At 37.7% G+C, this 142321-nt stretch overlaps 3 protein-coding genes across 3 annotated transcripts; 2 read left to right on the forward strand and 1 right to left on the reverse strand.

Annotated features, from left to right (window-relative positions):
- Positions 1-10863: 10863 nt before the first annotated feature.
- On the reverse strand, positions 10864-47406 carry HACD1 (3-hydroxyacyl-CoA dehydratase 1). The gene is made up of 7 exons (XM_036761859.1): positions 47040-47406; positions 30551-30668; positions 30331-30349; positions 29967-30055; positions 24857-24978; positions 19090-19268; positions 10864-12831 (listed from the first exon to the last, which is right to left on the reverse strand). The coding sequence occupies exons 1-7, from the start codon at positions 47174-47176 to the stop codon at positions 12749-12751; spliced, it is 747 nt and encodes a 248-aa protein (XP_036617754.1). The 5' UTR covers positions 47177-47406; the 3' UTR covers positions 10864-12748.
- A 9028-nt stretch (positions 47407-56434) lies between these two features.
- STAM (signal transducing adaptor molecule) lies at positions 56435-117192 on the forward strand. The gene is made up of 14 exons (XM_036758775.1): positions 56435-56649; positions 71337-71421; positions 90437-90512; positions 90596-90691; positions 91497-91643; positions 98914-99004; positions 103183-103375; positions 104420-104514; positions 107060-107148; positions 109627-109714; positions 110138-110192; positions 111031-111184; positions 112791-112966; positions 115915-117192. The coding sequence occupies exons 1-14, from the start codon at positions 56610-56612 to the stop codon at positions 116141-116143; spliced, it is 1614 nt and encodes a 537-aa protein (XP_036614670.1). The 5' UTR covers positions 56435-56609; the 3' UTR covers positions 116144-117192.
- On the forward strand, positions 94511-95157 carry LOC118849799 (ferritin heavy chain-like). The gene has a single exon (XM_036758776.1). The coding sequence runs from the start codon at positions 94591-94593 to the stop codon at positions 95140-95142; it is 552 nt and encodes a 183-aa protein (XP_036614671.1). The 5' UTR covers positions 94511-94590; the 3' UTR covers positions 95143-95157.
- Positions 117193-142321: the final 25129 nt, after the last annotated feature.

The following is a 142321-nucleotide window of genomic DNA, read 5'->3' on the forward strand; positions in this document are numbered from 1 at the left end:
TTCCATCATTTTTCAGTCCTGTTTGACTCTTTGTGATCCCATTTGGGGTTTTCTTGACAGAAATACTGGAGGGGTTTATCATTTCCTTCTCCAGCTCATTTTACAGATGCAGAAACTGAGGCAAACAGGGTTAAATGACTTGCTCAGGGTGACACAGTAAGTCTGAGGCCATATTCATCAGGAAGATGAGAATTCCTGACTCCAAACTTGGCATTCTATCCACTGCGGCACCTTGCTGCCCGATGAAATTATAGGTCTGATCCAAAAGTGTTCAGAATGATACTGAGTTATCAAGAAAAGATTTTGTTTTATTTAGCATGCTGTTTAAGGCAAAGAATCTGAGAAATGACAGTGGGAAACTAATAACCTTAAGGTAACCTACTCTAACCCCCTACCCAATGCAAGAATATCCTCTATTGATATTTCCCCAAGTGTTCGGTTAACCTCTACTAGTATCCTTCTGGTGACTAGAAATTCACGACCTCAAGCAACAGCCCAATCTGTTTTCTGACAGCTCTAATTGTTAGAATGTTCTTCCTTATGTTAAGTCAAGAATCTGTCTTCCTATAATTCCACTTATTGATCCTAGTACTATCCTCATTGGAAGACAAAATCCTCAGTTCCTTGAATCAAGTTATATGACATGTTTTCAATGGCTCTCACCATCCTGGTTATGCTTCTGGAGAGTTGTTCTAGTGTGTCATTATCTTTCATAATTAACATCCAAATGTACGTGATGAAAAGACTACCAACTTTTTCATCCACACATCTATTAACTTCTTAAATTTCACTTTTAGTTTCCAAAAAAAAATCCCTTATCTCCTATATGTTATGGATGTTATAGGTTCAATTTCTATATCCAAGATCATCTATGAATTTACTTGGAATTGAGTTGAGTTGATTAGTTAAATCAAATATATAAATAAGTTAAAAATAAAATTTAAGCTTAGAAAAAGCTCTATTTGCCACTCGACTAATATTCAATAGTGTTCCATAATTATGACATTCCCCAGTAGAAATTCTTTGAAAAAGTAATCTTTTCCAGTCCAGTACACTTAATGTAGGTGTTCTTGGTTAATTGCGCCATTTCTTCAATGCTTAAGATTAATTCATATTTTAATGTAAGTTCAGTTAGCTCTATTCAAGACGACAAGGTTTTGCACATACTACTTTATCTATAACCCTATTTTCACAAATTTATGGTGAAATTAAAAGTCATTCAGATTAAATTACTCTTACTCTCTATTATGTGCATCCTTGTGACAGGAATGGACACAACTTGCCCATAGTCTTAACCATCTTTATGTTAAAAAGTTAAGGTCAACTCTTGTTATTAAAAAAATCATTATTATGACAAACATTATGACAAGAATTGTTAGGTCAATCATCTAGTCTCAATTGCCCTCCCTATCATAAGGAAATCTTTTTACTTCTCCAAAATTGACAACTGCATTCTCCAAAGGGGTCATACTTCTATTACATTCAAGTCAAGTCAAGTCTGGTCTAGTCTCTGAGATCATCTACAGCAGAGGTGACAAACCCACCTACTGCCTGAACTAGATCAAAATATAACTGGAAAATGTTTAACAAAATAAATCAAAATACAATACAACATAGATAATGTTAATTTGTAGTTTTCTAAGTCAATGTCACCCTGATGAGGTAGAAAGGAGTGCTCAAGGCAGATGGAGCAAGCAGGATGTAGGATGTGAGATATGAGATAAGATGCAGGATGCAACCAGCCAGAAAAGTGATCAAAGAAGAGTATGCATTGAAGCCCCCCACTGTTGACTTAACTGTGTGCTTTCACAAAGTGCCCCGAACTATGTGACATCCCAGAGCAGCCCTTCCCCCTTTCCTATTCTCCTTGCTTATCTGTATGACAGACACCTCCTGACTACCTGATATCCCAGGCATTCCAGAGCGGAGATTACTCCTCCTCCCCTTCTCCTGCTCCCCTTCCCACTATCCCATCAAGCCGTATTTAGACCAGACAGATAACCTGCCTAATTTCTCTGTCTCTCCCATGTGGAGCAAGGCCCACTGTCCAAGTGAATTCTTTCAGGACACTAGGACCCACTCATTTATTTTTCACCAACCCTTACCATTTCTGTCTGAGTTTAACACCACTACTCTATAGTACCACCTTCACATTCCCTTTTATCAGAGGACTTTGCCAATGACTTTGCTGGGAAAATAGAGGCAATCTGTCCTAAATTCTATTCCTCAAATCCTTTACTATTATTTCTCATCTTCTCCTGCTTTGCTCCAGTCCCTAAATAAGAAGTGTTCTTCATACTATGAAGGAAACTTTCTCTACTTGTGCCCTTGATCCCATCCCTTCCGAGAGTTTGCCTCTTCAATCTCCAAATCACCCCCCTGCCAGCTTTTCTCGTATTCAAGCTCTCCATATCCATTGGCTCCTTCCCAATGCTTACAAACATTTCCAGATTTACTCAACCCTAAAAAAAATCTCCATGTAATTAACCTTACCTTTCCATGTTCTTCTTCTCTCACAGTATCTGAAACCTCAATAAATGCTGGTTAACAATGCAACTCCCTTTCACTCCTCAGCCTCTTGGAATGTGGCTTCAGAACCTATTACCTCTGGAAGCTGCTTTCTCCAGGGTTACCAATGATTTCTTTCTTGCTTAATCCTATACCTTTCTCACTGCTCGTCCTTCTTGACATCTCTATAGCATTTGGTGCTTTTGACCATCCCTCCTTCAAGTTACTCCCTCCTTTCTATGTTTCCATGACACTGCTCTGCTGTAGGTCTCCTTCAATCTGCATTGGACTGATGCTTTTTAGTCTTCTTTGCGGGATCAGCATTCATGATATGACCATTAGGCATGAATTTTTCTTCCTTCAGTCATCTCAGCAGTTCTCATGGATTTCCTGTCCTTCACGAACTTTTATTTTACTTAAGTAATGCCATATATAAACCGATAAATATATTCATAACTACTTGAAGAGAGGGTGAATACTAGCAAGCAGAGCTGGAAAGGCTTTCCATAGGAGCGCTGAAGGAAGCTGGGCATTCTAAAAGGCAAAGATAAAAAGGAGAGGATTTCAGGCATGGATTAAGCCAGCCAAAGGCATTAGGGTGTAAGGGAATGCTGGCTTCAGGGAACAGCAGGTATGCCTGATTGTCTGGAACACAGATTGTAGGAAATAAGGCTGGAAAGTAAGGCTAGAGCCAGGGTTCTGGACCTCTTTGACAGTTGAATGAAGCCTGTGTACCCCTTCTCAAAATAATATTTTTAAATGCATAAAACACATAGGGTATATAGGAAACTAATAATACTGAAATGTAGTTTTCTCTCTCATCCATCCATCCATCCATCCATCTATCTATCTATCTATCTATCTATCTGTCTGTCTGTCTGTCTGTCTATCTATCTATCTATCTATCATAAAAAGTACAAGTCCCCAGGTTAAGAACCTTTGGACTAGAATCAGATTGTATGGGTCTTTAACTGCCAAACTGAGGAGGTTTTATCATAACTGAGAGCCAATTAAGGGTCATGAGGAAGAGAGAAATAGAATCAGTTTGTGTTTTAGGAAGATTATTTTGGCAGCTGGATGGAATATAGGATGTGGAGACAGGAAGACTTTAGTTCAAATCTAGCCTCAGACACTTATTAACTGTGTGACCCTGGGCAAATCACCTAACCTTTGTCTGTCTCGCTTTCTTCATCTGTAAAATGCTGATAATAATAGCACCTACCTCCCAGGGCTGTGAGGAGAAACTGGGATATTTGGAAGGTATTTTGCAAACCTTAAAGTGCTATATAAATGAGAGAGGGAGAGAGAGAGAGAAAGGGGGGTAGAGGGATTTGGGAGGAGGGTGAGAAGGGTCTATTGTAATAGTCCAGACAAAAAGTGACAAGGGTGCTGGCCATGTAAGTAGAAAGAAGGGAAGGGTGGAGGATATGCTGTGAGGTTGCATTTACAAGACTTGGCAACTGATTCAATATGGCAGAGGGAAATGAGGGAGAAGAAAGAATCATATATGAAACTGTGGTTGTGAACTTGGATGACTGGAAAGTTGGTGAAGCCCTCAAAAAGAAAAAGAGCTCAAAAGCCTTTCAAAAGAAATAGGGCAGTTTAGAAGAAGGGTTGGTTAGGAGGGATGTTTTGACATGCTGAGCTTGAGTATCTATGGGATATCCAATGGGCTAACCAGTTGGAGGCTATAGAATCAAAGATTTAGATCTGGAAAAGGTACCTTCGATGGTTAGCTAGTCCAGAGATGTTAAATTCAAACGGAAACAGGGGCCACCATTCCCTACATCAAGATTCCTGTGGGCAGCATATTGACTTCATTTTCAAATGTAATATTATCAATGTTTTATTTTGATTTATTTTGTTTAATATTTCCCAATCACGTTTTCTTCTGGTTAGAGAAACACTCAAAGGGGATGCTAACACTCACTTTGACCTAGTCCTGCCTCTTCTTTTTAAAGATGAGGAAATCAAGGCTCAGAGACCCTTGGGGAGCTTTAGTAATTTGCCCCACCTCATGCAGGTAGTAAATGACGAAAGTAGGCTTTCAGCCCAGGTGTTCTGACTCCAGCTTAAGCACTCTATCTGTGGCACCAGCGCCCTCTTGTGGGTAGATCGTGATGTGATCATAGAGCTCAGGAAAGGGATTAGAGATACAGATGTTTTCGAGTATATAAATGATTTAAAATTCCAGTTTATATTACTTTTATTCAGGATTTGGGCTATTAATCATTTCTGTCACAACGTATCCAAAGCCACTGGCAAATAAGTACTCAACAACCATACTGAGTCAGATTTTATTTATTTTGTTTAAGCCATGGCGGGGGGAGGTAAGTACAGATTAGGGAAGATTTCCTGTAGATTCAGGGATCATGAATCTGGGGTCCATGAAATACTTTTTTAAAAAAATGTTGATAACTGCTTTTTAATATAACTGGTTTCCTTTGCAACCCTATGTATTTTACTTTATGCCCTTAAAAGCAATATTCTGAGAAGGGGTCTCTATTGGCTTCATCACATTGCCAAAGAGGTACATGGCATGCACACACACACACACACACACACACACACACACACACACACACGATGATGAAGAACTTCTGAATTGTAGAAGATAACACTTATGCAGAGTTCAGAAGGAAACCAGAGAGTCTAAAAGATAGGATTGAGAAGGAAGTGCATGCCATGCATAGAAGACAGTCAATGCAAAGGTGTGGAGGCAGGACATGCAGAGTCATGTGTGAGGAACAGCAAGAAGGTCAGTTTGGTTGGATCATCAAGTTCAGGGAGGAGAATAATGCATAAATTAGGTAAGAAAGATAGGTTGGGGCCAGGTTAGAAAGCAATTTAAAAAACAAAGAGAGGAGATATAACACGAAAGGCAATTTCTCCACACTAGAATGGAGTTACACAATCATAGTGGAAGGATAGAGGGTAGATGGAAGGGGGTCCATCAGTATGGAGGGAACATGGAATGACAGTCAGGGAAATGATCCTCAGTCTAACCTGAGTCTTAGAATCAAAAGTAATGTTGATGTAATGATCTGTCCTGAGCATGGATGGTGCATGGGGGAGGGAGGAGGGTACACATAATGGGGAGGGGGGAGGTCAAAAGCAGAAGTTGGCATTCATTTGAAAAACCTAACTATGACTTTTGGAGCATAGAGTCCTTTAAGGTAAGTTTGATGTAGCCTCAGTTGAAATCTAAATCATGAGAGTTTCTGAAGAGCTGGCAACCTATTCTCAAAAGACTACCATGATTTGCTCTGACATTTGTGTGTTTAAATGGGGGAAAAAACTATAAATGCTAGAGTTTGGAATATTTCTTAGTTAGGCTGCTAGAATTTTGTAGTGCAGACTTGGCCAGCAAAAGATGCTGAACATGAAAATAGAACTGGAAAAGAATGGAGAATGTAAAATTAGTCACAAAATGTGACCCTAAGTGACTTAACCTCTTGGTGCCTTAGTTTCTTCATCTGTAAAATTAAGGGGTTAGATTGATGACCTCCAGATTCCCTTCCAGCTCTAAATCCATAATGCTATGGTACTTTGAGTAGAAGGTGAGAGACTAGCTGAAGCAGGAGGATGTCCACTCACCTTAGAAAAGAGATTTGGCAAGACAGGGCCATACAAACATTTGGTGGTCTGCCTATTCTGCATTTGAGGGTCCAGTAGCTAAGATGTCTGGGAAGAGTGTTGAAAGTGCATTGTTAGCCTTGAATCACTGTCGCAAAGCCTTCTTTTACTTGTCTACTGCTGCCAGACAGTGGAATACTTGCTAATATTGATGCAAAAATGGAAATAGTTAACCAACTATATGATATTGTTTCAGAGTTTGTTTCTGGTTCTGTTTTCATTTTGGATTGAACACTTCTATTCTAGTGAACTTTTAGAATTATAATACCAAGCTGTTGAAAATGTGGTGGGCACGTTAATGAATCAGCAACTCACAGGGAGAGGTGGTTAATGGACTACTGTGAATGAATAGCTTCTATGTAGCACAAGAATTGGGCACTGTGGTTATGTAAGAACACTGAGCTAGATTAGAAAAGTGGCCTCCTAGAGTTGATAGCTGGACTTTTCTGAAGCTTTCTCCATGTTTTCCTTCCTTAGAAGGGGGAGTTCCTACTTAGTTGACCAGAAGTCTGTTTTCTATGCCACTTAGTGTAGAGACATACTTTGTGGGTTGATTTTCTTAAATTTTACCCCAGTTCAACACAGGATTTAGGGAAAGAAGACTACCCTCACTTACGTAAATCTAAGGAAATCTTTAACTGTCTGGGTGACAATTAGACAGTAAGAAGCACCCTCTATGAGGTCATTTTATTTTTCAGATAAAAGGCCCTTTTGTAGTTAAGTTTCTCTGTTAAAATGGATCAATTACAGAGGAATAAAGAGATGAATTAGAGTACCCCAAAACCACTTTCCCTAAAGATATTTTTCCCCTTTCCTTCTCTCTATGCTGACTCAGACTGTCTCAGCTAGTCTTTGAACTCATTGCCCCAAGAACACAATATTTGTGTGGTAAGAGTCATTCTGATGGTAGTATTTATCTGTATAATTAAATTGAACTCTTCCCTACTGCCATGGGAAGAGAGTATTAATCCAATTGTGTATTAGCTGATTTGAGGCACAGCCAGCCTGTCGAGGGGTTAGCCTGAAAATCTTCTCTGGTTTTTCTCCTTTTTGCCTTTTTTTGAACACTTGCCTCTGGCTGTCTCTGCTCTGGATCTGGCCCTCTCATCATGCCTAATACTTGTACCCTTCTCTGTCTGAAAACTTCTATTAGAAACTTCCCTACTTAGGGCCTTCCCTTAATATCTGCCTACTTCTGACATCAGAAATGAAAAATTCTTCAGATGAATTTGATCCTGAATAGGGTGCTGTGATAGGAACAATAATTCTACCCTCTCCTTCCTTCTCCCTTTCAAATTAGTCTAGTTTTTTTCTTTAATAGACTTTGGTTGAAACTTGGTTGACTCCAGGAACTGAAGTTTTAAACTGTTGACATCATTCTCTTATCACCGAGGCTTGGTTGGTGGATTGTGATAGGTAATTCTGGCAACAGAACTTCATTAAAGTGAATCAACTCAAATGTCCTCCATGCCTATCTTTGCTGAATGTCCTTTCCTACTATAGCTAAGTCCATCTCGTTTTGTTAACTACTCCACAACCCAGGAGTGTCTTCTATTGTTTCAATATTGAATCTAAACAATTAGGAGAATGGTCTGGGTAAGCCCAGCCCCAAACATACCCCCTTCCCATAAAATTCATGTTTTTTAACCTGAATCAGAAAACTGCCCTGATGTGGAGAAGACCAAGGACCTATGTACATCTTACATCAGGAGGAGATGAGAGTTTGTCACAATGCAGATGTGTCATGTCCAATGGTAGCCTCTCACAAGACCATTGCTGACCTCCTCTTGCTCTCCCTTCCATAGCCAGAAAACCATAATAATTGAAGTTTTCTGATTTGCCTATTGGTATCCTTACTTGTGCTCTTCCTGACTCCCACTACCCCAAACATTTCATTTTAATCTTTGGGCATTCCTCTGTGTGAGTTAAAAACACCATCATAAAGGTGTGTTGCTTCACATATTATATAGGCCTTTAAATCCCAAAGCTGCTGTAATGGACAAAGGCAGATGTCATATCTGGAAAACATATGTGTGGGATGGTGATCAAAATCTTTTTTAATATTTATTTTTGCAGGTTTCTTTAAAAAATTCACATAGTCAGAGATATCACTATGTGAATATCAACTTGGACCACATGAAAAGAAAAAACAGAATTTTTTGCATATCATTTGAGATAGTAACATTAGGCTATTTATATAATAGCTCACATTTGCCTAGCTTGGGGGTGGGGAACCTGCAGCCTTGAGGCCCTATGTGGCCCTCTAGATCCTCAAGTGCGGCCCTTTGACTGAATCCAAACTTCATAGAACAAATTCCTTTAATAAGGATTTTGACTGAATCCAAACTTCACAAAACAAATCCTCTTAATAAGGGGGATCTGCTCCCTTCATGGCTGTTGGAATAAATCATTCACATCTGTCCATTCCACTGAGGGAAGTCTCCACATGCTTGGGGTAAACATCCCCTTAACTAAACAACAGGTTTGATGCCTCAACCTGGATTAGCCCATCTGCTGAGATAGTTTACTGGGTCACTGCATATGGTGTAGTTTCTTGGAGCCACAGGTGAGAGTTGAGTACCAAGTTGACACCAGAAGTGGATGAGCAACCTTGAAACGGGCTCAGGAAACCCTCATACCAGAAGTGCTAGTAGTCCTCGTTGAATACCCCATGTACCCCTGATACCTTTATCTATAAGAACACCCCCAATGACTTAATCAAGCAATCAAGGGATTTAGAATACATGCAAGAAGTTTCTGATCATTTTGGAAAGAATGAAAGTCATTGGAATGAAATGGCATGCATATGAGTATCTAGATTAACAAAATTGTATTCTATGGGTCTTGTAAAAAATGGCAAACCTGTTGAAAAGTGTCATTCTCTTGTCTGGCCAGCCAAGAGGATAAGGAAGTCCATCTAAGACCATGAGAAGGAATCACCTGGAGAAAAGGACTTTTATCTATTCTTTCCCACTTCTTGACCAGAGAGGGTGACCTTGTGACCTTCAAAATGTCAGATTTTGGACTTCTCATTGCATCTAAGCACACTGGCACTGATGGTAGTGTATGCAGTAGACACTGAAGATAAATTAAGTTCCCTGGGGCAAGGTGGCTTCAGGACTCTACCAAGCACCTAGGAGAATGCTGTGCCATATCTAAGGGGAACTTCATGAAGCCCCTACAAAGGGGAGAAGATGACTTCCAGGGGCTATAAGTTATCCCCCTTTGCCACATCATAGACTTTAACTTTGAGCACACTTTCCGCTGGACTTGCAGCATACATATGGGAGATTATGTCCCCAGTTGGGAGGGATGCTTTAAGACCAATTGTTCTTTTTTTCCCTCTTTTTTTGAGGGGGGAAGGCAGGGCAATTGGGGTTAAGTGACTTGCCCAAGGTCACACAGCTGGTAAGTGTGTGTCAAGGGTCTGAGGTCAAATTTGAACTCAGGTCCTCCAGATTCCAGGGCTGGTACTTTACTCACTGCGACACCTAGCTGCCCCTATACAAATTGTTCTTGCCAGATATCTTTAGTAAATACTTGTTTCTAAAACCTAACTAACACTGGGTAAATATGTGTTACCAATTGATATCAATGAGAAAAACCAGTGGGAGCTCATGAGTTTTAATACTAAAAACTACACCCCCTTCCCCAGGGTCCTCTAGAACTCTGAGAGAAGTACCAATCTCCCAGGGCCAGTGATGATGAGAAGAGGAGGACTCAAGCCTATAATATGGAAGAATAGAGCTATAAATTTAAAATATCAGAAATAGGGCAAACAGAACAATTCTCTAAAACTTAAGTATATGGTCATTATGATAATGGAATATGACAAAATATCTTTTGGTTTAAAAATTTTTTGATATAAATCACAGTTTTTTTCAATGACAGCTGCCTAAATATTTCAGAAAACAGATTACAAGTCGAACTATTAAAAATTGTTAAGGTTGTGATTTAAAATGCTTTTCTTATTTTAAGATATCAAATAGAACATATTTTCAAGTTTGTTATCCTATAATAACATATTATATAATATAATAATCCTATAATAATTGTGGGAAAACTTTCTGCTGAAAATTTCTGCCGTGGTTTGGCCTCCATGGAACACCAAGGCCCACCTAGGATGAAATCTCATCATCATGCTGTTTGACTCAGTTTTCTGATATTTAACTCCCTCTGGCTTCTCCCCTCTAATTGGAGGGCTGGACGGCAGAGCGCTCAACTCTCCCAAAAGACGGTGGGGGTCTAAACTTTCCAGGTAATTCTCCACTTTCCATCAGTAGCTCTCCTAGGTTTTGACTCTAGAGAACATCATGCCCCACCCCCACCCCCTTTCTTTCCAGTTTCCTTCTGTGTATAGTCTCCCCTCATTGGATTATAAATTCCTTTAGGGCAGGGACTGCCTTTCTTTTTCTTATTTGTATCTTTAGTGCTAAACACAGTGCCTGGCACATAGTAGATGCTTAATAAATGTTTATCCGACTGAACTACGAGTTTCTTTTTTTTTTTTAAATCTGACCTTAAACATGAAGTAAAATTAGCATTTCCATGTAAATAGTAGGACATAAGAGGGTTGTATATGAAACTGCAAATATCTATTATGTACAATGTAGATTTTCTCAGGATTAAAAAAATTGACCAGAAGTCTTTATGCATATAATATGCATATATATCTTGTAAATAAGTAACCCAATAACATCACACATTAGGACATTCAGCTGTATAAAACATTAAAATAGTTTAATAAGTGAAATGATAGCACCTTTGATCACCAACTTGTTTTAAAAGAGAATAATTGGCAAAAAAAAAGCTTCTGAAATACCAACATCCCTACTACATTAAAGAATTTCGAAAGACGATCTATAAAATGAAACAAATAATTTTGAAAAATAAGATTATATCTATTGACTGTAAATGTAAACAATACAGTATGTTGAAAGCCAAACTTTAATCCATGACTCTAAGGGTTCCCCCCCATCATATGATAATCTCTCTAAAGTAGGTCAAACAGTTGCCCAAATCACTTTATTATGAGAAGAAATTAATAACAACCAAAAACTTAGGAAGGTCATCTTAAAAATTAAAATAAATTTTAAAAAATTTATCTAATAGACATGTAAATTACAACTATTTATACAGAGAAGAATTTGGGATAAGACGGGAAAGGTCTTTCTTAAAGAGGGTTTAGTTATGTATGCAAAGAACCTTGTTATTAAGCACTTTTTTTTTCCTTAAAAGGGGTACTATGGTATAGAGACTGATAATAGAATTATAACAAGGTTGTATTGTGGAAGTATGTACTTATTTTTATTTTTTCTAACTCCTTTGACTCCTGAGAAACAGGAGAAAAAAATATCAGACAAGTAAAAAGTACTAAGCTAACTTTGGGGGTAAGGGTAGGTATCCAAATAAACTTAAATATTCTTCTTAGAAACTGATATCAACAGGTTGAACACATTGTTAAAGATCACATACACCTAAAGCCAGAATTAGAGATAGAATAGACTAGGTGCAGGGTAGGCAGCAGCTTGGCAATGAAAGGTGAGTGGGGACAAAGGGGAGGCACTTATCAATATCAATATCATATTTAAAAGACACATATTTTTTAATTGCAGAGAGTTCCATGTTGCCTGGCAGGTAGGCATTTCTTTTGTGATCCTTCAAGTCACATGAGTTAAAGCCAAGACTTAAAATCTCCAGTGGACAGAAACATCCAGTGGGCACAATTTTCAAATTCAGGGGGACCCAAAGTGTCAAACCTCGCCTAAAGCACACAAATGCCTGGCCCTGCACTTATATTAAACCCCTCAGTATAAGCAATTCAGTGACCACTTGTCATTTTTGCTAACTTTATAATTTTAGAGGACAGAGTCCTCCTCACAGCCAGGAAGCCCTGGATTCGTCAATTAACTTCTCAGTACCCTGACAACTTTCTAAGACTAAAAGTGTCAAAATACTAGCAAATCTTCATTGATAATTGGTAATCTTCATCCAGGACTTCCTGAGACCCACAAAAAAGTTCTGCTATAAAAACAGCACATGTCCCTCCTGCACCACCACAGATCATATACTTTATTTCATAGCTGGACAAATCAAATTAGACAAATATCAATACATTATTAAAGAAATTTATCATCTTGCATTTACTTGAGCTAACAAATGTCACCTGAATGGTACTCATTCCCACTCCTATAATATTAAGTCACTAAACTAATTTGTTAACATTGATTTTAAAAGACTATGCATTTTTTCAAGGAAAACACATTACTAATATTATTGAGGAATTTTTTTAAGTAACATTCCTATTTTATGCTTATCACATTAACTCTTAATGACTCCTGATACCTATTAGATATTTAATAATAAAAATCCATTTAACATTTTATGGTTGATATTTCCATAGAACTTACTGCCTTTAAAAGAACATGGCATAACCTGAGGTAAAAAAAATGGTAAATATGAAGTCTTCAGTTAACATTTAGGAAATAATACAATCCAGGGTATTTCAAGGTTTATTCTTGTTATTAAACATGGATGATGATGAGGATCAAAGAGTTTCTGTAAAAATCCTTATTCTGAAAAAGCACCTTCCTCATAGGGACATTCAATCATCTTTTTCCACAATCACCTCTCCATGAAGCACCTTTCTCCTTTGCCGCAGCATGTGAAAATAGAGCTGTGGGAACACTTGGTTGAAAAGACAAAACAAGGAAAAATCTGATAATGCTGAAAGTTAATGATATTAGAATTATGTAAACAGCTACCTACTGAAAAGAACAAAGATTGAGAGCAAATGAATCTCTATGTATACACACATATGTATATATCTCATGCGTACACAGAATATTGTATAAAATGTATATTCATATTTATATATAATAACAACCGGCATTAACATAATATTTTAAGGTTTTCAAAACACTGTGCCAATATCATTTTATCTTAACCTCACAACAACCCTGGGAGCTAGTTGGTGTTATTATTCCCCTTTTATGGATGATAAAGCTGAGGCAGACAGAGGTTAATTTATTAAACACTTACTATGTGTTAGATACTGTGCTTGGCACTAGGGATACAAATACAAAGAATATATATACATATATACACATATACACATATATATACATACATGTATGTGTATATATATGTGTGTGTGTATATGTATACATACAAAAACACATGGATATGTGTGTTTAAATATCTGTACATATCAGAGAGAAACAATAAAGGTAACACACTTGAGGCCAACCTCTTTATTTTACGGATAAGGAGATTTAGTCAATTTGTCCAAAGTGGTAGAGTCAGAGCTGACATTTGAACCCAGGTCTTCTGTTTCCATGTTCATAACTCATTTCATCACCTTGAAAATGCTTAGCTCAAGGGGAACTAAAAGTTTCAAGTTCTTTGGGTACAGGCAAGGTTGGTATGTTCTTATGTTTTATATGTAGGGATCTTAATATATATAATCCACACACATTTGATAGTAAAAGAGTATCTCGGGTGCTACTTCATACTAAAGTGTAGTAACACTTAACACCAGTTAAGTTGATTCTCATGTAACCAGAGCACTTAAATCACAGGTACCATCGTCAACAAAAAGCTTAGACTTTCCACATCTCAAAAGTTGCCAGTCTGAAACTTTTAGATAAATAGAACATTTTCAGAAACTACATGAAATGATTGGAAAAGTCCCCATTTCTCTCTATCCATTGACAAGTAATCCTCCCAAGGACTTCCTTTTCTTGCCTCATTGAAGGTGCCAGGAAAGAATCTGGCACCTTTTTGGGTTGGGATGTTTGCCTGGTAGCCTGCCTACTAAGGGATAGCAACAAGTACTGCTACTTTATTGATGGAGAAAAAAGATTAATCTCATCTTTGTTTCAGTTCTTTCTGGTTCTGATAGAACTCAATGCTGCCAGGGTATAGTTATAGAAAATATGGAGGGCAAAACTCTTTAAACACACAACCCAGATTTTGAATCAGCTTTGTTATCTGAAAAGTTTAATATTATGAAATTCCAAGCAGGTCTGTGCTATACTTCTATTTTCTAATGAAACATGGTAAAGGTAGGTGGCACATTGGGTTGAGTACTGTTCTTAGAGTAAGGAAAGACCTGAGATGAAATCTTTCTCCAGACACTTCTAGCTGTGTGAGCCAGGTTAAGTTAGATATTGTCTTGATTTTTTTTTTAAAGGAAAGATAACGGAGACTGCAAATTACTAGTCAAAAAGCTTGAGTTTGATTTGTGGCTAAATTCTAAAATTAATTATTAAGGGGATGGTTAATGAACAACTTAAAAGGTAACAGTTATCAAAAAAATATAGAATGGTTTCATCAAGAATAGGTCACATGGGGTGGAGCCAAGATGGTGGCTGAAAAGTAGGGACCAGCATGAGCTCTCCGCCAAGTCCCTCCAAAAACCTATAAAAATGGCTCTGAACCGATTCTAGAACTGCAGAACCCACAAAACAGCAGAGGGAAGCAGGGATCCAGCCCAGGAAAGCCTGGATGGTCTCTGGGTGAGGTCTACCCCACACGGAACTGGGAGCAGAGCGGAGCAGAGCCCAGTGTGGGCGGTGCGGACCAACCATACTAGGAGCTGGGTGGAGCGTGCCCTAGTGCCCTGAATCAGTGAGCTGCAGCAGTTACCAGACTTCTCAACCCACAAACACCAAAGACAACAGAGAAGGTTAGTGGGAAAAGCTGCGGGAGTGGAAAGAGTTCGAGGTTTGGCTACCACCCTGGGGGCAGCGGAGGTGGGGCAGCTACAGAACTACAACTGCAGTTGCTTCTGTCCCCAGGCCCACCAGGTGGGAGGAATTAAGTGGCAGATCAGAGCAGGAGTGTACAGCCTGCTGAAGATCTAAGTCCAGTCTGGGTTGGGGGTTCTTGGGGAAGGAGGAGTGCTGTTGTGGCAGAACTGGCGCATCCCCCCAAGCTTGGAATATAGAACTCTTTAGTCTACAAGTAGTCATACCCCACTGAAAAACTCAAGGGTCAAGTTAGTTGGTTGGCAATATGGCCAGGCAGCGAAAATGCACCCACATTCAGTCTCAGACTCTGGAATCTTTCTTTGGTGACAAAGAAGACCAAAACATACAGCCAGAAGAAGTCAACAAAGTCAAAGGGCCTACAACAAAAGCCACCAAGAAAAACATGAACTGGTCTCAGGCCATGGAAGAGCTCAAAAAGGATTTGGAAAAGCAAGTTAGAGAAGTAGAGGAAAAATTGGGAAGAGAAATGAGAAGGATGCGAGAAAACCATGAAAAACAAGTCAATAACTTACTAAAGGAGACCCAAAAAAAATGCTGAAAAATACACTGAAGAAAACAACACCTTAAAAAATAGACTAACTCAAATGGCAAAAGAACTCCAAAAAGCCAATGAGGAGAAGAATGCCTTGAAAGGCAGAATTAGGCAAATGGAAAAGGGGGTCCAAAAGACCACTGAAGAAAATACTACTTTAAAAATGAGATTAGAGCAAGTGGAAGCTAGTGACTTGATGAGAAATCAAGATATTATAAAACAGAACCAAAGGAATGAAAAAATGGAAGACAATGTAAAATATCTCATTAGAAAAACCACTGACCTGGAAAATAGATCCAGGAGAGATAATTTAAAAATTATTGGACTACTTGAAAGCCATGATCAAAAAAAGAGCCTAGATATCATCTTTCAAGAAATCATCAAGGAGAACTGCCCTGATATTCTAGAGCCACAGAGCAAAACAGAAATTGAAAGAATCCATCGATCGCCTCCTCAAATAGATCCCAAAAAGAAATCTCCTAGGAATATTGTCGCCAAATTCCAGAGCTCCCAGATCAAGGAGAAAATACTGCAAGCAGCCAGAAAGAAACAATTTGAGTATTGTGGAAACACAATCAAAATAAACCAAGACCCAACAGCTTCTACATTAAGAGATCAAAGGGCTTGGAATACGATATTCTGGAGGTCAATGGAGCTAGGATTAAAACCAAGAATCACCTACCCAGCAAAACTGAGTATCATGTTCCAAGGCAAAATATGGACTTTCAATAAAATAGAGGACTTTCAAGCTTTCTCAGTGAAAAGACCAGAGCTGAATAGAAAATTCGACTTTGAAACACAAGAATCAAGAGAAGCATGAAGAGGTAATCAAGAAAAAGAAATGCAAGGGACTTACTAAAGTTGAACTGTTTTGTTTACATTCCTACATGGAAAGATGATGTGTAAGATTCATGAGACCTCAGTATTAGGGTAGCTGAAGGGAATATTCTCATATATATATATACATATATATATGTTTATGTACATATATGTATATGTGAGTGTGTATATATATATATATATGTATGTGTATATATACAGAGAGAGAGAGAGAGCGGGCACAGGGTGAGTTGAAGATGAAGGGAAGATATCTAAAAGAAATAAAATCAAATTAAGGGACGAGAGAGGAATATATCTAAAAGAAATAAAATCAAATTAAGGGATGAGAGATGAATATATTGAGAGAGGGAGATAGGAAGAGATAGAATGGGGTAAATTATCTCGCATAAAAGTGGCAAGAAAAAGCAGTTCTGTAGGAAGGGAAGAGAAGGCAGGTGAGGGGGAATGAGTGAATCTTACTCTCATCAGATTTGACCTGAGGAGGGAATACCATACATACTCAATTGGATAACTTACCCCACAGGAAAAAAGGAGGAAGAAGAAGATTAAAAAAAGGGGGGGGAATGATAGAAGGGAGGGCAGATGGGGGTGGAGGTAATCAAAAACAAACACTTTAGAAAGGGGACAGGGTCAAGGGAGAAAATTCAATAAAGGGGGATAGATTAGGAAGGAGCAAAATATAGTGAGTCTTTCACAACATGAGTATTGTGGAAGGGTTATATATAATGATACACATGTGGCCTATGTTGAATTGCTTGACTTCTTAGGGAGGGTGGGTGGGAAGGGAAGAGGGGAGAGAATTTGGAACTCAAAGTTTCAAAAACAGATGTTCAAAAACAAAAACAAAAAAAGTTTTTGCATGCATCTAGAAAATAAGATACACAGGCAATGGGGCGTAGAAATTTATCTTGACCTACAAGAAAGAAAGGGAAAAGGGGATGGGAGGGGAGTGGGGTGACAGAAGGGAGGGCTGACTGGGGAACAGGGCAACCAGAATACATGCCATCTTGGAGTGGGGGGAGGGGAGAAATGGGGAGAAAATTTGTAATTCAAACTCTTGTGAAAATCAATGCTGAAAACTAAATATATTAAATAAAGAATAGGTCATGCAAGACTAGCTTCATTTTCTCAGTGGGGCCAATCTCATTTTCTCAATTCTCAATACAGCCAGTTCTCAATATCACCAACTTGATACATCAGGAGAGTATTATTAGACATCGTTTACCTAGCAAATTGTTTTTTAAGTTAATTTAAAGCAAATTTGACAAAGCTTCTCAAGTTCTTCTTGAGGAAAATAATGGGGTGAGGTAAGTCATTTGATAGTACATTGATGTGGAATGGAAATGGTTAAACATAAATTCTAGTTATTAGAGGTTCGATGTCAATTTAGAAGGGAGTCTCTAGTGTAATGTCCCAGGGATCTATGCTTGGCCCTGTGCTGTTGAATATTTTTATCAATAATACGCTAATAATAAAAGCTTCCACGGCATGTTTATCAAGATTTTTTTAGAGAAGGATGAAACGAAGAAGGCTTATCTGATAGTAAAGTCAACAAGAATAATCCATATCTAATGAAATACAGTGAATATACGGGGCTTTCCTGGGTCATGTAAGCAACAAGATGGTGGACTAGAAATTTTCTCCAATTCTCACAACCTTTCAAACTCTCCAGAACAGAAATTATGTGCCAAAGATAAAACAACTTCAACTATCTCCACGGTCTGGGACACCCAGAATCCAAGAGAAGGTAAAAAGCCAAATGAACAAAAAGAATCCACTACCCAAAATTAAATATAATGAATAAAATATTTGGTCTAAATATTGCCTCCATTTTCCCCCACACCTGGCTCACATAAAGCTTGTGTTTAGACTTTAAATAACATTCTTTTTCAGTATAGAATTATATAGATAGTTCACCCTTTGAAAGAAATCTTATTTTAGGCATGTATCCTATTTTGATATACACACATATATGCAACATGTATGTGCTTACATAATGTAAACATCAATTTCATATTATAACAAATAGAGGAAGATAGGCATTTATGTCTCCCCCCTCTGAAAAAAAAAGAGAGAGACTTCTAGGAGAGAGAGGGTGGGGGAGAGAGACTTTTAGAATAAGGAAAAGGGAAAATGTTTAGTGTCAGAGGAACTTTGTTCAATCCTGGCTCTACCGCTTGCTACTTCTGTGCTTTTGGACAAGTTATTAAACCTCTCTGGGTCTCAATTTCTTCATCTTTAAAATGAGGGGGTTGGGCTAAATCATCTTTTACATCCCTTCCAGACCTGGAGTCAGGAAGACTCATCTTCCTAAGTTCAAATGTGGCCTCAGACACTTCCTAGCTGTGTGACCCTGGGCAAGTCACTTAACATATTTGCCTCAGTTTCCTCATCTGTAAAGTGAGCTGCAGAAGGAAATGGCAAGCCAATCCAGTATCTCTTCCAAGAAAACCCCAAATGGGGTCACAAAGAGTTGGCTATGACTGAAAAACAACATGTGCCTAGCACTGTGCTAAACACTGGGGATACAAATAAAGACAACAAAACAAATCAAAACCCAGTTTCTGCCCTCAGGAAGCTCCCAATTTAATGCGGGAGATAACATATAAACAACAATATACAAACATGCCATATATACAATTAAAAAAGAGAAAAGGGAGGTTTTACTACATTTATCTGTAAATATCTACTTCATAACTTCACCTATTGAACTACATTATTGTAACAACGCCAAAAATTAAACTATTGTAGAAAAGAATCCCAAATCCCAAATCAAAGTAGTAATGAACACATACTTACATGGTATGTAGGAGGCCATAGTTATAAGAAGGAAGTAATAATAGTCAAAGGAAACATTGTACTTGTTAGGAAGTCTTAGTGAAAACATTCCTGTCTTCTTTACATAGGGTAAGGCTGCATAAATAGTGAGAAGTTCACCGACAACTCCAACAGGATACAAGATGATAAAAAAATTATATCTGCAAAAAAAAAAACAAAAAACCAGAGAATTATTTTCTAACAAATAACTCAAATCTAATTTCTGTGATTTCTTGTAGTTGCAGAACTACTTAAAACATCTCTCCCTCTGCCAACACTTGACAAATTAAAATGAGTCTTAGAACAGTTTTCTAGTTAGTAAGTCAAGTTCTCTTAACAGGATCTTAATAGGATAATAACAATTCAAATTTGCATAGTGCTTTTAGGTTTGCAATGCTTCTAACAACAACTCCATAAGCTTGGTAATTCCAGCGTTTCTATCATTATTTTTTAAGGGGGAAACTTCAAGCTTAGAAAATTAGGTAACTTACATGTCCACACATATATATGGTAAGTATGTGGCGGGGGGGGGGGGGGGGGGGGGGGGGGGGAAGGGGAGGAGAAGGATCTGATCTCCTGAATCTAAGTCTATCTAGTACTTTTTCCTCTGGCTCTTGCATAATTAGTACTACGAGTGTATAATTGGTTCTTCTTCATTTACATTATTCAAATGATTTAAAAAATAAAAACTACCACCACCGCTACCATGTTGATACAGTACATGTCAGAATTTCTACATATAATGGAAAGATGGTCTTTGAATTTGGTGCTATATAGAACAGTCTTGCTCATGATCCTACTAGTTTATTTTTGTATTTGTATATTTATATTAATAAATACTTTTAAATCTTATATACTGACAGTGATAGTGAGGTACATAGGTTATTGTTAAGTCATTTTTCAGTCACATTTGAATCTTTGTAACCCCATTTTGGGTATCAAAGTATCAAAGATCTTGGAGTGGCTTGCCATTTCCTTCTCCAGCTTATTTTACAGATGAGGAAACTGTGGCAAACAGGGTTAAGTGACTTGCCCAGGGTCACACAGCGAGTAAGTATCTGAGGCTGGATTTGAATTCAGGAAAATAAGTCTTTCTGACTCCACACCTGGCACTTTATCCACTGTGCCACCCAGCTGCCCATTTACAAACCTTGAAATTTCCAAAGTTATAAAAAGTTTTTATTTAAATAGAGAATTTTAAAAAAATAAATCTTTGTTACTTAAACATTCATTTGCTGACTTGTTTTTGCAAAAACTGATTTTTATTACTTTGTGGGAGTTATTAAATTGAAGTCAGAAAAGGAATCTATGTGGCACTTTCAGCTATTTAGCTGTGCTACAGTAATAGCACAGCTGAAACTAGGGTAAGGAAAAAGTGTTATGCGTGACAATTTCATTTCCTTCCTGGTGCCTGTTAGATGTCTTTCCCTTTTCTACCAAAACTTGGAGAAAAAAAAATTTTTAATGATGTAACTCTTTAGCAGGAATATCTTTAAATGCCACAAGATGGAGTGAAAACCATTTTTCTATGATCTATTTGATACTGATTGTAACATAATTAAGTTTAACAGCCTTGTGGAAAAGAGAACAAATAAATTCATCTCTTTTTTTATTCAGTTTTAGAAAGGGAAACAACAACCAAAATCAGGGAAAAGTTGAAAAGGTAAAAGTTTAAAGGATTTCCTGTCTTCTTGTAAGTTCCTGACTTTTTAAAAAAAACACTTTATCTGAAACTCAAGTAAATGTGTGCCTAGAAAAAAAAAAAACCTAAAATCATGTGCTAGAGATGAAAACACCCTTCCTCCCCACAATTAGCATAGCTGGCTGACTGGCAAAGTAAAAAAAAATTGTAAAGAAAAAAAGAATTATTCAAAAAATAGAAAGCCTAAATGGGGTGGATTTGGAAGCTCAGAAAGGAACTGAAGATCAGATAGAAACTAGAAATTAGGTGGACACTTTGAAAGCATTTGAAACCATTCTTTAAATCTATGAATGAAGGAATATAGATAATAAGGAGGATTACTTGACCAAAGATTCACTCAGGTCAATGACACACAAAAAAATGTATTTTAGGAACTTGAAAAGTATAGAATTAGCATTCAGCAGGGGAGGGGCAACTGGTAAAACTGCACAGAAGAGCACATTGAAGAGAACTGATCAGGTCAGCATTATGGGGAACAAGGCTAAGATTGGATGGAAGATGTTGGCCTGGATGTCTATCTCCCCCTTCTCTCCTCTGAACTTAAGCTCATAAGTCTGGAAAAGATATTTTCCTAGATGACTTTTCCTTTTTTGTCTTAAAAGTCTCTTTCTTCTTTAAAATGCTGTAATATAAAATGGAAATATACATATATTGGTATGTCCCTAAAGTGAGATCTCTTTGAAAGTAATCGATATGTATGATAATATATGTATATGTGTGTGTGTATATATATATGTATATATATATATAATTATTTTTATCTGTACTTTAGTCCAAAAATGATTTATTTATCATTGATCTTCAGTAGAATAAAGTTCCCTACCCTTTGTGGTAGTTCAGTTGTTTCAGACCAGTTCAACCCTTCACGACCCCATTTGGTGGTTTCTTAGCAAAGATACTAGAGCAGTTTGCCATTTTCTTCAGCAGTGGATCTAGTGGATCCATTTTAGCAGGTAATCACAGATTAAGTGACTTATCCAGGGTCACACAGCTAGGAAGGGCCTGTGACTGGATTTGAACTCGGGTCTTCTTGCTTTCTGGCCCAGTGCTCTACCCACTGAGCCATCAGGTACCTCCCTATCCTTAGAAATATATTAAATCATTGTCCCTTGGAGTCAGTAAGCATTCCAAATGAAATGAGAATAAACTGTGTGATTTATTTTTTAAATATGCATTTTTAAAAGAATGTATAGAATGACTATTCATTCAATAAACTTCTAACAGGGCCTCAATAGGAAAATTAATTGATCACCACCTAGACTTGCACTGAAAAAGGCATAATGTTTCCTGATATGATGTCAGAATTCTTAAGTGTGATTGCTATCATGTGTTAAGATCAAAAAAAATTTTTTTTAGAGGAAACACATATTTGAAAATAAAATGAAAGCCAGAGGGAAAATGTGATTCATTATACAAACATTTACTTTACTTACTACTTATTCAGAACAGTAACTAATAGGCAAATTTAAGTTATGCAAACATAATACCACACCAAAACATAATACCATATGTTTAGGCATACGAAATAATTTTCCACAAATTTAAGAGATTCTAAAACAAATTATTGTTAAGAGGAATGTCCAATATTTTGAATAGATATAGACTTATAAATATAACTTCAATTTATTTATAGGATTGACAGATGTATTTAGAAAGGAATGCAAATCTTAATGCCCACCAAAAACCAAGGCATGCAACATCTTCATGCTCCACTCATAGGCTTGATTAAATGCAAATAGACCCAAGTAACATGAAATAGATGAAATGAACACATGCACTTTGAAACAGTATAAACCTAGAGTATATCATTTAATAGTAAGGCAAGCAATGCAAAATGTTTTTAAAATATCACATCCAACATGCAATTTTTAAAATGGAAATCAAGTAACAGTAGTGTTTTTTAAAACATTTTCAGAAATTTAGTCAAGGCATAGAGAAGCAATTAATTACTCACTAAAAGGCAGCGTGGCAAAGCAATGAAAGCTAGAGCAAGGGCCTGGAAGAAATGTACAATGAACATTCCTTAACCTGGCCAGATGTTTGGTTTTCAAGGCAGCATTGAAATAGGAAACTTTTTTATGAACAGACAGGTAAATGAAGGTGTAGAGGTTGAGATCAAGCTTGAAAAAGAATTGGAAACATAAATGATATTCATAAATGACAATAATATCCAAAAAAGAATTGATCACATAACTTACTAATGAAACCTAATTGCATTTTTTAAAAAAACAGCTCTCTGTAAAGAAACAGGTTGATTGTTTAAAAGGCCCAATAGCTGCAAGTGAATGTAAAATGTGCATGGGAAATGAAAATGCCACCTCCAACACACATATAAGATGGTAGTGAAGTCTTCAAATGAAAGGTATTAGAACTTCAGAAGCATATTTGCATACGAGCTGTGAATATCTAATATTTTCTCCGACAATTCAACTAGCTGTATTTTTCCCTTGCACACATAGGCATTTAATAAACATTTGTTCAATTGAATTTATTCCTGTCTCAGATAAGCTAATTCATTATTGAAATGTCAGTACTTTTAAGATATTTAATTATTTAGAAGAATAAGCTCTCAAAGTACATTTGGCTCTGAAACCTGCCCAATTCAATCAAAGAATAATCCCAAGACCAAAGTTTAGGAATATCCTGAGAGTTTCAAGTTTGAAACATCATAAGAGGAGATCATAAACATTTTATTTTATTTTGGAAATAAAGCAAGAACCAGAGAGAAATGTATAAAGTAAAAACCCCTCTGCACTATTTGATTCTATTATTCCTTGAAAGTGGAATGAATAAATCTCTGGATATGATTTACTCTCAGAAGTGCAATAAGACATGTAGCTTATTTACCCTTTGTTTTACATAGTAAATTTATGATGTATTGAGATAGCAAAAGAATTTAGCTAGAACAATTCGATCTCATATCTTACAAAACTATATACAGTTATCCCTTCCATAATGTGGGAGTTAAGGGCATGGAGCCCCTGGGATATGGAAAATCTGCATAACATTTTTTGGCCTTCCCTTTGTACCAGAGTAGAATTAAGAATTTTTCTTTTATGGGGTGTTTATGGTACATTATTGTAAAATTTGGGTTGATATTATATGATACTATACATATATTTTATGCATTTCTGAGTTTCTAAACTTTTTCTGTGTCATCTGCTGGCCTTCACCTGTCATCTGCAGCTGCTGCAAAACTTCCAAAAAATTTCCATTTAATTTGTTATGCCGAACTGCAATAAACTGAAATTGTGATGCAAAAGGTCATGATGTGGAAGGGAAAAACTGTATAGTATGACTATACCTAACTGGAAGGTATATGACTATACCTAACTAAAGAACCACTAAGTGGTGATTTACTGTGATGGATTTCTTAAGTAATTATGGTTTATCTACATACAGAACAAACAACACAAATAGAATTTGACTTTATAAAGGGCTCTAGTATCTTACCAATAGTGAATAACACTATTTTTGTAAATAAAGGACAAAAGATATTGAAACAGATTTACGTGAATGTCAATTCTTCAAGTAAAAGACATTCTATATCTTACTAGAATTTAAACTGAATTTTATGCCATTTAACACAAAATTCTTTGTATTTCTAAAATAGTAATTTTAATGGACTTGAAAATTTTATATTGGGCTTTAACATTAAAAAAGAAAGACTGAAGTTTTATTTTGGGTCAGTAAAATATAGATTCAAAACATGTTGGAAATATAAAGTACCTTAGAGATAATTTAGTCTGACTTCCTCAGTTTATAGGTGAAGAATTTTTTAAGTCCAGAAGAGGAGAAATATCTTGTCCAAGGTTATATAATATTTTTAATGTTCCTAGCCTGAAGAAATGTTTACATAGTTTGAAACGTTAAAATAATTCACACTATTAAATTAAGTTACACAGTTTTTAGAATGCAAATTATAACATTTCTAAAATAAAGAATGACAGTATCCTATTGACATGTGGCCAAAACTCAAATTCTGTTCTTTGATGTTAGCTCAGCATTCATGAAATAAACATGCACAAAACTGCAAGACATCTCCACCTGGCCCATTTAATGAAGTATGGCAAGTGGTTCAGAAGATTGAATGTGTAGAAGGAATATCGAGTAATCTCTGTCACAGTCCACGCCACCAGAAAAAGTACCACACTGTCCTCATTCTGGATCTGCAGAATTATAAAGAATCAATAGCATCTTTGGTGGAAAACTACATTTTTAGCTTTAAATTATTCATTCATAGAAATTTTAAGGGGACACAAAGTTAATGCCTTATTGGAAAAGGTATACTTTATAAAAATAGACATTGAGTTATAACTATCTTACCTACACACTAGCCACTTGCGCAGTCTCCTATTCCATTTGACCCCACCCCATACACCAACTTATTCCAGACAACAACCAAGCTGTCATGGAACAATGGCACCACCTTTTGGTCAGCATAGAAAGGTCTGAACCTCTGACATGTCTCCCACATAACACTTCCTTTCTTCACCCTTAAGGGAACCATACTTAAGAAAATCAAGTGACAAAGACTATTAAAAGATTGTCATCTAGGGCAAAACATGTGCAGGAGTGTTTTTGTTTAATTATTGACCATTATTTGCTCTCAATTTTCTCCTTTCACCACTCATATTAATTTTGCCTCAGTAAAAGTCTTTTTTTATGTATTTCTTTTAACCATCTTATTCTCTCTTCCACCTCTTACCTGGTTCTCTCAGGAAATTTTCTCAAGACTTTTTCTCAATTTTCTCAAGCTTAATTTATTCTGGGAGTTAAATAATGACCTGAATCATGACTAAGTGTAAGAAGAATGTTACAATACACCTGAATTAAGGGAAAAGAAACCAGAAGTTTTGAATTGAAATGAAGATGTAATATCAGTACAGAAAAAAAAAATTGACAGTGCTAAGAAATTCCTCTTAGAATTTCTACAGAAATCTTTAACTCTTCTCCTTTTTCTCTAATTAAAGCACTGGTTTTGGAGATTTTTTTTTGCAAAGACAGAGGACCTGTTTCTTATGTGTGGTAGGGGGGGAGATTTAAGGGGAAAGGAGCTAGTTCCTAATAGTAATAGAATATACATTTTTAAGAGCAGGGTTTTTTTTTGTCTTTCTATTTCCAGTGTCTAGCACAATGCCTAGAACAGTAGATATTTAGTAAATGCTTATTAACTCATTGATACAACAGAATTTTTTTTTTTACTTTTTCAATGCTAACATATAGTATTTCTACTATATTGTGGGCTAGATAGACTTTGTGGCCTAATCTAGAAAGCAAACAAGTAGCTATATAATGTTTTTCCTTCTTTGTAAGAAAAGAAAGAAAAGTGTTCTGAAATCCAAGCAAACAGTCTTCATATTAATTTTCGGAAAATAATCCATTCATAAGTTACTGAGATCTATTTTGAGGAAAACATTAGTTGATAAAATACGAAGTACGCCAAAGCCTCATTCCACTGAGAATTTGCGATTACTAAATAGATACAAATTTACTTTTATTTAGAAAACACTTTCTTTATAAATAATGCAGGCAAGCAAGAAATGTATAACTTTAAGAGGACAAATTTTTAAAAACTTTAGCACATTATTTGTAGGAAAATAACAAATAAGTATCATCTCTTCATTAAAAACTATCCTTCACCTTATTCCTGGTCTTAGAACTGCTGATGTTCCAAGGATTATTTTTAGTTATTCTAACCACTGGTCAATTTTCAGTGATTCTCATGGCAGATGGCCAGGGTGGCACTAGGCTGAGTCACTTCAAACGGGTAATAGATGGCTTCTTCCTCTCCCTCCAAACTCTCTAAATCTGTTCCTTTAAGTAGACTTTTAAAATACGTTTTAACTATGGCATTAAAAAATGAGGAAATAGATATTCCAAATGAGTAGGGCTATTTTTTGTATTAAAAGTCATCAAGCATTTATTAAGCACACAGTAAGTGCCAGGCACTATGCAAAGCACTGGGGAATACAAAGAAGGGTAAATTATGGTCCCTAACCTCAAGGATAGAAACATGAGAAAAGCAATATGCAAACAACTATGGCCATATAAGATTATAATATAAATATATACATACGTACATATATGCATATATGTACATGTATGTGTGTGTGTGTGTGTGTGTGTGTGTGTGTGTAAATTGGAGGTAATTTCAGAGGGAAAGGTTACCCTTGATGAGGAGGAGGAAAGGACTCCTGTAGAAGGTGAGATTTGAGTGGAGATTTGAAGGAAGCCATTGAAACCATAAAGCAAAGACAGTAAGGGGGAGCATTCCAGAACCTGGGGGACAGTTAATGACAATGCAAGGAATCAGAAGAGAAGAGAATAAGGAAGTTGGACCTGTTTGGACTTGTTGGATGAAGAAAAGCCTAGAAAGAAGTAAAGTACTTGGGCCTATTGATTAGCTTGAAGCCTAGTGGGAAGAGTTAGGAGATGATGAGATACTGGGGCATTGAGCCAAGTTTGCCCTCCTCTGGCTGTTTCTGTGAGTGAAGAGGAGTGAGTTCACAACCTTTGGGAACAAAGTTATAGAGGAATATATGAACTCATTAGTTGGGAAGGATTCATAATGTTATAGTAATATTTCTCAAGAGGACAAAAGGAGATGAGAGGTAGAAATCAGTGCTTTTGCCTCTTTGTCACTAACCACTCTGTTCTTTCTACTCCCTTTAAATGTTTGCTCTAGCCACTTGGTTTCTCAGGCCTTAGCCACTGTTGAAAACATATGCTCTCTCTTCAGTAACTCTTCCTGTGATTCTGTTAATGTTTTGTACCAGTGTTAATGTTTCATACTAGTAATCTCTACCTCCTGACCAGCAACCTTGCCTTGAGATGTCTTTGATGGGGTTATGGGACCCGTACCCCTAAAAGGAAAAGACTATGTCTCTGGAAATAAGCCAGACCCTGAATTTTCCCATACATTTCAAGGCATCTGATCCACCCCAGCCCACCTTGATTACTTAATTAGTTTACTTGATACTCCTTAATCCCGTCAAGATCTTTTTAGGGCTTGCACCAGGGCCCCTGAGGCTATTTATGACTCCTTAATCCCATCCAAATGTTCCCATAGTCTTTTTTGTATAAAAATCTCAGCCCTATCCTCATCAAACATACAGATTCTTAGAATCTCCCACTCCAGCTTTACAATACTGCAGATTTACTAGGAATCTGCCTGCCATGCTGGTGTTATAATAAAACCTCCATATTTTGACTGAAAGAAGACTTGATTGGTCAAATTCTTTCAAAGCAGACTCACCCTGTACCCATATATTTCAGGTTTCTCAGCACCTCAAACCACAACATCTCTACCTTCCACCCTAGAGTCTGCAATTCTGTTTGATGAGTCCATGGTCCAGACCTCCATTTAATGAGGGGGCCCAGCCATGATTTCTTTACTCCTGGCTCAATGTACTCTCTGAACTGGCCATCAGCTTTGCCCAATTATGGATACTTCTTCTTCCCCCTTGAGTTCCCCTTTATGAGCTGTCTTTTTAATGAAAGCTCCTTGAGGGTAGGGACTGTTTTGTTTGCTTGTATTGGCATCCCCAGTGCTTAGCGCAAGGCCTGGCCCATAGTTAGCAGACAATAAATGCTTTATTTATATATCTTTTATTAGAAAAACTGAGTTAATGAAAGGTTTACCCCCATACCCAGTGTGTACCAAATATTACCCATGTGGTAGTGACTGGTCAAAGAACTAAATCAGTCAAGGTGACCAAAGGATACAGGTAGATCAATTGAAGGTACTAAATCATAAAAAGGTCTACAAGGAATAGATACAAGGGACCTCTTCCCAAGTAGACTGGAAGCCAGGAGAAGTAAAAAAAAAACAAAAACGAGAGTTCATCTTCTGACAGAGAGCTTGTAAAATATAGAAAGAATGAACAAAAAGCCATGGAGATATATCCCTGTGTGGATGGGAGATCAAGGATCTATGTGGAGTGCAAAGAAAACCAGAGATCTGTTTCCAAGTATTTCAGAGCCCTCGAAGTCTGCCCAGAAGGTCAGGAGTGAGCTGTGGGGAGGGTGGGGGGGGGTGGTAAAGAGGACAAAGAAAGTTCCTATTCTTGGCTAAAGTAAGCTCTTAGCACAATAAATCAAGAATTGGCCACAGCAGGGTGCTTAGGCCACCAATTTCAGTTCTGTGTCCTCAAGATCATGAAAATTTTGTTCCAACTGAGGATATGCTCCTAGTTTTTTGTTTTTGTTTTTCAAATCAAGTCAAGTTAACAAGCATTTATTGAGCACCTACTATGTGCCAAGCACTATGCTAAGCTCTGGGGATACAAAGAAAGTAAAAAAGCAGCACCCTACCCCCTTCCCAAAGTGCTCACAGTCTAATAGAATCACCTCATTTTTACTCCTTCCCTTTTTTTCTTAACTGTTTCCTGATCCCAAATCTTTCTCATTTTTAGTTAAATTTCTTCTAACAGCTCAGTCCTTTGATTGACCAATCATATTTTCTTTTCATGTCTAGAAATACTCTATACTAAATTATTAAAAGTGAAACAGTTTAATCTAAGTAACAAATTCAAAGAAGATATAATTTCTTAACAATTCATATTAGTCCTGGGTATCACATTGTAGAAAGGAATTTGTTAAGCTAGAGAAGAGCAGCCAAAATGGGAGAAAGAGTCTAGAACCCATACAATTTTGGGATCAATGGAAATGTTTAACTTAGAAGAAGGAAGAGTCCTAAAAGACTTGATGGTTGTCTTCAAACACTTGAGAATGTGGCAAAGGGATTAGAATAGGTTCATTGTTTTTGGCCCAGGAACAAAGAGCTAAAAGCAATGGGTAGAGGGAGCTAAGAGGCAAATTTTATAACAATTAATGCCATACAAAGATGGAATTTGCTTTGGGAGGTGGGGTGTGACCCCCTACTAGAAATTTTCAAGCAAACGATGGATGACCACTTCTGGTATTTATCGTCATGTGAATTATTTTATAGCTATGATTTGAACTAAGTAGCTACTGAGGTCTCTTCCAACTCTGTAAGTTGGTGAATGTTGTTACTTAATATTAAACTAATCAACAGCAGCTAAAACCCTGATTCAGCCTGTGTCAAGTAATATTTTGACTTTTTGAAATATACTAAGCATCCCATATTATAAATCCTCCTGTAAATTACTATAGAACTAATTCACACACTTACTGGTTTTATACTGTGGGTGATAAGCCACACCATAAAGATTCTTGAACTCACTTGGACCCCAGTCACAAGTACAGACGTAGGTACAATTCCTTCAAGAGAAAAAAGAAGTCAACAGTGTCCCTTAATGAAATATTTAAATGTCTCTTAAGTGAAATATTTAATTAACCAGTGCTGGTTCTAGCAGGGGAGGACCTAAATTCAAATCCCAGCTTTATCACTTACTGCCAGTGATTATGGGCAAGGCATTTAACCTCTCTAGGCTTTTCTCATGGATGAAATAAGGGGATAGGATAGGATGACCTTTAAGATTCCTTCTGGCTCTGGCTCTGAGTCTAAGAAAGCACAAATAAAAGCAGGAACTTACCGATTATACAGTGGACTATCTGTAAGTAAATGGAGAAAAAAATGCAATTACATAACTTGAAATTTATTTTGAATCTGCAACATAAAAAGTGAGAAAGCTACGCTAAAAAATGAGAGGCTGGGTTTTAACAGCATAATAAGATCTGGTTTTCTAATCAAATGAATTTTCATATAAATTAAACAAAGAGAAATCAAGCAAGATGTAGGGATTAAAAATTTACCTCCAGCAATGCAAACGTCTGGAAAAATTTAAGTGTTTTCTGAATACTTTTGTATAAACCCTTGTGTGTTCCTTTCTCCATATAAAATCGCACCATGGCAACAGCTAGTACCAGCCACCTAGATAAAATAAAATGTATTATGAGAAACAGCAAAATTAGCACAACTGAATTTCCTCCAGCAATGCAAACACATAAACATCCAAATGCTTAATGCTTGCGTGGCTACAGACATGAGACAGCCTGATTTGGGGAATCAAAGGAGGAGGAGGAATTGGGCAAAATCTGAATCCCATTTTTGTCACTTAACTTTTATTGGCCTCAGTTTCTTTGTCTGTAAAATAGGGATGATAACAAGGAAAGTATTTTGGGAAAACCTTTAAAGTTCTATAACAGCTCATTTTTCTTTTATTATTTAGACTTGGAGCATTTTGTTCAAATGAAATGACATGCAAAGTACTTACCTCACATTTAAAAAAAAATTTAGAATTGGAGCATTTTGTTCAAATGAGATAAGACATGAAAAGTACTTTGTAAAACCTTAAAGAGATATATGAATGTGAGTTACCATTATTGGTTATTTTTGCTGTTCTTGGTCCTCTTTAAAAACTTCTGCTGGGAATATGGGCCATTGATACATATTTCAGACCCTCAATGAGTTTAATAGAATACATAAAAGAACAATCAACAAGCATTTATTATGTACCTACTAAATACATACTGGGCACTGTGCTGGGAATACAAAGATGGGGTAATGACATGTAAGTAATTTATTAAGTAAATTATTTACATAAGAGAGTAAAAACTATGTACAAAGTAAAAACAATGTAATTGGGGGCAGGGGGACTTTGGCAGCTGCAGGGAATCAGGAGAGATCTGATGGAGAAGCAGCAGTTGAATTAAGCTTCCAGGGGACCTAGCGATTCTAGCAGGTAGTGATTAAGAGAAAGTGCTTTCTATAAATGGTGTGGTGAGGGAGAGGAGAGGAGAGGGAAATTATGGACATAGAAGGCAGACATGAGAAATATAAGAGGAAGATACAAGGAAGACTAAGACATAAGAGGAAGAACAAGCATGCCAACTAGGTTGAAGGAAGAAAATGTATAATAAGCTCAGAATAAGGTAGTTTGGAGCCCGATTGTGAAGGACTTTAAATGCCAAATAAACAGAAGAGTTTGCATTTCATCCTAGAGGCAATATGAAGACACTGGAGCTTTTTGAGCCAGGGACTAACAAGGGCTAGGGCTGGATGTATAGATCTTGGAGTCACGTGCATCATGAAATGATAATTGCACTCGTGGTAAATGATGAGATTTCCAAAAGAAAGTACAGTTATCCCTTCCACATTTCGATTTTCCCCATCAAGGTTTTGATATATTGCAGGTCAGCATAAGAAATTCAATGGGAATTTTGGGGGGAGTTTTGGGGAAGCTGCAGATGACAAGAAAAAGTTTAGAAACTGAGAAGTGCAAAAAAAAAGTATAGTATTGTATAACATACCCTGTGACCAAATACTTAACCCATATTTTACAATAAAGTACTGTAGACACCCCCATAAAGGAAAAAGAAAAAAAAATTCTCTGGTAAGAAGGAAGGGCCAAAAAAATTTTATGTGGATTTTCCAGCTTTCAAGGGCACTGTGCCCCCAACCCCCTGGGATGACTATAGCACAGAAGGCCCTGGATAAGGCCTTGGGGTACACATACATATAGGGGGCTAAGATATGCATGATGATCCACAAAGGAGATCTGAGAAGGAATGGTGGGAGAGGTAGGAGGAGAACCAAGAAAGAACAGTATCATGAAAACCCATGAAGGACCAAGTATTTTGGAGAAGATGGTGGTTAACCTGGTTAAATAATACACAGAGTTATGTAAAGAATGAGGACAGAGAAAAGGTCGATGGATCTGGCAATTAAGGGTCCACAGGTGACTTCAGAGAAAGCAGCTTCAATTGAGTAATGAATCTGAAGTCAGAGATTAGGAAATAAAGAAGCGAATGAGGAGGGGGACAGTCACCTTTTTCTTTGTTTGCCTCTTTTGCTTTATTACTTGTAAAACCCTGGGTAAGCAATCAATCAACAAACACTTATTAAGTGCCTACTATGTGCCAGGTACTGGGCTATGCTAGAGACACAAAGACAAAAATTCTTTGAATTTAAGAAGTTCACAGGCAATAAATAGGCAGGTATTTCTCTGGCTATGAAAAGCAAAGGGGAATTTAGGATTATAGCTTGTGGGTAGGGGAGAGCTAAATGAAGCAGTTTTCAGAACTGAGGACACTAGAAGATGTTTTTTAGCAGCAGGGAAAGAGAAAGTAGACCAACTACACTAAAATCCAAAATTAGGCCTATTATTTGATAAACTCAGGAAATAAATTGAAACAAAAGGCCTTTAACACATGAATATGATTGTTATGTACAAAATCTGTAATGGTGAAGAAAAAAGATTTAAGACTATACTAGAAAAGTCAGAGTACAGTATAAGATATAAAGTACTGAATGAAAATAATTAATTTATATTTTAGTGCTCACTGAAAAATCAAATGCTATGCCATGTATCAGGAAACCTCATCAGATCTTTGCTTTCAAGGACTTTTATTTTAGGAAAAGATAAATTCTTAGAGCAATTTGGGGGGGGGGGCATTTATATTTTTACCATTGAATGTTTGTCAATCAGAAAGTTAATTGTTTTTGGAATAAAATATCATAGGCTTATGGCATATTGGGTAGAGCACCTTGATCCTTGATCCTTAAGCCAAAAAGATCTGGCTCCCCTGACACAATCTGGATATGTGACCCTGAGTAAGTTACTTAAAATCTCTGTGCTAAAGTAACTCTAATTACAAAGGAGGTGCTGGTTTGCTTTGTTAGGGGAGTTCCCCAGTTAATGAAATCATAGTTCCAGTTCCTATAGGCCTAGAAAACCAACTTCTTTCCCTGTCTCCCCTTGTGTTAGCCAAATCAATGCATGCTTGGAGTAATTAAGCTCTTAAATATTTGTGAAGAAGGAACTGGTTCATTCAGGGATAATACTAAACTAAAATTGAAATTGTCTTTAATACAAGTTCCCTAGTAGCTATACAGTCCTTTCACACTTTCCCAATTGCATTTGCATCTTCTATCTCTTTTCAGCCTTACAACATCCAAATGAAGAAAAGATGAAAACATGAGATTGTCACTTTTCCATGGCCTCGCAGAAAGCAAAGGGGGGATAGAATTCAGCTATCACTTCCACTTCCCCTAAGTCTTCTGGGAAAACCCATATTCCTTTCCAAAAGTAAGAATTACATTCCAGTAGAATGTAAACTCCTTGAGGGCAAGAACTGGTTCATTTTTGCCTTAGTATCCCAGGGACCTAGCACAGCATGTGACACACAGTAGGTGCTTAAATAAAAGCTTGTTGAATTGACTTAGTAGTTGACCACATCTACCACCAATTTCCCAAGGTGATTTTAAACCACCTTTCAGTTTGACTCTATCCTATCCTATGAAACATATTCTTAAAACCATCTTTCTTCACAGAAAATATATTTTTAAAAAACTAGGCCAAGGACTTCACAAGTTTTAGCTTAAGAACGGGAATGCTTTTTACTTAGAACAATTACACATGTAACACCTTTAGGGAGGGTGTTAACCTGAACAGGAAACCTGAAATTATATTTGCTGTTGCTTTCGGAAAACCAAAAGCAGTGACCAATATTGCATTAGGCACAACCCCAGAATCCAACCTATATTTAACAAAAGTGTGTTTTTCTGGTGTGATGTTCCAGTCACCTTGCAGAGGAATGTTATTTACAACCCTAATGAAAGCTTTTGAGCTAGAGGGGCTGAGAACTAGATAACCCAATTGTGCTCAATGTCTTAAAATGCAATTCTCTATCTTCATGTGCGTGCTAACCATCGATGTGGCATTCTCTCATACGGCACAGGGCATAATTTCTGCATTTGCTTTCTTTTTAAGATCTTCTTTGGGCATGTTGCTTCCCTCTCTAAGTCTCTTATTTCTTCAACTGTAAAGTGAAGGCACTGGGGGGCAGTTAAGCAAATTGTAGCAGAGGAATGTGATGGCCTAAAAGGACTGGTGAATGTGAATTCGAGGAAATGGGAAAACCCTTCTAAGCATGGAACAAAGAAACCAGGGAGGAAAAACCAAATATACTGTGGCTATAAAAATGTAAATAAAGACATTAAAAGGCAGCAAATCTTGGGTCAGATACATGGGAAGATTATCATAATTAAACTTATCAGAGTTGAAGCACACTTCATTCCTGCTATTAACAATATGAACCACAAAAGTAGTTAGGTGTCATATACTGTCATAATTGCGATATTAAGTGGTTTTATCTGTTGAGTATACTTTATGGTAGTAATTGTTTGGGTGTTTGCTGGACATTTTTGTCAAAACAAAAAATGTATCGACATAAAGAAAGAAAATGAAAGGATCGGGCCAGTTTTCTAAAGTCCTTTATAGCTCTAACATTTTGTGATCTAACCATCTGCTATCTCCTCTGGTTAAATCCATGCCCCTCCACACACACACACACACACACACACACACACACACACACCCCGCACCCCCCCTCCCAATCTTTTCTTTCTTCTTATTGGTGGCAGCAGGATCTTCTGCACCCTCATTGACCTGTTTTCTAGACTAAATAAATGACTTTACTCCAGTTCCTATCAATCAAATCCATTCCCAGACTCCTAGCGTGCTTCTTACTCCTCTCTCAATTCAGTCTTTGATCCAGAATCATCCAGCAGCCCTAGGTTGCATAATTAACTCTGGAGCCTCAGGCCAGCTAATTGCTTCACTTTCCCCTTTCCCTTTGTGCCCTAGGGTTGAGGATTTATCTTTCAAAAGTCTTATTCTTTTCCCTCTCCCCTTCCGCTGCCCCCCCCCCAACTTTATAATTCTGCTGGACTACTTGGAATCCAGATGCTTAAGTGAGCAGTAAATTGTCATCAATATCTAAAGCCTAAGGCCCTGCAACTATGAGAAATAACACTATCTTCTTTCTGTCTTCTTTGCTAGGAGATCTGATGCCTAGCAGATAAAGAATGAAACATCAGTCGCGTCTGTCTTCTCTCTTTTTTTCCTCCTCACTGCTTGCTAGCAATGTGCTTCACAATTAATTTTTCATATCTGGCAGCCTATAATATTTGTGCAGAAATTCACCCACATCTCAGGCGTTCAGTCAAAGCAGTTATTTATGAAGTCACATCTGAGGCTCCTGAGTCTAAACAAATGACCCTATCTTAAATGCTAAGATCTCCACCAGAGATAACTTGAAAGCTCTCATCCTAGCCTGTTTTGCTTTTTACTGTCGGGAGGATAGTCCATATCTGCACTCAAATCAGTACAAAATTTTATCTTTTAAATGGAACCTCTTAATTTTCATGACAGAGAGGTGTTGAACTAAAGGTACAGAAGCAGATAGACATTTCCAGACAGGCCTTTGAGGTTATTTGTTTTGCTTGACTATGCATATCTGCTAGGTAATTTCCAGACCCAGGTGAGGTGTATAGTTTTCCAGAGGGACAGCTCAGTTAGCTGAGCTATGCATGTGGAAAGTCTCCTGGTTGCCCCAGAGAATGCTATCCAGGTGTTTCCAATTACCCCAGTAAATGAAATTGCTGGAGGACCCACAGGAATAGGATTTGGATTAGGGGCAGTTGGAGAAACAAGCCTAAACTTTTGAATGGCCTGTGTGCCCCACTGCTTCACTCAGCTTCCAGCACTGGCAACCAAAAAGACGGATAAGAATGAACTCCTAGTGGTGCCATCATTCTCCTTCTTCTTGATTAAACTGAGGTATTTTATCTCTCCAGGCTGAAAAGTTACTTTACTGTTATATCTTCTCTGACCTATTATAATTTGTGCAACTTCCCTGACTTCTATTTATGATTTAGTTTGGATAAATGGGTGCAGAGGGGTTAAGCAAATGAGGACTAACCTGGAGCCAATAATGGGGAACCTGAGGCCTTGAGGCCACACATGGCTCTCTAGGTCCTCAAGTTCCCCCCTCTGACTTTGACTTTGAATCCAAACTTCACAGAACACATCCTTTTATTAAGGGGATTTTTTTGTCTGTGTAATTTAGATTCAGTCAAAGGACAGAAGTTGAAAGCCTAGAGAGCTACACATGGCCTCAAGGCCACAGATTCCCCACCCCTGGCCTAGACCCTTAAGAGTCATCAGGAACAGAGCTTTTCAGGCTGAATGCATTGTACTCCAAGAGTAGAGATATTTGATGAGTGAGAGATGAATATATTTCTATCTCAATATTCCCCTTAGGAGACTAAAGGAGAGAATGCTCAGCCTCAGTGGTCCTGGAAGGAGCATCCACTGAGTCCTTCAGCTCACTTAAATGGTTGGCCAGATTTCAGATAACATCTATGCATACAGCCTACAAGCTGTGTCCATATACTTAGACAGATGGAGAATACATGTTATCTTACAGTTAAGGGCTTCATTTTTTCTTTCTTTTTTTTTTTTCCAATTGCAAAGCGGGTGGGAGGAAGAAAGGGACTAGGGATACATTAGATTAGGAAAAAAGAAAAAGAAAAAAAGAGGATCACAGAAGCAGTTTTTCTTTTTGTAAATAGCACAGAAGAGAACAGAAATAAGGCCAAAGAAAGAACAACAGAGCAGGGCAGATTTAAAAGTTACATGTTGAATTTATTATATATTTAAAAAGAAAAGCATGCTGTACATACTAGATCCTCAGTTTCATGTATAATCCTAATTTCCCATTCCATAATTTTACATGGAAATGCACATTTTATTGAGTTCAGAATTTTTTAAAAATGAAAAATGATGAGATTTTTAATAACTAGAATCATATACTACACTTGGCATATCCCACAGCGTTGAAGCTAGGTGGTGCAGTGGATGGAGCGCCAGGGCTTGGAGTCAGGAAGACTCATCTTTCTAAGTTCAAATCCAGTCTTAAATACTCACTATCTGTGTGACCCCAGGCGAGTCACTTAACCCAGTTTGCTCATCTGTCAATTTCCTCATCCATGAACAAGCTGAAGAAGGAAATGACAAACCACTCCAGTATCTTTGCCAAGACAACCCCAAATGGGATCACAAAGAGTCTGACACAACTGAACAACAACAAGGGATACAAAGACCAAAAAAAGGGGAAGGGGGGAGGACAGTCCCTGCCCTCAGGCAACTTACAGTCTATCCAGGAAAACCACAAGTACAAATAAATAAATACAAAATATATAAAAGGCAAATACAAAGTAACTGGGAGGGGGAACCACCCATAGCCGGACTATCAGGAAAGACAATGCATAGGAAGATTGGATTTTAGTTTTGCTTTTCAGGTTCAGGTTGAACCATTCAAGGTGTCCAAAGGAACCCATTTACTCTTTTACTCTACATACAATTCTAAATACCTATTTTCCAGAATGATAGCAGATTATAAGTAGCAAGTTAGCAAGCTTAGAGAACAGGAGGCAGGCATATAATAGCAGCAGAAAGTAACAGTTGACCATTAATCATAAGAAAGAAGGTAGAGAAAAAGAACATAAAGTGGGTTGCTCTAGAACAAGGGTGGAGAACCTTAAGCTTTGAGGCCACATGTGGCCTTCTAGGTTCTCAGGTATGGCATTTTGACTGAGTCCAAATTTTACAGAACAAATCCTTCTATTAAGAGGATTTGTTCTGTTAAGTTTAGATTCAGTCCAAGGGCCACACTTAAGGATATAGAGGGCCACATGTGGCCTTGAGGCTGCAGGTTCCCCAACCCTGCTCTAGAAGATGCTGATGGCCCCAGCTAGTTCTAAGATCCAACGTTTGTATGAGAAGAAACAAGGTGGGATGGGGAGAGAAGATAGAGAAATAGGGAAAAAGAGAAGCATATATGTAAATAAAGAAAGAGATGAAATGTGGAGACAAAGAAACAGATTAAAAATGTGATCACTCGGGGGAAAAAAAGGTTGCATAAAGATGGAAAATGAATTTAAGAGAAAAACAAATCCCGTTTTCATTAACATCAGTCTGCACAAAATGTAGAAAAAATTTCTAGTGTGACTGGAGCCTAGTGCCTACAGAAACCTCATCAGCTTTCTTGGCTAGTGAAACTTCCCCACATGGAGGAAAATTAAGATGATGTGTAAGGAAAGTGAATTGGAGAGACTGGAGCATAGATTAACATTCTGCACCTCGGTCTGATCTTTTCACCACATGATTGAGAGGAGGTTGGTTTGACTGGCTGTGGAGTTGGAAGGGAAGGGGGCAGTTTAATTCTACTTCAACTCCTCACCCCCCTTCTCTCTTTGGTGACTCCTTCACTCACTTCATCTAGCAGGAGACCAAGCTACAGCAAGTGTTCTTTTCTGTTCTAGGTAAAGGAAGAGTCTTTATCCTTATGAATCTAGAAAGTTCTATAGGGAGCCTCAGCATCTCAGCACTAGAGAAGATCTTTTGAAAGAATAAGGTCAGAAACTCCAATCTCCTTCCCCTAAAAGGGAAAAGAGCAAAAGCAGAGGGTACAGATCAAGGCCACATAACCTCAGAGAGGAGAAGGCTGTGAGGACCCTCCCCTTCCAGCATGGTCTTTCACCAGACTGGTATTTGAGCAAATGAAGCAGAGAGAGGTAGTCTGTAGCTGAATCAGGCCTTTCTGAAGATTCTCCTCCCTCTCAGTTTCAGCTACACAACCATATACAAACAATCCAAAAAGGCTCCTCACAAGCAGATGGTTAAAAGACCAGAACCAGGTACAGAATGTCTTATGTATGCCCCATAATCTCTCCAAGGCATTTCCCTCACATATCATAAACTCTCCCAGAAGATTTCCCAGCTTCTGAGTAGAGGAAAGTTGTATCAGCCTGAAGCAGACCCTAGTTAAACTAGTTTACAAATAGGAAACAGGTTTATTAGTGGCTGTCTTTTTCATAGGTATATTTTATTTCTTTTCAAATTGAATCTCTTTCAATTAACAAAAATCAAATGTCTATTCTTCCCACTTCCCCCTCCCCATGGGGGTGTGGATGGTCAGGAGGGGAACAAGAAAAACAAAGCGTTTGTAACAAATAAGCTTAATAGAAAAAAACAAATTCCTGTATTGCCCATGTCTAGAAAAGTGTCATTCTGCATTGAGTCCATCACCTCTCCTTCAGGAGGAGTAGAACACTTCCTCACATGTACACTGATAATGTGACCATTGTACTGATCAATCAGAGTTCTTAAGTTCATTCCTAAGTGTGTCTTGCTTATCAATCTTCTAACGTTTAATTTCAAGCATCATCTTTTTTGTTATCACTTGAGTACAAAAAAAGCTAAGAGGCAGCCTGGCATAGTGGATAATGTTGGGTTTGGTAACTTCTTAGCTGAGAAAAGTTGTTTAACCCTAGGCAACTTCTTCTAGGAATTGTCTACTAAGTTATAAATAGATTGTAATCTTCATTGGGGAAAGAGTTTCCCCCTGGGAATTCTCTTGGTTGAAAAGAAAAATTCAAATCCTTTAAGTATTCATGCATATATGTAGAAGAATAATAATTAATAACTAAAGAATAAGAATCATCCACCCAAGTTCTTTCTACTGTATTACTGTGATATGGAGGTGAGCTGAGTGACTGAAGGCTATATTAGCTTAGCACAAACTGTAGCAATACCTATCAGTCTGAAAGCGTACGAAATTTTGGACAAGTGACAGGGACCAACTTACCTAAGATAAGTTCAGAGAGGCTGTCACTAGAGGGTTGTCTAATAGGTGATGAATTGTTTGACCATATCATCTCATGAAATCAACTGTTACAATATAGGAGGATTTCATTCTGTACTAGTAGGGATAAAATCACAGATATTTTTTGTGGTACCAGGACTTCAGGCAAAACTTAGGGTTTGTGATATTATTCAGTTCTTACATCATAAGTAGTGGTATTGGCATGGTGCTTATAACATTTAAATATTCAATTTGGTCAATGCGGAAATTCCACTGAGGCATTTGGCAGTTGTTTACCTAAACCTTTGCACCCAAAGTTATTCTCCCCACCCCACAGGCCAGAGTCTATCACCAGGAATTTAGTGATTGACTTATTGTGCCTTAATAATATGTCTTCAAACTTGCTAGAAACTTTGCAACCAAATATATCAGTTGCAAAGTATGAAAGGACTAGCTTGGCCAGTGCTACAAAGCTTGGGAGAACTGTTAAGAATTCAGCTGTACATCAGCCTGATGATCACTGGCCTGGTATTGAATAATGACTACTCTAAAGCTGGCCGTGTGGAATCTGGGATGGTTATTTAGGAATTATCAACTGAGGATCATCGAAAAGAGAGGACATCAGACCAGATGCAAGGGCACTCTCCCTATAATACTACATGAATTGTAGCCTTTCAGTTTTATGTGAGTAGTAGCCTTATTGTAGCCCATCCTCACAGTACATAGAAAGATTCAACAATAATTAAAAGATATACAAATACGTTTTGAGTCATTAATAAATACTTCTAGGATTTTTAACTGAGTTTACTCACTACTTTTGATTTACGAGACCTAAATAAGGAATAATAGAGTGAGATAATGTTATTTTTTTCCTGTTTCACAGATGGCTAACAAGAAGTTAAATGATGCCTCTGGTCACATAGTTAATAAATATCAGAGTCAAAGTTTGAACTGTACATAGCCTTCTGATCCCTTCTAGGTCAGAACATATTCTTTCCACAATGATACCTTTCAATATCAATATGCATAAATTTTTCTTTATAATTTGACCACAGATAAGAAAGAAAAAAGACCATCATTGGGTAAACACTTTGTTTTTAAAAGGAAAAATGGTACATGCAAAATATTGGTTTATTATACTCTGGCCTAGTGACAAAGTAACCAATGTTAAATCTTGGAGCAAGAAGCTTAAATATCATTGGATTTTGGTCCTAGACTGTTGGTGGAAAGAAATTTGTTAATACTTTAAATTAGCTGAAAAAAAAAACACATAAATTACATGTATCTCTTTTTGACTTATCTTTAAGTGTTTTTTCCTTTCAAAATTTTGTAAAAGTATTCAGCTCAGTCCATCTTTAAAGAAAAAAAACCAAACACTTCACCTGATCCTACAAGATCTTCTGTCCAAACTCTCTACTAAGAAGCACAGAGCTGAAAAGACACCAAGAAGCCACATAGACCAACCTGAAACGATACAGGGAATCTCTTCTATAACATCTTTGCATTATGGTGATAGATTTATGTTGGGTAATTTTCCTCAGGAAATGCTTTTTGTCAATGTCTGTTTCTTTATCCATTTTCCATTTTACCAAGCTAACTTGTTTAATAGGTTAGATTGGAGTTGTCATGGATGTACTGATGCATTATTTTCTCATTTTTATTCTTTTCATTTATTCATTTTTTATTTTTGTTCTAATGATTCAGTAGTCTAATTGTACAAATTTGACTGATTTTGATATTATTCTCACATCATTAATCATTAATTTCCTATTAAAATAAAGTTCATTTGGGTAGTGAGCATATTTTTCGTTGTCATGTCTGGCACCTCTCAACTCTATTCTTAAACAAAGTAATCATCATATGCAGGCATGAAGCTTCTTTATAGTCTATAATATTAGGTCTCTTTTACTTATTAAACCTGAGGTTTATTTTCCAACATATTTTTCACCATTCTCCCCTAATATATTTTATTATATTGAAACAATGGAAGATTTGAGAATATTTTGGTTTAAAATGGAGGTCATTATTGTGTTTTTTTAATGGAATTTATGTACTTTCTCACCTGTATGCAACAGACATTAGTGATAAAGTGAAATTATCTTCGTGGCTGCCTTTTTTGTAAACACTCACAATGAGCGCTGAAAGATGAGATGACTATTAATCCCCTGAGATGATGTTTCTTATTGCATGATAATATCAACTTTGTCAACCCTTTATTATTTACTTCTTCAAGGAAACCCTACGAATCATCCTTCATTTAAGTATTTTGTCTTCTTGTCTCATTTATAAGTGGTAGTCAATATTGCATGATTCACTTCCTTTACTAGTATATTGACTCATTAGTCATTGGATAAGATATTACATTTAGAGTACCAGAACTAAGTTAATGTTTATAGTAGGTCTAAACACTATGTCATTCTTAGCATCCCTGACCCTGTCATTGTACAAGCAGTAGAGAGCTCCTCAGCCCAAGGGCTATTTTGTAGTGTTCTTTCAAAATATTTATCCCTAAGTGGCAGGTCTACAGGTAATGAGCTTCTCTGTATTTAGCCTTTCTGATCCTTAAGAAGCAGGCTGAGGCTGCTGCTGGGCTTGTCTGTCCTCAAAGCTTTTCAAGCATGATAGAAATTGCCAGGGCTTGGGCTTTAGTGTCATAGCCTTTGAAAACGTAGGGAGCCTTGACATCACAATGAGACACCAGTACATGGTGGTATTTTTCTTTTTTAGGCTTTATCTTTTTAGATTCAACCCATCATCCCAGATGTCAAATTTTGTTCAAGATCTTCCTTTTGTTGCCACATCTCTTGAACATGAAATCTAATGCAATGATTAAATAAATGAATGGATGGGTTAAAACACATTTATGGAGCTCTTACTATGTGCCAGGCACTGTACCAAGTGCTGAGGATGCAAAAACAAACAAGCAAGGTGATCCCTGCTTTTAAGGAGCTAACATTCTGCTGGGGGAAGACAACATGTAACAAAGAGGTAGACTTGGAAAGGAAGAGGTTAAGGTATACGTGTAGTGGCATGATTTAAAAATGGCCAGGAAGTGGTATGGTGGTCCGGTTCTAGGAAAGATAAGGTTAAAGCTCTTTTATCAAAGCCCAGGTCTGTAGAGGAAGTTTTCCAAGTTGGTGATGGGAGAAGGAAGAAGGCCAGAGATTTGGCAGAATAATTGGGAAATGAATTCCGTGTTAAAGTTGAAATCATGCCCTGCATTCCAGTCCTACTGTGTGTCCTTGTGCTACTCACATTAACTTCTCAGGGGCTTAATTTTTCTCATCTATAAAATGAAGTAGTTGGACAAGATGACTTTTGTTTGCCTTAGTTTCCTCAAGTGTAAAATGGGGATGATAATATTACCTACCTGGAAGGGTTGTTGTGAGGATTGAATGAGATAATATTTGTAAAGAACTTAACACAGTGCCTGGCATATATATTACTCCTTTCTCTCCATACATTCCCTTCCATCCTCTGACAACAGGACTTCTTCTACCACTCTCCTGCAAATTTTCTCAAAAGTTAAATTAACTCTTTGTCTTGTCAAGTCCAATGTTTTCTTCTTTTTTCTCCCCCACCTCTCTTTTGTATTACTGGTAATCTGTGTCTTCAAACTCTCTCTCCTTCCTTCCTTTCTTTTTTTTTTTTTAAATGACATTGTACTTTCTGGTTCTCCTCTTGCCTTTTTCAACTACTCCTTTTGTTTTCTCTGCTTTCCATCTATTTTTCTCTCTACCCACATTCCCTTACCTACTTTTATGGTTCTAACTATCACCGGTGTTGGACAGCTTTCAAACATTTGAAGCCGCTATTTGGTAGAAAGAACAGTAGACATGAGGTCAGAAGATTGGGATTCAAATCCCAACTATGTAACTTACTAGCTGTGACACTGGGTTGATCATATAACCTCCTATGGCCTCAGTTTCCTTATTTGGAAAATGAGGTTGGACCGCTTCATTTCTGAGGTCATAGGAATGGAGCTTTAGATCTGAAAGAGAGCTATCAAACTTTCCCATTTTACAGATGAAGAAACTGAGACCTAGGGAGGCTGTAATTTGTCCAAAGTCACAAAGGTTATAAATGACAGAGCCAGGATTCCAATCCAGGTCTCTCGCCAGCACATTTCCCATTGTTATCCCCCAGAGTCACACAGCTAAGTGTCAGGATTGGATTTGAACTCAGGTCTCTGGCTCCAAGTCTCCTGTAGAATTAGAAGATTGAATTAGATGACCTCTAAGGTTGCCTGAAGCTATAGATCTATGATTTTTATACATACACACACACACACACACACACACTCTCTCTCACATATGACCTGTTTAAGCTAAATCAATACTCTGAAAAGATTTCTAGAATACTGTTTTGGATTTGCTACCCAAAATTTTGACCTTAGCTTTTTTCTGGTTTTAACATTCTGTGATACTATCAATCAATGTAGTTATAAACATTAGGTGCCTGTATGACATTTTCACTATGGCATCCTTCTATCACCTTGAATTCAAGGCCTGTATAGCAGAAAGAACACTAGACCAGGAGTCAGAAGCCCTGAGTTCTAGTCCTAGTCAGTCTGTGACTATTGTCATAACTTTGCACATGTTACTTTGAGCCTCACTCTCCTCGCCTGTGAAATGAGAGAGCTGAATTACAAAGGATATCCCAAAAGTCTTTTGATTTTACCTTAAGACTTAAAACCACATAAGACTTTTGGGACCCCCTATATAATTTAGATGTTTTTCAATTCAAATTTTTAAGGTTATTTAATTGCATGTTGTCTAGTCTACTAGGGAAAGAATCCTACATTTAAAAATATTTCCTTTTCTTCTTTCTAAATAGTCAACCTGTCAACAAGTCTCATTCTGTTTCTCATTTTGAAAATGCTTCTCTGATGTCATTCTTCTCACTTCCCACAGCTAACACCCCAGCCCTGGCTCTAATCACTTGACACTTGGATTACACCAGCCTCTCGGCTGTTTTCCTGATTTTTGTCCTCCTGCTCTCTTAATTAATACCACTAATCTACCTAAAATATAGCTTTACTCCTGTTCGAGAACAGAGGCTCCTATGGCCTACCACATCAAGTCCAAATTCCTTTGCCTGACCTTCAAGCCAATTCTAGAACAAGGTCCCCTAACCTCAACTCATCCAAACTTACTTCCCACTATTCTTGGACGTGCTCTGTCCAGTCTAGTCAAGCTGGTTTTTTCACTGCCCCTTTTTTACATGCTATTCTTTCCACATAGAATGTCCTCCTTCCTTCGTTTTTGTTATCTACATGCTACCTTCAAGCTACAGCTTAAGTCCTATTTCCACCCCCTACCCATTATTTTAGCCCATGTTAATCTCCATCTTCTTTGAACTCTTACAGTTCAAAGAGGTACCACACAATTTAGCACTTAATTGCTGCAGAACTGTTTTTTTTATTTATTTCATTATATTGTAAACTACCCCAGGGTAGGAGATGTCTTTTGTATTCCCAATGTGCGCTCTGCCCGCCCCCCTCCCCAGTCTAGAGTTCCATATATGCTTTTCCTTGGGTTAAAATTTTGCAAATGGTGTTTTCTGTAGAGGGCTTAATGAGCTGAATAGTAATAAAATATATATCACATCTATATTACTAATCGTTCACCAATACCACGAGCTATACAGAAAGAAATACTGGGGGCTGACTAAAGTAAGGCAATACGGTTTGGAAATGGGATAGTATTTCCCCAACAACTTCAGAAAAGTTCTTAAGCAGGGGAGACTTGAAATTCTGTGAAGAAGAGGGAGCTCTAGTATAAGCTTAAGTAGTAAGACATACCTAACGCTAGAAATAAAAGTCGACATATTAATTACAAAGGGAGTGGCCACAATGCTAGACTAGTTTAAATGCTCAGAAAACACTGGTTCTAAGTAACCATACTTGAATAAAAACTTTGGGATTGGAAGGATAATTATTTCTAACACTTGAGAGATAAAATCAGGTCTTCATTGATTCTTCCCATTTCCAGGATTTCAGCACTGGATAGTGAGTCAGGGAGGGCTTCTTTTTTCCTTCTGGTTGGTAGAACAAGAATGGATCAGACCGTCTTGGGAGCCAAACGTGGGAAGGAGGATATGGAGGTGACAGGGCAGCAGCAAGAGGCTGAGAGTATTTCTTCAACAGCGGCGGCAGTAAATTGAGCCTTGAGAAGGAGCCGTCCGTCGGTGTGTGTGTGTGTGTGTGTGTGTGTGAGTGGGAGAGGGTGCGTCTCTCTCCCCCAGTCCCCCTAGGTCATCCCCCGCATTCCTAACTCGGTCTATACTTAACCTCCCTCGCCGTCCGCCCGGCAGAACTCACTGACGCGCGCGCGGCTCCAACGCCCGGCACCGTATTAGGCAATGCCCCGCGAGTCCGGGGACCTTACCTCCCCCCTCCTCGCTTTCATTCAACCGGTCGGCGGCTCCCTGCAGCTCACGGCTCCCCTCCCCCCGGGTGCTCCCCCCTGCCTATGTGCTCCCCTCCCCCGAGGAGCTCCCTCCCCCAGGTCCCAGCTGCCTCCAGCAGCCTGTTCCCCAGCGGCAGAGGGCCCTCACCCCAGTTGCTCCCTCTCGCCCGCGAGGGCAGCTGCCAGAAAGAGGGGCCACCATTCCGTCCCCACCCCTCTGTCACCGCCCCATTCACCCCCTTCCCCCCACCCCCCTCACCCTGGGCGGCCCAGCGCCGCAGGCCCACGGAACTCGATCTCTCCACCACCTTCCGCCAGGCTCTTGCGAGGGCTAAGGGGAGCTGTCCCGGGAGGGCACCGAGAGCGCGAGGAGGATGTCTGTCTGCCCCGCCACCACTTACCCCGCGGTCATGGCGATATTGTAGAACGTGAGCCAGGCGGTGGCCAGGAAGCCTAGTCTCCTCTTCTTGACCGTCTCTTTCTCCTCGCCCGCCTCGGAAGAACCCCCGTTGCCGCCTTCGTCCTCGCTGGAAGCCATGGTGGCCGCACACCCTTGCTGCGAAGAGGAGAAGAGGAAGAAGAGGAGAAACGCGGCGGGCAGGGGCGAGGAGAATGGAAGCTGCACTGACAGCTGGGAAGGCGGCTCGGACTCTAGCCCCACGTGTCTGGACAAGGGGGCTCAGCGGCCCGCGGCCAGCGCCTCTCACATGGCGGGGGGAGGAGCGGAGCTGACGCCCCCAGCTCTGTCTCCTCCCCGCTCGGGAATCCGGCTGCTGCTGGGGCTACAGCTCAGCGCACCTCGGGGCACACCCCCACCCTAACGCGGGATGCCGCGCGTTTCGTTTTCTATGGATTGTGGAGTCCATAGGTTACAGATCTGAGGAAAAACTTGGCTAGCCAGGGATCAGCTCCTTGGTAATTTACATGAGCACCTTGTGTCCCACTAAAAGATGCTGAGGCTCACCTGTGTGGTGCCCTTCATAGGGCAACCTACATTCTCTTGGGGAAGTGGAGACTAAGGGTTTGGAGTCTTCTTGCCAGATGTCCAATGGACCCCATGGGTGGATATCTAATTTCGGTAGACTCGAAGCCCCTTGAGGACAGGGGCTTTGTCTGGAAGTCTGTATCCTTATTACCTAGCACAGTGCCTAATACATAGTAGGTATTTAATAAATGTTTGACGTTTATCATTACTTAGACTAAAGGTACCAAATCTACCTGAGACCTAGCCAAAGTTGTGTGAAATGAAACTGGTGAGAATAAATATTCTTCCCCAGCTTTTGCTCATTTTCCTCGCCGCCGTCCCCCCCCCCCCGAGTTTTTAACCAAACTGGTTAGAGTATGGAGCGTAGGAGGGAAAGTGGAAAAGAGACTGAGAACCCTGTTTTCACAGATAGAAGTTGACAAAGAGATCGCCTAGTAGAGGGACAGAATAATTAGAGTATGGATTGACAACTTACAGAACTGATGTAAATACTGAGAACAACAGAGAAAGGCTGAACGTACGTTGGAGATTTTGAAGAAGCAATTACTGTTAAGAGGATTTCAACTAGATCTCTGAGACACTGCCAATGCTTAGATTTTGTGTAACATTTGAGTGGCAAAGGGGTGAAGGAAAGACTAAATAGCTGTCTGTGTGAGGATTTAGGAGTGCCCACTCCCTGACATTTCTCCTCAGTAAGGCACACTTTGCAGGCTTCTGCTTTGCAAAACTGCTTTGTGAAATCACCTGAAGGAAGAGAGAGGCCACTTCAAATTAATCTCGAATTTAGGGAATTACTGAGCATTCCTGCAAGACCCCTCCTCCCCCATTGGCTGACTCAGCTGTCTATCAATATCACTCACAACTCAGCCAGATAGTGACATAGCAGGCCAAACGGGGAAAGAGGGTAAGGTTTCCTCCTACATTTATTTGTTCTTCAAAATTATGAGCCTAAATTGTTGCAACAGGCCTCATACAAGTCGGTTGACGATGGCGTTCCACTATTCTTCACCACATACACCTTTAAACTTTTTTCTTTTAATTCCTATTCCATTTCTGTGCTGGTGTATATCACTTTCATTTCCCTACCCTTGCCTCTCTCTCCTCACCCTTCCCCCAGTGTCTTCCTGTGCTAGTGGCAGTTTGGTGCACTGTTTGCACTCTTATCTGGCACTCAGAGCTAAAATACCTCCTGTCTGGGTTAGTAAAAGGCCAGTCAAGCCTTCTTTGTGACAGCGTTTACAATATAAGGTCCTTAAATAGAGCAACAAGTGCAGAAATGATCTTCAGAGCAAACTTTCCAAGATGCATAGCATTTCCTAAATTATTATTTGACTACTTAGAAAGCTATCTTCTTCATCTCTTGCCCTGACTACTGTAATAGCCTTCTAAGTGGTCTCCTTGCCTAAAGTTTTTCCTCACTATAATCCATCCTTCATTCAGTTGCCAATTTGATTTTTCTTATGCATGGGTCTGTGCATGTCAGCTCATTGAGCTCAAGGCTCCCTCTCCAGAGGGAGCCCTCTTGCCTTTGTCTCTTAGTCAACCCCGCTTCCTTCAAGACAAGCTCAAATCCCACCTTCTGCAGGAGGTGGCCTTTCTGTTCTCCCCTAGCTACTAGTGACTTCCCCTCTCAGACTATATTCCATTTTTTCCTGTATATATCCTATATATACCTAATTTCTTGTTGTTCAGTCGTGTCTGACTCTTTGTGACCCTATTTGGGGTTTTCTTGGCAAAGACACTGGAGTGGTTTGCCATTTCCTTCTCCAGCTCATTTTACAGATGAGGAACAGGGTTAAGGGACTTGTCTAGGGTCACACAGCTACTAAGTATCCGAGGCCAGATTTGAACTCAGGAAGTTGGTTCTTCCTGGTGCCAGGCCTAGCACTCTATCCACTTGCCATCTAGGTGCCCCATATACCTAATTATTTACATATAATTTCCCCCCTTGAGAGCAAGGCCTGTTTTTCCCCCTTTCCTTGTATCTCCAGGGCTTAGCACGATGCTAAGCCTGCCTGCTGCCTGCTACCGTTCCTCTTGCTTCGTCAGTTATCTTCCACTCCTTTGCATTTGCCTATTATCCATACTTTCTACCATATTTCCCCTTCTGCTTTGCCTATGTCTCCTTTTCCCAAACACTCTCCTATCCTACTGATTAATTCTCATCAAGCAAGCAAGGTAACTTCTTAGACCAATTCTTCAAAAACTCATTATTTCAGTGACAAACTCTCTATTAATGCAGACGTTGTCTATTTTAGGCACGTATTCAAAGCTTTGTAGGACTTGTTAGAGCTTATGTTGTATCTGAACTCATTATCTTCCTCAAACCCATTCCTCGTCCTAACTTTTCTGTTTCGGTTTAGAGTACCAGTCCAGTTCCTCAGTTCGGTCACTCAGGGTTGAAGCCTCTTCTTGACTCCTCACTCTCTTAACCTATATCCAGTTGGCTGCCAAATCTCATCCCTGTAGCTCCTATCTCTTTCTTTCCACTCGTCGGCCCACCACACCATTTTTGGCCTTCAGTTATGTTTGCCTGGTGCTACACTGGAATCAGTAGAATAGAATTCAAGCTTCTTGAGAGCAGGGATGGTCTTACTTTTGTATTTGAATCCCCACTGATAGGTCCTTAATACCTATTGACCGATATTCAAAGTTCTTCATGATCTCATTCCAATTCACCTTTTCTGGATGATAACATATTTTCCCCTTCAAATACTCCTCATCCCAGCCAAACTGATCTGTTTTTCTTCATAAACATTACTTCTGATAAACTTTTTTAGCAGCATAGATGTTCATGCCTGGAATACAATTCCTTTGCCTCTTATCCCTTTAAAACTCAGTTCAAGGGCCACCTCCTACACGAAGCCTTTCCTAATCTCCTTAGCTACTGATGTCCCCCATCCGCAATAAAAAATACACACACACACACACATATGTATACATGTGTATATATATATATATATATATATCACACTTTATATTCACATTTAATACACAGGTACCAACATACTTTGTATCTATGTGTATGTACCGCTTCCTTTGATCCAATATTCATCCTTTGAAGTTTGGAAGTTTTATTTTTGCCTCTGCATGCCTAGAGTTTAGTACAATGGATGACATGCAGTACACACAAAGTACGTACTTGCTTATTTGTTGTCAGTCTTTGAAAACCCAGGTCCACCTATACAATGTGATAAAACAGTGGAGTATAACTTCGGTAGAGGAAGAGAGGCTATATGCTAGTGATATAATGGAATTTAAAAAATGCTATTATTATAAAATCAACACATACAACTTCCCTAGTTTACTCTGAAATGTTAACATTTATTTTTATGATTAGTTTTGTTCATATTGGAAAGAACACTACTTCCTGTAAGGTACCCTTTAAAAACACATAAAGGTGTAAACATTTCAAATACAATATATGAAAATCCATGTTTCATTTATTCAGTAATTTACTGAGTATGTACTGTGTATACAACACTGCAGTAGGCACAAAGGGAGACACAAAGAAGTATAAGTCAAGTATTTGTTCTCCATGTACTTGTAGTCTAGTGAAAAGTTAAATGCTGAAACAAAATAAATATAAAATTCAGTGCCAAAATGAATGGCATAGAGTTAGACAATCAGCACCATCATACAGAAAACAGACACATCTATTGTAGTTAGGAAAATACGTTCGAAGGAAGTATAACTTGTGTGAGGCATTGATAATTGATAAGATTTACATAGGCAGAGAAGACAGGGAAAGGTATTCCAGGTCAGAAGGAAAGGAATGAACAAAAGCTTGGAATTAAGATTGAGCGTGTGGTGGTCAGGGTCTGTGAGGAATTCCTTACTGGTTGAAACTGAGGGTTAGTGATAAGGAAAAGTGAGATAAAATTGGCTGGGTAAATTAGGCCAGAGCGTAGAGAGTATTTCCTATCAGACTCAGGAAACTGAGCTGTATTTTGTCCTTGTTTTTGGGCAGGAAAATGATGTAACAAAATCCGTATTTTAGAAAAAAATTAATCTAGCAGGATAAAGGATAGATCTGATCCCATTAAAATTATATAGAGGATACTGCATAGTATTTTAAATAGTAAATTCTCTCAATGTATTTAAAAGTTTTACTCATTTAAAAATGAATTTTTACAAACTTTTTTTAAGAGTACCTCATGTAAAATGAGGAATGCTTGTATTTTGTAACATAAGGGAAACTTATCACTGTAGTATTTTGTATTTTATATTAAATCCATTTTACATTCATTATGCATTTTACATTTATAAATTTTTATGTTTATAATTCACATTTATATAGCACCTTAATATTTACAAAGCAATTTCCTTCCAACAACCCTATGAAATAGGAAGAACAAGCATTCTGTTGTTGTTTCTTAGTCATTTGTTGTGTCCAACTCTTTGTGACCCCATCTGGGGTTTTCTTGGTAAAGATACTGGAGTGGTTTGTCATTTTCTTCTTCAGCTCATTTTACAGATGAGAAACTGAGGGAAACAGGGTTAAGCGACTTGCCCAGGGTCACACAGCTAGTAAGAGTCTGAGGTCATATTTGAACTCAGGAAGATGAGTCTTCCTGACTTCAGGCCCTGGTACTCTATCCTTAGTCACCTAGGATCATTAGCATAATAAACACCTTTTTTTCTATTTCTCCTCAGGGATGTATGGAGTGTTCAGGGAGGACTAGCACCTCAGGTTTGAGGGTTTGCCAGCCCTTTTCAGGACTGTTTCAGCACTGCACCTTTGATGCCCACTTGTTCCTCAGCTTGGCAGACAGGCTAACCCCGGTTGAAGGTAACCGGTGGGCCTCAAACCTCTGGGTGAATTAGCAGGGTGTCTATCCCAAGCTTGAGAACAGTTCCTTCAGGAGAATGGGCAGATGAGAACAATTTGTTCCAATGCCTATCTAATATGACCCTTTATTTTATAGATGAGGAAACAGAGGCCCAAAGTGGGGATCTGCCCAAAGTTATACCAATAGTTAAGTGACAGTTGAAATTTCCAAAATTAGAAAGTGGTTCAAGCAGTACAATGAATGTTTATGACAGGTATTGCACATTTTCTGTTTTTGACGTCATTCATATTTTAACCAAGAATACCTAGGTCATTTTCTGTTTGTTTCCTTTGGTAGAGATTATTTTAGTTTGTGCTATTTCTGAACAAAATCTCTCAGTATTACAAGAATGTGGATTTTCACTGTGGTTCCTACAATCAAATATATGCCTACTCACATAAATCTGAAGCTGGTACAATACTCACATTCATAGGTTCACATACTCACATATATTCCATGTAATACTAAAAGGCAATATAGTTTGACTATTGAGAAGGTAGTTAACATGTGAACTCAGTAATAAACACCACAGAGATTTTATTAAGTTATCTTTTGGAAACTTTGGATGACAAGAATGTTAGAATTATTCTTAATTCTCTAGAATTTCATTTAAATAATTCTGAGCTTTCATATGTGTAGTTGAAATTCTTAATAAAATAAATGGTATATTAATTTTTACAAAAAAATTTACCTTCTAGGGAATAGATAATGATTAACAAGATGAATATTCTTTACTGCTTGATTTACAAAGCTACCATGTCATACTTAACATATACCCATGATGATCAAGGCTTAAACAATCTGGTCACCAGATCCCTGCTGGCAACTGAAGAGTTCTCTCTCATTGTTTTGGTATGAAATTAGACTAGACGCTTTCTCCTAAGTGCTTGGCTCTTTCATAAGGCCATTTTGATAGCATGTCTCAGGCACTGCCCAGGAGCTGGAGCCAGATACAAAGCAATTACCTGAGCAATTCAGTTTCTTTGGAAAGAACTCCCTACTCAGCTTCCAGTCCCATCAACTGTAACACTTTGGGAGAATTTTGTGGCTTAGACAACATGCATGAAACTATGGGAGGTAGGGCTGTCACAGTAAGAGGAGCCAAACGTTTGTGCTGAATACCCTACATTTTTTCAAGCAGTGATAATAGCTGGCTATGTTTCTTTTGCTAAGCTTTACGATGTCTGTGAGCAAAATTTTAAAAAAAAATCTTCATTAAATATTTATGAACCCGGATAAACAGAATCTGAAATACTTCGGGGAGAGAGGAGACAGAAAGCTAAGATAGCTACAGAATGTAAATTTCCTGAGCAGGGACTGTTTCATGTTTGTGTGGACACCCCCCCACCCCACCCCATACCTAGCACAATACCTGGAACCTAGTAAGTACTTAACAAATGTTTGTTGCTTAATGGGTCCTTCTACTCAGAGAATTTACAGTAAAGTGATATATTCTTTTACATATCCTTTATATTCCTCCAAGAGAATGTAAGGTTCACCAGGGCAATTTCATTTTTGATTTTCCATTCCTATTGCTTAATATGGTGCCTTGACTAAGGGTTCAGTGTTTATTGAAATAAATCAAATGAAACAGCCGGATGAGTGTAAAGCACTTTATTTATTTATTGAGTCAAGGGTCCTGGGTTAAAAATTTCAGTCTCAACTGAAAGTCATTTAAGCTCTTCAGATTGGTTTCTTATATTTTAAATGAACAAAATTCAAAATAAATTATGGTATATGAACATATAATATTGTATTATACTATTGTGCTATATATATATACTAGCTATAGTATTGTGCTATAAGTACTAGGTATACTATTGTGTCATAAGAAATAAAGAGATGGTTTTAGAGAGACCTAGGATGACTGGTACAATCTGACACTGAGTGAAGTAAGCAGAGCCAGAAAAATTTATACTGTAATATCAACATTGAAAAAAAAAATGAACTCTAAGACTTCAGAATTCTGATCAATGAAATGACCAACCATGATTCCAGCATAACGATGATGGATGAATGCTGCTCATCTCTGGCGAAGAGATGAATTAATAGCAAAAAGAGAAACATTTTAAGACCTGGTCAACTAGTCATTTGTTCTGCTTACTTGTGCTTATATAACAATGGTTCTGGTTTTGTTTTTTTTTTTCCTTCCAGTGGGTGAGGGAAGGTGGGAGCAAAAATATAACTCATTCATAACTTTAAAAAAAAATTGATAAGGTTGGAGTACATGATTTCTGAATTATCTTCCAATTCCAAATCTATAGGGGCAGCTAGGTGGCGCAGTGAGTAGAGTACCGGCCCTGGAGTCAGGAGGACCTGAGTTCAAATCCAACCTCAGACACTTGACACATGTACTAGCTGTGTGACCTTGAGCAAGTCACTTAACCCCAACTGCCCTGCCAAAAAAACAAACAAAACAACAACAAAAAAACCAATTCCAAATCTATGACTTTGTGTATTTTAGAGTTATAAAATAGAGATATGTGAGCTAATGGAGGTCAGGTGGAAGAGAATGTTTTCCATATTGGTTGATTCCTAGTGCTCTTTAAAACAACAACAAAACCCCTTGAAGTTGCCTGAGTAGAACCATGGAAAGGGTGGTTTTTTCTATAAGTATGTGAAACTCCATTTTATACTGCTTTTTTTTCTTGGCTCAATACTAGTTCTACTGTGCAGTGGCACATTCTTCTGAGGATAACTTCGGTAGCTGCCATGGTGTGAAAACCTTATTTTGTATTGTTCCCTTCATCCTAAGAACATTTCGGTGATTTAATTACCAACCCTCCAGTTTTAACATTAACTTCTGATAACAGAAATGGAGACCATCATCTAGAACTAAGTGACACAGTATTATGCTTTTTTCTCTCCCTTGAAAGCCGTACCTCTCCCTCCCACCCCAAGTGTCTTTTCTGAGATGTGGGGGTGAGGTTTTTCAAAAGCACGGCAGCAAAGAGGGAAGATCCCCAACTCACGTGGTTCTAACATATTTTTTCCCCCAAAGCTCCCTCTGAGAACCTTATTGATTCAACTATTAACTGTGACGACGGAGTCCCCTTCTAGAGCTAGGGTTCTTAACCGTGTGTGTGTGCGCGCGCGCGCCTTTTTCAGGGTGTTTTCAAACAAAGCCGGTGACTCAGCTGATAAGTCACGAATCTTTAAAGTCAGGAGGACCTACAATCGACCCAATTTTGCCTCTCGGACACTTCTAAGCTCCCCTGGGCGGATCACTCAATCTCTCGGCCTCAGTTTCCTCTTCTCTAAAATGGGAACAAAAGCACCTAACTCACGGGGTTTGGAGAGACTCATTAGAAAGTGATACGCAAAAGGTTTCTGTAAGCATTAAAGGGCCACATACACGTTGCTCTAATAATAATAGCATTCACATAGAGCACGAATCCTCACAGCCATCGTGGGAGGCAGGCGCTATTATGAGACCCATTTCACAGATAAGGAAACTCAGGCAGACTTCGGTAACGTGACTTGCCTAGGGTCACACTGCTAGGAAGTGTCTGGAGCTGGATTTGAATTCTGGTAACTCATTTTCAACCGGTTACAAGAACTTCTTAAAAAACTGAGTCGGCGCACGAGGCCAGCTCTGCCTCCCGCCGGGCCACGAGGACTTGGGCACGCTTCCCGGGCTCGGCAGTGAGGGTTCCTGGACGTGTGTAGGAAAAGGACGGACGCCCAGGAGTCCGGGGCGTCCCAGCCACGGAGCCACTGCTTCTCCGAGCCTCCTCAGCGGTGCTGGGATCCTTACCGCCCAGGCCGGCTGGCCGCAGCGCGCCTGAAGGACCTCGCCCTCCTGGGAGCCGGGGCGCGCTAAATGCGAGCCGGGGCCAAAGAAGAAAATACGGCTTGCGTCCACGGTCAAGGGCGATTGTTTAGAAACGGGCTGAGTGCGTCGGTCGGTTGGAATTTTTTTTCCGGCCGGGGCTGGGAGCAGGAGGAGCGGAGGCAGCCCCACTTCCCGGCATGCCCCGTGGCCGAGGACCCCTGCTCTCTCCTCCCCTCCTCGCTCCTCCCCGCCCCGCACCTCCCCTCAGGGCCGTCGCTGCCGCCGCCGCGGTCGCTGTCGCCGGGGGAGAGCCGAGGAGGGAGCGGAGGCACTCGCCGTGTCCGGGCGTCTCTGAGGAGACGCCGCCGCCGCCGCGGAGATGCCTCTCTTTGCCACCAACCCCTTCGATCAGGATGTGGGTAAGAGTCTCTGAGGCCGCTCCCGGACCCCCAGCTCCGGGCCCTGGGCTCCGGCCTCCCGCCCCGACAGCTGTCAGCGGGCCCTGGGCGGGCCGGGGGGCGGTGGCCCATCCCCAGCGCCCCCGGCCTTGTGCGCTCCCCGGAGCTGCTCCAGGTTGTGGGAAGAAGCGCTTCGAGGGCGTGAGTGTAGACGGCCCCAGGGATACACCTGGAGGCTTGGAAGTTGGGAAGGTGTTCCCGGAAGGTCTCTCCTTTATCGATTGTCTCCAGTGGAACTTATCTTTATCTTTTTTATCCGCCTTGCCCCGGGAGCGCCTGGAGGGCTGGAACTATAACGTTGTCTTTGTGTTCCCCACGCACAGTACAATGACTGGCATAACATAAGGAGCCTAATAAATGCTCATTGACTAAACGGGTTGGGCTCCTAGTGTCTCAGGCTTGGGGAATCGCGGTGGGAAGAGGGTTTGAGGAGCCTGGCACTGTCTAGTTAGTATAATCAGTCATTTATTAAGCGCTTACTGTGTGCCAGGCATTGTGCAAAGCTCTGGGAATACAAAGGAGGCAAAAGAGAGTCCCGGACTCCGAGGAGCTTATAGTTGATTGGGGCAGATATCATGCAAACAAAGATATACAGAGCAAACCAAGTACAGGCTAAATCAATCAACGAACATTTTATTAAACACCTGCAATGTGTCAGGCTCTTTGCTAATCGATGGGGAGGAGAGGAGGTGTTTCAAAAACAGGCGAAAGACAGCCCCTGCCCTTAAGGAACTTGACATCTAATGGGGTAGACAATATGCAAATGAATATATACAAAGTAAGCTATATACAGGGCAAATAGGTAATAATTAAAAGAGGGAAGGCACTAGAATTAAGAGGAGTTCGGGAAGACTTCCTGTAGAAGGTGAGATTTTAGCTGGGATTTAAAGGAAGCCAGGGAAGTAGTCCTAGCAGAGGAAGGACAGCAATCCAGGCCTGGGGGACAGCCAGAGAAAATATAAACAATGTTTAGGTGAAAAACCAGATTAGAGGAAAGAAGATTGGATTTGGGAGTCTGGAATTAGATCGAAAGTTTCTTGGGGTAGGGACTATTTTTTGCCTCTTTTTGTTATCTCCAGTGCTTTAGCACAGTGCCTGGAACATAGTGGTTGCTTAATAAATATTGAGTGATTGATTGTAACCTGTCTCAGTCACTATATGTTTGACCATGGTTAATTACTTAACTTAGTCTGTTTCCTTATCTACCAAACGGGGACTTTTACTGTGGGAAAGAATTAACATTAAAGAAAGCCTTCTTGCAGAAGGTGGGATTTTAACTGGAGCTTCAGGGAAAACAAGACAGAGAAGAGGAAGAGAGCATTCTTGGCATGGGGCACCAGCCTGTGAAAATACAAGGATTTTGGAGATAATAATGCCTAGCATTTACATGATGTGCAGAGGTTTACAAAACACCTTACAAAAATTATTTCATTTTATCTTCATGATATTCATCCTGTTACTACCTCCATTTTACAGATGACAAAACTGAGGCACTGAGCGGTTAAATTGCTTGCCTGTGATCACATAGCTAAGGAGGGACCAAAGAAAGATGCAAACTTAGCATTGTTTTAGGAACAGCCAGGAAGTCTGAGTCACTGGATTACAGAATATGTAGATTGGAGTAAGGTGGAAGAAAACTGGATAGTAAGGGTTTATGTTATGAAGAGCTTTAAAAGCCCAAGGGAGGATTTCATATCTCACCCTGAAGGCAACTGGGAGGCCTCTGGAGTTTTATTGAACTGAGGAGTGAGGAGTGACATCTTAGACCCAGCAAGCACTTTGCAAACTTCAAGTGCCATATAAATGTCACTTAATTTGTTGTTGTTGTTGTTTTTTTACTACACAAGAGCCCAAATCTGTTAGAAGGCCTTTGAAACAGATGATAGCAGGAGTAAGGTAACTAGTAGTTTCGGGTTTGAAGCCCAAACCTTGAAAGGAAGGTGGAAAGATTGCATCTTCTGTAGGGGACCAGATGCTTTTGTATTCTTGCCTTTTTAAGGATAGAGACTGACAAGATCAACAGAGAAGGTCTTTGTGTTGGGAAGTGTGAAAGGTGCTCATTCGTTTTTGTTACTGTGTTGATTGAGCTTTCCTTGATTATAGTATCTGAGAGTTCTGCCTAGTGCAGTAAGTTGTTTTTCTGGCCTGGGGGAGGTAATTAAGGGACATAGGGGTTCTTAGGTAGAGAGTTTGGGGTTTGATTTGGGAATGCCTTTGGTAACTGCACTTTGCACGTAGTTTCTCTTGTGAGGGAATAGAAACAATACTAATATAATGATAGCAACTGTAGAAGACGGAGTTGGTATTGTAGTACAAAAAGTTAGATGTAAGTGGGAAGTTTGTGGTTTATTGATGAAGCTATAAAGTACAGTTATTTTATAAAGGCCTTTTACCTCTGTAGCTTCTAGGTGCTGAATTTTGTTATTTGAAGTTCCTTAGAACTTCCATAGAAGAAGGATCCTATTTTAGATTTTGAAGTCATTTTCCACTCATCTTGATTTTAATATTTTCTAGGGATCTCTGCTTGAGTGCTATAGGTGTGAACAAGTTGCATGACTAAAGACTTAAGTTAATAGCTGCAGGCTTAATTCTTGAGAGTTGTCAGTACTAGCCTTTGGTGAAAAGTGCCTTGTAAGCAAGCCTTAGAAGAAGTTACCAGTCAGTCAGAAAACATTTATTCTGTGGTCTGGCATTGTGTTACACTCTGGAGATGGGAAGAAAGGAAAAAGACAGTCCCTGCCCTCTAGGAGCTTACAATCTAATGAGTGAAGACCACACCTAAAAAGAAGCTGAAAAGCAAAAAGCGTGGAGGGGAAGTGGAAGGGAGCTGGCAGGCTGGCAGTGGGCTTGGAGGGCAGCCAGGTGAGAAATGTCTGCCCCCTCTTTGTAGAAGATATGGGTGAAACTCTCCATTGTCCACTCTCCAGTTAGAAGGAAAGAAAAGGGTGTGTACTGAAGAGGTGTAAATTTCTGAGTTGATTTGATCTTGTAGGAGGATGAGTTAATAGGCAGTTGGAGATGCCTGGAGTTTATTGAGTAGTGAAAGTGTCATGGTCAGGCCTTTGCTTTAGGAAGATCACTATTATGGTTGAGTGGAGGATTGACTGAGGTGGAGACATGTGGCAGGGCAACCAACCAACAGACTATTGCAGTAGTTCATTTGGGAAGTGATGAAGGCCTGCTCCAGGGTGGTAGCAGTATTGGAGGAGAGAAGGGGACCTATTGAAAAGATCTTAGGAAGGTAAAATTAACAGGCCTTGGCAGCAGATTGGATTGGGGGGGAGGGGAAGGAGGTGAGGTCTGAGAGAGGAGTCAGGTCAGGAATGGTACCAAGATTGCTCCATGCCAGCCTAGGAGAATGGAAGGATGGTGTTCTTCTCAGCTGTAATAGGGAAGTTAGGAATGGGGTGGAGTGGGGTTAGAGGAAAGGATAATAGGTTCAGTTTTGGACACATTGAGTTTAAGATGTCCACTGGACAATCCAGTTCTAAATGTCTAATAGGCAGTTGGAGATATGAGACTGGAGGTCAGGGAGATTAGGGCTAGATAAATAGATTTCATCTGCATAGAGATAATAATTATATCCATGGGAGCTGATAAAATCAAATAGTCAGATGGTGTAGAGGGAGAAGAGAAGAGGGCTTGTGGAAAATCCAGGCTTAGTAGGCATGACCTGAATGAAGATCCAGCAGAGACACAGAAGGAGCTATCAGATAGGTAGGAGAAGGAGAACTGGGGGTAAGAGTGCTATGAAAACCTAGAGAGAAGAGAGTATCAAGAAGAGGTTGATCAATAGAAGCTAAGTAACCCGGTGAAGGTCCTATAGGGAGAAAGCCTAAATATCAGAAGACCCAGGGTCTGTGACTCCAGAACAAATGAGTACTTTCAGCTGCACTACAAACCATGGTCAATCAACTGGTGTTTATTTAATACTTCTCCTTTGTATAGCACTATTCCAGGTACTATAGGGCATAACTGAAGTATGAAATACAGTTCCATCTTGTAAAGATTTTATAATATGATGCAAGTTTTTCAGGTAAGTGCTAGGTCATTACTATAACATAGCCTGATAGATAATAAGTCCCCTTCTTCATTAATTGTCAAAAGTCCAGATTCTCTTTTTTTCTTATTCTCAAAGTGACAGTGAGTCTCCATGAGAACTTTTTATAAATTGTGCTGGCCCAAAACCCAGTGTCTTTTCCCTAAGATAAAAAGACAACACAACTACTCTTATCCATTTTTAATTTTATAGAAATGTTACTTTACTTTAATGTGGTGACTCTAGTTTCATTTCATTAGATACAATTTATTAAAGATATAAAGTTCTTTATAAAATCTTTAAATTTATTGAAGTTGTAAAATTATTTTCCAAGCACTAACCTTTGGCTTATAGTATTCTTTTCTGGGCCTTTTTTTTCATCTGTTTGGGGATTTAGTGAAACTCCCTCCCATGGTGCACATCTTCATGGAGAATTGAGACATTTAGTGACTTGCTCTTGGTCACATACATAGCTAGTAAGTGTGTCAAGTGTCTGAGGCTGGATTTGAACTCAGGTCCTCCTGACTCCAGGGCCGGTGCTCTACTTACTATGCCATCTAGCTGCCCCAAGAATGGTGTTTGCATATTCAAATGCACTAAAGCTTTTTTAAACATGTAAAAGTCATTCTTTGGTTGTTTGCTGACCCCTGTATCCAATCTACTTATTCTGCAGATAGGTACCTGAGTTCTAGGGACGGTAAAAGCCTTTCCAAAGTCATACAAGTAGAAAGTAGCAAAGCAGGTTTCTGAGCCCTGGTGTTTTCTCTCCAGATCCAACACTTTTTACTGTGCTGTGGATACTTTTATGACATTTTTAACAGATTTAAGGATTTTAAAAATTTCGTTGGAATGTAGTTGTACCGTGACATTTACTTTCAAGAAGAAATCAAATGTTTTAGCTTTTTAAGAAAAGTAACATTTTCTAAGACTTCTGTTAAGTTTTTGCTATTTTAATCAAAATATCAAAGTATGTTTAGACATACATTAGAATACATGACCTAATAGAACTTATTATTTCATAGAAGGGGCTTATTAAATACATGTTAATTAAGCACTAGATTCAGAGCTACGCAGAATACACTTATTACAATTCCTGCTACATGAAAGTTTATATTCTAGCTACATTGGCATTTTATTCTACTTTCCTTAGTATTTATTCACAAAATATAAGAAAAGGAAAATATGGAAAGATGACAAAATAGGAAAGATGATAAGATCCATCCCTTCACAGTTGAAGATGGACTCAAGTGTTATCATGTTACAAAATACTGTGGTTTGTAGTGTAGAGTACTCTAGTGGATTTACCAAGAAGTAGAACTTTGTTCCCTACCTTGGCAAGTATATTAACCACCTAAAGAAATTAAACTAGCAATAGTATATCTTTCAAGGAGGCAGCTTGGAGTAGCAGATAGAGGACCAACCTACAAGACAGAGAATTGGGTTTGGCTGCTGTCTCTTGGCACGTACTAGCTGAGTGTCCATCAGCAAGTCACTTGATCTCTGTGTCAGGCAACTGTCTCATACTTTGAGTTGTGAAACAGTTGCCTTTGTTCTAAGTTGTTAGTGGGGATTGCCTGAGAGTTTCCTGCAGTGATGAAGTCACAGGCCAAGAAAGAATTTTGGTTTTGGTTACAGGATTCCCTTCTTTCCCCTTTCTCCCCCAAGAAAGAAAATTGTATCCAATTTAACAAACATTTGTCAAATGTCTACTATGTCGTAGGCACTGGGGATTTAACAACAACAACCAAAAAACAACATTCCTTGCCCTCAGGGAGCTTACATGCTATTGGGGAGAAACAATAGGCATTTGGAAAATTAAATACATATATGTGTACAAGGTTTTTTGGGGAGGGCAATAGCAGTTGTAGAAATGGGATGGTAGCACTTGAGCTGAGTTTTGAAGAAAGCTACAAATTCCCTGGAATTTGAGGAGAGAGCAGAGGTGGAATGTCATGTCCAGGGGACAGCAAGCAGGCTACTGTGGCTGTATTGTAGAGTGTATATAGAACAGGAATGTGGAGCAAGTTTGGGAAGGGCCTTCAGAGCAAGGTTGAAGTGCTTATATTTTAATCTGGGAGCAGGTGGGGATTGATGCAGCTTCTTCAGCATGAGGTTGACCTATGAATGAATGCCATTTTGGTAGTTGTATGACTAGAAACTGGGAGATAAAATAACCACTCAACAGCAATAACTACTAGCATTTGTAATAGTATTTTAAGGTTTGTATCTACTGTGGCCTGGTCCTTTGAATATAAGTACAAAAGATGAAATCACGGTTTGAAAGGGATTATAGTCTAATGGGGGAGACAGGAAGCACATTTATAAATGCAAGTAACAAATATAAAGTAAACATATATAAAGTAGTTAAATACAGTACAAGATAGTTTGGGAATTGGGGGGATCAGAAAAGGCTTCCTGTTGAAGATGGTGCTTGACCTATGTCTCAAAGGAGGAGGGGGACTCCAAAAGACTGAGGTGAGGAGGGAACACATAGGTTTGTGGATAGCCAGATCAAAGACTTGGAGATGGAAGGTGGAGTATTGAGTGTGAGAAGGCCAGTTTGGCTGGATTGCAGTTTGAGAGAAGTAGAGAGGCTGGGAAGATAGTTGGGGGAAATTGTTTAGGGCTCTAAAAGCAAAACAAGAGAGAGGAGTTTATTTTTTTATTCTGTAGAGAATAGAAAGCTACTGATGGTGATCAAGTAGGGTAATCCACATGGTCAGATCTGCATTTAAATAATATTACTTTGGCAGCAGTATGTAGGATGGTCTAGAGTGAAGAGATTTGAGGCAGGTAGACTAGTTCGGAGATTATTACTATAGGACAGGGGAGAAGTGATGAAAACCTAAACTAAGGTAGTAGCTTTAAGACTAGAGAGAAGGGGTTGTATTGGAGAGATGTTGTTAAAATAGAAAAGGGAAGAGTTGGCAATTGATTGAATATGTTGGGTGAGGGAGAGTTACAAGTTGAAGACAATGCTGAGGTTGCGAACATGGGATATGATGATACCTTTGAGGGAAATCTGCAAGTTTGCAAGTCAGCATGGTTTTTGGCAAAGATGAGTTGAGCTTTTGATATAATGAGTTTAAGATGTTCTTCAGAAAATCAGTTTGAGGTGTCCAGTTGATATGGGACTGAAGCTGAGGGGAGAGGGTAGGGTTAAAAAAAAGGTATATTATTATATATATTGATAGGTGTATCTATCTATTTTTCTATTTATATAGAAAGAAAAAGGGGAAAGGAGGGGGGGAGAGAGAGAGAAAGGGAAAGAGGGAGAGAGAGCTTGAGGTTTGGAATAGCTTCTTTGGGGAGTGAGATAGGAAATAACTTAGGGAAGAATAAAATTTCTTGCTGCAGTGAGGGCTGAGTGAGGGTTGGATAACATGAATTTGTAATATAACCAGTGAGCATGGATGTGAGTTGGAGCTGAGGAAGGCAGAGGATGGGAATAAACCAGGGCTCTGAGTTTTGGCAAAAGATGGTGGGGGGAGGCATTAGGATAAGTAGGCAAGGAATTTGAGAACACAGGATAGCATAGAGTTAAATGGCTAACTAATGGGTTAAGATTGAAGAGGGACCATTCAGAGCAGGGTTAATGGTCTGGAAAAATGATGGGGGGGTCGGGTAGAGGGCTAGAGTGAAGGGATTTTACTTGGTGTTTTATATACATACGTCTATAAAACACCAAATAAAACATATCTGTGTGTGTGTGTGTGTGTGTGTGTGTGTATGCACACACACATATGTGAAAGTACTTACTGGGTGCCTACTATACCCTTTGTAATGTGCAGGTCAAGGAGGTTCAAGTGAAAGATGCTTGCTATAATCTAGTTGGGGAGATAAGACTAACAAGAAACATATAATTAAATTTATAAGTTGTCTAGTAAAGACTTCAAGTACTCTAGGAATTTTGAGAGGGGAGAAATCACAGGCTGGAGTAATCTTGAGAATGCATTTGGGGAAGGCAGGTCTTGACTTACCGTTAAATGATAAGAAGGTTGTATTCAGGGGGAATGGAGTATGAAGGAGGGCCTATCTAGCTTTAGGATGTGCAATGAACAGATGGATTTGAAGAAAGTAGAGAGGCCATTCTATATAGTAGCAAGACATGTCCTCTAATTTTTTTCTGCCAATTGCACATGTCATTCCAGTTTGATTTCCACTGTAGTGGTTCTCTATTCTTGGTCATGTAGTTTCACAGTCTTAGATTCAAGTGTCATACCCATAGTAGCTCTTCCTGAATGCTTATTCCTGTTCTTATTAGCCCAGCTTCTCGCTAGGTCCTTTCTGACCCACCTTGTCTGTTTCCTAGCTTATCTTACTATGCTTTTTGGAATTCCTTACTATTCTTAAACTTCTGTATTACTTCCAATTTTTATACCAATGCATCACTTTAACTAAAACCTGGATTTCCCCTTAGGATGTCATATTTCTTAAAGACTTGCTCTTCTTTTCCTTTTCTGGAGCAGTTGGCATACATGCTTTATTCCCATTGCTGTTTCCAGACCATTCATACACTTCCTTCAGTAATCTTTCTTTTGAAGCTTCATCTCCACTTGTTGAAATCCTACCCCATCCTTTGTTGTTGTTGTTCACTCATGTCCTACTCTTCATGACCTCATTTGGAATTTTCTTGGCAAAGATACTGGAGTTGTTTGCCATTTCCTTCTCCAGCTCATTTTCCAGATAAGGAAACTGAGGCCAACAGGGTTAAGTGACTTGCCCAGGGTCACACAACTAATAAGTGTTTTAGACCAGGTTTGAACTCAGGAAGATAAATCTTCCCTGATTCCAGGCCCTGCATTCTATCCATTATGCCATCTAACTGCCCCTTTCTAGGACCAGCTCAAATGTCACCTAGTACAGGAAACTTCTGCAGCCTACAGGAGAATGTAAGTTTCTCTTGGGTAGAAACTTTCTTGTTTTTGTATCTCCAGTGCCTCACATAAGCAGTATAAATAAATCATTATTGAGTTAAATATCCTGGAAATGTTCTGTGTTCTATTTCTTCACTGTCTGAGCTGTCAAAGCACTTTATACCACTCTGACATATCCTAGTTATTTTTATGTTATTTGTGTATGTCTTTCCTGCTATACCATAGACTTGTTAAATTAAATTTTAAAAGAGAAAGAAGAGAAAAACAGCAAAATGGATCAGTACTTTGAAAAAAATCTGAAAATATACACATAATATTCCACACTTATGGACCTCCAACTTGTGTAAAGTAACTGGGAAACTGAGGGAGATGTCTTGTATCCTTTTCGTAGAGCAGTGCTTCTTGTTTGTAATTTTGCAGCATTCATTTTCATTTGCTTTGTGGTGGTTCTTTCCATTTATATGTAGCTGTAGTCATTGTTTGGGTTGTTTTATTGACTCTGCTTGCTTCACTTTACATTAGTTCACATGAGACCTCCCATGCTTTTCTGTATTGATCATGTTTGTTGTTTCTTGTAACACAGCAGTATTCTATATTTGTTGCTTCTTATGGCAGTGTGATATTCCGTTACATTCATGTACCACAATTTGTTGAGTCATTCCACTGTGGATGAGCATGTACTTTGTTTCCAGTTCTTTGCTACCACAAAAAGTACTACTATAAATAATTTTGGTATATATGAGGACTTAAAAAATTAATGGCCTCCTTGGAGAATATTACTGGTAGTGGAAATTCTGGGTCAAAAGGTATGGACATTTTAGTCACACTTTGCATAAGTCCAATTTGATTTCTAGAATGGTTGTAATAATAAGTTCCACCAACAATTCACTAGTGAACTTGTCTTTCTCCAACCCCTCAGACATTGACAGTTTCTGTCATTTGTCATCTTTGCTAGGTTGGTAGATATGAAATGAAACTTCAGAATTGTTTTGATTTGATTATATTAGATTGATTTGATTTGATTACATTAGATTTGTAAGCTCCTTGAGGGCAGGGGATTGTCTTTTGCCTCTTTGTATCCCAGTAGTTAGCAGAACGTCTGGTACATAGTAGGTGCTTAATGAATGTTTGTTGAATTTTCATTTCTTATTAGTGATTCATAGTATTCTTTCATATGGTTGTTATAGTTTGTAATTCTTTTGAAAACTGTTTGCCCATATCTTTTTAAAGAAAAATGCCTCTTCTCATGTTCATTTTTTGTCTTCTACCCCTGTGTTCAATAAATGACCCCTCTGCATTGAATGAGGTGGTGTAATACAGTGAAAAGGGGTAGGATTTGATTTTTAAAAAGAATCTAGCTCAAACTCAGGCTCTGCTGCTTGCTACTTATTACTTGTTTGTGACCTTCAACCTTTCTTGGCATTCAGTTTATTTGACTGTAGTTGAGAAGGTATCTTAATTTATTTTGAGAAAAAAAAAATCAGAATTCCTTGGGTACAGTACAGAGCTTGGAGTATCTCCAGACATAATAGCACAAGACAGAAGGTAGTAGAGAGAAAGTAAAGTGAAGCAATGCAAGCAAGCTTTACTGAGAGGAAATACACCCAATACAAGGGAGAGGCGGGGCAGTCAGGGATGATGGAAACAGGTAAGGTCTGCTGAGAGTCAGTGGAAGGGGATCACCAAAGCCAATAAATCCTGATGAGTTTTTATAGGGTTCTTACCTGGATCAAGTAGAACCAGACATTCAGTGGCAAGGAGCCGGGACCATGGACGGGGCATGCAGGTCAGAGATCTGAGACTGGTGCTGATTCATGCTGATTCGCATGGGGAGAGGAGGAAGGAGGGCAGAGGAAAACCTGGGGAATTGGCTGTTGACTTTTAGATTCCTTGAAATGGAGCTTTCAGCCTTACTATGGGTCTTACTCTGTTAAGATGACTTCAGGTGTTTGGGATTTCTTGGGTTTAACATTACTGAGGTCCTTCCAGGAGGGTTTAGGCTAAATAACCTCTAAAGGACGGGCTATCTCAGAATCTATGATCTTAGGATTCTCTGAACTAGGTTTTCCAAATTATTATATGTATATATCCATGAGTATGAGAAGCTTGTCAAAAAGGCTAAAGGGAATATTTGGCCTGTTGTGTGCCAGGTATGTTGCTAAGTGCCCACTACTCAAACGTAGTAGTGTAAGTGAAAACTAATAACTTTTCTGTGAATCAGGATTTGCTGATACTATACAAAGAATTAAATTTATTGAATTGACAAGAAACAGAATCAAGAATCTCATTCATTAATTTATTTGACTTTATTTTGATAAACATTCAACAACTACATGGTACTAAAATATTATGTGTTGAAGTTTTTTAATTAAAAATTATTTTTATTTTGTTTCTGATGGCGAATGTGCATGGTTAACTTTAGAACTTATTTCCTTTCATTTTGAATAGAGAATACAGGGAAGGTCTACTGCAAGCCAAGTCAGAAAAAAAGTTGGATGAGTAGTTAATGAGAAGTCAGTCAGTGGAATATTTAAGTGCCTACCATGTGCAAGATGCTGTTGTATTTTTGACATATTCAAGTCAACACATTTATTAAGTTCCTGTTATATGTATCTGTCTTTATTGAGTATACAGATCTTTTACATTGACAAAGAATGCTTCTTGAAATTAAGGAATAAATTCAGTTATGCATGGGATACAGTTGTTTTTTCCCCCTGATAGGAATGTATCTCTGAAACAGCACCATAACCTAATGGGAAAATAAAATTTTACATATAAATTTTCATTTACACAAAGAACATGTAATATATAAAATTAGGTATGTTATTTATACTTTTATGTATGTAAAGTAGTCAGGGAATTGGGAAAAAATGAATTTCTAGGATGTTTAGAATAATTGAAACCATTTCCACTTATCTAGGAACTTTTAATTGAGGATGTTGATTTTAAACAATTTGGAGGTAGATTTTTGTGGAAAGAAAAGGCTCAACATTAGAATGATTGGAGGCATCTCAGAAAATGGTAATCCTTTGTCATCTTTGTATCCTTAGCCTAGCATAATTTTTCCGTATAGGTGCATAATAAACTTTTATTGAATTGAATGAATGACAGGTTAACTTGGTTGAAATGGAGTGTACCAACCAGAGATAGCTAAATATCAAGAGTATTTAGATAAGAAAATATATTAAAAGCTATAAAAATTTAAAAGTGGAATAAATTGGGAGTTGCTGAAAAGGTCTGAAAAATCAAAGTGGTATGATCAAAATAATTCATGAAGAAAGAGAGGAGAAAATTGAGGCAGGGAGTAGTCAGAAGGCTATCATAGTTATGTGGGTACCAGTTAGGGCTTATATTTGAAAGTGAGCCTTGTAATATTAGAAGGAATCAGAGTTTGGTTGCAGAATGGATTTATGAAGTGAAGGGAAGAGCAGACTCACATTCCTCTGAGGCTGCAAGATGGAGAATTAGGAATATTGTTACAGTTGAAAAATGAGCAAATCAAAGAGGGGAGGGATGTGGTGAAAAAAGAAGGAATGTTACTCTGAGTTCCTCACTGAATGTGAAGAGAGGAATAGAGTTATTAGTTATTAAACTGATAAAGTTATAATGAAAATAGTCTTAAGTTTTGTTGATAAAATAGGGCACACCCAGATATAATATTTTGAAACTAAATTATATCTCACATTATGAGGTGACCTTTCTCCTTGCCGAGGCAAACCCCTCTCCATGAACAAGTGATCCCATTCCATTCCATCTTCTACCACAGACTGTGCCTTCCAACATCTCCATTCTATCACTTATCTTCAATCTCTCCCTCTCTATTGGCTGCTTTCTCCTATTCTCAAAAAACCCTCGCTTGACCCATTCATCTATACTAGCTAAATCTAGCTAGACCCATCCAGCCTCTGTGTCCTTTCCCTTTACTCTCTTACGATTTGGTTTCGTCATTCTATCAAAACTATTCTCTTCAAAGTTACTAGCTATCTGTTAATTGCCAAATCTCAATCCTCATCCTTTTCTCAATCCTCATCCTTCTTGATGTCTCTACAGCTTTTGGTATTGACAATCATTTCTTTTCCTTAATATTCTCTTCTCTCTAGGTTTTCATTAAACTGCCCTCACTTGGTTCTCCTGCCTCTCTGATCTTTCCTTCTCAATCCCTCATTTTCTAGATCTTTATCCAGTCATGCCTGGTAAGCCTGGGTTTTTCACAGGGCTCTGTCCTGGGCCCTTTTCTCCATCTATACTATTTCACTTGGTGATCTCATCAGCTCCCATGGATTTATTTATTATTTCTATGTCGATGATTCACAGATCTACTTATCCAGCCCCAATCTCTCTGCTGACCTTTAGTCTACTTGGCCCATTAGACATTTCAAACTGGATTGTCCTGTAGACATCTTAAAATCAATTTATCCAAATGTATCCAATTTATCCATGACTGAACCTATTACTTTTCCTCCAAACCCTCCCTTCTTCCAGAATTCCCTGTTACTGCTGAGAGGACCACCATTCTTCCAAGGGGCAACCAGTAGGTCTTCTCCTACCTGGACTGTTGAAATAGTCTGCTGGTTGGTTTCCCTGCCACAGGTCTCTCCATATTGCAGTCCATCCGCCACTCAGCTTTCCAAGTGATTTTCCCAAAATGCAGGCCTGACCATGTTGTTATTGTATCTGATTGTTCCATGACCCAGTGGACCCTAGCCCTTCTTGACAAAGATATTGGAGTGGCTTGCCATTTCCTTCTTCTGACCATGATATCTGCCCTCAATATACCCCAGTGGCTACCACTAGTTGGATCAAATATAAGGCCCTCAGTTTGACATTCAGAGCCCCTTATAACTCGTTCCACGCCAACCTTCTCATTCTTTATACCTCCCCATGTAATTCTGTGGCGCATGATCTGGCCTCCCTGCTGTTCCTCCAACAAAACACTTCATCTTCTGACTCCAGGCTTTTTTACTGTCTGTACTTTTTGTTTGGAATACCCTCATCTCCAACTCCTGGCTACCTTCAAGTCTCAGCTAAAATCTCACCTTCTACAAAAAGCCTTTCTTGATCCCCCTTTATATTAGTGCCTTCCTTCTGTTGATTATTTCCAGTTTATTGTGTATATAGCTTACTTATATTGTTCTTTTTATATTACCTCCCTCATTAGACTGTGAGCTCCTTGAAAGTATCCAGGGTTGGAGAACCTGCAGCCTCAAGGCCACATGTGACCCGCAAGTATGGCCCTTTGACTGAATCCAAACTTCACGGAACAAATCCCCTTAATAAAAGGATTTGTTCTGTAAAGCTTGGATTCAGTCAAAAGGCCTCACCTGAGGACCTAGAGGGCCACATGTGGCCTCCAGGCCTCAGGTTCCCCACTCCTGATGTAGACTATCTTTAGCCTTTCTTTGAATCCTCAGTCACTTAGTACATAGTAGGCACTTAATGTTTATTGACTGACTCATTTTAACTTTTATTTATTGGTGCTATTAAACATATTTGAAACATGAAAGGAGTCAAAGAATTATAATTGACAGTAAATTATGGGCTTTACTGTTTAAATAGATGAGGATTTCTGGTCCTTAATTTAATGAAGATAAATAAATTAGTGTTAACTATCACATTTTGGTAGTAATATTTTTATGATGTGCTTTATGTATTTAACATACTGTATTCTAGCAACTTGATTACAAAACATTAACCACTAATACATTTATTCTATACTGTTTTTAAATCAACAGAGAAAGCCACCAGTGAGATGAATACTGCTGAAGACTGGGGTCTTATCTTGGATATTTGTGATAAAGTAGGCCAGTCTCGTACTGGGTAAGTGTAAACTTTCTGAGGATTTCCATTCATTTTCCTTCCTACTTAAATATGATTAGATAGTGTAATATAAATAGATTAGACACTGTAATTCAATTTTTAAAACACCTACTGGGAATTTTTAAAATGTCTATTAGAAGACTGAAGGACTTAGATTCTAGCCTTCATAAGAATAGGGATTATTTACCTTTCACCTTGCTTTGAATGGCACGATGGTTGTTTAAGTGAATAATATTTATTGATGATAGGAACACTGGACCGAATGTACAAAGAAGTAATTTTTTTTTTTTTTTTGGCAAGCATTGCTTTGTGGATTTGCAAGTTAATGTAATCATTTCATTCATTGCCCCTCCCCCCACCAATAATACTGTCACTGTTTACTAACTGGATTTATCACATTTGTTTCAGAATAAAAGGAGCTACTCCTTTGTTTTGTCTTGACTTTGTAGACCTATGAGGACAAGGGAGAATAATTGTTAATATATAGGATTTATAGACTTTATCCTTTTTTGATTATTCTTTATTGCTGATAGAGTTTACCATTCCAATTTGTATATTTTTTTCTCTTTCAAATCCCATACCTACTCATCATCATAATCAACATAGTTTTTATATGTCTTTTTATGTATTGTTTATCTTTTTGCTCTGCTGGACTTTGAAGACTGTACAGAGATAAAATTTAATAGTGTTTCCTGCCTTGAATAAGCTGTCAGTCTGACTGGCATGACATGTTGTAGGTCTCATAGAATTTAATGGAGTTGTGATTTCATTTTGGATGGATTCGTGATTTCATCTTTCAGCAACATAGTACAGTTTAGTTCAATTTGAAAAGTACTTATTCTCTATCAGGTGCCAGGTACTGTGCACTGGGGATACTTGAAAGACAAAAATGAAACAGTCCCTATGGTCCAGGAGCTCATTACAATCTACTGGGGATGGGGGAAACCACAGTGTATGGAAAGAAATAAACAGAAGCTCATTTAAGAGATGTGAGCACTAGTAACTGGGGGAATTGGGATGGGTTTTTTGGTGGTGGTGCTTGATTTTAGCCTTCAGGGGAACCAGAGATACCAAGAAGCAGAAGTGAGCCAGGAGGCATTCTTAGCTAGGGAAAAGCCTGTGCAAGAGAGGGATCACAAAGTAGACCATTTTGACTGAGAGTATGCATGAAGGAAGGTAAAAAAGAAATCAGCCTTAAAAGATGGATTAGAGCCAGATGGTAGGGATTTTAGTTGTTAAACAGGAAAACTTATATTTTTTTCAAAGTCACTTAGGAGTCACTGAATATTGGTTAGCCAGGAAGGTGACAGGATCAGACCTTTGCTTTAAAAATATTTATTTTGATAGTTGTGTGGAGGATGGATTGGAGAAGGGAGAGAATTGAGGCAGGTAGACCAGTAGGAGGCCGTTAAATTCATTTAAATGAGAGGTGTTGAGGACCTAAACTAGAGTGGTGGATATGTGAATGGAGAGAGGAGGATGGATGAAAGAGAAGTTGTGGAGATAGAATTGATAAGACTTGCCATGTGAGGTTTGAAACCTATACCTACTTTCTTATCCTGGATGATACTCGGTCCATGTTCTTTCATAAATCCTCTGCAGACAGTGCAGCTAGTATTCCGAGAGACTTTTTCTAGATCAGAAGTTGTTACCTTTTCTTTTTTTTCCCCCTGTCTTAGACTCCTTTAATAGTCTGGTAAAGCCTATGAAATCCTTCCCAGAATAATGTTTTTAAGCAATTGAATGCCAAATTTCAATTAGAGGTTAATGACAATAAAGAGATAATTTTTTTTCCCATCAAAGTTCTTGTATATTCTGAAATCTTTCTGTAGCATCTTAAGGATCCATTCCATGTTACTAACTCCTGATCTGTATGTCTTTATATGTTGCAAGAATAGCAACGGAGCAAACAGGTTTACCCATTAATTATCTTCCCTCATACCTATGTGACCAGTCCACTTCTGTTTCCAGTCATACAGCTTTCTGATGCATCTCTCTCGCATCTCTCCTCTGCCTTTTTGGTGACCCTTCAATTTTTAATTCTTGGGAGACTGTTACTAGCAGAATATTACCAAGAGAATATTAATATTTAAAAAAAAAACATGGGCATCTTCTCTTTGAGAGTAGAGCTTGGGATCCTTAAAAGCACCATACCGTTCTTCAAGTGCAAATATGTTCCCCCGCCTCATGCTGACTTTCCCACTCTATTCATTTTCCATCTAAAATGCCTATCCAGTACATTTGTCCTGATGTCAGATTTATAGGAGTACTGTCTCCCGTTTATGGTACTCCCATGTATAGATGTTTAATCTTTATTGAGAGTTTTATAATATGAATGTCTCTTCAGATGTTTCCAGCTGCCTTTGGACACAAAATAAAACCAGATCTTCATTTGCCTCTCCAAAGGAAAAGCTGTGAACTATCCTACTATTTGGTCCATACTTCCTTTTGTCTTCTGGTTTGTCTCATTTGTAGCGAGAATGTTTCAATTGATACAATTCATTTCCTTGTGTATTAGCCACTCAGTGGTTACAACCAGGATCTCCCACAGCTAAGAGTATCTGCAGTTAATTTAATATTACTAGGTGGTCTAAACTGTGATTCTTAGCAGTTTCTACCCCCTTTGCTATCATCTCTAAATATGAAAGCCTTTTTTTGAGAGCTATATTTTATTTTTCTGTTTCATGGGTTGCCATGACCAAAGGATTTATCACCAAGTGGACAGGTGATGGCTTTTTCTGAACTTTGCTGGGCTAGTTTGAAGCTTCAGAAATAAGAAAGGGGGAAGGAGGGAAGGGAATAAACTTTTTTTCTAGTGCCTATGTGCTAAGCTCTTTTATAAATATTACCTCATTTGAAATCAAAATCTGTAGCTAGGATCATAGTCAAAGTTTTTCCAGTCGAGTAGAACCTGCCAAACATTCAAGAAGACTTAAAAATTCTTTCCCATTTGTAAGATGTACTTTGGTCAGAACCATCTGAATGTTTAACACTCTTCTGGGATAATAATTGTTAGAGTTTTGTTAAGCTTAGTAAATATATATTCTTTTTGATTCATGTAGATTACAAAGGATACTCATTTTTCTGTTTTGTCTTAAGTTAACTTTTTAAAGTTTTTTAAGTTAATTTTTTTTAAGCTTTTAATATCTGAAACATCCGGGCTTTTGGTTGTTGTCGGGTTGGGGTTTATTTTGGGCATCAAAGTACTCATGTGATTTTTCATATGTAATTACAGCATATGATAAAAATTCTCAAAAATGTGCAGCCAGTTAAGTCACATGATGGCCTAAAAAATTCATTTGCTAAATTGTATTGTAGAACTCAAGAAAACTTTTAAAGTGACGGTAACTAATTTAATGTGTATTTATGTACTTTAATGACTGAATGGATCTGTGATCTCATTGAAATAGATGTCATCCTACAGGCAAGCAAGCCAGCTTAGTTGAAATATCAAGGTACTGGAGAGAGCCAGTCACATCTAAGTAGAGATAGACCATTAACTCAAGAGCCTTGGGAATAACAAGGCTCTCTGAATCACCAAAACTGCTTTTGGAGTGGTCTCTACCATTATTGGGGGGAACAAACACTTTGGAGAAGGGTGTCTACCGTCTTCCTTGTCACTACAAATTCTAGTTGCTGACCAACTGGCACAGATGGGTAGGTAAGCCCAAGAGCCCCAAAAGCAACAGTAACCCCAGATCACCTGCTTCTAGCACAGCACTTGTAGCCATCATCTGAGGAACAAACCCTGTAGAAATGTGGCCTGGAACCTGCATTTGCAAATGCTACAGGTAATAGCTACTGACCACTCAAAAAAAAGTTCTTAACACAAAAGCCATTGGTGTTTTCACATGTTTTAACATCAGGAAGTACCGTGATTTTATCTGTGAAAATGACATTAAATAAGGTGCATTACTTGCTCTTGCTTTGCCCCTGCACCATAAGGAATATGGAGCCTTTCATCTGACTTAGAACTCAACTTTCCTATATGATTTGTCTCTCCCATTAGAATACGACCTTCTTGAGAGCTGAGACTGTTTATCTTTTCTATTTGTGTCCCCAGGGCTTTGTACATGATAAGTACTTAATACATGCTTGCTCAATCTCTCTCTTTCCCTCTTGATTTTTTTTTCTCTCTTCCTTCTCCCCACCCCCTCCACATTTATATAACAACTCAACCTGTGTGACTTTTGGTCTCTCTTTTTATAAATTCTACGTATAGGATCCACCCAATTGACTAAAGGCCCTTCTTTTAGTTTATTATTTTGTAGATACCAATACAACATGTGGGCTATCCTTACATCCCATATACCTAGCCTACCCCCTTTTATTCTCACATGTCATTGATATTGCAGCCTACTTAAACCCTGAATTGAAGCTGCTTGGGCTACCTAACATAGAGCTGGGAAGGAGGTGGGGCCACACCAAAGCTCCCCAAGGGGAGGGAGAGGTCTACAGAATGGTCCACTTAAAGTGAGAACTGTCTGTATATAGTAAGATATGGCATTATGGCTAATATATGTTAAGTCACTGTCTATCATGGGCTGACCGACAGATCCCCATATTTACAAATACATTTCCCAAAATAAACAATATAGAAATTGCCACATTTTCACAAACTGAATCGTTGTCCAAAATTGCCAGGCTGTAACACTGAACCCTAAAAATTTAAGTACTTTTTAAGCTGATGTTGCCCAACTCACTACTCATAATCTCCAAACCACGTGGGTTGCAAAACTTTCAAAATATAGACATGTAGTGAAAGACATGGGCAGCTAGGTGGTGCTGTGGATTGAGTGCAGGGCCTGGAGTCAAGAGGACTCATCTTCCTGAGTTCAAATGTGACCTCAGACACGTATTAACTGTGTGACCCTGGGCAAGTCACTTAACTCTGCTTCAGTTTTCTCATCTGTAAAGTGAGCTGGAGAAGGAAATGGCAAACCACTCTAATAGCTTTGCAAAGAAAACCCCAAATGGGGTCTTGAAGAGTCAGACACGACTAAAAATGACTGAATTTCTTCTAACAATATCTAATATTTATAGTTCTTTGTTTTACAAAATCTCTGTCTCATTTAGTCCTCATAATAACCCTGTGATATAGATGCTTTATCCTCTTACAGATTAGGAAACTGATACTTCAAGAGGTTAAGTAGTTACATGAAATCACACACTTAGTAAATGGTCCAAGATAGAATACAAAAACAATCCTTTCTTATTCTAAGTCCAGAAATCCATCCACCATGCCAAGTTGCTTTTAAAATCTAGAATACTAAGTGTTCTTTCCATTGCACCAATCTACCTCCTAAAATGTTAGTTTGTTTGAACAGCACTTGGAAGTTTGATATGGCATGAGACTAAGATTTCCATCTTCCATTTTCAGGGCTTATGGTGCTCTCTCACAGTTCATTATATTGTAATGTGTTTTCCATGACTAAAATATACTTTCATACTTCTGTGGTCCAGGAAGCTTAATTTAAGTACTCAGGGGCCATTATTATATATCTTGTCTATTAAACACTCATATTTAGGTTCATTTTGTCATTAAGTAATAAATTCTGTTCATCTCTTTCAATGAATTCTCTTTGGATCATGAACTTGTCCTCTGTATCTTTGCTGTATGTTTTCCTCTATTCATAGTTCATTGATGTCCTCAGTATAAAAGTTCAACATTAAATAGTTTGATAGTATTGAACTTAATTCAAAGTAACTTATAATATTTCATGATATTGAATATAACATATGGTACATGTTCTGTTACATTTGCATTTAGAATGTAGGTGTAAATCATGATTTCATTACAAAATTTCTTTCCTATGTTCCATTGTTACTGCTTGAAGCCCTAGTCAGTGGACCTGAACATTTGGAAGGCATTTGTAATTTATGTAAAATAAGTTCTTCTCAGTATTCCTGGAGTGTTTGTATCAGCAATGGGTTTTTAAAAGTCCTAATTTTTTCCCCCATTTTTAAGCCCATTATATCTATTGATTTTTTTAATTTTGTTTTTTTTTTAATTTTTATTACTTTATTTAATATTTTTAGTTTTCAGCCTTGATTTTCACAAGAGTTTGAATTATATTTTCTCCCCATTTCTACCCTCCCCCCCACTCCAAGATGGCATATACTCTGATTGCCCCATTCCCCAGTGAGCCCTCCCTTCCGTCACCCCACTCCCCCCAATCCCCTTGTCCCTTACTTTCTTGTAGGGCAAGATAGATTTCTGTGCCTCATTGCCTGTATATCTTATTTCCCACTTGCATGCAAAAACTTCTTTTTCTTTGAACATCTGCTTTTAAAACTTTGAGTTGCAAATTCTCTCTCCTCTTTCCTCCCCACCCACCCTCCCTAAGAAGTCAAGCAATTCAGCATAGGCCACATGTGTATCATTATGTAAAACCCTTCCATAATACTCATGTTGTGAAAGACTAACTATATTTGCTCCTTCCTATCCTATCCCCCTTTACTCAATTTTCTCCCTTGACCCTGTCCTTTTCAAAAGTGTTTGCTTTTGATTGCCTCCTCCCCCATCTGCCCTCCCTTCTATCATCCCCCCCTTTTTTTATCTCCTTCCTCCTTCTTTCCTGTGGGGTAAGATACCCATTTGAGTGTGTATGTTATTCCCTCCTCAATCAAATCTGATGAGAGCAAGATTCACTCATTCCCCCTCACCTGCCCCCTCTTCCCTTCCTACAGAACTGCTTTTTCTTGCCACTTTTATGTGATATAATTTACCCCATTCTATCTCTCCCTTTTTCCCTCTCTCAATATATTGCTCTCTTATCCCTTAATTTGATTTTTTTTTTTTAGATATCATCCCTTCATATTCAACTCACCGTGTGCCCTGTTTATGTATATATGTATGTATATTCCCTTCAGCTACCCTAATACTCAGGTCTCATGAATTATACACATCATCTTTTCATGTAAGAATGTAAATAAAACAGTTCCACTTTAGTAAGTCCCTTGTGATTTCTCTTTCTTGTTTACCTTTCATGCTTCTCTTGATTCTTGTGTTTAAAAGTCAGATTTTCTATTCAGCTCTGGTCTTTTCACTGGGGAAGCTTGAAAGTCTTTTATTTTATTGAAAATCCGTATTTTGCCTTGGAACATGATATTCAGTTTTGCTGGGTAGGTGATTCTTGGTTTTGATCCTAGCTCCATTGACCTCTGGAATATCATATTCCAAGTCCTTCGATCCCTTAATGTGGAAGCTGCTAGATCTTGTGTTATCCTGATTGTGTTTCCACAATACTCAAATTGTTTCTTTCTAGCTGCTTGCAGTATTTTCTCCTTGATCTGGGAATTCTGGAATTTGGCAACAATATTCCTAGAAGCTTTTTTGGGGGGATGTTTTTCAGGAGGTGATCAGTGGATTCTTTCAATTTCTGTTTTACCCTCTGGCTCTAGAATATCAGGGCAGTTCTCCGTAATTATTTCTTGAAAGATGATGTCTAGGTTCTTAGTCTAGGTTCCTTTTTTGATCATGGTTTTAAGGTAGTCCAGTAATTTTTAAATTATCTCTCCTGGATCTATTTTCCAGGTCAGTGTTTTTTCCATGAGATATTTCACATTGTCTTCCATTTTTTCATTCCTTTGGTTCTGTTTTACCATATCTTGATTTCTCATCAAGTCACTAGCTTCCACTTGCTCCAATCTAATTTTTAAGGTAGTATTTTCTTCAGTGGTCTATTGGACCTCCTTTTCCTTTTGGCTAATTCTGCCTTTCAAGGTGTTCTTCTCCTCATTGGCTTTTTGGAGCTCTTTTGCCATTTGAGTTAGTCTATTTTTAAGGTGTTATTTTCTTCAGTATTTTTTTGGGTCTCCTTTAGCAAGTCATTGACTTGTTTTTCATGGTTTTCTTGTATCACTCTCATTTCTCTTCCCAATTTTTCCTCTACTTCTCTAACTTGCTTTTCCAAATCCTTTTTGAGCTCTTCCATGGCCTGAGACCAGTTCATGTTTTTCTTGGAGGCTTTTGATGTAGGCTCTTTGACTTTGTTGACTTCTTCTGGCTGTATGTTTTGGTCTTCTTTGTCACCAAAGAAAGATTCTAAAGTCTGAGTCTGAATCTGAGACCATTTTCGCTGCCTGGCGAAGTAACCAGCTACTTGACCTTTGAACTTTTCATCAGGGTATGACTGCTCGTAGAGTAGAGAGGGGCTGCGCTGTTGTTTTCAGAGCAACTTCTACAGAGCAAACTCTGTCACACCAGTGCTCCTCCCCCCCCAAGAACCGCCAACCTGGACAATGTGAAATATCTCATTGGAAAAGCCACTGACCTGGAAAATAGATCCAGGAGAGATAATTTAAAAATTATTGGACTTCCTGAGAGCCATAATCAAAAAAGAACCTAGACATCATCTTTCAAGAAATTTTCAAGGAAACTCCCCTGATATTCTAGAGCCAGAGGGTAAAACAGAAATTGAAAGAATCTACAGATTGCCTCCTGAAAAAGATCCCAAAAAGAAAACTCCTAGGAATATTGTTGTCAAATTCCAGAATTCCCAGATCAAGGAGAAAATACTGCAAGCAGCCAGAAAGAAACAATTTGAGTATTGTGGAAACATAATCAGGATAATACAAGATCTAGCAGCTTCCACATTAAGGGATTGAAGGGCTTGGAATGTGATATTCCGGAGGTCAAAGGAGTTAGGATTAAAACCAAGAATCACCTACCCAGCGAAACTGAATATGATGCTCCAAGGCAAAATACAGATTTTCAGTAAAATAGAGGACTTTTAAGCTTTCCCAGTGGGAAGACCAGTGCTGATAGAAAATTTGACTTTCAAACACAAGAATCAAGAGAAGCATGAAAAAGTAAACAAGAAAGAGAAATCATAGGGGAATTACTAAAGTAGAACTGTTTTATTTACATTCCTACATGGAAAGATCATATGTATAATTCCTGAGACCTGAGTATTAGGGTCGCTGAAGGGAATAAAAATATACATACATACATACATTCATACATACATACATACACACACACACACACACACACACACATATAGACAGAGGGCACAGGGCAAGTTAAATATGATGGGATGATATTTAAAAAAATAAAATAAAACTTGAGGAGGGAATAGCGTACACACTCAGTTGGGTATCTTACCCCACATAAAAGTAGGAGGAAGGAAATAAGAAAGGGGGAATAATAGAAGGGAGGGCCGATAGGGAGAAAGAAGTAATCAAAAGCAAACACTTTTGAAAAGGGAGAGCATCAAGGGAGAAAATTTAATAAAGGGGGGCAGGATAGGACGGAGGGAAATATACTTAGTCTTTCACAACATGACTATTCATGGAAGTGTTTTGCATAATAATACACATGTGGCCTATGTTGAATTGCTTGCCTTCTTAGGGAGAGTGAGTGGGGAGAAAAGTGGGGAGAGCATTTGAACTCAAAAGTTTTAAAAGCAGATGCTCAAAAAAAAAAAGTTGTTTTTGCATGCAGCTGGGAAATAAGATATACAGGCAATGGGGCATAGTAACCTATCGTGCCCTACAAGAAAGTAAGGGGAAAAGGGGGTGAGTGGGGTGACAGAAGGGAGGGTTGACCGGGGAATGGTGCAATCAGAATATGTGCCATCTTGGAGTGGGGGGGTGGAGGGTAGAAATGGGGAGAAAATTTGTCACTCAAAATCTTGTGGAAATCAATGGTAAAAACTAAAAAATACTAAATAATGAAGTATGGAATTAAAAAAAAAAGTTTGAAATCTAGAAAAAAAATTGCCATATGTGGGACACAAAATTCCAATCTGGAACAAAAATTACTTAGTTCTGAGTATATTGAATTTATTAGGGATATCAGTGGTCCCTAATTAGTTGGATTCAAGACTTTCCTCACTGTCTGGTACCCCTCCCCTTGGGTGCTAGCTATTTTTATACAGTTGGGAGAGCATTAAAAATAGAAAGAGGCACTACAATTCACTGATTGTTCAATTCCAGAAGTGGGGAAATCTTATGGTTGGCTAAGGAACGTGTCCATCAATCATAACTACTTTGTCACCAGGCCTTTCACAGGTCATGACACCTTCCACAGGTCATCAGCTTCAGGTTATCTCAGCAAAGGCTTTCCAGAGGTCATAGGATGCTTTCAACAAAATCTCACGTTCCTCTACAAGTCATAAGACCCTAGTGTTTGATAACAGTATCCTAGGGTCCAAAGAAGTGGCGGGTTTGAAGCACAGGTCACAAGGGAGTGGACGGTAGTGATTCGTAGGTATGAGGGGTATTGTACCAATTACTGAACCTTATCACAACATATTACTGGGGTTTGACTATATAGGGGTGGTGGTGGTAGTGTAGGAATTACCATTCTTATTACATTTCTGACTTATAATATAAATTTAGCTGATAAACATAAGTATTAATCATTCATACCTCTTACACCATTAGATAACTAACCAAAAATTAATTTTATTCTGCTTAATTCATTAATACAGCGACAGATACCCATCAAATCACAAGGAACTGAGTAAATGCTGATTAATTTGAATAGGGATATCAACATTATCAACACATACATAAATTATATAATAATAATATGCAAAGTATTGAGAAAGCTAACACTGATATCTAAATGTGCTTTGGCTGAGATTTAGTTATGTTTTGTTTTTAGTAAATGCTTACCACAGGTGACATTAGCTGCTCATTAGTATAAGTAAAATTCTTTAGTTTCTTGGAGTTGCAACTAGGTGACATGAATACTTAATGTTTTATAAATCTTAATAGTAACAGCTCACCTTTTATGCAGCTAAGGTTTGCAGAGCATTTTACCATACATTTTTGATTTCATCCTCAAAACCTGTGAGGAAGGTGCTGTTATTATCCCTGTTGGAGGGCAACTGCAATTTCCAACTCCTCACCAGGGCCATAGAACCTGCAGGGGGCAAAGGCAGAATTGGAACCCAGGGCTCTCTGACTTCAGTTCAAGCATTTTACTTGAATATGATATTGAGAATTCCAGCAAGCCTAATTAGAGATGAAAAAATGTTTATTTGGAAACTTTAACATATTAGTATTGTTTTAGTTTTTCAATATCAGTTTGTGATATAAAACATTTTGATTTTTTTTGTTTGTTAAAAGTATGATGGTTTTAAAAAACAGTTGTTGATTGATTTTTTAACAGCATGATAATTTGTAGACAGCATTGTTAAGTACTATATATAGCTTAGACCTTGAATTGTGCTAATTACATAATGCTTATGTATACTGTAACATGAAGTTTATACTGGCAGAACTTTTTACAGGTAGATTTGCCTATCTAAAACTTCAGTTCTTTCTGGATGCCATTGAGAAGAAAGTTAGTGAATAATTAACTTTCTCTCTTAATAAGCTGTGGTTTTTCAAGGGAAAGCTGCTGTTGATTCTACCAATGTTGTTTTCCCTCTTCTGTAGAATAACACTGCTTCTCTGCTCCTTTCCTTTCCTTTTTTTTTTTTTCCCAAATAATGGCAACTTCTTAGGGCTTGAAAATTAGTGATATACTTTTGTTTTTGCTTTTTATCTCCAGATCAGAGGGTTACTAAAGGCAAATTTTCACTACCTTTCCAATAAGAATTAGAAGAAAGATTTATCTCATTGCCACCTATAGTTTGAGGGATAGGATTGAGGGAAGAAGGTTGGACCAGTATAGAGAACTAGGAAGAGAAGAGAGACCTTTAAAGCTTTGCATCTTTGAAGCTGATGGCACACACTATCAGAGTAAGGTATGGTAAAGAGATTAGTGGCTGAGGAAATTGTGCTGAAATTTTAATTTGGAAGACAGTCATAGTTGATTCATTAAATCAATAATAAAAATTTCTTTTTTTTCCTTTTTCTTAAGGAAATTTTTTTATTTAGTATTTCATTTTTCCCGTTACATGTAAACATAATTTTTCACATTTGTTTTTAAAACTTTGATTTCTAGATTCTCTCCTTTCCTCCCTTCCCACCTCCCTTTCCCCTATTAGGAAGGTAAGCAATTTGATATAGGTTATACCTGTATAGTCATGCAAAACATTCCATAATAGTCATGTTGTGAAAGAAAACATGGACCAAAAAAAAAACCCTCAGAAAAAATAAAGTAAAAAAAAAAGTATGCTTCAGTCTGTATTCAGACACCATCAGTTCTTTCTCTAGGGATGGATAACATTTTTCATAAGTCCTTTAGAGTTGTCTTTGATCATTGTATTGCTGAGAATAGCTAAATAGCCGATGGTCTTACAATATTGCTGTTACTTTGTACACAGTACATTTCACTTTGTATCAGCTCATGTAAGTCTTTCCAGGTTTTTCTGAAAGCATGCTGCTCATCATTTCTTATAGCACTATAGTATTCCATCATAATCATATACCACAGTTTGTTCAGCCATTTCCCCATTGATATGCATTCCCTCAATTCCCAATTCTTTGCTACCAGAAAAGAACTGCTATAGATATTTTTGTACAGATAGGTCCTTTTCCTTTTTGTTTTTTTTTATCTCTGTTGGTGTACAGACTTAGTAGTGGTATTGCTAGATCAAAGTGTATGCATGGTTTTGTAGCCCTTTGGGCATAGTTCCAAATTGCTCTACAGAATGGTTGAATCAGTTCACAACTGCACCAGTAGTGCTTTAATGTCTCATTTTTCCCACATCCCCTTTACCGTTTGTCATTTTCCTTTTAACTCCCTTTAGTCAGTCTAATAGGTATGAGGTTGTTTTAATTTGCATTATTCCAGTCACTAGTGAGTTAAAGCATTTTTTCATACGCCTATAGATAACTTTGATTACTTCAACTGAAAACTGTTTATATCTTTTGATCATTTATCAATTGGGGAATGGTTCTTACTTTTATAAATTTGACTCAGTTCTCTGTATGTTTGAGAAATGAGGCCTGTATGAGAGAAACTTGCTTCAATTTTTTTTCCACAATTACTGCTGTTTCCCCTGCCTCTTACCGTTTATTCTATTCTCTCTCCTTTCACCCTATCCCTCTTCAAAAATGTTTTGCTTCTGATTACCCTCTCCTCCAATCTACCCATCTTTCTATCATCCTGCCTCCCCTCCCTGCTCCCCCCCCCCCCGCCCTTTTCTCTTAACCTCTTTCCCTTCTACTGTGCTATAAGGTAAGATAGATTTCAATACCCAATTGTGTGTGTATGTTATTTCTTCTTTGAGTCAGTTCTGATGAGAGTAAGGTTCACGCACTCCCCCTCACCTCCCTCCTCTTCCCCTCCATTGTAAAAGGTTTTTCTCCCCTCTTTTATGTGAATAACTTACCTCATTCTACCTCTCCCTTTCTCGTTTTTCCAGTACATTACTCTCACCCTCCCTTTTTTTTTTCAGATATCATCCCTTCATATTCAACTCACACCTGTGCCCTCTGTCTATATATAATCCTTCTACCTACTTTAATATTGAGAAAGTTCTTATGAGTTACAAGTATCATTTCCTCATATAGGAATGTAAACAATTTAACCTTATTAAATCTCTTATGATTTCCCTTTCCAGTTTACCTTTTTATGCTTCTCTTGAGTCTTGTATGTGAAAGTCAAATTTTCTATTTATCTCTGGTCTTTTCATCAAGAATGCTTGAAAGCCCTTTATTTCCTTGCATATCTGTTTTTTCCCCCTAAGGATTATACTCAGTTTTGCAGGATAGGTGATTCTTGGTTGTAATCCTACCTCTTCTGCCCTCCAGAATATCATATTCTGAGCCCTGTGATTCTTTACTATAGAAGCTGCTAAATCTTGTGTTATCTTGCTGTGACTCCATGATACTTGAATTGTTTCTTTCTGGCTGCTTGCAGTATTTTCTTCTTGACCTGGGGGCTCTGGAATTTGGCTATTATATTCCTGGGAGTTTTTTCATTTTGGGATCTTTTCAGGAGGTGATTGGTGGAGTCTTTCAATTTCTATTTTACCCTCTGGTTGTAGAATATCAGGGCAGTTTTCCTTGATAATTTCTTGATGGATGATGTCTAGACTCTTTTTTTGATCTATCCAGTTTTAAATTATCTTTCCTGTACCTATTTTCCAGGTTAGTTGTTTTTCCAATGTGAAGTATCTTCAATTTTTTTCATTCTTTTGGTTTTGTCTTATCCTTTCTTGATTTTTCATGAAGTCATTAGCTTCCATTTGCACAGTTCTAATTTTTAAGGAATTATTTTCTCCAGTGAGCTTTTGTACCTCCTTTTCCAGTTAGCCAGTTTTATTTTTTAAGGAGTTTTTTTTTTCCTTAAATGAATTTTTGTGCCTCTTTTTCCATTTGGCCAATTCTGTTTCTTAAGGCATTATTCTCCTCACTGGCTTTTTGGACTCCTTTGGCCTAGTCTGTTATTTTTTAAGGTGTTATTTTCCTCAGTATTTTTTTGTGTCTCCTTTACCATTTTCATGATTTTTTTCCATTATTCTAATTTCTCTTTCCAATTTTTCCTCTACCTCTCTTACTTCATTTTCAAAACCCTTTGTGAGCCCTTCCATGGCCTGAGACCAATTCATAATTCTTTTGGAGGCTTTGGATGTGGGCTCTTTGACTTTGTTGACTTCTTCTGCCTGTATGTTTTGCTCACATCCCAAATCTGTTGCTTAGTACCAGAATGACTTGGAGCAAATCACTTAACCTGTCTAGGTTTCAGTTCTTTCACCTGTCAAATGAAAGGGTTGGACAGCTGTTGGAGAGAGAATCCACATCAGTGACATTATATCCATTGAAATATAATCTCAAGTCTAATTTTTGGCTCATCTTCTGTAATATTGATTGTCCCATGTACCTAGATGTTTTCCCCCAAATCAGTTTATGAGTTTAGGTTGACTTTACCTAACTTCAGGTCCAACTATTCTTCTATCCTGTACACTTTCTTGTGAAGAAGAATTGAGAAATCCATGAAATGGCAAAAATATATGCCTTAGAGAAGAAATAGGATGATGTGCTGGGATAAACCAAATAATGGCATTTCTGCATAATTGAGTATTGGTGTTTTGGTAAATAACAAGTGCCAGTAGTTTTTATACTACTTTCATATGTATATCACCTTAAAAATTAAATTCAGATTTTTCAATATGTCTTGCTGGGACAAAGATGTTTCCATTCTTAGATTTTGGAGCATTCTAATTTGATAGAGACCTGTGACTATTAGGAAGAAAATCATTGGGTTCCAGTGTCAAAGTCAACTTTATTTTTATGCTATGCCTTTTGTAGACCAAAGTTCCATCACTGACTAATAAATTGACTAGTAATAATCACAAGGTACTAGTCTCTAAAATATTTTTCTGTAGAGTTGAGTCAATTCTATTTTATTCTTTTTCTTAACTCATTTTAATATCTAATCTGTGTAATTTTTTCTTTGAAATGAGCATTTTATAATTTTTCTAAGGATACAAATGATTTATTTAATCTTGTTAGTAACCTGTTTTTACTCAATTCTTTTTCTAATATCCCCCCAAAAGAAAAACAATTCATTTAAAGTCTACCGACAGCTGTAATCTGAAAGGGTATGCAGCATTTCAAATCCATAGGCCTTTCCCTCTCTCTTTACAGAGAGGAAGGAAAGTGAGTTTTATTTTCTGTTCTCCCGAAGAAAGATAATAAAAAAAGATCTTAGCAGCTATGGAAATTAGGATGGGACCCCCGAGTCTTTATCGTATAATAAATTTTTGTGGAAAATAGATAATTTAAATGAAAAATAGAAAATAATAGTAATTATTACCAAGTTACTTATTCAGGCTGTTAATACTTAGAGATCTTAGTCACATCTCTATTGTGATATGTGTGGTGTACACATTTTTACAAACTAACTGAAATACTTTTTACATGCTAGTTTTTAAACCAGGCTAGTCTTACAGATAGTTTTTTTTAGATAGAAACCATATTTGTCTTTTTGTTTCCTACAATCATATTTGCTTATGTAGTGCTATGATATTCTACCAATCAGTCTCTCTAGATTGAAAATAATTGTATGATCATTGTAAACTTTTAAAAGAATTATCCTCAATTGCTTTTCCCCTTGGCATTGGCTGAAATATAATCAGAATGCTCAATTTGTTAGTAGATATAATTGGATTGATACCGAGAAAAGAATAACATAGCCCCAACCTGAGAATGACATACACATTCATGAAACATTCCATATTCCTACTATATACACAATCTGTATTCTGTGGTATATATCTGTATGAAATATTAACATTCCTTTCAACATGCGTATTTATTGTGTTTATATTACAATAACTATCTGATACTTGTAAAGAAAATTTTCAACTTTTATATTTATTTCTTGTGGATACTAGTTTCCAATGATTCCCCATCTCTGGATTCGTTTTAATTCTTCCCCTTTCCCTCCCTTTGGAGGCAGTGGCAATTAAGAGACTTGCTCAAGGTCACACAACTAGTAAGTGAGGCTGAATTTGAACTCAGGTCCGCCTAACCCCAGGGCTGGTACTCTGCCCCATTCTTTCTAATTCTTATGACTTGTCTTCCCCCCCCCCTTTTTAAATTCTTTTCAATTTCTTCTTTTCCAGTACTACAGTGCTAAGTTTTACAATGGACTTTGTATTCATTATCTCATTTGATTCATGCAGCAGCCCTGTGAGAGTTTTATTTAAGTAATTGAGCTTTTTAAAATTTGTTTTAGGCTCTTGGATTTAGAACTACTAGGGACTTCAGAGACCATCCATTCCAATTTCTCTATTGGTATCTTTTTAAAATTGATATAAAATACCTCCCAACAAATAACTAACCTGCACCCTCAACATAAAAATTACATTCCTTAAAAGGTATACAAAGCCATTTAAAAATGATTGTGATTGATGCTACTTGATTCTTAACAGAACTGGATTAATCTGTCTTGTAGCTTTAATAACTGGATATCAGTATTTTCCATTGTATTTGATAAATTGATGAGTTTTAAATAATTCAAACATTTTAATGGGACTGGCTCTCTGGCATAGGGATTCTTTATATTTTTGTGTGTGTTATGGGCCACTTTGACAGTCTTGTGAAGAAGATGGATCCCTTCTCAGAATGATTTAAAATGTAGTTATCAAAATACTTTTTTGAAAACAAATTCATACACACCTCTTTAAGAATATCTTCCCTAGTAGTGCCTCACATTATTTATCAATGTATAGAATGGCCTGGCATGATGAGAGTGTTGAGACAGGGAGACCAGTTAGGCTGTTGTAATAATCTTCGTGGGAAGTGATGAGGATAAGGTGGTGTCTGCATAAATAGAGAGAAGAGGCTGCATGATGCAAGAGAAGTTGTAAAAGTAGAAATGACAAGATTTGCAACTGATTAGATGTATGGGGTGAGGGAGAGGGAGGAATTGAGGATAATGCAGATTCTGAATCTGAGCCCCCAGAAGGTTGGTGCACGCTTTCAACAAAAAGAGGGAAGTTTGGACGAAGGGAGAGTTTAGGAGGGAAATAGTGAGACCATCTTTAGATATGGTGAGTTTGAGATAACTCCCAGGACTCCCAGTCTGAAATACTCACCAGGCTGTGATATTGAAGTGAAGTTCATGGAAGAAACTAGAGCTGGAAATACATATCTGGAAGTCATCAGTTTTTAAATTCATAGAAGCTGAGGAGAGAGAAGAGAAAGAGAAGGAGAAAGAAGAGGCATTGAAAAGAGATGAGAGGAGGGGAGGAAGAGAGAAAGAGAGACTATGAAGGATTGGTTGGATAGGTAGGAGGCCAAGCAGAAGAGTGTAGAGTCATAAACACCCAGAGAGGAAAGAGTACTGTGGAGGAGAATGTGGTCAGCGGTGCCAAATGGAGCAGCATAGGCCAAGAAGGATTGGTGCTGAGAAAAGAAAATCTTTGCCATTAAGAGATCACTGGTAACTTTACACAGCAGTGCAGTGATTAAATCAAAGGGTAAAGGGTTGAAAAGTAAGTCCCAGGAAAGGAAGAAGAGAGAGGAAGTGACTGTAGACAACCTTTTTAAGGAGTGTACTTCAGAAAGAGAGAAGTATTGACTGAAGGGGACATGGTAGGGGTGTAGTGTTTTGTTTTGTTTTGTTTTTTAAGGATGAGGGATATTTGGGCATTCTTGAAAGGAAGTTGGAAAGAACCAGTTTGTTCAGGAGAGGTTGAAGATTTGGGAAGGGGTGACTGAGGAAGCAATCTGCTGAAGAAAACAAATTATCGCTTATTATTATTGTTTCAGAGGAGAATTAAGTTGACTTTAGGACTTCATTGGGATTTAGGTCCACTCCTAAGAAGAAAAGGGACTGGTGGAAGACAGTGCAAAGGATTACTAATGGACAATTCATATGTTACATTAATATCTTCAAAATGGCAGAAGAAATTGAGAAAGGCTTCTAGTATGTTGGGTGGACCCCCTTTATTGAACTTAATTGAGTAGGCATGAATGGTTTACAGTCAGCATCATTAGAAGGGAGTGCCTACATTGATGGTGTCAGAGAACCATTGGCATGTTGGAGATTGTGGTATCCTATGTTTTTCAGCCATATAGTATTACTGGAAGAATATAGTAGCATTAAAATAAGTTTTGGGGGGAAACAGTGAGATTTGGTTTAAGGATTATACAGTTTACAAACATTTTATAAATATTAATTGTGGGCAATTTGAATGTGAAATCCTTGTCCAGTGACCCCTGTGTGCTGATACACTGCTGGAGAGGACATGAACTGTATACATATTGATATTCTTATTATAAATGGAACCAGATGACAAGTTGTAACTAAATGGAAGGATAGTTCACAATTTCTCTTTATAAAATAATAGGCTATACTCTACAAAATTCAAAGCTGAACTGATTGCTTGATTAAAGGTATCACACATTAAGCCGAGGTCTGTTAAATAACAATTTGCCTCAAAGCCTGAAAGTACCCAACTTGTTGTCTCTTTTGTTAGTTAAGAGATAATGACAGTTTTGTTAAAATATTTTAAAGGGATTTCTAAAAAAGAGGCTTAAAGTTAGGCATCTCAGATATATCAAATATTAGCTTTTGTATGGCAAGTTATTGCATCCTCTTTGAGAAAGAAAAAGTAAATTGGGATGACTAAGTGCTACTTTTCTCAATTTTTAGGCCCAAAGACTGTCTTCGGTCTATTATGAAAAGAGTGAACCATAAAGATCCTCATGTAGCAATGCAAGCACTGACTGTAAGTATTTTCTTTCATAGCTATACTACAGATCTGTCTACTAAGATTAAGCCTCTTTAAGCTTATGACTTTTTCTTAATTAGCTTCTAGGAGCATGTGTATCGAATTGTGGCAAAATTTTTCATTTAGAAGTGTGTTCAAGAGACTTCGCTAGTGAAGTAAGCAATGTATTAAATAAGGTAAGTACTTATTTTGGTAAAGAAAGTTCTTATCCATCTTTATTTTTCACATATGTGTTTTATTAATGCTCAGTTTAAAAAAATTTTTTTCATGGCATTTTTAGATTAATCCTCTTTCCACCAAAAAATAGTTGTTTCATTTTGCTGAAGAAGTAGGGTATTGTAAATCTTAGTCCCAGAGCTGTTGCTTGTCTAACTCTTTGTTTTCATTGGTCCTCATCTCAGTAGGAAAGATTGGGGAATTCTGTTCATTTTTTGGTCTAATCAAGTAATATTAACTTCATACAATTCTCTTATCTGTAGGAGCAAAAATATTTTCTTAACAAAGAAACTTCTATCTCAAACAGTGTATGTTGGCAGTACCCATCCATACGACTTGTGCCAAACAACATTTACCTTACTGTACATGTTATAGGATGTGAATCTCACAGTGCAGGGCCTTTTTTTTTTAATGTAGTAAATGTAAATAAAAGAGCTGAGTAGTATACATCATCTCACTAGATGAAATTCTAGATGAAGGGTTTTTGTGCATTAGTTTTTAAAGGGATCCTTGAATTGACCTTTTGAAGGGAATTAGTGAATCACAACATTGTGGACTTAGCAGTAGGTCCTGTGGGATGGAGCTTGTTTTATGCATTAGAAATATTTGAGGCTAGATTTGAAGTTTGGTCTTCTTGATGCCAAGTCTGCCTTGTTGGTCAAAAGAGGCTATAGCTCTCTTTATCGTCTTTAGGATGAAAAGCATTTGTATCAAATATCAGTGAGTTTGTTGCTTTTTCTTTAAAATGTCTCTTCTCTTTTTTAGGGTCATCCAAAAGTTTGTGAAAAGTTAAAAGCTCTTATGGTGGAATGGACAGATGAATTCAAGAATGATCCACAACTTAGTCTAATATCTGCCATGATAAAAAATCTTAAAGAACAAGGAGTTACCTTTCCAGCTATTGGCTCACAGGTATATTAAAAAGCATTGTTTTTGTGTACTGCTGTTTGATTACAACAAATAACCTTTATTTGTGAGCTCACTTTTAATTATGTAGTTAAAACAAATATAGAATTTCCAGTAATGTTGACAATTTAACACATGAAAGTGAATCAAAAGATAATTTACATTAGAATATCAACCTACTTGAACTGAATCCATATTTCCCACTATTTACCCTCTTCAAAAAAAGTGTTATTGTAGACAGCTGTTCAGGGCTAAATGAATTTCAAAATCTAAAAAATCTTAGTTTTATTATTGTAATTTCTATATGTTATCACATGCAGCATTTAAAATCATAATATGGTTTTAATTGAAATGATAGACCAGGTATGGGATTCTAAGGCCCTCATCACTATATAGCAGTGGTTTCCATATAGTGGTTTATAAATTCCTTGGAGTTCCCAATAGTGGTTTGACCTAAAAATTACTTAATGCTACCTTTAGCAGTAAATAGTCAATCCTCAACATTCCCGTGTTTAACTTTTACAACTCCACTCATTCATGTATTTTTATTAATAGCCTCGTTTTCATTTTGACATTGGCAATCACATTTGTAGCTATGTGCAGTAGAGAAGGAAACGAGCAGTGTATGTGTGCAAGTTCGTGGACTGGTTGGTTTCCCTCTATGTGCTTCACTGGTCTTGCTTACTGTACCATTGTAAAGAGCTCCCTGTACATTCAGTGTCAGAGGGAGTGCCAGAGGTGATGTTGAGCCCACTTTACCAGTCTCATCATCTTCCAACAGCAGCTACTAAAATCCTAGCGACCTCTCCCTACATTTTCTTTCTTTCTTTTTTTTTTTTTGGAGGGGGGAAGGCAGGACAATTGGGGTTAAGTGACTTGCCCAAGGTCACACAGCTAGTGTGTCAAGTGTCTAAGGTTGGATTTGAACTCAGGTCCTCTGGACTTCAGGGCCGGTGCTCTGCTCACTGCGCCACCTAGCTGCCCCTCCCTTCATTTTCACAGGGCAGCCAAAGTAGAGAAGTTTGCAGCAGCATAGCATTGTCTGAAATAATTGTTTTTGTTTTTTGTTTTTTGTTTTTCAAATTGAGATAGTAGCACAAAATGCCATGGAATTCTAGGGAATTACTAGTGAAAAAAGTGTTTTGCCTGTTGCCAGTTTTATTTGGTCTACTACTTTTAATGGGTTACTTCATGGTTACAGTGTTAGGAAATGCATATTATCAGAATTAATGTTTTGTTATAAAGAACGTATGCAGAAAAGTGTATTTTCAGCAATCTCTAGCAAAAGATTACAGTTTTGCTGGTTGCAGGAACCTAACCCTCTATTTTCCATAGGTTCAACATATCTACATTCACGTTTTTAACTTTTCACTCTGTTTTCTAGGAACTTTCGTCCCATGAAAGTTCAGGATTAACTGTAACTACAGAATATTATGAGTAGTATGGTAAATTACCCCCAGGGTTTTGCAATACATTTTTTGTTATTGAAAGGGATTTGTGGGACAAAAAACCTTTGGAAATCACTGCTATAAAGCAAAAGAGGGGGGAAGAATCTTTTATTCATCTCTTCAGTTTTTCCCACAATGGCTGTTTGAGACTTTCTAGGACTCTCACTAGATGCCTGTCCCTCTAATTTACTGAGCTTGAGGCCCTCTGATGTGAGCTTATTTATTCTTTGATCTCTATAAAACTCTATTATCATTGATCCTCTCCTTTTTCTCTTTATTTAAAATTTTTTTTTTTCTGAACTTAAACATGTAGACCTGATCTTTTCTTCACACATTGCAGAATACAAAAAGAAGATTGTGTGAGTCTCCATTTCATATCATACATTTTTTGGAGTATATAGTAAATTCCAAATGTTACGTTCAAAATTTTCCTTCTTGTCGATGCTTTCTTCTGAATTTCTGTTCTGTTCTATGCATATTTTTCTTTTGTTTTTCAATGTCACTACTGCTAATCTTCCTTTCTCTCCCCCTTCACCCCTCCATTAAAAACAGAGGGAAAAAACCCCTTGTAACAAAAAAAGGAAAAAAAAAATTGTTAAACTTGTGCACACAGGGGCATGTCCAAAAGGTATTGTCTTTTTCTGTATCTTGAGTCTCTAATCTCAGGTCTCCTGGAAATGTGGTTGGTCATTGTTTTGATTAGTTTGTGAGCTGTGTTTTCTTTGCAGTGTTATTGTCACCGTATAAATTTCTGTTCTGGTTCTGTTCACTTCCCTCTCCATCATCAATTTGTATTTCCTAAGATTCTCTAACATCATCTCCTTCATCATTTCTAACTGGGCAATAATATTCTGTTATATCAATATTTCATTATTTGTTCAACGATTTCCCAATTGATGGACATTTCCTTAGATTCCAATTCTTACAACCCTTTGACCTCCTTGATTTATTAATACTGAATCATATATTTTGCCATTCTTCCCTTCATTCACTAGAGCACTGAAATCTTTGGTATTGGCATATTTTGATTTAAGTTGGAGAATCTTATCAAGTTCTTTATCCTTTGTAAAAGATGTTGCATAAACTGTAGTTATTGTAATAGTGGTTCCTTTTTCTAGTATGAAGACTGAAGCAAGATGACCAAATATCCCATGAAATGATGATATTTCTGGTTACACAATGAAAAATCCGTTTGGAAATCTTTTTCAATTTAAACATCCTTATGGGCCAGAAGCGCAGGGATGGGGAGTCGCTGCGGTTTCCTGCTTCAACAGTGCTTGAACGGAACCCGCTGCTCGATTCCCGGCCGGAGCCGCCCTTAGCCACCTCTCCACCTTCACCTCCACTAACCAACACTTCTTCCGTCCTACCGTTCGAGCAGCAGCCGCTAGTTCAGCCGCCCCCCGGCCGTCGCCGCCGCGGCCGCCGCCACCCCAGCCTCAGCCGCAGCCGCTGCGCAGCCGCCTCCTCCCGCCTCCTCGTCAGCCTCCATCGCCGCCGCCGCCATGACCACCTCGTCTCCTTCTCAGGTGCGACAGAACTACCACCAGGACTCGGAGGCCGCCATCAACCGCCAGATCAACCTGGAGCTGTACGCCTCCTACGTGTACCTGTCCATGTCCTACTACTTTGACCGCGATGACGTGGCGCTGAAGAACTTTGCCAAGTATTTCCTACACCAGTCCCACGAGGAGCGGGAGCACGCTGAGAAGCTGATGAAACTGCAGAACCAGCGCGGGGGCCGCATCTTCCTGCAGGACATCAAGAAACCAGACCGAGATGACTGGGAGAGCGGGCTGAACGCAATGGAGTGTGCTCTGCACTTGGAAAAAAATGTCAATCAGTCGTTACTGGAATTGCACAAGCTGGCAACTGACAAGAATGACCCCCATTTATGTGATTTCATCGAAACCCACTACCTGGACGAACAGGTAAAGGCCATCAAACAACTGGGTGATCACGTAACCAACCTGCGCAAGATGGGGGCCCCCGATTCTGGCATGGCGGAATATCTTTTTGACAAGCACACCCTTGGAGACAGTGACAAGGAGAGCTAAGCCGCACCTGGCTTCCCCCACACCTGGGAACTGTGGGTGTGACTCCTGCTGTCTTTCGGTGCATGCATATTTTGGTTATCTGACCTTTTCATAATCTGTACCAAAAAACTACCACCATTTACATCCCAATAAAGTGACTTGGTACTGATGAAAAAAAAAAAAAAACAAAAAACAAACATCCTTATGGAAATCATTATTCAAGATAAAATTAAGAGTTTTGTGTAATCTAAATGCATTAGAAATAAAAGTTAAGTAAAATGGAAAGTCCAGAGCTGGAGTATTATTGGGAGGTAGAGGCTAAACAGGTGGAAGTAAGATTTTTATGAATTGCTATAGAAGCTGCAAGTAAATCAAAAAGCTGAGCCTTAAGTTAAAATGACCTGGAAACAGTGAATTAGCATTGATTCAGTATGTATAAATTCTTGCCGGCTGGAGGCTTGTTTTTCTTTGTCACATTTATTTTTTGTTTTGTTTTGTTTTTTGGAGGGGGGAAGGCAGGGCAGTTGGGGTTAAGTGACTTGCCCAAGGTCACACAGCTAATAAGTATGTCAAATGTCTGAGGCTGAATTTGAACTCAGGTCCTCCCGACTCCAGGGCTGGTGCTCTACTCACTGTGCCACCTAGCTGCCCCTTTTTTGTTACATTTAGCAAAAGAAGCATTAAGGAAACCGTAGCTGTGGCTGCGTTAGGGAAAGTAATTTGGTGGGATTCATCATGAAGGGAAATGGAGAGGAGTATTTTAAATACATGTATCATAAATAAAGGACTAAGTAGAGTGGAATTCCCAGAGTACTCATCTCTGGTTCTGAAAGGGCAGGAATGTGAGAAACAATGATAAATAATTTTGAGATTCTCACTTTAGCAATATAAGGAATTTAGGGACTGGGATTTAGTTTTGTGATAGGAGATGGCTATGGGGAGATATAATCACTTTTCTAATTTTTGTAGGGTATGGCTCCAAATTGCTTTCCAGATTTTGCTGGATCACTTAAGAAATCCATCATCAGGGCCATAACGTCAGGTTGTTTTCCTGTAGCCTCTCCAGCATTTGACATTTTTTAATCTGAGGGGTGTGAAAGGGAAACTTGCTTGGAGTTATTTGAATGCATTTCTCTGATTATTAGTGATTTGAAGGATTTTTTTATATGGCTTCTGATAACTTGGATTTCTTCTTTAGAAAACAGCCAGTTTAAATTGTTGACCATTTATGAATTGAGAAATGACTCTTACTCTTTTAAGTTTGAATCAGTTACTTGTATGTAGGACATTAAACCATTATCAGAGAAATTTTCTGTGAAGATTTTTTTTCCAGTTATGTTTCTCTTCTAATTTTGGCTGCATTGGTTTTGTTCTTGCAAAATCCTTTTAACTCTATGTAATCAAAGTCATCCATTTTAGCTTCTCTGTTCTATTCTAATATTGTTTGGTCATGAACTTTTTTCCTATCCAGAAATCTTAAAGGTATTTTTTTTCTCATTGCACTTATTTATGATATCACCCTTTAGGTCTAAGCTTTGTAGCCATTTGGATGTTATATGCATTGTGTAAGATGTTGGCCTGTACCTTGGTTTTATGTAAGGCATACTTTTAAAAGGTAGTGTGTGTCAAAGTGGATATATTGTTGGATTTTGAGTCCAGAAAGACCTGAGTTCATGTACCTCCTGACATTTAGCAGCTTTGTGACCATGTAATACTAAGTAATTTATTTAGCTTCTTGGAGCATCACACAACTTTCTAGGAAGATGTGTCAACGGAGGGAGTTCCCATACTTAGTGTATCATCTATTGACATACAGATTATTTTTATTGAATGGTTAAGTCTTAGGTTAGGATAATTAACGAGGGCCAAATGCTGGGCATTTTAGTCAGTGTCATTGGCAGTTTTCACAAGGTGATCTTTGTTCTTCTTGACAATGGAGCAATCCTTTGTGGCTTTAGTGTGCATTTGGAACCTGATTTCCCAAGTTAGTAGTAATTAGTCAGCCAGCTGTGCTTACATCCTGCTTCACATAAACTGGCAAAATTTAAGAAATCCTGGATTCTGTAAAGTTTAGCAACTTGCATCTCCAGTTGTAATGAAAATTTAAAAATTTTGCAAGTAAATTTAATAGCAAATTTGTAATTATTTTCTGAAGAAATTGTTAAGTTTAATATGCCAAATAATTTGATGTACAAAGCGTTATATGTAATGCATTAAAAGTTTTTCATGATGAACTTGATAAGCATCAACAAACATAAACATTTTCATATACAAACAACAGAAAAAGAGGATTGTATACAAAACTGTGAGTTCCATTGTGTACGACTTGTATATATTTAATGATATTTAATACAGAAGTACCAGAACCACCCTGCTTGTCTTTGTTCCCTTTTGAATGTCTTTCTGTGTAATTTCACTTTTCATTGATAGTTTCCTCTGCACTGCACTCCCCTCCCCTGCTATTTCTTTCCTTTGCTTCGCTCCACTCTCCTCAGCTCTCCTTCCCTTTTTCTGTATTCTCTCTTTCTTTTCCTTTCCTCTCTCTTTTATTTTTGCATTACTGTTATATCCTGCTCCCTTTCCGCAATAAAAGTCCTTTGTAATGAAAAAGTATAGTATAAGAAAACAAATTCACATACCAGCCATGTCTCTTTTATCCATAGATTACTACCTGTCTCTCGAGATATGGGAAGCATAATTCATTATCAGTCTTCTAGAGTCCTATTTGTTATTACAGTTATTGGTGGTGTTGTCTTTCAAAATTATCCCATTTTATAAATTGTTCTCTTGGTTCTACTATTCTCTTGGTTCTACTCTCTTTACTCTGTATTAATTCTTATGTTTTTCCAGATTTTTCTGAATCCATTCTTGTCATCATTTTTTTATTTTTTAAAATTTATTTATTTATTATTAATTTTCAGCATTCACTTTTATAAGATTCTGAGTTCTAAATTTTCCCCCTTCTGCTCTACCCCTCCCCAGGACAGCATGCAATCTAATATAGGCTATATATGTACAATCATATTAAACATATTTCCACATTAGTAATGTTGTGAAAGAAGAATCAGAACAACAGTGCAAAACCAAGAGAAATAAAAAACAAAAAAAGAGAGAAAATAGTATGCTGTGGTCTACATTCAGACTCTATAGTTCTTTCTCTGTATGTGGATAGCATTTTCTATCTCCTTTCATCATTTTTTGAAATTGTGCAATAATATTCCATTATACTCCTATACCGTCATTTGTTCAACCATTCCTTAGTTGATGGCTATTCACTTGCTACAACAAAAAGCACATGTTTATTCATTTATTTGTATGCATATGGGTCTTTTCCTTCTTTCTTTGGTCTCTTTAGGTCAAAGAATTCTATGCTGAATAAATTTTTTATTCACCTAGTATCAGAGTAACTTGAGATTTTGTAAGGGGCCCAAAAAATTCTGTTAGGTGTTAAATTTCTTTCAGCTTTGTAATATGTCAAAACTAGGCTGCAACATCTCTTCCATCTGAGATAAACATAAGCCAATTTTAGTTGGCTCTTTTGGCTCAAATCTTCCTCATTCATGAAGTGTTAGAGAAGCTTCTTTCAGTCTGGAGAGTTGTTTCTAGTTTGTTGCCCCCAACCTTTGTCTCCATTTCCTTGCAACGTGGATGTCAATCACCCTTGGTTTGCTTTATTAGAGGAAGTATATTGTAAGGGCAAGTTGGAAACTCCTGGAAGTCATTGGGACAGTTGAGTATATAAAAAATGTTTTGGAACAATTATAAAGTATTTTTTTTGTCTCTGTGGATTAGGCTGCAGAACAAGCAAAAGCAAGCCCAGCTCTTGTTGCCAAGGATCCTGGTACTGTGGCTACCAAAAAGGAAGAAGAAGACCTAGCAAAAGGTGAGTACACTATGTGACCGCTAACTGAGAGAATGTCATTGTTTCAGAGTGAGACCTAGCATGTCTTTGTTTATTTGATCATGTGAAACTTCAGGGTCATTGATTACAGTTTAATTTTAAAATCATTAAGTTTTTTTTTGTGGAATTGATGAGTACTTTTTTCTTTTATAAAAAAAAATCACCACTGCTCCATATATTACTGGTCGTAGAAATACGCTGTAATTGCAGTATAAGTGCATCTAACTTTAATGACATCAACTACATGTGCTATGCAGAGAGCAGGAAGAGGAAAAACAGAAGCAGACATCAACTTAAGAAACTAGACTACTCCCAGCCTTTCCCAATCTTTCCACTTGATGAGAATATGCTCTGGACTGAGCTCAAGATGTGATAGGTAAATCTCCTTTTCTCTCAGTCTACCTTAGTTCTCACATGCCTCTTAAAGTATGAGGATCTCACTTAAATGAGTGGGATTCTTGAATCTCTCATTCATTTTATCCACAGGCAGTCTATTTAGTGTGCCTAAAGCTAATGAGTATGACAGCTTTAGTTGACTTTCCTAGCATTCTTGGACCCCTGCCATGTTCCCTGTAATTCCTTTTATTTGTCTTACAGCAAAGCTGGAGGAAGAAACAGTTGTGTTTGATCACCTTCTACTATGATTAAGCTCAAGTATGAAGTACTTTCAAGACTATTTTTCCCCTGATCCTTAGTTTGCCTATTTTTTTTTCTTCTGCCTGAATAGAGGCCCTGGTTCCTGCCTCTCTTATAATCAGTAGCTTAACTGGGTGTTGCCAAAAACCCCTGAAATTTGCATGCATTCCTTTACATGGCAACAATCCCAGATCCATCTTCTCTTGACTGTTAGCTGCTTTCTCTTAAAGAAACCCTTTACTGGTACATGTTTTTAGAAATATACTGTCTTATCATAGGTGATTTAAAGGATTTTTAAAGCGATTGTCTCCATACTGATTTTTCCTTTATAGGCTGACTTTAAAACCTAATCTCTGTTAAAATGTAGCTTCAACCCACCATGACTGGAGTAGGGTGTGTGTGTGTGTGTGCGTGTGTGTGTGTGTGTGTGTGTGTGTGTGTGTAAGTATATACACACATATAAGTAATTCTTTGATCTTTAAATAATGTTATCCAGTCAAGGTTAATGATGTCATGCTGATTATATGCAGTGGCCTCAGTGCATGAATGTTATTAGAATTGTCAATTGGAAATAACTGTTCTTTGTTTCTTGATTAGGAATGCTTGGGAAATTATTGAATAGTACTTTTTCTTATGAAGTGGTAGAGGTATCTCTGGTCACTACCTGACAACCTACCTCCTACAAAGTCAAGGGAGGAGCAAGTGTATTCTTGACTAACTGAATTAGAAGCCATAATATATTTTTCCTATAAAAACAACATTTTAAATTAGTTGTTCCAAGTAGCTAAACTAATACTATTGTTACTGTGCTTTAGGTACATTATGGATTAAATAGGATTCAGTGGCTGGCCAGAGAACTCCCCACTAAAATGTGTCCCCGAGGTCTATAAGAGCTCACTTAGAATATTTGGAACATGGCTCGCTTAAGTATTGGTGATTCACCTGTATAGTCTGAAAGAGTATTGTAGAGAACTGTTAAGACAATGACTTTCCACATTTCTTCACTTTAATTTCCAATTGTTCTCTCTCATCTCCTAAGATTTGTATAGAAATATAATATAACATTTGTTTTAGTATAATATGCAAGTAAGAACTTTGGTTAACTGTGTGGTAAGAGAACAGTTTATTGCTTTGGACATTGGGAAGAACTGGGGCCAAGTCATGCCTCTCATACTTCATGCAAATTGACCTTTTCAACTTCCATTTCCTTTTCTTTGAAATGGGGATAATAACACCTATGAAAATTGTTATAAGATGCAAATGAGAAAATATGTAGATATTGTAGAAATCAAATTGTAGAAAATACATATCTATAATTTGATTGCCTTTATGCTTGAATTTTAAAGCATTGGATTAATTTCAAGAATTAGCAGAAATGTTTATCACATCAGCAAAGACCCAAAATTTACATTTTCTTTTTCCTATTTAAACTTTCATCTCTGATAAATTTGTAAGCCACAGACGGGCTTCAAAAACTTCAAAGGTTTCAGTGAGAGAGCATCTCCTACCCCAGAAGGGTGTGTAGGAAGCACAAATTGTTTTCAGACTACACCTTTCACCTTCCACTAGGTTGCTCCTCATCTTAGAGGCTACTAAGAAGGCCTCTCTAGACCACCTCACTCTTGCCACTCATGAATCCATGGCCCAGGGGTGTATGGTTCTGAGTCATGTACTTCATCTGTCTGTGCTTTTGAGAATCTTAGAAGGGTTATCAGAAAATCAAAACCATATTTCCTTTTTTACCAGGCACAGCCCTATGCCAGAAGGGGGACAGGAGAGAATTCCTTGTCCTTCCTCTGGACAGCCCAGACTGTACTTATGCTACTTACAGGTTTCCTCCATTTTAGTTCCACTGTACACAACTGAGGAACAGATGACTCACATAGGAGCTATGGTTGATCACAGTTTTTATGAAAAAATTGAGTTGATTTCAAATAGCTTAAAGAACTAAAGAAAATCATGTAGGGAATTAACTGCACTTCAGTCACAAAGGAAGAGGAACAGGGTCAGCCTTTCTCAACTCTGAAAGCTGAGGTCACCATAGGTGACCTCTTTTCTCCCCTTGCTAACTGTGTTTTGAACGCAACCCCGAAATAAGGCAGTATGATATAGATTGATGGAGTGCTGGACTTCATCCCACCAAATGAATTCGAGTTCAGATCCCACCTTACATACTTGCTAGGTGATAATCGGCAGACCCTTAACCTCTTAGACTCATGTCTAAGGTGTCATATCTAAGATGGAGATCACAATAATTTTACTGTTATAAGGAAAGTGTTTTCTAGTCATTTGTGTAGTCAAAGTTACCCTTGAAGATTTCTTAAATTGGCTGGCTTTGAATTTCTTTTCAGCAGAAGCCTGTTCTTCTGCACTGAGAGATTATAATTCATTGCAGAAGCTAAGCACTTTTTCTTACAAAGTTTACAGTTCGTGTCCTCCTGCCAAAAGTTCGCTGCCTTTTTTGTCTTCACTCTTGCCTTCATCACCTTTAATTAGTCAGAAATACCATTACTTTATTACCCTAGTGGAACCTAACTTAAAGGGAAAACTCCTCTCCCACCACCTGGTTTGTCACACTGTGGAAGATGAAGAACTGAGTAAGTAGTTAAACTTTGAGAAAGATTTACTTTTCAATGCTGATTTTTAAATCAATCAACCTTTGGCCTTTTTGTCCCTTGGTATATCATCACTCCAGGGGCAAGGTTGAATTCAGCACAATGTGCATATGATTCAACTCTCCAGTAAATGTGAATGTTTAGCAAGGGTGTGAGTCCTGTCTCCTAATACCACTTATCTAGGTGTAGTACTGTTTGTTATAAACTTAGAATACATTAAATGGCATCCATTTCCTTTCATCATAACTTTAGTTTTGTAGACAGTATTAAAAGCTTAAAGAACTTATTCTTGCAAATAGAGTCCTCTTTTTACAGAATGTATCAAGCGACTACAATTTTGAATTTCCATATTTTTCTTATATTTGTTGAGTAATCCTTCATTATCTGGTCTAGGAAAAAATACCAGAAAGGGAGAGTGCTAGGAGAATATTTTTGAATTAAACAATGAGGTCAAAAAGGTTTGATATGAAAGTTTGGCTTTTGATTACGCAAGGTAACTTAATTTATATATTTTTTTAAATATTAAAAGTTGTGTGCCTTTTGTGGATGGTGGTAATTTTTTAACTACTTAAGTGAAATAAAATGATGTAACATTTTAAGAACTGATCGTGAGGTAATTTAAGCATTATAATTGGCTAAGCTATCTGCTTTTCTTAAAGGGTATAGCATCATATTGCAAAATTCTTTATTTTGCATTGAATTGTAGTCGTTATAGTCTTGCTTATTATCTGTATGACATTGGACAAATCAGATAACCCCTCTGTGTCTTCGTTTACTCCTCTTTGAAAGGAGGAGGTTGGAACTTAGTGATTTACAATCCCATGTTGCTGTCAAATTCAAGTGACCTCATATGCTTAGGAGTGGAGACTACATAAGCCAAATATTTTTAAAAATTTAACTATTTTTCAGCCATTGAGTTGTCATTGAAAGAACAAAGGCAACAGCCAACCACACTTTCCAATTTGTATCCAAGCACATCAAGCCTCTTAACTAACCACCAACATGAGGGCAGGAAAGTTCGTGCTATCTATGATTTTGAAGCTGCTGAAGATAATGAACTAACATTTAAAGCTGGAGAAATCATTACAGTTCTTGATGACAGGTAACTATCATTTAAGGTTTTATATATACAAAAGAGTGTTTTGGATTTAAAAATGTTACATCTTTATATTGAGAGGCAGAGTGGCATGTTAGAAGACATGACTTCAAGTCCCCCCTCTGATGCATTGGATGTGTGTCTCTGGGCAGTTAATTCACTTAATCCCTCAGTGCTCCCTGGCAACTATCTAAGTCTATTAATTTGTCTCCTTCAACCCCCCACCCTCTGTTTTCTTCTTTTACTCCTTTCCCCATGCTGGAGCCACTCAAAATCCATCCATTGATATTCTTCTTGAATGCTCACGTGGCTTGAGGGAGATGGAAGTCACCAGTTGATCCATGAAATGGAGGACCCCCAGGCACATCTGTCCTGCTTTTGCCATCTAAGATCCTTCACACCTTATCACCCTGCCTCTGTGATCCACAGAATTCCTCTCCTCCTGCACTGTCATCTAAAGACTGTTGTAACCTAAGGACCACTCTTACACCCTTAAAATTTAATTGGATTTTCTAAATACCTTGCAGCCAAACTTCCATTTATCTGTTGTCTGCTTCAGTTAGAATGTGAACTCCTTGAGAACAGGGACTGCATAGCTTTTTCTACTCTTATCAGTAAGGCTTGGCACTTAATAACTGCTTTTTCAATTGTGTTCATTTCCATTCATTTATTCATTGATTCATTTATGTTTTATCCAGTGAAATTCATAGGTCTGAACAAATACACATCTGTGTGTACATTATGCATAATGTAATTGAATGTAATTATCAAACACTACATTTAACAATTTTCATTATTAACTAAATTATTTAGCAACAAATTTCATCTTAACAGCATCATACATATAGGCTCATTCTGCAGTTGAATTTGCTACTACTAATGGTACATGTTGACCTTTATAGAAAGACTTTTGTATGTTGTATATATTTTTGTTATACTTTTATTTTCTGTTTCCTTATATTTGTAATTTCTTTATTTCAGACACATTTATTCTGCCACCATATTTAATGTTTTAATATATGCTTAAAAGGATCTTTCCATTAATTTTAGTGATCCCAACTGGTGGAAAGGTGAAACTCATCAGGGCATAGGGTTGTTTCCCTCTAATTTTGTGACAGCTGACCTCAGTGCTGAACCAGAAATGAGTGAGTATTATACAATCTCTGTATTATGAATGCTGTTGTGCATAGAATAATCTTGTACCTAGTGAGAGACTCATCAATTATTTCTTTACATATCAGAACTTTTCTCTTTCAAGAAAATTCTAAGTACCTAGTAACCAACAAGAAGTAGCCATATCAAGTTTGAATTTACAGGGATGGAGACTTGTGCTGGGTTAGCTATTACCACATAAAGCCTGAACCATCATCTCTTTTAGGCAGACATCCAGTGCATTACTGTCCCAATTTTATACTTATTAATATCCCATAAATGTCTACTAATGCTTTTTTCAGGTCCTACTTCCTTTAAAATTTCTTTGTGTTTTAAAATTTTTGTTTATTAGCCAGACATTTTAGTGATATTGGGCTCACACAATCATTACAAACAAATCTAGGCTAGAAAAACTATATGCTTCTTCAGTCTCCAGGTTAGTTAATTTTTTTCCCCCAGGGGTGGAGGGGTGGGGTGGAGTAGATTGGACCATGTGCTGGCTCTTTATCATACTATTTCTTTTAGAAATTGTTGATAAATTTTATTTTTACTTCACTGTCTTATATGAATGTATTCTCCCTCCCCAAACCATAGTTATATTCCTTATAACAAAACATAAAAAAATAAGGAGTTTAGCAAAACTAAATTAACACGGGAATCGAGTTTGACAATGTATGCAGTGTTCAAACACCCATAGTCTTCTAGTTTTGCCATGAAGGGAGAGGACTGCATTTTCTCACCTTTTGGGGGGGGGGGCTAAGTTTGGTTATTCTAATTATAGAACATGTATTGGAGTTTTTCTTTCCAATTGCATTGTTCATATGTAGTAGGGCTTGTGATGGGCTGGATGTCACAGCCCTGAACTGATAAGCAGGTTATTCTGCGGTCAGGAACTCCAGAAAGTGTTTCTCACTTTCCATGTGCTTAACAATCTAATGCAGGGAGCAGCATATTCTTGATGTCCCTGTTTTCCCAGTGGCCCATTTTAGTGGAAGGACATTCCTGTGGGCTGCCTGAAATAAAGCTTATGTTTTAAGATGAGCCAGCTGAAACCTGTACTGGAGGGTACAGGATTTTGCTTTATGATCAGCTTAGCTTTTGGGGTTGGGGGAGGAAGAAATGAGCATTTATTAAACAGCCTATTGTGTGCCCAGAACTGCACTATATCTCTATAAGAAAATTAAACAAAGAAGATACATGACTGCATGCAGAAAAAAAATAACCGGCAAAAATTCTCCTTGTAATTTCTTTTTGGATGCTGGCACTTTGTAATGTGAATAAAAATTCAGTTCATCAAGGCTTTATAGATTCCTTACTTCCTGTAAGGCCTTGGGAATCTAGGGAGCAGCTTGCTTTCCTCAAGGAGCTTACCTTTTTGGGGCAGCTACAGCACATGCATGTGCTCATGTACACATGTATATTTATGTACACATGTATATATGGGTATGTATGTATGTGCGTGTATACGAGAGAGAGAGAGAGAGAGAGAGAGAGAGAGAGAGAGAAAGGTAAAAACAGAAATGGTGTCGCTGAGGAGGTACCAACTAATCTGATCTTGAGACCAGTTAGGAAGCTATTACAGTAGTCCAAGTAAGGACATATGTTCCTAACAACTGCATTTTCCGTACTTTATACACCATAGAAGGAAAATACCCTTATATGTATCATTTACTTCTGAATGTAATGGTTGTTGTAGACAGAAGATTAGGGTGGTAGGAAAGAGTAAGATGAATTTCCTGCTTCCAGGAAGCGCCCCATGGCTTTTAGACAATTTAACTGAGTTACTTTTTCATTGCAAAATGTGGTTTGTCTGAAAAATATAGGCAGATAGATTAGGATACCAAAAGCACTCAGTATCTAGATGGAGTTTTCATGTACTCTTTAAACATTTTGGTTGTTAGGTAGGAGTTTTATTTGGTTCTTTTTCTTCCTGGCAGGTTTCATGTGTTTACTTAGTACCCTATAGTATATGAGTGCATTAAACTTTTTTTTTTTGATTCTTTAAATAGCATTTTTGTCAGTTTAACTGTTAATGGTATATTTCCATGAAATGATGAACATTTAAAAGACCATTATGATTTGATATTGCTTTTTCCCTCATTAAATATGATTTTAGTATATTGTAAATCCCTTTAGTTTCACGATTTAAAAAAATTATAACGTGGGAAAACAGACACAAAATAAAATGAAAAAGAAAATTGACAAAGTCATCACTTTTAGTATGTATTTATCATTTTACCTTACTGCTTGATACAAATTTGGAAGTAAGGGGACAATCTATCCCTCTTCAAGGACTATAAGGAAAATTGTAGATATTTTTTAAGTTAAATGCTTTTGAAAATGGAATTTTAAGATTATTATGATTAAGAAAAACTGAACTGTCATAATTCACCAGATTATATATTCTAAAGAATTAGAGCCTCTCCTCAACCCAGTTGCTTTTTAGGGTAGAATCTTATTTTGAACTGTTAGTACTTTTGGTGTAACAGAAAATATTTAGTAATTCATACATTTTAAAAAAATGTTTACACATTACAGTTAAAACAGAGAAGAAGACGGTACAATTCAGTGATGATGTTCAGGTGGAAACAATAGAGCCTGAGCCTGAACCAGTATATATTGATGAAGTAAGTATACTATCATCCTCATTTTCATTTTAAAACGGAATTGATCAATAAGGTGATTATGTGTAACTAAAACTTGTCTTAAAAGTAGCATCTCTTGCTGAATATCATTGAAAAGAATTTATTTTTCTGCCATAGGAACGTAACATCTGCTGGTAGATTATTATGAAAATTAGAGTAAGATACTAATAAAAATAGAGAATTTATGCTAAGAGAATATTTTGTTAGCATACACATATTAACTTTTGTCCTCCAGATTATAAACTATGCTTTTCTTGAGAATATGTAGTTTGTCCACAATCCTCAATACACACACACGCACATGCACGCACACACACACTCTATCTCTATCTGTCTGTCTGTCTATCTATCTATCTATATTGGTTTGTACCCAAAAAGCAATGTATACTTTGCAATGCCATTTGAAAGCATGTCTGCTATAATAGGAATGCAAATTTTAATTTGTTAGAGTTAAAAGCTTAATTTTATGTGCTTCAGAGATTCTTGAAATAATGCTTTTGCAATTTCTTGTCATAAATAAAAAACAAGATTTGTATTGTAATACAGTTCTATCATTTAGCACTTTCCCCTGATTTGTCCTTAACACCTCCATAACCTTCATAAAACTTTTTAATTTCAAGGTACATCCAGTTTGTGCATTCTGGGCGTAGGGAATTAGTTCAAAGACTTAGGAATTTTATAGACTAACCCTGGGGTGCTATGGGAATAGTAATAGCTGACATTATTTATTTACAAAATGATTTACATACATTATTATATTTGAGTGCCACGGCACTCCCAGTGACTGTCAATGTGATATAGGGACTACAAGTATTATCCTCATCTTACAAATGATAAAATTGAGGTTTAGAGAAGTTAAACAGTGTGTCAGAGGAAGGATTCTTACATAGGTTTCTGCTACTCTGATTCCAACACACTTTCCACTACATCACACTGCCCCCAGAGGACCAACCTAGGCTGATGTCTCTACAAGAATTAGAAAAATCCTGCTGAGTCCACTAAAGCCCAGACACGTTGTATTAAAATGCCAGGCTGATTAGGCCAGTGATCCATTCATTCTAACCGAATAGTACTCTAACAGCATATCAATGGAAATTCTTTGATAGAGCATGGCATTGTCCATTCATGCATTTTGTTTCAGGTGCGAGACTCTTTGTTGAGATCTAATACTAGGAGAATATGCTCTAACATGGAATTTCACTTCTTAAAATCATTTGAAAATTAAAATTGTAAAATGGGTGGTGAATCTTTATCCTCTGTGTTGTTCTGGTGGTAACGACAGAGATTAAGATACCTTGCTTGTTTGATTTTCAAAGAATGTAGGCATGAGAGCTATCAGAATTAAAATTTGAGGTCACTAAAATTTGAGGATTCATATTCAGTGTCCATAAGAACTATTTTTTTTTTGTCCTTCCACTAACTAGCTGTGTATCCTTGGGCATGTCACTTACTTTCTTTGGGCTGATTTTCTTTTTGACAGAAGAAAGGGGTGTCTGGACTAGATGATCTCTAAGATCTCTTCATCCATAAGATTCTGTGGTCTTATTAAAAGATTATTTTATTTTATTTTGGAGGCAATTGGGGTTAAGTGACTTGCCCAGGATAACATGGCTAGTAAGTGTCTGAGGCTGGATTTGAACTCAAGTCCTCCTGACCCCAGGGCTGGTGTTCTGCCACAAAGCTACCCCACTAAAAGATATTTTTAAATGATTCTTTTACTTAGAATTTGGTGACCCAAATTTGGTGATCTTTACGGCCCAAGACTGCGCACAGGGGAAGAAGAATGTTCTATTTATAAAATAAAAAGGTTTTCTTCATAGGAGGTCTAAATTGTGCATTCAAAATAATCTTTTTAACAACCTCTTAAATATAGGAGAGTGTGTCAGGTAGTTCGATGATAGAAAGGCAGTGATCTTCTGATCACCCATTTGAACCTGCTACATTGAAAACTTTTAAAACCTGGCTGAAGCAGGCAGTGAAACGATTCAGAATGCTCCAGGGAGCTTAAGACTCCACTTAAAACTAGGAAACAGCTGAAAACATCTGGACCAGCACTTGCTGAAGCAGGTGCCTAAACTCACCTTGCTTCCAGGCATGGTGGGAGATTAACTGGTGATCAAGATGGTCAGTAGAGCTGCCATCCTGATTTAGCATTGTGTTGAGTAGTGTTATGGGTTCCACTTTTCTCATACAAAGAAACTACTCAAGATGCCACCATTTTTACTGGGGGAATAGTGATTATGTATCTACTTCTACTTCTTACAAGGAATCACTTTTTTTTAAGGTTAAAAATAAATAAAGATTTTAAATGACTTGGTAATCACGTGACAATACATTGGGTAGATACACAGGAGTCAAAGTAGAGGCTCCTTGGGCATTGTAAAGTTGTCTGTCAAATATTACTTACTGCAAATAAGGAGAACTCATTCTTACCATGTGTTAACTACTTTATTACTAAAGGACAAAATGGACCAGCTTCTACAGATGTTACAAAGTGCAGATCCAAATGATGACCAGCCAGATCTACCGGAACTGCTTCATTTGGAAGGTAAATGTTATTTTCCCATTAAAGCAATTATTTCTCATGAAGGGGTATCATTAGGATTGGTACCTTTAATATAAGGAAAGTATAGCATACTAGGTTTTAGGCTATTTCATACACATATTTACGAATCTTCATGATTTTGTGCTTTGTCATTTTCTAAGTCTCATTTGATTTCTGTGATTTCGATCTCATCCAGGCTATTTTTAGTCTTTCTGCTGCTTAGAATCAGACAATTTTAGTCAAAATTTTGGGGATCAATTGTGCAACAAGTATTTATTAAGCACTTTCTATGTGCCACCCACTGTGCAGGGCACTGAGGATAGATACAAAAATGAAAAATGACTTAGTCCTTTGGAGGGGAGGAGGGGTGTGGCAAAACATGGTGGTATGCTGTGTGATTATCTTTAATGACTCTTCTGCTCTTAGCAATCTGTCACCAAATGGGACCACTTATCGATGAAAAACTGGAAGATATTGACAGGTAAAGAACATGAATCATTTTGTATCAACATCAATATGCTTTTTCCTTTTAATGCTGTCTCTAAGGTGGGTAGTGTCATATCTGCTTACATTGTAAAATATGAAGTGATATAATTCTTTACTTGAATCTACCAAATTTTTACAAAATGTAGTGAAGGGGACTCAAAATAGTAATAGCTGACATCATATGGGACTTTAAGGTTTGTAAGGAATGTTGCATCCCCACTTAACCTCATGGTCAAATATTGTAGGAATTATCCCATCTTTCAGATGAGGAAATTGAGGCTCAGAGATAATAAGTGACATATCCATTTTCATATTCTTATTATGTGCTAGAGTAAGAATTTGAATCTAGCCCACTGCTGATTCAAAGTCTGACACTGCTTTATCCATTTGGAACTTCAGGAAGAAAATCCACCAAACCCTTTTTCTTGTTGAAGTGAGGATTTAGTTGACTTTCAATAATCTTGGCTCTTGAGAAATCACTTAAGAATGCTATTTTTGCTAATAAGAGATCGTTTTACCCTGGTCATTCCTTTCACAACTGCCCGACCCCCAAATGATGAGGGAAACACTCAGTTGTGGTTGTGTAAGCTGCATAAACCACAGTAATGTCCCAGTTTGCCTTCTATAGCTTTGAGTTTCACTTGCCATCGTATAGAACTTCTGGGTAGCTCGGACCAGAAATGAGAACAGGGATTCTCTGCCACTTTGTGAGAACCACAATCTAACTTACACAGTGCAGCACCCTATTCATGTTTTATTGTTTGGTTATAAAGATTATCATTTAAGCAGTTTAGTTTTTAAGCAACAACTTGGTTTATTGTGTGATATTACAGAAAACATTCAGAACTTTCGGAACTCAATGTCAAAGTGATGGATGCTCTTTCATTATATAACAAATTGATGAATGAAGACCCAATGTATTCCATGTATGCAAAATTACAGAACCAGCAGTATTATATGCAGTCACCTGGCGTTTCTGGTTCTCAGGTATGGTTGAATTTTTTAAAAGCTTGCTTTTTTATGTGTGTGATTTTAAAACTGCTTAATGAAATGATTCACGGGTTATTTAGGAGATTCTTACTATGGGTTACTTAGGAGATTCTCACTTGTCTTTTATCTCTGTACTATAAAAATATTAGAGCAAATTAACATTTTAAGATGAAAGGGAATTGTTATGGTAAACTAAGAGTACTTAGTAGGATACATTGTTGCTTTTGAATGTCATAGTAGAAACATCAAATGTTAAATTTTTTTAAAAAATCAGATGCTTTGATTGTCTGGAATGTTCTTGGTTTGTATTGACATGGGTCAGTAGCTAACTAGATGCATTATTCTAAATTTGCTTGGTTTCTGTGAGTTTAAAATAAAAATACTGCTGTTGAATTTGTAAGATAAATAAAACTTTTCTGCAAAATAAAACACTTTCTGTGCCTTAGATTTGGCTACAACTGTCCTTATTTGTGCAAATAATAAATTTCCTAAAGTGGTCATGTTATTTCAATTTGCACTGCATATTTCCGTTGGGCTGGAACCAGTTTCCATATTTTACATAATTACAATTTTGAATTAGGTGAATTTGGATACATTCAACCATTTCATGGTATTAATTATTGATACTAATCTATACCTAGCCATATACTGAGACTAAGGTTATATTTCACAAAAGTATTTTCACCTGTCATAAAGTTTGGTATATACTGTTTATCTCATTCCAACAGATTAGTCTCTAACATTAACATTAATATAATATACCAGACAGTTCTAATATATGGAATGTAAATATCTTAGGTACGTTCAAGAGAAGTTGAACATTATGTGTGTTTAAGGGGAAGGACTTTTTAGATAAAAACATAATTAAAAAAAGAAACACCTGAAGTCCAGCTTGTCTTTCAGAGTATATCTTCTCAAATTGGACAGTATCTGTTCCAGGAAGTTCTATCCAGAGAACATCCTGGTGACTTGGACAAATGAACACTATTAATAGAAAAATAGGGAGCTCATATGTAATTTCTTCTGAACTCTCAGGAAGGAAGAATAAATAAATAAATGGTAAATTACTCAGATTTTCTAGGAAACAGATCAAGATCACAGCTGTAGAACTAGAAGTGGTGTAATCTCAGACATCCCCTAGACCTGCCCCATTTATAGATGAATTAACTCAAGAGCAGAGAGACCAGGCTGCTTGTCCGAGCTTGTGCAAGTGACTCTGGCAGTGGGTGGACCTAGGGTTTGAGCCCAGGCCCTTGAGCTTCACTCAAATGTAGGGCTCTTCTCACTGCTTCACTGCCTCCTTCAGTGAGAGAGGGCCTGGGAGATGTCTCTGTCTCTTTGTCACATAGGAAATCATGAATGTAGGTAAGGAACATCAGCCTTGGCAGCCAGAAGTTCATCTCACTGCCATGCGTTAGATCATTGCCGGGTGGAACCCAGAGTCAATCATGTGTCTTGAGTCACATTGACTCCTTTTGAAACAGTTTACCTCTTGAAAAGATTTTTAATTTTTCCTTATATTTTAAAGGGACAGTGGTTTATTAAGGTATAGTTAAAATGGTCCTTTTTGATGTTTAATATTTATCATGTATGATTTTTCTAGGTATATCCAGGGCAGCCTCAAAGTGGTGCTTATTTGGTAGCAGGGAGTGCCCAAATGGGCCATCTTCAGAGCTACAGTCTTCCCCCAGAGCAAATACCTTCTCTCAGCCAAGGAGCAGTTCCACCATCAGCAAACCCAGCACTTCCTAGTCAACAAGCTCAGACTTCTTACCCTAAGTAATTGAATGTTTTGTTTTGAATGAATTCTGGGAAAACTTTATTTAAATTTTCCATTTATTTTCCATTTACCCTCCAGATGGGGGCATTCAAATGATCAGATTAAGATTTAACCTCTTGGATTAAAATTTCTCATTCTTAGCAGTTTTCTTTGTTAAGAAATATTTAGTTGCCCCTTTTGAAAAATGCCCAAAAAAGGTCTTTCTGAAATTAAAATCTGATAATACTTATGATTTGAATCACAATATCCATATAAAACATGAAATTCACTGGTAACTTTTTTTATATGTAGGAATTAAGGTTCATGGACTGTACATAAAGAAAAATGATGAGAAGTCATTAAAGTCGACAACACTATTTCCTTGTTTCTGGTTTGGAAATCATGTCATTGTAAGGGAGATTAGGTACCTGTGGACAGAAGCTAGAGATGAGCTCCTTTCAACAAATTCCATTGGCATAAATGGCAAAACCGAGGTGCAGCTTTGCACCTCAATGATACTTTCATAGTGCTAACACCTTTACAAGGTCCTATACGCAGAAGACATATTGAACAAATGTTTTTACCTAGCTGTGAGAATTTAAAAAGTAATTCAAGGTACTGTGCCTTGTACAAAGACAAAATAGGAAGTCCCTGTTTTCCTGGAGCTTACACTCTACTAAGATATACACCATGTAAATAAATCAATAGAAGATAATTGGTGGAGGGAGAAGGCACTGATGGCTTGGGGTGGGGTTCAGGAGAGGACTGTCTTAGAAGGGGACACTTGAGCTGAACTTTGAAGGAGAATAAAATTCTGAGGAACTTGAGTAAAGGGGGAATTTATGTCAGGCCCGCCTGTGCAGTCATGCAGGAGGGCATTGGAGGGCTTCCATTGGTCCTTTCATTGGCCCTGTGGTACGTATAACATCTGGACACTCGTACCACATGGTAACATTCTTGTTGCATCTGCTCTGGGATAGCCACACATGCTCTCTTCCATTAAGGTCATGGAGAGGTTGGCAGTTGAGATGCTGAGTAATGACAAGCTATTTTTTCTCCAGGTTCTCTTAGAATGACCTTTTGTGGTTCTGATGAGGGTCATCTTTGATATGATGGGCATGGGATATGCAGGACTCAGGTAGAAGCCCACCCTGGTGCTTCTCATCATTCTGTGGGTGTGAAGGTGCTGGTGGTTATAAAACATTAACAGGTGGCTTCAGTTTCTTCCACCATTGCTGCTTTTCCAAATGATTTCAAAGCTCTAGGCAACAGATATCCTAAAGTGATTATGTCTGATGGGGGTCTTCATCATTAATTACAGAGACCTTAATTCTTTTGGCACTACAGATACATTCCAGTTCATCAGCATTTTGGGGCTCAAGGAAGTTTATCCTCTGGTACTAGTGTTGACAGTTGACTAGGACTAGGCAAAATTGTAAAACAATGAAAATTTATCCAATGCTGGACAATCACCAGTTACCCCCACCTCTTGTCATTTGACATGGAGTACTCCCATGCTGTCCTTCATTATCCCTGCTGGCCATTCGTCACTGCTTTTCTTATGGGTGTCCCATACATGTAATTTAATTTGCCTATACTTTATTTTCATAAAAATGTAATTATCTTCTCTTTGTCTAGTCTCTAAGGGTCCTGTTTTATATTAATGTAAAAATTCATAAAATTATATTTTTTTCCCCAAGTCACATACTTTTAATCTTGGGTCTTTTGGAAACCAATGTCTAAGACTCCAAAAGGTTACTGTAACAGCTGGGATTTAGAGCACAGTGGCAGATAGGAAGGTGGGAAGGTATTTTGTTGTAAGCAAACTTCAACTCACATTAAATTGGCACATAAAGCTACAGTCCACAACACATAGACATGATCCTAAACTGACCTTAATCTGAATTACTATTATCTTAGGGCAACGTGTCTCAATCCTTGGTTTGCCTAGGGTTACTGAGAGAAGATGGAGCACAGACTGAGATTTCATTTCCTGACCTTTAAACTTTAGGATGTTGGGGGTGAATTTGTTCCTCCACAATCAAATAGAAATAAAACATTGAGGCCCAAACACTGAGGGCCCCCCACAAAAGTGTTTAATTGCCTTAATAATTTGAACCCCTCTCAATTTAGGTAAATTCCTGAAAACATACTTTGTGTTTTGTTGGTTTTTTTTTCCTCTTCTGTACATGGTCTTTACTTGAATATTTTCTTTGCAATAAATAAGTAAAGTAGTTTCTTGCTAAAGGGGTTTTCTTTTTTAGCCAGTTGATATACACTCTAATAGTTTCCCAGTCCTACCATTTACATATCTTAACAACTTAGCATTTTTTTTTTTCTGAAATGGATCTAATATAGAATACTAATGGAAAAATCAACCAAACTTATGGATCAAGTTGATGTCAAGGTAAAATTACTTGGCCCTGCTTTTCATAATAATTATCTTGGAAAAGGTCCTATGTAGTTTGAAGTTGAAATGGCTTGAAGATTACCTCAGTCTCTTTGATATATCTACATTATATGACTTACTGATACTTTATACAGATCTTGCTATAACAGAAATGGAAATGTCCTTAAAATATTTACTTTAATCTGAATAGTAGGTGCTGAAGGGAACTATGTAGGGAACCAAAATTTGTTTTAATTGCCACAACATAGAAAGCATATTGCATTTATTAAAACTTGCCATGGTTTTTTCATTTCTGTTCTTTGACAGGGTTTGTCTTCAAATTTATTAATGAACAGTGATTGTAGACAATAAGTTTAGATTAATTGACAAGAAATTTTAAAGGTTTTTTGACCATTGTTCAATTTGAATTTTTCTCAATTCATGACATTTTGGAAAAGAAGCTGAAATTTAAACTATACCAATCTTGTTTATATATAGCATTTTAGTCCTGTTTTATTACCTCTGTCTAATGCTATATAACTGAATATTCATGTAATTTAGATTTTTTTTCTTTTTCAGCACAATGGTCAGTTCTGTACAAGGAAATACATACCCCAACCAGGCTTCAGTGTATAGTCCTCCTCCTGCTGCTGCTGCTACTGCTGATGTCACAGTATACCAGAATGCTGGAACTAGTCTACCCCAGGTGCCAAACTATAATTTAGCATCTTCTACACTGCCTCAGCCACCCGGTAATCAACAGCCACCTCAGCCACAACAAACATATACCCAGAAGGCTCTTCTATAGGACCCGAACTTGAGATTCCTAATTGTGGCTAACCTCTGCTAAGTGCAGCTGACAATATTATGAGCTCCTTCCTTTAAAATCTTAAGATTTGTTTATCCTTCACTTATAGGAATCTATCTTGACAAACAAGTGCAGTGATTGAAGAAGGTAGAACTATGTTCAATTTGCACTGACTTTTTAGGGAATTTTCATTTTTTGCAGAGGAATGAAACTACTTAGGACATTTAATTCCTTTCAAAATGCCTGAAAATTGGTACAAGATTATTTATGTCTGGTAAAATTGGCTGGTCTGTGAAAAATCCAAACTTGCAAAACTTGTGGCATATATGTTATGTACATATATTGTATGTGACTTCATTCGTGGCCATTTTGAATTGCAATGGTGATCATGTGAATATATTTAACACTTAAATTAATTTTACATTACTATTTTATTTTAGTCATAAGCAAACTACCATGTTTCATAGAGTTTTATGTGGACTTATGGAGACTGCAGTATCTTTTTAAAATGCAGGAGAATGAAATGTTATAACATTAATATTGAGAGCTTTATGTTGTCTATATTTTATTTCACACTAATTGACCCTACATTTCACTAATTGTAAACAGAACATAAATGTATCATGGCTTTCTGCAGCCTTTGATTACTCTTAACTGTCATATCAAGGTGAATTAGCCAAATTTTCAATGAGGTCATAGAAAATGATAACCCTTCTTTTAACCAGCTATTAAGTTTCACCCTGATATTTTAAAAATACTCAACATATCATGGGACCATGAAGTAAATTAAGTAGAATCTTATACCTTACACCTTATTGTTTAAAACATATGTTGTGGGGTTTTTTCTTAGTGAAAATATGTAACTAGATTTCTGAACTGTTTTCTGTGTTTATTGGTGGCAGTGACACCAAAGACAAAGGGGAATGAATGGAAAATTTTTAAACTGGAAAGAAAACATAAAATACACTACATTTTCCATGTGTCTTGTAATTATTTTGAGGTTAAAGAACCTTGGAAGTTGAGAAATTATAAACATCTTTGGAAATTAAGAAGTTGATTCATTTCTTTTATCCTCTTTGACTATTTTAAATCTATTTCTTTGCTTTCCGAACAGTGTGTTCTTTAATTCATTAAAGAGAGAGGAAAACAGATAATTCAAAGTAATTTATATTCATAACTTTGCTTAGCAGCTTATGTATTTACAACTCTAACCTTTGATTTCATTTTGGTTGTTTTTAGTTCTTTGTCTTGATTCTTTATTCCTTTTGATCTAATTTTGTTTCTCTCCATTGTGAATAATGCCATTTTACTCATCTGATGATTTTATGCTTTTGAATATTTTACCTTCAGTTAGCTTGAAAAACTTTGGCATTGATAACACACTAGCTTCCTTAAATATTTGTCGTTACTCTGGTTGTCCTGCATTCTGTTACTAGGCACTACTATAGCAATGACAGTATTCAAATGCGTATATTGTCATGAGTTGAGTTAGCAAATTTTCACACCTATGTGAATATCATTATACTTGATTTAAGTTCTTTGTAATATATTTTCACTGCTTGACAGATGGTTTGCTAATATTTCAACAGATTTACTCTTCCATTCTTGGAATGTCAGAAATTCTTGATGGTCTTAGACTTAAATATTTTGTTGTGGTGGTGTGCTTTTGCTACATTGACATTATGTTGACCTCATGACAAATTTCACTTAAATTTATTCATTGTTTATTCTTGACATATGGCTGCCATAGTCTTTCTTGACAAGCATCCATGCCCAAGATGTATTTTCTTCTTTCTAACTTGAATAGTTTAGCACCATTGATAAACCATTCCATTAGTTGGTGCTTCTTTTTTACTGGTATCATCTGGTAAATTCCAGTTAGCTATGTGTGAATATTGCCTTCCTTACTGGGCATGTCTTTCAGTTTTTGTGTAGCCATCCTTTATATCCCATAATCCTTAATCTCCATATGGAAATATCCATGCTTGTTATACATTTATGCAGATATCTGTGTCCTCATTAGAGTACTAGGCTTATGAATTCAATGATGATTGTACATCATAGGACAGAAACATTTTTAAATGGTAAGTACTTAGAGCAAAAAATATGAATCTCTTGTTTATTGCATTTATTAAGAATCTTAAGTGTGAAATCTATTTAATACATAAAATTTAGCTTCTCCTTTTTTCATCTTTAATGTTTCATGGCCTCTCTTTGGTTTCTCTCTTGCATTAAAATTTCAAATGTCGACTTCCACAGAATTTGCATAAATTGTTCTAGTGTCTTTGTGCTTATTGTTGTTTTGTTGCTGTTGCTTTAGAAACCTATGTGTATCAAACTTGGATGTAAAACTATAAATCCTTTATTTAGGATATCCCTTATCGGATAGACTAGTTTTGAAAAAATGAGTACAAATTGAGTTGTCTATTAAATGGATTTCTTTAAAACAAATCCTTTCTTTCCAAATTTATAAGATTTGAGAGAGATTCATGTGAAAATAACCCCTCTCCTAATTAAAACCTTTTGAGGAAGGTTACTAGACATAGCTTACTAAATTTACTAATACATCAGAAATGCTATTACCAGATGGGAGCATCTGTTTTACAGCCCATGTACGTCTTTGTATCAGTTTCTAACTTTAGCATATGCGCTTCACTGTTCTTATCCTTTCTGCCCAGGCAAAGACATTTCTCCTATGTCTATAATTCCTCTTCCCCACGTAACAACTTTGAAAATTTTGTTTTCTTCTTCTTTAGTATTTAAAATGCTGGTAGTACTTGGTTGTGATATTTGACATAAGCAACAGGTGCCATGTTTTGTACCTGAAAATATTTCGAAGTTTTAGATTGTGTCCTCCGTGATTTTTACATACGTTGAAAATTTTTTAAATCAAATTTACTTAAACTAAATTATTGATGAAAATTTTCATCTTTGTGTTTTAATCATGTTTAATCAAATGCATGGAATTGTCTATTTTTTTGTTACTAATTTACTTAATAACCCCACCTAATATCTGTAGTTTCTGATTATGTTATACTTTACTTTTTATAAAAAGCAACCATTTTTGCAAATTTGTCACTATTAGTTCTCATTCTTTGCAATCTTTCTCTTCATTGGACTAATCTCTTACAGTCTTTGGTGTGAATATTCTTTTACTTTAGAAAAAACCTTTTGGGACTGCTAGGTGGCACAGTGAGTAGAGCACCAGCCCTGTAGTCAGGAGGACCTGAGTTCAGATTCGGCAGACACTTGACACATGACACACTTACTAGCTGTGTGACCTTGGGCAAGTCACTTAACCCCAATTGCCCTACCTTCCCCCCTCCAAAAAAAAGATTAAAAAAGTAGAAGGAAAAAACCTTTGCTTAACTATCTCCTGAAAATAAGTAAAGTAAGATCCTCCGTTTTAGTGTTGTAATCCATTGGATCCTAAGTTGTTTTTTTTTTTTAAATGGGCATTTCCCTTCCATATATTGTATAAGTGAAATAATATGTCTCAGATTTAGGTGTCTTATTTTTCTTTAGCATATTTTCCTTTTGAAATAATAACAGGCCTCAGCAGTACTCCACTTCACTCCTATCTCCATTCTCCAGACTTCTTTTCTTCCTCCTGGACAACCACTTTGACACCTTGCCACCCTGGAGAAACCTCCTTCTAGGAAGGCCCTGCTCTCTTGATTGACGACTACCTGCCTGATCCACTATTTCAGGAAGCTGCCCAGCACTCCTCTTCACCAGCTGCCCTTTCTTCCACCTTCGCCTTTCTATTTCTAGCTCCCCTTTATGTTTTGATTTTCCCCATTAGAATGGAAGCTCTTTGAGGGCAGGGACTGTTTTTGGCTTTTTTGGTATTCTTTTGTGCTTAGCTTGTTGCCTGGCACATAGTAAGCGCATATTAAGTGCTTTATCTGTGTTCTCCAAATTTTTCCCAGATTCATAAAGAGTAGATTTATGGATAATCTCTTGTGCATTCTAAATGTGATGCTTTACTAGTAGTAAGTATGTTAATACCTCACTTAGATGAGGTATTGAAATCCCTTGAACTGCATCATTAAGTTTTAAGTAAATTTTATGATGAGTGAATTTTCCAGATAACCGAACTAGGTTCTTCTAACTGTGTTTGCTTTAGCCAATCTTGGTAGAAAGCTTTCTAAACTGTATTTTATCTTCCTTCCTTCTTAGAGGGTTCTGATGATAATTTAGCCTTTTCTCGATGATTCCAAGTGAGCATTATCAACAGCCATTCCTTGTACCTTTGCTGTAAAAAACAGCATAATTCTTGGTCTATTTTCGAAATTTTGTCTTGTTACCCAGTATTGGGGGTTTCTGTTAATAACCCCTTACTCCAGCACTTTATATTGTATTGCCCCTGATATGCAATCAGTTGAGAAACCAGATAACTAAACTTATTGTGAATTTTTAAGTAAAAACCTTGTTCTGAGTGAGAAGTTGAGAGTTTAATAACTTGGTGATGGCTACTTTAGAGGCTCAGAAAACCTTTTTCTGGGAGAATTCAGGCTTTGAGTCTGATCCAGTTAGTTGTTGTTTCTTAAACATTTTTTAATGTATGAGATTTTGTGACAGAAATCCAAAATAATTTTCAAATGAGTTCTTCAAATTTTAAAAGCCTGTAACTGGATATAACAATCATCCCACACAAACAATGTGTAGTGAACAGAGTTCTGGCTTGAGAATCGGAAAGATGTGGGTTCAAGTTCTGTCTCTGATGTATACTAGCTATTTGGCCCAACACAAGTTGCTTAACCCCTCAGTGCCTCTGGCAACTCTCCAACACAAATTCCAGGTGAGGTATTGATCTGCTTTACTATACTGATGAAATCATAGATTCATTTAATAAAATATCTGAATAACTTCTCTTAAGTCTGTAATATTCTTCTCTAAGATACATAGGATCTTGGATTTAGAGTTGGAAGGAAACTTACAGGTCATCAAGTCCAACACTCTCATTTAACACATGAGCAAACCGAGGCACAGAGAAATAGAGTGAATTGCCCTGAGTCCACATCTGGTAGGTCATGCTGCCCCACTGAGTTTAAAAGGTTTTGTTGGTTTGTTAATGCTTGTGTTGTAAAGGTGAAGATCCTTGGTATGTTTATCCTTCATCCTTGATGAGTTGGCTGCCATGGATAGTAGCCACATTATTTTTAGCACTTTTAAAATTTTTTATTTTGAATAGATGTATATTTTTCTAATATAATTTGTTTTGCTACCCTTCATTTATCGAGTTTATTTCCTGTTCTCTTGGCGACTGTACCTTACTTACCTCAGTTCTTTGCCATTGAAAAGCCTAATTCCTTAGAGATCCTTGGGCTGATATATGCTATAAGGCCCTTTAGTAGCTTGACCAGTTTGTGTTCTGTGTCCTGTGATGTATAATCACCTTTATTAATAGGCTTTGCTGATCTTTTCCCCATGTTTATTCCCTAATACAATCTTATTGTAATATGTTATCCTTGAAGTAATTATTTGACTTGTTTTCAAGATGCTGTTGTAAATATTTTTATTTGTTCATAGTGGACTGAAAATCAGCAAAGTATAAGTTACGACTAAAGTAATGTGACTGAATTTTTTTTTCCCCACTTATGTGCCACAGAATCTAAGAGTTAGAAGGGTCCTCAGAGGCTATACAGAATAGACTTTATGTAAGTAAAAGCATCTTGTCTGCTTTAAAATAACCACCTAAAGGAGCCTATACACGTTTCAGATATGTCGGTACTAAAAAGCTAGGTAGCTACACAAAGAAAACAAGTCTGGTAGCGTTCAGCCTCTTAGATTGGATGCTAAGTGACTTGACAATTTCAAGAAACCCACTCCAATGTGGAGAATGTTCCTGAAGGCAGTTTCAAAAGCAGGTTTTTAAAAAATGTTTTGAGCAGTGGCAGGCAGTTTAGTTGGAGTAAGTATACAAACTATTTACTTTGAAGGGAGAAAACACATTTGTGTATATAAGTTCTGCTGTGTTTAAAATAATTTTTGTCTCCTTATAACTTCACATTAATTCCTGTGCTTGAAAGAAGTCTGAGAAGGTGGAGATGCTGTCTTTTACTTGCTAATAACTTAAATATGAATGTATGAATTAAAATATAAAATCATCACATTTAATAAGTATTATTAGCATGAACATTGCCAAGCCATTGGGTATCTGTGAAGTTTTCTTAGTTATATTATCTTTTTTGGAATCCTGAAATGTTTATAATTCTGTGCTGTTATAAGCAAGGATTTTCCATGTGATTGACTAGTAGCTAATTTGTTAGTTAAAGTAAAAAGTATTTGAAGTGTTGAGAGTCTATAATTCTTAAATATTCAACTGGACCTATTTAAACTATTTTTAGACAAGCTAATTCTGAGATTGTATACTTAGGTAAATTTTATCCAAAATAATCTTACTGTACAAGGCCATATGTGATACATTATTCTGACTTATCTCTAATATCAGCCAAAGTATTAATGATTTGATATCTTTTTAAATTGAGATAAAATATGCCCATCTTCAAAAAAGAACTTAATTACCAACACAGAAGCCACTTATGTATTATCACTACTTAGTTGCCCTCCTCATGTAATGTTCTATCTACACCAGTTTTAGAGAAGAAACTTGATTTTTACAGATTATTGCAAGTCATATTGTTTTCTGATATCAGCTGGTAGAAGGCAATTTTAAAAGTAATAGTGATTAAGAAAAACTGCATTTATTAAATACATTGAAAGACTAGTAATGTTTTGTATTATTGGTCGATTTATATCCATTACATAAATGACATAATTTGCATTATATAACAAGGATAGCTCCATCCTTGCCCATACTAGACACTAGCATCATAATGGAGGTCTGCTATATTTTGAAATATTGGGTATTAATATCAGACTTGAATGAAGGCAAATACTAATTTCTTTGTAGTCTATATCCTTTTATAATTCTGCAAGGAACTCTCAATTATGTCTTCATTAATAAAGAGGAAAGTGTGGTGGTGATATGATAATCCATAAAATAATTTCCATTTTATAATTTTTGGTTTATTATACTTTATTTTTTCTTGTTAAAAATAAAAATTGTGTTATCTTTTTTTACATCAACTAAAGTTCTCCTGTATCCCTGTGTATTACCTTTCTGAGAGAGGTATCCTTTATAGCCAAGAATTTTTGTTTTATTCTATTTCAGTATGGGTGTTCCTGTTATTCTGGAAAACTTGTAATACTTCAAACAATAATGAAGCCACATTGTAATGAACTGTTTCTGAAAAACCTAGAATGTCCTTTAGTTTTGGCTTCCTTTACTTTCCTTATAAGACCCTTTCCCATTTATCTTTCTATGCTGAAAAGAGCAATGCTTCAAAGATTTGTACAGAATTGAAAACCAAGATGCATTTATTTTGCTACTTTTATTCCTTAGAGAAAGGAATATTCATGTTTTCACTTAAAAGATCCTCAGGCAGGCAGGTTGAATGAAAGTAGAAGAGTACAAAAAAGCCTCAGTATCTAATGCAGCTTGAAGGAAACATTCTGCATGACAAAGTCATTTTCGTGTAGTCATGCATGGCTCATAATATCACATTATTAATTTGTTACCTACATAAAACATGCTTGCATGCTTTTTCTAGACCTTTTTCCATCTATAATAAAACACCTAATTAATGTGTTTGCATTTTAGTCAGGGGGGTGAGGAGCTAGCAACTGAACTCTTACCAGATTATATTGGTCCTTAAGGTCCTTAAGGACCTGCACTATTATTATAGTTTACTGCTAAGCACAGTGCTTGCAAGTAATAATTGTAGAAAAATCTTTTTGATTGATACGTAGCAATTCTTAACTGGAATGTGTAAAAGAAAACTAAGTATCATAATCAGGGGTATGCGGGAGCCAGCTTTCAGAGCCATTGTTAAATTTTTAGTGGGGAAGTCTGGAATGTGATTTCTAGCAAATTTCTACATTTGGAGTCACTTTTTCTCAATAAGCTCTCAATCCTTTAATTTCTGTTTCAATAACTTTGGCAAATATGGACCCTCGTGGGGAAGAGATACTTTAATATCTGTAAGGCTTAATATCTCATACTCTTGGTGCTTATTTTTTTAAACTATATTTTTACATGAGTGCTTTTGGCTTTAGTGACAGATAATATTCTTTGTAATGCATATGGCTTTAAACAAAATGATATAAGTTTTCATCAAAAGTGATTAGCTTCACTGGAATTAAATATACTCTGGGCAGGACAACACTTTAGTCTTCCTGTTCAATCTGAGCTTTTTACATATTTGAGGCAATAGGTCACACTTGACATCCATTAAGCCTCCTAATCGTTGAGTAACCAGAATGCCTCTAATACCAGAACACTTTAGATTCTAGTTATTAGTTTCTTCCTTAGATACTAGTTGGTAGAATGAACTTAACACGTTTACATCATGAAATCCTTGACCAAAAAAAAGATTGAATGAGTACTAGTTAAGCACTGCAACGTGAAAACACTAGGAAAAGTATATCTTATTTGATGTGCGACCCCAGAATTGCTCAAAATTATATTTTAAAAACCAATCCAATGTATTTTTCCCAGTAAAACTTTGTGAATTCAAAGTTAGGAGCCTTCTAAGTGGCTGAATGAGGGTTGTTTTAGCATACTGGTTAATTGATAACTTTCTCATTTCCCTGTTGAAGGAATTGAAAAGAAATAAGTTGGAATATAGTTTTTTCTTGAGATTTACAGTATAAGTTATAGAAATAAGTTGGAGTATAGTTTTTTCTTGAGATTTACAGTATACATTATAGTGAAGTTTTTAAGTTTCATACTACTTATGTACATACTTCAGTATAGTACTTTGTTAATAAGGAAGTCCATTTTATTTGGTCAAAGACATTTATTTGTAAAAGTAAATGTTAACTTTTTGCCTTGAATGTAAACGTATTAAAATTGAATAAGCATTTTGTGCTATAAGTTTATTTTATGCATTTCTTAAACCCAGATGGTCATATGAGCAATTTGTATTGTATTTTCTAAATTTACATCAAGGATGGTCAATGATATTTGTAGCTAAAAGAATGTAGTTAGCTCTGATTTTGCATGGAGCATAAGCAGGGAAAAAATAATCATCAGATACAAACTTTGAAAATGTATTCTCCATTTTTAAGTAATTGATGTCCATGCCAAAATTAAGTTTGAATGATAAGTGTTCTGTTAGTATATTAAAAGTCATGATTTATATTTACTTCCTGTAAGAAATAAAATTTCCTCCCAAAGTGATGAAAGCAAAATGAACATGAGTATATTTCTGTATATTCTAATTACTCATAAAAAAGTAATTGTACACCATATGTAATTTGGTGATTTATCTTTAGTTGACACAATCTATTTTGAGAAACTACATATTTTTTTTACGTATATGTTTTCAGGGAATAGCATGCCTATATTTTACAAAGTAGATGAAAATATGCTTTCGTATTTATAGTTGTTGTTTGAATGAATGTTATTTAGAGTGGTAAACCTAAGGTCTTTTTCTTTTATCAGAAATGAATCAGCCTTTAATTTATACCTTGATAAAGGTTTATATGACAAGTAACATGTATGTTTCTCAGTTAATTACAGGATGAATGACAGCAGCTAACAATGATGCATTCTACATATACTCCTCTCTCCCCCCAATCCATCACAATTTGATATTAAAGAGTAAGATTCCTAGGATAATTATTCCAGTTTTTGCATCATTGTAGCTGCTTAGACCCTGCCTAAAAAAATGGTGAAATGAATATTGAATTACATTTTATTAATTCTTGTAGCACATTTTCCAAGAATGTTGGGATTCACTCCATTCAAAGATGAGACCCAGAGCAGTGATTTCAGCCCAGTTATCTGTCAACCATCAGCATAGACACATATATAGCTGTAGAGCTGTCATACTGGGGCAACCAGAATACACTGCTGTTACCTGCACAGGCTGGCCCACTGACATGGAAGCTTGTGGAAAATATAAGTATTAACAGCAATTTCTCAGACAAGTAGATATATGGCCAGTGAGTGATCATTGTCATTTTTTGAAATGTGGGTATCTTTCCTTGTTCCTACTAGATAAGTGAAAATAAAACTTTCAGTTTGTATGAATGTCTTGTACACATACATGATTAAAAAAATAGATGCCGTCATACATTAGTAAATGTACATTGAAGTATAGTATTCTTTTCAGATTTAGGAGATAAAGTTGAAGATGAACACACAGCAAATGAACATAGTAAGTGGTACTATTATAGTGGCCAAATTGTAATTACAGGCCTGTACTTTTTAATGTTTGAAACTGTTTTACCAATCATCAGCCAGACATGTATTAAGCACTTAGTGTATGTCAGGCCTAGGGATACAAAGTCTAGAAGGGACTTTGGAGGTAATTTGATTGAATTTCATTGAGGTTCAGAGAGATTTAATGCCAGCATTTGAACCCAACTCTTTTGGCTCCAAATCCTGTACTTAGTTGCACTATATTAAATGGAGATTTCTGCCAAGTTCATTTTTTCTGCAGATGAAATAGCCCCAGCTCAATATTCCTTGCACACACCAACTCAGCAGAGTTTCTTTCAACTCTGTTGAGTTAAGACAGGTAATTCAGGTGGTGGAAATGCAGAAAGATCCAGTGGAATCTCAAAGATTCAAAATGAAAATGTTAATAAGAAATATCATCTCCTTGACTGTCATCCTTTTCTCCTTTGCTACTGCTGGGGAAATCCCCACGCTAGACCAGCCCTGGAGCAAGGTAAGAATCAGGATGCAACTTGGAATGTGCCTTCCTCCAACATAAAGTGAGAGGACAGAAAACCCAAATTCCAGCAGCTGAGGAAGGAGATTCCATGTAGCTGAGGCAGCTAGAACATGGTGGTTACTCAGTGACTATCTGTGGCAATGGTTATGCATCTTTCTCAGACCTCCTTTTGTGCTCCGCTCATCTACCCCCTTTGTGGAATGCCAAGTCATTAGTGCAAATGGCTAGAAAAGTTCATGTTACACTTAGTTATAATAATTTGTTTCTCTTAAATGATGTCATACTATAGTTACTCTTGTACTCTTGTTAAAATGGGAATGCTTTGCACCCTAGTACGTTATACAAATAATAGCTTTCTTCATGACATTTTGGTGTAAATGTTCGTGCTGTTCTCACTATGAGGAGTTTTTCTAACAGGTGTGTGTGTGTGTGTGTGTGTGTGTGTAAATTGAAATAGTTGATTTTGAAAGGACCCTTATTGAAACTGAAAATTCGCTATCTACTCTGGCTTTAATTTGTAATAGACATTCATTAAAGCCTATTCATTCTTATTGAAAATAAGCCCTGGCTATATATTCAACATTTTATTTACATGTTCAGAATTTGGTTTATATTTAAAGATTGTATAATAGATGTGACCAGGAAGATACTTCATCTGGTCTTTATTTCCTCATCTGTAAAACAAATGTTTTGAACTAACTTCATCTCTTCTGGATCACTTATCACCTTTAAGATTCCACTGAAGACCTACATCAAACAGGACAATAGTAGGTTCACCTAAGGTGAGGATTATGCACTTAAAAAACAGTGAATGGAAAACACGTTATCTAGATTTCTATTTCAGTTAGGGGGCAGTCTGCTGAGTTAATCTCTAGGTTTTGGATGGACTCTAAAGATGGATAATTCATTCAGAGTAGAGTTGGAGTGTAAGGGGCTCTTGAGAGCCTGATGAGCTTGGGAGTTGAGGCCCGTGGACAGTACATAGTCCGGCTCAGGTCCTCTTCCTCTGATAAGGCAGGCTGTGACCTGCACATGCCCCCTTCCAAATAAGCACTGGACACGAGTTGTCCACGAGCTATGATGCATGGCTCTGGGGACCCTGATAGGCTTAGAGGATCATGCACGAGCTTGCTTGCACCCGGAAATGAAGGCTAGTACTGCATAAAGACCCTGCTTCCTGAGACAGTAAACAGAGTCCCTTCCATCCTGACTTCCGCCTCATCATTGCATACCAAGACAGGTCCTTGCTGGTCAAGGGCTACCAGGGGTGAGAGGACCCCAACATTGGAGTAATTGAAGTTTAGTTCATTAATTGTACAAAATATTTGTGTGTTGAAAGGGCTTGTCTTTAACAACAGTATTTGTCTAAAGTGCTTTGTGGAGCTTTGTGCAAATAATAGAACACAGTCTCAAAAAGTTCAGAATTACAGGTGACCCAAAGGGCAATGGAAGATGACAGCATATTGCCAGCTCTGACTTAGCTGTGAAAAGCTATGTTAGAACTCGAGGATGGACAGCATATGGGCAACATACGGACAAACCAAATGCTCCACCGGGACTCCAGAATATATGAAACAAGCAAGAAGAGCTCACTGGATGGATCTGCTATGAAGAATTCACTGGAAAAACAAAAAGGAGTTACCCAGAATGAAGAAAAGTTGAAGGGGTTATTTGTCCACACAAGTGGAGGGAAAACACTGAGATTAGAGTCAAAGAAATCTATTTAGGGGAAATAAAGCCCTTAGAGAAAGTCTGTTATGAAAACTAAGAATGCCTTTGATCTTTTAGTTTTATGATTTTATATAGTTAATTAACACTTCACAACTAATGCTATTATTCTTGTCGATTATGGAATATACAGGGTGTCCCAAAAGTCTTAGTACAGTTTTAAGCTTAAAGCTGTGCTGATACTCTTCAGATGCCCTGTACTTGATCTTCAGTAACCAAAGTAGATCAGCGAAAATACCTGAGTTCCTTCATTTGCAGAAAAGGGAACCTTTTCCTATAGTCTTAGTCTTTGACCAATCATTTGATAAGTTCGGAAGCTGAAACCATTATATCTTGGCAATAAGCCACTAAGAGAATTTTGTCCAAGAAAATGCAATTATCAAAGCATATGAGTATTTTGGTAATTATTTGTGTTTTTTAAATTGCAAGATTTTGAAAGAACTCGTAATTTCTAGTTTGGTAACCTTCATCCACTCCTGAATACTTTGCTGTGGCATTTTTGCTTCGGAAGATGGTTGTGGATTTTGAAAGCACATCCATTTTGTTCATTCTCTTCTTATGTTGGCATCTACTCTGTACAGGGTGTTCCTAAAGTCTGGACACATAGGCAAAAATGAATATTTTCAAGAAATGAAATGATTGAAATTTTCAACATTTTATTTAATTGGAATATTAGCAAATAACATCTTCAGTATGATTTCCATCATTTGTGATGCAAAGGTTGATGGGCTTTGCAATAAGATTCATGTGAACTCGATGCAATAACTCAGTAACTCCACATTGCCGTCAATTTTAGCACATTCACTCTTGGAATATGAATATGAAATCAAGGTGTTATTTGAAGTTGAAGATGTTGTTAATATTCCAATTAAATAAAATGTTGAAAATTTTAATCATTTCATTTTTTGAAAATAGGCATTTTTGCCTATGTCCAGACTTTAGAAACACCCTGTATTAGGTGGGTATTTGTGGGCTCATGCACATGAGTGTAGCATGTGTGCACACACACACTCAATAGAAAAGTTAAATAAGATGCACATCAGCTGAGATCATAGATCATAGATGGAGCTATCAAGTCCAAGTCATGCCAATGAGTGAAAGTGGGGAGATAAGAAGGGAGTGGAAACCCAGTTGCACAGGTGAGGAATTTGTTATGCCTCAGTTCCTATGGCTCCCAGGCATCTGCTCTCCTCTCTCTACCTGTCTCTTGTCTCCTACTTTACTTCCCAGAGAAGTGGGACTTAAAGTGAGGGGGCAGACAAAAAACTGCAGTTTATAGCTCAATGGCTCTATGTGATAGGGTTTGGAGGAAGGGTCTTTTGGAGGCAAGACAGATGGTACAGTGGGGAGCTTGATGGGATGATGCCGCAACTGTAGAACTAGACAAACCTGCTGAAGAACATATGGGTGAAGATCAAAGAAGAAAGACACAAGTATGTTGAGAGAATGCTATAGGTTGCCTGCTCAGATGGAAGAAACGGGATTAATTTCTGATGAAGGCCACAAAGGCAAGATAAGAGTTGTCATGGTAAATCTCCTGGAGGTCTTTTTGCTAAAAGTAGAGCAGGTGATAACTATGACATCATAGATAGAGGGCTGATATTGTAGCTAGGAAAAATGGTTCAAACCCATGCATCTTGACCAAATGCATGAAAAAATCATTTAATTTCTTTGGGTCAAAAAAAAATTCTTCGGGTCTTAATTTGCTGTGCTATTCTTCATTGACAATATGTTGCAGCTTACCCCATCTGTGTGGCTCTGCTTTGATCTTTGGGTATCCTGTAACATTCTTCAGAGAATATAATATGCCATGACTTGCAACTGTGTAACATCACTGAAAAAGTATTGATGTTAAAGGGAGGGACCTTTATTTCAGGAAGAAACCTAAGGTCATTAAAGTATTAGACCTGTGGGAAAACTATAAAATTCAGAATTAAGTATTTCTTTTTGATAGGTGAGAAGTACTTCAAATTTTTGCAGAGCTCTCATGAGACGTACTTCGAGAATCTTCCCTCCAGGGTGGATGTCTATGACTATAAAAGTATTGAAGCTCAGGTAGTTTTGTTAAATTGTATCTATTTTCATAAATCAATAATAAATGTTTTCATTTGAGTCCCCTCCATGTGGGGACAGTGGGGTGGTGTATGATTTAAGTAAAGCTGTCAGATTAATGAGCTAAGAAATGAGTTGTATTCGCATTGAATAGACAATCTAAGTTTTGTGTGAACGATATTGCTGGCCAATGCTGCCTGAACAATTTATCCCTTAGAGAGGTTTCAAAATGTTTTAGGGTTGTGTAGTAATAGCTTGCACTTTATATAGCACTTAATACTTTCCAAATTCTTTTCAAACACACCATTTCATTTGATTTCACAACCTTGGGAAATCAGTGTTTTAGAGTAGGAAATGATAATAGAGATATTACCCATTTTATAGCTGGGGAAATTTTAGGTATGGAAAGAAGCAACTTGATGAGTCAAACATAAGACTTAAGCCAAGAACGGAACCCAGATCTCCATGACTTCTCTAATAGTATTCCTTACCATATGTATTATCTCCTTTTTGGCATATATGATATCCCTCAAGAGGTGTGTGATGACAAAGGGAGGTGAGCCGGTAATAGAGTGAGTGCTGTGCTAGTTGTCACATGTCAAAAGGCCTAAAGTAATTCTCACCTAGTATTTAGGTTGATTCTCCTAAGAAGGATCTGGGGAAGGAGACACACAAGAATTGTACAGGATGAGAACGTGTAGTTAGGTTGTGTCCTGCACCATTGCTTTGAAGGGGATATGTTTATCAATGTGCCTATAACCCTATTGAAATATCACAGTCTATATTTTGCATGCATGAAAACAGGGTACTGACCTGACCTTTGAGTTGTTCTGCCAGTAATAGTGATAGGTTTGCTTCAGTCCCTCACCTTGTGGCCAGTGGCACTCATTTAATACCAGTGACATCACAGGACCTTCCCCTGTCTTTATCCCTCCTGAAATATCCTGGTGGAAGTTTCATTATTTAAAATGCTCTCCACCCTATCTCCCTCCCTGCCACGATTCTGAGTAGTCAGTTCTAAGATTCATAGCATTTCTAAAATATCCTTCCTCTTTGATAACCAAATCAATCTACATATTTTTTCATGAAAATGTGTACTGGTACAAGCATATGAAAATAGAATTGCTTAATGACTGTCAGAGTTAAAAATATATTATGTACAAGAGACTCATCAGTAGATGGTGCAGCACAGAAGAGATCTTGAAAAATCTAAACTGGAAATATAATTGAAGACTATAGAGCCATTAGGCAGTCTGCTTGAGAAATGGCTTGTTTTCAAAACAATTAGTTCCAGATCATTGCCTCCCTAGGCAACCTACATATTACAAACTTTTTAGGATTTTGATTTAAGATTTTAAATATGCAGGATTTCAACCTGGAATAGTGAGAAAAGCACTGGATTTACAGTCAAAAGACATGGGTTCTAATCTAAGCTCTATTACTGTGTGGCCTGGGACAAATCATTTTACTTCTCCATGCCTCAGTTTCCCCATTTGCAAATTGAGGATGTTAGACTTGTTGGCATCTGAGATCCCTTCTAGCATTAAATCAATGATCTATGCCCTACTTCTTTAGGACCTGAAACCTTGTTCAGATTCATGCTGAAGAGCACTATGTTGAAAGTTAACCTCTAAATCAGGGATGGAGAACCTATGGCCCTGAAGCCATGTGTGGCCTTTTGGATCCTTGGCTGTGGCTTTTGACTGAGCCCAAATTTTACAGAACAAATCTTTTTTTTAAAAAATATTTTATTTTTTATTTAATGTTTTTAGTTTTCAGCATTGATTTCCACAAGATTTTGAATTACAAATTTTCTCCCCATTTGTACCCTCTCCCCCACTTCAAGATGGCATATATTCTGATTGCCCCATTCCCCATTCAGCCCTCCCTTCTGTCACCCCACTCCTCCCATCCCTTTTTCCCTTACTTTCTTGTAGGGCAAGATAAATTTCTATGCCCCATTGCCTATATATCTTATTTCCTAGTTGCACACAAAAACAACTTTTTTTTTTTAATATCTGCTTTGAAAACTTTGAGTTCCAAATTCTCTCCCCTCTTCCCTCCTTACCCACCCTCCCTAAGAAGGCAAGCAATTCAACATAGGTCACACGTGTATCATTATGCAAAACCCTTCCACAATGCTCACATTGTGAAAGACTATATTTTGCTCCCTCCAATCTAGTCCCTCTTTATTCAATTTTCTCCCTTGACCCTGTCCCTTTTCAAAAGTGTTTGCTTTTGATTACCTCCTCCTGCTATATGCCCTCCTTTCTGTTGTCCCCCCCTTTCTTATCCCCTCCCCACTACTTTCATGTGGGGTAAGATACCCAATTGAGTGTGTATGTTATTCCCTCCTCAAATCAAATCCGATGAGAGCAAGATTCACTCATTCACCCTCACCCGCCCCCTCTTGCCTTCCTACAGAACTGCTTTTTCTTGCCACTTTCATGTGAGATAATTTACCCCATTCTATCTCTCCCTTTCTCCCTCTCTCAATATATTCCTCTCTCATTCCTTGATTTTATTTTTTTTTAGATATCATCCCTTCAACTCACCCTGTGCCCTTTGTCTATATATGTATGTATATTCCCTTCAGCTACCCTAATACTGAGGTCTCATGAATTATGCACATCATCTTTTCATGTAGGAATGTAAGCAAAACATGCTTGAGAAATGGCAAAACAGTTCCACTTTAATTAGTAAGTCCCTTATTTCTCTTTCTTGTTTACCTTTTCATGCTTCTCTTGATTCTTGTGTTTGAAAGTCAAATTTTCTATTCAGCTCTGGTCTTTTCACTGAGAAAGCTTGAAAGTCCTCTGTTTTACTGAAAATCCATATTTTGCCTTGGAGCATGATATTCAGTTTTGCAGGGTAGGTGATTCTTGGTTTTAATCCTAGCTTCATTGACCTCTGGAATATCATATTCCATGCCCTTCGATTCCTTAATGTAGAAGCTGCTAGATCTTGTGTTATCCTGATTGTGTTTCCACAGTACCCAAATTGTTTCTTTCTGGTTGCTTGCAGTACTTTCTCCTTGATCTGGGAGCTCTGAAATTTGGCAACAATATTCCTAGGAAAGATTCTTTCAATTTCTATTTTACCCTCTGGCTCTAGAATATCCGGGCAGTTCTCCTTGATAATTTCTTGAAAGATGGCATCTAGGCTCTTTTTTTGATCATGGCTTTCAGGTAGTCCAATAATTTTTAAGTATTCTCTCCTGGATCTATTATCCAGGTCAGTGGTTTTTCTAATGAGATAGTTCGCATTGTCTTCATTTTTTCATTCCTTTGGTTCTGTTTTATAATATCTTGGTTTCTCATAAAGTCACTAGCTTCCACTTGCTCCAATCTAATTTTTAAGGTAGTATTTTCTTCAGTGGTCTTTTGGACCTCCTTTTTCATTTGGCTAATTCTGCCTTTTAAGGCATTCTTCTCCTCATTGGAGCTTTTGGAGCTCTTTTGCCATTTGAGTTAGTCTATTTTTAAGGTTATTTTCTTCAATACTTTTTTGAGTTTCTTTTAGCAAGTCATTGACTTGTTTTTCGTGATTTTCTTGAATCATTCTCATTTCTCTTCCCAATTTTTCCTCTACTTCTCTTACTTGCTTTTCCAAATCCTTTTTGAGCTCTTCCGTGGCGTGAGACCAGCTCATGTTTTTCTTGGAGGCTTTCGATGTAGGTCTTTGACTTTGTTGACTTCTTCTGGCTGTATGTTTTGGTCTTCTTTGTTACCAAAAAAAAGATTCCATTGTCTGAGTCTGAATCTGAGAGCATTTTCACTGGCTGTTCATGTTCCCAGCCAAACTATTTGACCCTTGAGCCTTTTGTTGGGGTATGACTATTTGTAGAGTATAGAGTACTTTGTCCCAAGCTTTAGGGTACAAGTACTGTTGTTTTCCAAGGTACTTCTACACTGCAAGCTCTGCCACACCAGCGCTCCTTCTCCCCCAACAACTGCCAACCCAGATTTCAGCCCAGATCCAGGCAGGGCAAAACAGGCTTTGCACTCCCCCTGTAATCTATGACTGAATTCCTCCCACCAGGTGGGCCTGGGGCCAGAAGCAACTGCAGCTGTAGCTCTGGAAGCAGCCTCAGAACTGCACCACTTCCGCTGCCCCCAAGGCAGTGGCCAACCATGAACTCCTTTCATTCTATCCCAGCTGCTTTTCCCACTAACCTTCTCTGTTGTTTTTGGTGTTTGTGGGTTGAGAAGTCTGGTAACTGCCACTGCTCAATGATTTAAGGCCCTATGGCCTGTTCCTCCTGGCTCCTGGTCTGGTTGGTCCTGGCACGGCCCACACTGGGCTCTGCTCCACTCGGCTCCCAGCTCCGTGCAATAGACCCTTCTCAGTGACCATACAGGCTGTCCTGGGCTGGAGCCCTACTTCCCTCTGCTATTTTGTGGGTTCTGCTACCCTAGAATTTTTTCAGAGCCATTTTTTATAGGTGTTTGGAGGGACCTGGGGGAGAGCTTAAACAGGTCCCTGCTTTCCAGCTGCCATCCAGAACAAATCTTTTTATTAAGGGGATTTGTTCTATGAAGTTTGGATTCAGTCAAAGGGCAGCCACACTTAAGGGCCTAGAGGGCCACATGTGGCCTTGAAGCCACAGATTCCCTACCCCTGGTCTTAATGGCAAACTCCTGGTAGAGAAGTCATGGTTCAGTCTGAACCTTCTGAAGAAGAAAAGCACAAAGAACTTTACTTTTTGTCACCTTCCAGGCAGCCTTCAGCATTGAGAGGACTGTGGATTGTCCTCGTTAGGAATGGATAGTTATAATTATGGAGAAAGTGAACTGTATGTTCAAGTGTCTAACAGAAAAAGTAAAAAGTATATACATAAAAGCCACAGATTAGCCACCCAACTCCCAAACTTCCCTATTATTCTACCTCATCTTCCTAGACAGGAAACTCCCAGTCAATATTTTTTAATAAAATAAACATTTATTAAGCACCTATTTTGTGCCAGGCACTATGCTAAGCCCTTGGGGAGCCAAAGAAAGGCAAGATAAATAATCCTTGCCCTCAGGGACCTCACAGTCTAATGGATTGTGTCCCCCAGGCTCATTACCTCGAAGTCATGCTCAACTACCCACTTACCCATATATGAAATCTTGCCAATTCTTGTCCTTTTTCCTTTCACTGCACCTCATAAATACACTCTTCTCTCCACTCAGAGCCACCACTTCTCTTTTACAGGATTTCATCATTTCACACCTGGACTTTTGCAAATGCCCTTTGGTTGGACTCTATCTCAAATCCTTCCTGACTCTTCATACCATCTTCCACTTAGCTACCAAAGTGATTTCCCTAAAGCTCTCAAGTAGGACCATAGGACCCTCTCTCTCTCTCTCTCTCTCTCTCTCTCTCTCTCTCTCTCTCTCTCTCTCTCTCCCTCCCTCTCTCCCTCCCTCATTCCCTCCCCCCCCCTCCCTCCCTCCCTCCCTCCCTCTCTCTCACACACACACACCCTATTCAATAAATTCCAGTGGCTCTCTATAACCTCCTAGATCAAATATAAAGTGTTGTCTTTGGCATTTAAAGCTCTACTTCCTAACTTGCCACTCTTTCCTCTTACTCCATTTCATATATTTACAATCCAGCAGTACCTGCCTTCTTGCTGTATCTGGTAAGTGACATTTTATTTCCCATTTCTGTGCCTTTTTATTGACTGTCCCTCATGCATGGAATACTCCTCCTCACTTCCACCCACTGGATTCCACGGCTTTTTTCAAGACTCAGATTAAATCCTACCTTCTACAGTACAGTTTTCCACTACTACAGTATATTCTCTCTGAGATTGACATGTACTCTGCATGTATTGGATACGTACCCAGTTGTGCAATGTCTTTCCAGACTAGAGTTGAGGGCAGCAACTGTGTTTTTGTATTTCTTTGTCATAGTGCCTTAAGGGTGGGGAATCCTTGAGGAGTCAGTTAAAGGGCTGCACTTGAGGACCTAGAGGGGCAATATGGCCTTGAGGCCACAGGTTCCCCGCCCCTTGTAATGGCAAGCAAAGTGGGATTTTTTGCTGTTTTTTTCTTTTGGAATGCTTCTCAGCACTAGGGCAATCAAATGCCTTTGCTTGGAGTCTTGCCTTTGTTTCAGTCAAGAGTCTTTGAATCAAGAGTCTTTGATGACCTGTTTAAGTCACAAGAAAGCCTAAGTCACATGAGTTTGAGTCACATGGTTGTGATGCCCTCTGACCCTGAAGAAGCATATATATACTCTGAGGTTAGAGTTTTGCTTTGGGGGCTCACACATTGGAAGAGTGGTCCTATGATTTGGCCAGACAGGACTCTGGGTAGCCGTCATGGAGCCCCCCGACTTTGAAAGCCCGGATGTTGGTGTTTCTCTCTCTGCTAACTATGTATGTATTGCTATGGACAGACAGAAGCTCTGTCTGCTGATTTGTGTTATGTGCTCTGTTTCTATAATTTCTGCTTGTAATTTCTGTTTGTCTTTTCTCTGAAGTTCAGGGTGCTGACTTTTCCCCTTGAATTAAGTGAATGATATATGAATGCTTAATTAAAGTGAGGTTGTAAATGCCTTAAAGTTGCTTTCCTTAGAAAAGCCGATCAAAAGATCCTGTGCTAGCAGCCCTCCTGTGTGCTGCCCTTGTTGGTCTTACACCTCCCTAGGTGTAAGCAGCTGCTAGCAATATTGTTGTTACACCCCTGGGTAATGTTGACTGACTTACCCAACTAAGTGGCTTATGTAAGAAAGTATAACTACCCTTCATGAAAGAGCTGGACTTGGAATCAGGAGACCTGAATTCTAAACCTGACTCTTTAATACTAGGTGTACTTCTGGACAAGTCACTTAAACTCTCAGACTTAGTTACTTAATACATAAAATGAGGATGATAATACATGTGCTACTTAATCCACGGGGTTGTTATGAAGATAAGTGCTTTGTAAATTTAAATGTTTTTTTATATAACCCTCAAAGCTTTTATAGCTTAAAACTGCTCTAAGACTTTTGGGACACACTGTATAAATGTAAGTTTTTATAATCCCTAGAGCTGGAAAAAGAAATGTCTAGAAGTGGGGTATTTAATTAGAAAATTTTTTCATTGTTCTCATTTTCCCCTGGAATCAACCTCAAACTCTCCAGTTTGGAATTCAAGGCCTTTAGGCATCTGGTCCCATTTTACCCATCCAACTTTGTCTAATGCTACCCTTTAACATGAGTCTGCTCCTTCCCCTTTAAAATTCAACATATTTCACTACACGGTGTCTAGTCTCCTCAATATCCAGCAGGTTGTAGTGTCAAAAGCACTGGATTTGGAGTCCAATGATCTGGGCTTGAGATCTGGCTCTGCCACCTGCTTCCTTTTTATTATATTTTATTTTTTGCCATGGGCAGGTCACTTCACATTTCTGGGCCTCAGTTTCCTAATCTGTAAAATATGAGAAGATTGGACTGTATAATCTCTGAGACTCCTTTCCCCTTGAAATTCCCCATGTCCTACCTACCTTTGGCCCAGGCTGTGACACTTAACTAAGTGACTTGGAGTAAGTCTCAATCACTCTGAGCTTCAGTTTCCCCAGCCACAAACTGGCAACAGTTGTACTTATTCCTTTAGGGATAAGGAAATGACATTGCCTTCTCTGAAAGAGGGAACAGCATTTGATGTTTATTCCATTTGATGAACATTTAATCTTGTTTTTGTGATTTTAATGCTAGCTATTTGATGAGTATGTCCTCATTAAATAGCTAATATATATAGTATATGTATGTGCACATATACATATGTGTATGTATATATATATATCTATATATATAAATATCCCCCTCCCCCCACTAATACAATACTGTAAACATATTAAGGACAGGGATGCTATCTTACAGTACTTTTGTGTCCCTGAAAATGCCAGATTTAGGGTTGACTTAGTGTTGCTTAATATATGTTAATTGAGTTGATTTTATTTAATGTGTCTTTGGAAATTGTTTTGTTTCATAGCTCAAATTGAGTTTGCGGGTTATCCAAAGAGCAGTGGAAAGGTACATAGTGTGTATGAGCAGGCTACAACGCCTCCCAAATGAGAGGTGATGAAAGAAAAGCAGTGTAAAGGATGGCATCAATGGAACATGGTCCCTAAAGAAGACGGTCTGGTCATGCAGTGAGAATGAGGGTAAGTGATCAGTTCATATCCTCAGTTGACAGCCCTATGAGGTCAGGAAAACTCAAAGACAGCCCCAGCCTGTTGAGTGGACTCCCTCTGGTGAATGTAAGGGAGGTGATGGAAAAGCATCACAGATGCAGGCATGGCCAGATTGTCATCTGTATTGCTGGAAAGAATGTCCATGGAGTCCCTGGGGAATTCTGCTTTTATTTTGCTGCTTTTGAAAAGATCCACTGGGCCCTGGAGGATTCATATCAGATTCAGAGACCCCTTGTACCAACAGCCATTTTGCAATGAGCAGGATGAAGATAAGTGGGACCCTAACTGCTTATATTAGAGTTGAGGAGTGCTGACCTCTGCTACACTGTGGCAGGTGTAGGAAGCCTGGGGGATTCAGATCTCATCTTTATCCAAGGTCTACTGAGGTCTGATTTTCTACAAGGTGTGGTAATCACATTGGAGAGCTAGGGGCTGGTCTCTCTGTCTGTCTGTCTGACTTTGTCTCTCTGTCTCTGGGTGTATCTCTCTTCCCCATCCTCTCTCCCTCTCTATGCTGTGTATCTAAATCTATAGGTGCCAAGCAAAGAGAACCAAAAGAGTGAACTTTTTCAAAGAGAGGGGCCCAGAGGCAATAGATAACTATAGCAATTCATGTATTTTTATATTTTATCAAGGTTCTAAACTAGGACGCAGGAACAAGGACAAAATGCTCTCTGTCGAGATGCCATTGTGGTGGCTGGGAAAACAGCTTAGCTTTACTCAGGCTGTGAGGGTTATTGAAGTTTTGAGTTCCTTCTAGGAGCCTGGGGGATAGTGCAACCTGATAAAAAGTGAGGGCCGGCAAAGGGAGAGGAATAGATGGAGTGCACTGCCTCCTGGTGGCTGACCAGGCATTGCACTCCGAGTTAATTCAAACTCCCTGACTGAAATGTTTGCAGAAGTGATAGCTGATAGCTGAAACTAAGCTTCTGTGCCCCATTTGAATGCCACAGGTAGATGAGTTAGGTGGGGATCTGGTTGGAATGTGAGACCTGGAATCAGGAAGACCTGAATTCAAAGCCTCCCTCAAATACTAACTGCATGACCCTGTCAAGTCAACCTCTTTCTTCCCTTGTCTGTAAAATGGATATGATGGCACCTACCTCTCAAGCGTTGTTGAGAGGATCAAATGAGACATGAAAGTTCTTTGGGATGTGCTACAGTCATCTCTTCAAGAGAACAGGTCGGAAGACAGATCGATAGCCATCAAAGTTTGTCCTCACCTTCTGTCCTCTTAAATTGGTTACTTCACTATAGAATGTGTAACTCAAGGTGTGATAGACATGACACTTTCAGGGTTACACATAAACTATACATAGGCAATGTCGAGTGGTGGATTGAAAGCCAGCCTTGAAGCTGGAAGACACGGATTCCTGACACATGCAAGTTGTGCAACCACAAGCAAGTTATTCAACCTTTCAATGCCCCATATGACTCTATAAGAATACAAGTCATAGGTTGCTAGTCTATATTTTCAGAGGGAAATTTATGATAGGATCATAGATTTACAGCTGGAAAAGACTTTAACGGCCATCAAATCCGACTCCTTTATTTTACAGTTGAAGAACCTATGGTCCAAAGGTTAAGTGACTTGCTCAGGGTTCCTTAGCAGGTAAGGGCATGAGGCAAGATTTGAATTGAGGTCTCATTGATTCCAAGTCCACTTCTCTATCCACTGTGCCGCCCCGCTGCCTCTAATTCTCACAATGGAATCAAGGTCCTTGCTCCTCTCTCCTCCCCCCACCAAAAGTAAACCATACAAAACTTTCTCAGTATTTCTGTCCAGGCTTTCAGTATCAACAGTAAACCTGGGCTATATTAGCTACTAGGCCTGTAATTCCCTCGAAGTTTATCAGAATCCAGAGGTTTCAAGTTGGTGGTTCAACATTCATCCAATTAATCGATAGCACCAATTTATGTGAGTGCCACTCACTACAGAGTGAAACAAGTCAGAAACAGGTCATATTTTATACATCTGTTCTTAGGGAGAAGAAACCTTGCATTCACACTCTAAGGCTTTGTCTACACTTTAAAATTATTTCAAATGCTGCCAGTTCCTAAGTGCCTTGAGAACACTGAGGTCTGTCAGAACTGTAGCAAACTAGTAACTAGTTAATTAGTCAAAGTGTGGTATAAATACCCAAGACTGCCATAGCATAACCTATGAAGTGGGTACACAGAATCTTGTATGCAGACAAGCATGTATAAATTAAATTACATACCTAAGGTCGGTCAATGATCAGGAGTTACGACAGTATCTGCCTACTAGCTCTCTGCATGTGCTGCTGTAAGTAGCAGACTTTGTTCTTTTCAGGATTATTGGTGTGATTAGCCTGTTTGCTTCTAATTAGCCTCTTTAGGTTTGTGTGACTTAGGAAAACAAACTATGGTGAACTTTAATTCTGACCTCAAAATCAGCAGAGACAAAAGGCATATTAATACCATCAGTTTTCTTTAATATAGACAGTAAGACCTTGCATGAGTATGACACTTCCCAAGGATTAGTTCCTATGTCTTTTCACTTTGAGAAAATACTCTCCATCCGAAAAATGTTTTTTCTTGTTGTAGTTGTTTTCTCTCTGTAAACTTTTCTTACTCCCTGACTACCACAACATACAACATGCGTGTGTGTGTGTGTGTGTGTGTGTGTGTGTATGTATTATAGCTGGCCAGGTGTGATCATCAGTGTGCTGGTGAATGTTTAACAATCGGCTCTCCAAAAACCCCCAACCATATGCAGGAAACACTTTAGGTTTAATCCACATGATTATTTTCTCTATCACTTTCTTAAGTTTAAACAACCAACAAAACAACATATCAAGCCTGGCTTTATAGTGTTTGTAGATTTCCAAGGTGAAAGTGCTCACTATGAAAATTTAACAATTGGCTGTAGGTGAACTTGAGGTGTACTGGCTATAGCACACACTGGGCTATGATTCTATTTTTAAAGGAAAATAGCACTGATAATATTAGAATTCATTTTAAAGGAGCTGACTTGCTTATTGAGTGCCTCTTATGTAGAAAACACCATGATAGTAGATATTGAGGGAGGATACAAAAATGAGCAAGACTGCTGTCCATTTTCTCAAGGAGTTTGCAGTTTAATAGTGGAAAAAAATTAGATGATACATAAGAAATGATAATGCAAATTAAGCCTCCATTATTCTTGTTTTCCAATTATATTTCATAAATGGACAGGAACTAAAGATTTTTTTTTGTGCATATTGAATTGGGTTCGGTGGGTTTATTTGGCAATATGGATTCAAAAGTATGAGCAAACCGACACTGGAAGGTGCTAAGACGGGTCTTTGGCTCCGTTTTGCAGGAATTTCTGCTGCGATTCTAAAAACAAATTCTCAGTCACCAGTTCTACTGGCCCATCAACAATTATCATCACAGGAAATAAACTACAGATGCGCCAGAATGTTCCTGGCTGTTAGTACATTTTGTTTCATAGGGACTGCTGAAAACAATGAACA

This window comes from Trichosurus vulpecula, chromosome 5 (assembly GCF_011100635.1).
Source record: "Trichosurus vulpecula isolate mTriVul1 chromosome 5, mTriVul1.pri, whole genome shotgun sequence".
Taxonomy (NCBI): Eukaryota; Metazoa; Chordata; class Mammalia; order Diprotodontia; family Phalangeridae; genus Trichosurus; species Trichosurus vulpecula.

Bases quoted from the DNA above. Each gene is read 5' to 3' on its own strand.
- HACD1 (XM_036761859.1), bottom strand. From the start codon at position 47,176: ATGGCTTCCAGCGAGGACGAAGGCGGCAACGGGGGTTCTTCCGAGGCG. The intron at 30,669-47,039 runs GTAAGTGGTGGC...TATTTTATCTAG, and splicing joins AATATCGCCATGACCGCGGG to GTGGCTGGTACTAGCTGTTG. The intron at 24,979-29,966 runs GTAAGTGTGTGA...ATAATTCTGCAG, and splicing joins TCACCCACAGTATAAAACCA to ATCCAGAATGAGGACAGTGT.
- LOC118849799 (XM_036758776.1), top strand. From the start codon at position 94,591: ATGACCACCTCGTCTCCTTCTCAGGTGCGACAGAACTACCACCAGGAC.
- STAM (XM_036758775.1), top strand. From the start codon at position 56,610: ATGCCTCTCTTTGCCACCAACCCCTTCGATCAGGATGTGG. The intron at 91,644-98,913 runs GTATATTAAAAA...TCTGTGGATTAG, and splicing joins TTCCAGCTATTGGCTCACAG to GCTGCAGAACAAGCAAAAGC. The intron at 109,715-110,137 runs GTAAATGTTATT...TTCTGCTCTTAG, and splicing joins GGAACTGCTTCATTTGGAAG to CAATCTGTCACCAAATGGGA.